At 36.2% G+C, this 144,179-nt stretch overlaps 6 protein-coding genes, 1 long non-coding RNA gene and 1 other non-coding gene across 14 annotated transcripts; 5 read left to right on the plus strand and 3 right to left on the minus strand.

The window, feature by feature from the left end:
* Positions 1-29,438: 29,438 nt before the first annotated feature.
* On the minus strand, positions 29,439-47,795 carry LOC149708852 (uncharacterized). 5 transcript variants are annotated; one of them, XM_089864334.1, is made up of 5 exons: positions 46,940-47,795; positions 31,983-32,298; positions 31,532-31,749; positions 31,163-31,446; positions 29,439-30,511 (listed from the first exon to the last, which is right to left on the minus strand). In XM_089864334.1, the coding sequence occupies exons 1-5, from the start codon at positions 47,009-47,011 to the stop codon at positions 30,286-30,288; spliced, it is 1,116 nt and encodes a 371-aa protein (XP_089720460.1). In that variant the 5' UTR covers positions 47,012-47,795; the 3' UTR covers positions 29,439-30,285. The 5 variants fall into 5 exon arrangements, with proteins under 5 accessions (XP_089720460.1, XP_089720464.1, XP_089720461.1 ...); XM_089864338.1 differs by lacking the exon at positions 46,940-47,795 and adding an exon at positions 37,057-39,031; XM_089864335.1 differs by lacking the exon at positions 46,940-47,795 and adding an exon at positions 37,057-39,031 and having other exon boundaries at positions 31,983-36,985.
* On the plus strand, positions 34,112-39,735 carry LOC149708853 (uncharacterized). Its single transcript, XM_089864333.1, has 6 exons — positions 34,112-34,234; positions 36,344-36,444; positions 36,722-36,824; positions 36,990-37,151; positions 38,043-38,163; positions 38,966-39,735. The coding sequence occupies exons 1-6, from the start codon at positions 34,193-34,195 to the stop codon at positions 39,694-39,696; spliced, it is 1,260 nt and encodes a 419-aa protein (XP_089720459.1). The 5' UTR covers positions 34,112-34,192; the 3' UTR covers positions 39,697-39,735.
* A 4,438-nt stretch (positions 47,796-52,233) lies between the features above and the next one.
* On the plus strand, positions 52,234-52,306 carry TRNAV-UAC (transfer RNA valine (anticodon UAC)). The gene has a single exon. It is a non-coding gene; the product is annotated as a tRNA-Val (tRNA).
* A 12,257-nt stretch (positions 52,307-64,563) lies between these two features.
* On the minus strand, positions 64,564-67,834 carry LOC149708855 (uncharacterized). The gene is made up of 5 exons (XM_089863068.1): positions 67,793-67,834; positions 67,624-67,729; positions 65,399-65,714; positions 64,989-65,206; positions 64,564-64,911 (listed from the first exon to the last, which is right to left on the minus strand). The coding sequence occupies exons 1-5, from the start codon at positions 67,831-67,833 to the stop codon at positions 64,624-64,626; spliced, it is 969 nt and encodes a 322-aa protein (XP_089719194.1). The 5' UTR covers position 67,834; the 3' UTR covers positions 64,564-64,623.
* Positions 67,835-75,321: 7,487 nt separating this feature from the next.
* On the plus strand, positions 75,322-76,094 carry LOC149708856 (uncharacterized). The gene is made up of 3 exons (XR_016380035.1): positions 75,322-75,585; positions 75,696-75,917; positions 75,984-76,094. It is a non-coding gene; the product is annotated as an uncharacterized LOC149708856 (long non-coding RNA).
* Positions 76,095-76,180: 86 nt separating this feature from the next.
* Positions 76,181-79,925, plus strand: LOC149708857 (uncharacterized). The gene is made up of 9 exons (XM_089863089.1): positions 76,181-76,261; positions 76,337-76,538; positions 76,732-76,823; positions 76,898-76,985; positions 77,061-77,213; positions 77,348-77,471; positions 77,535-77,752; positions 78,262-78,560; positions 78,621-79,925. The coding sequence occupies exons 2-9, from the start codon at positions 76,500-76,502 to the stop codon at positions 78,847-78,849; spliced, it is 1,242 nt and encodes a 413-aa protein (XP_089719215.1). The 5' UTR covers positions 76,181-76,261; positions 76,337-76,499; the 3' UTR covers positions 78,850-79,925.
* A 14,597-nt stretch (positions 79,926-94,522) lies between these two features.
* On the minus strand, positions 94,523-113,471 carry LOC149708858 (uncharacterized). The gene is made up of 4 exons (XM_089864339.1): positions 113,363-113,471; positions 98,784-98,927; positions 96,742-96,802; positions 94,523-95,561 (listed from the first exon to the last, which is right to left on the minus strand). The coding sequence occupies exons 1-4, from the start codon at positions 113,454-113,456 to the stop codon at positions 95,423-95,425; spliced, it is 438 nt and encodes a 145-aa protein (XP_089720465.1). The 5' UTR covers positions 113,457-113,471; the 3' UTR covers positions 94,523-95,422.
* Positions 113,472-139,991: 26,520 nt separating this feature from the next.
* LOC149708859 (uncharacterized) lies at positions 139,992-142,608 on the plus strand. 3 transcript variants are annotated; one of them, XR_016381228.1, is made up of 6 exons: positions 139,992-140,223; positions 140,337-140,486; positions 140,563-140,865; positions 141,443-141,931; positions 141,998-142,174; positions 142,269-142,608. XR_016381228.1 is itself a non-coding variant. In XM_089864340.1 (5 exons), the coding sequence occupies exons 1-5, from the start codon at positions 140,007-140,009 to the stop codon at positions 142,120-142,122; spliced, it is 1,284 nt and encodes a 427-aa protein (XP_089720466.1). In that variant the 5' UTR covers positions 139,992-140,006; the 3' UTR covers positions 142,123-142,183. The 3 variants fall into 3 exon arrangements, 2 of the variants coding, with proteins under 2 accessions (XP_089720466.1, XP_089720467.1); XM_089864340.1 differs by lacking the exon at positions 142,269-142,608 and having other exon boundaries at positions 141,998-142,183; XM_089864341.1 differs by lacking the exons at positions 141,998-142,174; positions 142,269-142,608 and having other exon boundaries at positions 141,443-141,636; positions 141,698-141,872.
* Positions 142,609-144,179: the final 1,571 nt, after the last annotated feature.

Genomic DNA, 144,179 nt, shown 5'->3' on the forward strand with positions numbered 1-144,179 from the left:
GATGGGACTATAGCTATTTAATTGGCGTGAAACAAGTTGATCACGCGAGAGCGGCGAGAAGTTTAAGAGACATGTTAGTTTCTATGTTTAATTATAAAAGTTGTTCTTATCTATCTCCATAAATATGTTATCATACAATTTTTGTTAAGCCTTTGTACCTTGCACGCTTTATTGCGCTAGCTTCATTTTTAAAAGACCGATGACCGGAGAAAAGCTATGACGACAGATCTCACCAGAAAACGTTTTCCAAAATCCGCTGTCTTTTTTGGTGAGCTCTGCTGAACGCAGCCCAGATCAGTGAAAGGTCTGATCGTAATCGGATTATAGCTTCGTGTGTTCATGCTTTTTATGGTGCGCATTTACCTTCAGTGTGTGTAGCCACAAATTAGCTTTGGTGTTATGTAACTTTAATCGTCATGTTGACAAACTAAGAAAATTGTTGAGGTGAAAGGAGAGGATAGTGTTTACATGGCAACCCTGTTGTGAATATGGCTTTGAACATAGAGGGTATACAGTTGAGGAGTAGCAAATTGGGCCTTTACAAACACGTAAAGGTAATATCCCTCCAAAGTTTTATCTCTTCATTTCCGGTTTTTCCCCCATCGGATGATTTTAATGTGTACAAGTATATCCTTATTGGATGTAAAATGTCGTCTGATTTACAGTATATTTGCTATGCTTTGTATACTGCTTTAATATTTCATAAATTTTAACTTCAGTATTTGTTCATAAAAAAAGAAACATTTCCATAACTGGGTAAATAAGTTTGTAGGTAGTCCTTCTCTTGACTCGGAGAGGTAATATTTTGGTTTTCCCAACTTGTTGGATATAAAATAGAATAAAAGGAAAACACCACTTCACTGACTAAGCTCGTGAGCCGGCTTGCGAGTCGTAGTGGCTCGATGTCTGTCGGCTCGGCTCGAGTTAAAAAGGCTCAATCGTTAATTTGTCAGCTTGTCCCGGGCTCGTGAGCAGATATTATTTAAAAAAGGCACAATATCCAAAATTAGATCCTTAAATTTGTATCAGACCAATAGCTGGACGCCAGTGCTATATAGAAATTAAATATAGACATTTAAAATTATCCTGTTTTGTATAAGGTTTAAGACTAGAACTGTTGCCTCTATTGCTGGGAAAGTAGCCGAATGTTAATGGGCACGTGTTATTTGGGGAAGGATATCCCAATCCACAACCAATAACCCTCGAGGACATGCACTTTACTTTTCCATTTGAAAAGAGAGTACTATCAAGATGAAGCCTGCCCATATATGAAGGTTTTAACAGTCTGAAAGAGGATGAGATTACTTTAGTAACTCGTGAAATGAAACCGCAAAATCGTAAGTGGTTATTTCGTATATTCATGACACCAATGCGCAATATTTCTCGGGGCCTCTTAGACTCAGTTGAAAGACACGTTTGCCGTGTTACGTTTATTGGTGTCGAGTACAAGTATTCCGTTTGTGTAGTTACATTTCCGATTAGAATACTCTCATTACCAACTGGTAATCATTCCCGGTAATCGTTCCTAGTTTTTTTAAACTTATCTAATAAAATATCAACTCTTGTTTTAAAGCCTTTTATTAAGAGTGGCAGATACAATTTTCCTTCATCTTACTTTTTATACCAAGCCTATTTTTATTTCAATAATTGTACATTAAGAAATCAAGAATTAATATACTCGGATAACACTGAATAAGTGATACAAAAAATTTATTCTTTTGAATAGTCGATTTGTAGGCTTCGATGGCACAGTAATAGTGTGAATAATTTTTAGATGGTTTCGTCACGATCGAAAACAGTTTGGTAGTTCCTGGTAGTGACCCTACATTTCGATCATGAACCATAACATTTAACTGGATGCCATAATATCTCACATTATCTACTACCCCGATAATATAACAAATACTGAGAGAAGAAATTAAACCGAAGCCATTACCAAGAGTTTTGGCCTATTTTATAGAAAAGTTATTGATAAAATTCAAAAACTGTTTTACATTTCCTTTAATCTTATTTCTTTAAGGTATTTTTATGAGTAATCCGTTGTCAACTCTAAATCTCTTAAAGCTGATGTGAAGTACAGAAGTACTATTGGCTGTAGAATGCTCGTTGGCAATTATGTTTAAGGGACTGACAAGAGATAACAATGTTTGCAAAATTCGAGCTGCAAATTGCAAACATCTTCGCCGAAAAAGAGCAGCAGTACTATAAGCTTTAAAACTATTATTAGCACTGAAAATTCTAAGACCTAACTGCGTTGAAGTGGTTAAATATAACATTAATAGTAAAATATATTTCAATCTTTTAATTGATAATAACATAATTTAGACCTGTGTTACTCAAAACATTACTATGATTACTCTTTTTTAGTTAAATATTTTCAAACTTCAATATACATTTTAACATATTCAAAAATTAATATTATAAGATTTGTAACAAATTTACTTTTTCAAAAACAAAGACAGTTCTTCACACATCACTACCTGATTCATTGTACATTCCTTTAAGCTAAGTTTCAACACAGAAAAGTTTCGTTCCTAATAGCTTCGTTCCTGGAAGATAGAACTAGAACAACACTGTTTAACCCATACAATGCCCAAAACTACATTTTTGTAAAGAGCTCTTCTTTTAATTGATTACGGTCACTAAAATGGGGACAAAATGTATCATCAAATATAGCTCATAATGCCTAAAGATGACCTCTAAAACTTTAAGAACGACACTTGATAACGTTGCATAATACATTTAGTACTACAATAATAGATAGCGTAAGCTCGATCGCGTGTTTAGTGCTTGGCAGTTCCAAATTAGCTCAAATATATATGAAAAAAGAATATTTTTCACTACCTTTCGAAGTGAATACTTGCAATTAGAAATAAAATAAAAAATTGTGAAGCTTATAAATAGATTGGTTTCACTTCGCGTGAAAGCGTGGGAGGAATGCGTTCAAAGACTGACATAAGTTATTTGAAAATCATCTTCGTAAAGTTGTAACGAAAGGAAACTTTTCTCGAAATGTTCTGATTAATTTTATCGTTAACCATCGTCTTCTAACTTAAATAGTTTTGTACGACGATTTGCCTCGAATTTAACGTGTAGTTTTAACATACGGGAAAACGTAGAAGTGATAGATAATGGAAAAAATTACCAAATATAGTTTTAATGTGGCCCGAAGATCCATTGCTAGAAGAACTTTAAATATCTACACCTTTATACTTAAGGCGCAAATAAAAAAATTAAATGGGAAATTGCAAGATGGGGTAATTTGTATCATATCAAGAAAGTTTTAATTTTAGAATTTTATCAAACAATATTGACAAGTTTGGTATTTTTAACAATGAGCTTAAAAAGAACTTTCTGCCACTAAAAATGCAAATAACACTTGTTAGGAAAGTTATCAGTAATCTAAATCGAGATTTAGGTGTCTAGAAGATTTACTAAACAAGACTGAATCAATTGCAGGGGTTCTTTCGAAAATAACTGACACTATTTTTACCAACCTAAAGTTGGTATTACGGAAAAGTAAACCAATTACTCTTCCAAAAAAGTTGGTGGATTCTTACTTCTCAACTTTCTTAATTTTATCAAATGCGTTTTAAATATAATACCAAGTAGTTTCGCTTTTAGTGAAATTTTTATTAAAACAATATTGAATGAAACTCTAGTTTACTTCACTGCAGATGAAAAATGCAAAATCTCCGTTATTTTTAAAAACAGTGATTTTCCGAGTTATTTATCGATTACGTTTTGTCTAGAATGAAATTAACGTATTTTGGTCTTTATTTTTAAAATAGTGAAATCATTGAAACAAATGATTTGTAATTATTACTCTAGTTTATCGGTAATATAAGGCCAATTTGGTATATTGTTTAGTAAATTGCAAATGATATCTATCTAACAGATCTATCTAACAGATCTATTATTTAAAAACATGGAGTACTTTGCGAATACTTTAACAAAAGTATTCGGAATAAGTTAAAAAAATTTAAGTTTCAAAAAGAATATTTTAAACCTTGCTTTATTACAAAAAAAAATGCTGAGAAATTGCTACTGAAAACTGCCCCCAACACAAACTACGTATGTAACTTTGTAGTAGCTTGATTTAGAACAAAGTTTAACTAGTATTTTCGAATTTGAAAATGACTTGATTGAGTAACCATGGCTTTGTCGCCAAAAGAAAATGAAATAATTAAATATAGCTTTGCCACCGTTAAATCGTGTTAAACAGCAAATTTTCGTAACTGCAAAACATAGGTTTTAAAAAATAAATCGGCGAAAAAAAAAGTAATGCACGCTTACGTTATTTGCGCTTCTTCAAAAAATTCATAAGCTTGTAAATTTCATACCATAATATTATGGAATTCATATCAAATGAATTAAAAAAAAAATATGTTTGGGTATAACAATGATTTTTGCCCACACGCGTACAATTGTAAATAACACAAGAACAAAATAATTAGCATAAGTATGACATATTAACGAAAACAAATACACGGTTCATGTAGAGCAATGAAGTAGTGTTTGAAATAAAGTTGTTCTGTAAAAATATTTTAGTCTATAATTTGAAAGACAATACAGGTTTGTATCGTCTGAAAGTGAATGATACCGTAGGAACATCAATTGAAAATTTCGTGAAATTATTTGTTACAAGGTTGAAATAAGAAAGTGTAAAAATATGTAAAAGCATATATATTGAAAATAAGTACAAGTTTGTATGGATTGAAAAGTTTATGATATCATACATAAGTTATTTCTTTGAAAATTGAAGTAAGGTTATGTATACATTGGTCGTAAATGTAGTTGCACTTCATATATACCCATTTTGCAATAAACTGCGTTTATTGTAAACTCTGTTCTAGTGCACTTTTATAATCCAGATTTTGAAGCCAGAAGAGATTTTCAAAACAATATCGATTATGCAGTAAGTTTTTTTATGAGCTATTACCATCAAATTAGCATCCTATAGAAACTCATGATTTTATGACTATACTTCTTTTTGTTTATTATGTTACGAGAGGCTGATCATTCGGCATATCATGGGCCCTTAAACTAAGAGGACATTCTAGCTCTGTTTTCGGGCGTCTCTCTAATTAAACGGTTTTTATTAATGTCTCTTCTAGCGGACTTTTTAAATAGCGGAAGGACGTCATTTCGGTAACACGTCGAGTGAGGTTGGAAAACAGTATTTTTGAAAAACTCTACCATTTCTAAATATCCGGTAGCTCGTGAAAGGCGGGTTATCTTATCTGGTACGGCTGCGTTTTGTTGGTGAGGCGTTTCAGAAAGTTAGTTTATTTTTTGAAATGTATAAGTTTTAAGTTTATAATTGTGATTAATAACGAAAATTTGTATACACACATTTTATTTTCAAAGTTAAATCAGGGAGTAAGGAACGTTAGAGGGAGTGTTGATCTAATGCTAAAAAAACCGTCATACAGTGGCAAATGGGAAAGAAAGTGGGGGTAGGAATTTTTATCTCCGTTCCACAATTTTAGCTAACGCGCAGGCGCGAGTGACGTCGTTTACTACCGCCAGCAGAGAGAATTTAAAAATCCTCTCTGTCACCAGCTTCCGCTTCCATCGACTGCTGCCCCACTCACTCTGTTCAACATACAATCACCGTCTGTTGGGAGGAAACCGAGGCTTAATAAAAATGCCAAATTGTTTTTGTAACGGTTGTAGGAATGATTCAAGGTATTCGCTTAAAAAAATATATGAAAGTAATATCCTTCCACGCGTTTCGAAAGCCAAAAACCCAGATAGAAAAATGTAAAAGATGGATATTAGCTTCCACTAGCTTCTATTCACTTTCAATAAATTTCAAGCTTTGTTTTTGGTTTGGGAAATGGTTTGAAAACGATATTTACCATGTCGGGTCTTGTTAAATACTTATAGGTTACTTGAACAATTAAAAAACAACACTTCTTATAGTTAACAAGTTGGGAAAACCAAAATATTACCTCTCCGAGTCAAGACGACTACTTACAAACTTATTTACCCAGATATGGAAATGTTTCTTAAGTTAAAATTTATGAAATATTAAAGCAGTATACAAAGCATAGCAAATTTACTGTAAATCAGACGACATTTTACATCCAATAATGATATACTTGTACACATTAAAATCATCCGATGGGGGAAAAACGGGAAATGAAGAGATAAAACTTTGGAGGGATATTACCTTTACGTGTTTGTAAAGGCCCGATTTTCTACTCCTCAACTGTATGCCCTCTATGTTCAAAGCCATATTCACAACAGGGTTGGCATGTAAACACTATCCTCTCGTTTCACCTCAACGATTTTCTTAGTTTAACAACATGACTTAACGTTACATAACACCAAAGCTTATTTGTGGCTACACACACTGAAAGTAAATGCGTACCATAAAAAGCATGAAAACACGAAGCTATTATCCGATTACGATCAGACCTTTCACTGGTCTGGGCTGCGTTCAGCAGAGCTCACCAAAAAGACAGCGGATTTTGGAAATGTTTACCGGTGAGCTCTGTCGTCATAGCTTTTCTCCGGTCATCGGCGTTTTATAAATGACGCTAGCGCAATAAAGCGTGCAAGGTACCAAGGCTTAACAAAAATTGTAGGATAACATATTTATAGAGATAGATAACAACTTTTATAATTAAAATTAGAAAATAACATATCTCTTAAAATTCTCGCGTGATCAACTGGTTTCACGCCAATTAAATAGCTATAGTCCCATAAAGCTATTTATATTAATTCCTCCATGGTTTTTTCGCCAAGCTGAGAACTACGCGTTTTACGTCACGTTATCCAAAAATCCGACTATTTTCTTTGAAGACCGCGCTAGCTCAGCGCTAAGCACCGTGACGTCAAAATTCAAAAACAATATCCCGTTATGTAGGACACTGCTAGCAGCGCTGGGCTCTGCTGAACGCGGCCCAGATTTCCACCATGATTATAAAATCTAAGCCTAATTATATAAAAGTGTATTTAACTTTCGGCTCACTCTGAACCGTTAATGTCTCTGCATACAGAAACGAAAACCAAACCCAAACGTTTACTTTTTGGTTCACTAGGCCTATTGACAAATAAAAGTTCATTTGACCAACATAGCAGCGTTGAGCTTATATTCACTGTGACTTTAGAAAGGATTATGCTATAAACAGATGTAGTATAGCTTAAGTAATATATAAACATCCATTTTAAATAATAATATTAAAAAAAATCTTTGGAATATCAAAATGAAACGGAGCTTTAAAGCTACAAAAGTACTAAATGAATCATAATTACGAAAAATATTTCCACATATTCATTTTATATTATGGAAATCTGGAATATTAAGGTCCTGAAGGATTTCTTTACACATCAAAACAAAACGAACTTCTAACGCAGCGCACTAGTGTTACAACGGACGGACACATATAGACAAACACATAGACTGCTGTTTTACACTTTCCGTATTAATTTTGAGTTGAGAGACATGATTATCTTAAATATTAAAATAAATATAATTAATATTAAATATTTTCTTCGATAGTTGTTCGCCTTATTGAGCGTTACATCGTTTTGAAAAAGAACAATTAAACATTCTTGAGAGACTTGACTAATATTGGCGTTTGAAATGAAGCATACGCCGGTTGCTTCGCCTTCATCAAATAGGTAGTATATAAGGGTGTCGAATCGCAGCTATGGATAAGAACAGCGCAATTGCGTGAACCTTTGGTGGAAGCCCCACCAATGGGAGGCCGGACGTTTCTCGTAACCCTGGCCGATCGCCGCGTATGTCTTAACCTTAAGGAGTAGAAGCCAGGTGTACAGATTGGTGTCCATGTGGGATGGACAAAAACAAAGACCAGAAGATGGTGGTGTTAGAAGCCAGGTGTACAGACTGGTGTCCATGTGGGATGGACAAAAACAAAGACCAGAAGATGGTGGTGTTAGATGCCAGGTGTACAAACTGGTGTCCATGTGGGATGGACAAAAACAAAGACCAGAAAATGATGGTGATAGAAGCCAGTAAGTACAGACTGGTGTCTATGTGGAATGGACAAAGACCACAAAATGGTGGTGTTTGAAGCCAATAAGTACAGATTGGTATTCATGTAGAATAGACAATTGATTGACTAGTCAGATGAAGTAATAGTGGCCAGTTGATTTGTGGATAGATTCAAGTTTTGAAATTTCCGGGAACTGTGAATACGGTCCGGAAATAGCGAACACATTTGCTTCAATTCGGAAACTGCGAACACGGTCCCCTGGGGTGTAAGTCAATAACAACAGACAGACACACACACACAGACACGTCGAAATTAGAACCTCTCCGTGACATACGTCACTCGGAGAGGTAAAAATGGCAGAAATTCCAAGGATGATACGGGGTGGATACGAATTCTGAGAGAAATACGCGCCGTAACTTCGGACGCGATTGGGTCTGGTGGGACGCTAAAAATGGGGGAGGAATTGTCGGGACGAAAGGCAGGTGGGCTACCTTAGAACGAGACCCTATTTAGCGCCATCGTCTTGGCCTAATTTTGCATACATATGCCAAAGTTATTTTAAACTTTTTTCTCATAAATAAAATTTGCAACTGATACGCTAAATTTTATATAGAGTTAATATTTAATAAATATTGCTTCGAAATTGTTCCAAAAATGATAGTGTATGTAGATGACGCTGCAATAGGGAAACGCCGGTAGGGATTTATTTGAACGCACTGGGCGTCACCTAGAGTTGTTACTTCCTATTTCAAGGACGATTGAAAAGATTAGTCATTTGATGAAAAATATGGAATTTAACTTCTAACGCATTGTAATGAAACCAAACATGATTTTACTATGTTTGAAAAAACTTACATTGATTATTAAACCTTTTCTTCTTTCGCGAATAAAAATTATCATTTTACACCATAGTTAGAAGTTAAAAACATTATTTAATGAAATATTTGATCTTATAATCCCTTCAATCCCCCTTGAAAGCGGAAGAAAGAACTCTAGCAGACGCCCAGCGCGTTCAAATAAATCCCTACCGGCGTTTCCCTATTGAAGCATCATCTACGTGCACTATTATTTTAGGAACAATTTCGAAACAATAATTATTAAATATTAACTCTATATAAAATTAAATGTTTCAATTGCAAGTTTTATTTATGAGAAAAAAGTTCAAAATAACTTTGGCAATATTCATGCAAAATTAGGCCAACACGATGGCGCTAAGTAGGGTCTAATTCTGAGGTAACCCACCTGCCTTTCGTCCCGAGTATTCCTTCCCCATTTTTAGCGTCCCACCAGACCCAATCGCGTCCGAAGTTACGGCGCGTATTTCTCTCAGAATTCGTATCCACCCCCTATCATCCTTGGAAATTCGAGCACAAACTTCCCCTTCTAGTTCAAAGCCGGTTTTTAAATTTGACGCATGCGCGCGGACGCCGCGATGAGACCCCGAGTCAGCGCCAGAGTGAGACGAGTTTAGCTAGTAGCGAACGAACGCGCCTATTCACTTTAACACTCCCTCTCAAGTCTCTTCTCCCTGGTTAAATTAAAACATTGAGCCCTAACACTAGTGAACTGTTAGGTAAAAATGTAAACATCTAAGCACGCCAGCCGTCACTATAAACTGTAGCAGAAGACAGAGTCAATGTTCACGGATTAAATCTATTTCAGGGTAGATGGCACTGCGGTACCAGTTACAAGTTCCAGCTCAACACCTTTTTAAGAAACGTTTTCAGTGTATGTTACTTTGAAGACTACACCACCAAAGCTTCCAATGTAGAGTGATATTAACAACATGTATCACCAAATTGAAAAAACTAATGAATCTTACCTTATTACAGTTAAGACGATATCCAGGGGCCTTTAACCAACTCGACGGCTACTGCAAGCAGTGAGTGTAGTATTCCATAAAGGTAGACCAAAAAAACTGAAGAAAGAAATCCAAAACTCGTTGCTTTTGGTCCATTGATAATATTGTCTTTTCCCGTATGAAGTACATTTCGATATGTCAGCCAAATTCTCCGCTGTCTAGCTTCATTTTGACGAGTTTCAATAAATCTACAGACGCTTTAATAAAACAGTGACATTTAAATTAAATTCCAGGTCATAAAAGCAATAAATGTTTAGCACTTTCTAGTAAACAATATCTCTGAATATTATTTATAATTGACATTATTAAACGAAATTTCCGAACGCTTTAAAAGCACCCTTGGCGTTGACATTGTGCAATCTATTAAGGTGTAAAGAGAGTCTGATAGTGTTTAGTCTCTATATCATTTGTTTATATGTGAGGGATGACAAAAAAGGACTTTTTATACCTCCTTCAATCCATAAATTAAATTACAGAGCACCTTATGACGTAAAGGTAAAGATCTTACAGATATTTAAGGTTTTCTAGGACATTTGAGGGCAGTTTCTTGTTGAAAATTAAATGTAGAGCTGTCGTTTCGAACTCCGTTTCTCCAATGTGCATAACCCTTTCCGATTTAATCAAATGAGTATAAAACCTCTTAATATAAAAGCGAATAAATTTAATTTCGATAAATAAACCACTCTGTCCGCTAAGAAAGATGTCAGTGAGGTTTTTTTCATAAAAATCATCGTTATAATATCCATTTAAAGCCATTCTACTTCGAAGCTGCTTGTACGAGTTGTCAGCTCTCTGTATTTAATGACCTGCACTTACATTGATTATATCGTATAGTTTTCCTGTTTTCGAGATGATCGGCACAATATTGGGATTTCTTATTAAATCTTCAATAGAGTTGATAAACTCCGATTTTGAAATCAAAACTTCGCTTTTCCCCGAACCATGGTGTGCTTGTATGAGAATAAACGCAGCTAGAATCCACGATCCAACCAAAATCCTCGTTGGTAGTCTTCGACCCAAAACGGCAAGATTGCCTGCAATTACGATGTTACAATTGTTTCACAACCATTTTATAAGCAATGAGGGAGTTATCCGCACTGATCCTGTTACTTATCATTTCCTAAACGCACTTAACAGTCGGGGTCGAATATACCAGGTTAAAGAATAAGTTTTTTGGTTTGGATAACTTTTACAATGTATATTGAAAAAAAAAATTAAATACTTAACAGTTTAATAAAAGATTGGATGAAAATAGCCACATCATCCGGAAAAAACTGCTACAACAAATCCTCTCATTCTTTAAACGGGTAGCACTTGAGATGAAAAGTGAAGTGACGGATACAAAAACAAGAGCTAGTAAAGTATAAATGTAAATAGTAGAATTCATTCCTAGTAGGTTCATAGATGATGAAGACAAGTCGTTGTTGATACGAGATATTGTACTGATTATCCTGTACCCTGCTATTGATATTGGTGGTGAGACTTCAGACTCCATGACGTTAGTCGGACTGAGGAAATAGAGCGTCGTAAGCGTGTCCAATATCTTTAAGTATGAAAAAAAGTTCCGACTCTATTAGTGTCAAAATGGTTCACTTGACCAATCTCAACGTAATCAGACCACCGTTGTGTTAGTGTAACTGCGAAGCAATTGCTTTTCTTTTCTTTGTTCGTTCGTTTTTTTAAAATCGAATTTTATAAATACCATTTTGAAACATTTCAGATTTCTCATGCACGCGCCGAAAAAAGAACTTGCTGGAATGATAGGGATCGACCTATGGTGGTGTACTTTCACGTGTTCTTAAATGTCAACTAAACACCTTTATCGTGTCGAAAACCATAAGCTGTAATATTTAAAATACGCAAAATTTTGTTAAGCTTAAAAGCCAGGTTCTGACACATTTTGCCAGAATGAAGAGCTAAATTTGCAATTCACGGACCGCGACAATTTGGTCTCGCCTTTATGGTCTCGCCGATTTGATCTTGCCGTTTCGGTCTCGCCGATTTGATCTTGCCGTTTTGGTCTCGCCGATTTGGTCTAGGGAAAATTGGGTCTCGGGGCAAATGGGTCTCGGGTCTAATTGGTCCTGGAACAATTAAGTCTCGGTCAAATTGGTCCCGGAACAATTAGGTCTCGGGTCAAATTGATCTCTGGACACGAAAGTCTCGTTATAAAAAAATTATCACCCTTTCAGCATTTACTCAACCCAGCCAAATTTAACCCAACCAAACAAAACCTAAACTAACCTAACCTAACCCAACCAAACAAAGCAAACCAAACCTAACCTAGGCCGAACCCAACCAAACCAAACCTAACCAAACCTTGTTTGGAGGTAAGAAGATTATTTGTATAATGAGTATGAAAATTCCGCCTCTTAGCACCAACAATTTTTTAACAATAAAAGAAATATTTCGGGAAAGGTGGCAGCCAATAAATAGGACAATATTTTGAAAATTGTGGCACCGAATTATTGGGACCATTGTCTTGGAAAAGGTGGCAACTAATTCGGTAACCAAATAATCACGAGACAAAACTGTCCCGAGACCAAATAATCACGATACCGAATGGTCCCGAGACCAAATCAGCGAGACGATATTTTCCAGTTCCGTGCAATTCACGAATTTTTGTTGTATGCAAGGAATGTTTCCATTATGGCTTTTTGGTTTTTGAAATATAAACCTATTTATCTTATTTCCAACACGAGATGGATAAACCAACTACTAAAAATACCTTCATTTTAAACCATGTGAATCGAAACAGTCCGTCTATAATAATAATATACGGAGTAAAGGTTGAAAATCTACAAAGTATAATTGCAATTTCGGCGCGGAACCCGTAATCATCGTCGAATGTCTGTGTGCTCCCAAGTTGAACCCTTTCGTTCAACATGGCATAAAGGGCTTCCTCTGAGTCAGTTACTCTGGTTTACTCAGAATACATCGCATCTACATGCTACAAAGTATCTTTAAGCCCAATGTGGTTACCTTCGTTTTGAAAGATCCATAGACAAATTAATTCAATTAATGTAAATATCACATCCCCTACGTATCTGGCTGTGCTATATTTGATCCTGATGCAATATTTTTATTGTAAATAACAAAGGCCCTAGTACAATTCTAATTTCTCCTTTTATTTTTATGTAACATGTATCGTTGACCTAATATTAAGCTTGCGAGCCGTTGTTAATGGCTCCTTCCTGGTCTAAAAGGGATCTTTACAAAGAAAGCGAATAAAGCATTCATTCACTGGTGTATAACACTAGCGTGAATTTTTTTTAATAAACCATGATTAGCACTATACATACGTTGAGCTTCTTTGCCATATACATATTCCATAAAAAATTTCGGCTGATAGTCTGATTCAATCTTTTAAGATCACCAATGACGTCTTCCTCGCTTAAAAGTTTACAACTGGAAAATCGGGAACGTTTAAATGTTCAGTAAATAAATACCTTACATCAGGAGTTCATAATAACCCCCCTTCGGGGGGGAAGTACGAAACTGGTTAAAAAGCCCGTAACAACAAAGTTTCGCCGTAAAGCTCAGCGGATTTATACACCGCTTAACTCCCAAAGAAATAGTTACCCCAATTTTTAGCGCCCACGCGCATTAATTTCCCATTTTCTGGTTTAGCACTATTTTTATCTTGTGGTTTTGGGAGCTAAAATGGCTCGCGAGTCATTATGAACTCCTGCTTACATGTATCTAGTACATTCTTGGTTCTGGATTATTATTGAACCGAATTCCCATTCGACCGAAACTAAATTTGGTAGGTCCCACTCGACCGAACTCCCCCGCCTTGGGCGGTTTTTAAAAAAGTGGAAAATAGCCTTAAAAGGCTGCACTTAACGAAAGAGTTCATAGCTCACTTTTCTGCGAAAATAACAGAGTAGCAAGGAGATACATTTGCGAAACGATTTGATGGCCTATTTCAATGTAAGGGATTGGTGAAATAAGTCATTTTCCGTAACAAAACATTTAATATTATTGAAAAATTACGCTAAAAAATTATAAAATTATATATAAATAACGGTAAATAAAAATGTTGCAATAAATTGTTGAGATATTAATGGATTTTTAATGAAAGTTTTGTTTGTATTTCAAATTTACATCAGCAGAATCAAGCCATTTTAGTGCAGTATAAATTTTGTTATTATTTGGGATTTCTAAACGTTTAATTCAACCGAAACCCAACACCTCTAGCCTTATACGAAAAGTGTGCGGTGACGATAATTCAGCTTGGGTTCATTAATTTAAAATTTAAACCGGGACGCAAGGAGTCAAAATAATAAAAGATTATATAACTTTATGAGCAATTTAAAACTTCGAAACTGTTTATTAGACATTAAGCTTTTTTATTTAGATTATCTAAATTTAGTTGTAATATGTTAACCAAACCTCCTTACCTCTTTTTCATTAAGAGCTTATAAATTTACTTTGAGTTTCATGACCTTAAATAATTTTACCTAACCAATCCTAACCTAGCTTATTCTAGCGAGAAACCAAATTATTGTAAGCAACAATATTTAGGAAAAGGCGTCACATTACTGGAGAATTAACTAAATATAAGGAAAAAATTTTTAATAGGCGTGAAATTATTTTGGAAATAAATATTCCAATTAAACCGTCTGAAATAGTGACGTTATAACCTAACCAAGATTTTACACGAATTTCAGCACAAGAGAAAATAATAAACGTCAATGACGCAACCTATATGATAATCCAAAACAAAACTTGCTTTGTAATAGTCAATTACTTTATTATTTACGCTAAATGCAGTTTATATTGAATCGTCGTTATACGAAAATCCCAGTGACTCGAGTCCCGCCACTCCGCTAGTTTCGTGTCTCATTTGGCGCATTGCGGTCGCGTAGGGATACGGTTCATTGGGAGGATACAAATTTCTTACTTTATGTTTTTCATATAGTACAAAAAAATTTTCGTCAACATAACCTCATCCGTATCGTACACGTTGTACCGTGGGTTTTGCAAAAGCATAGTGGCGTCAAACTATTCAGTATTATTTGTTAAAAAAACATTTACAAGTCTCGAAGAACATGTACGAGTACAGCAAGGGTATCAGTAAGACTTTTTACATTTCTGAGTAACGTATGCCACTTAGAGGTCCTGTATCAGCCGTAATTGCTAGTGTATGTGTCGTTGTTACACCCCATTTTGCAAATCGTAAGACTACTATCTCTTTGACTGACGTATGTCAGGTAGAGGTTCGGTTTCGGCCGTAACTGCCCGTGTTTGTTTCTGTTGTTACACCCTAGTTTGCAAATCGGAGCAATAGCAAACGTGTTTGCCGTTTCCGAATCGTTATCACAGTTCCCGGAAATACTACATCTAGGCTTTGTCTATGAAGGGATTTCCACACTAAGCCTGTGGCTTATTTACAGGTGGGTCCCTTTACATTGCATAGAGGGGTGGTGGCTAGCCCCTATGCCACAGCTAACCTACAGCGTCCTATACTAACTATTACCGTTAACCTCTGCAAGTTTTGATGGAAAGGAGAAACCGGGTTAGACCGCGGAGGAAAACTCCTTTTAACAAGCGGGGAGAGAACTTGCTTTTGTAAACCAATATAAGCGAACAGCGCGAAGTAACAAACAAAAAGGCGAGCACAACCTCTTGGATAAGCATTCAAATTTGAACTCCCTAGCTACCCATCAAATGCCTATTGCGGCAATCGTTTTGCCGGGTATTAGGGTCATAAAATTTTCAGCTAGGGGCTAAGAGTGTTAAGTTCGAAGAACCGCTCTTTTTGTGTGGGAACCATATTTACTTGATATCGGCACGAAAAGTAAAACTAACACATTAACGACAATTTGGAAATCGAAGGACAAGTCAAACTGTCAGAAATTACTGTAAAAATTAAGATTATACAATTTGACTCAATGAACTGAAATACCAACATTAAAAATTTGTTAACCTTCCCCCCCGCTATTCCACGTTTCATTGGTTATTCACTAATGTAGAACAACCCTCGTTCAGATGACGCAGAACAGAGAATACTTGTATACATTCGGCTTTGACGCGGAAAGGTCGCCAGCTCCCTCATGTTACGTGGGGTTACATTATCCATGACGTCAGATGGGACGGCTTCTACATCCCTCCCCTTTAATTCAAGTAGAAATTCACTGAAAATGGTTTCTTAAAGAGTCCAAGTAGAAGAATTATTAGTATTTCTGGTTTGTAAGAATTAAGATTAGTACAGTATTAGATACGCTTTTATCAACGTGTTGACTAAATGGGAAACCTGCGCCAGGACCAAATTAGAGGTTCGCTGAAATATTGTTCCATAACTGACCCTTCTTGTATGTAAACTAGTTCCTTTACAGAAGGCCCCGGATTAGAACCCACTCTATGTACTGTTAAACGTTACGCAAACCAAACGCTGTTCGAGTGTTACTAAAAGACGGACAAACTAAGTTAAGATCTTTCTGACTTATCTACTTATAGTTAAAACCCAATCCATTTGGCACACGTGAAAAACTAGATACCATGCGGTACACGTACGAGTTTATAACAATTTCGTATATTTGCAATCGTAAAATTTTTTTGGTCATGGACTTACCTTGAACATGCTTATCCTCAATGAGGTATTACTAACCGAACTAGTTTGCCACATTTTCCAAAGTTATCCAGTGATACGACCAAGAGAATAAAGGATAGTCTTGGGCTGTGAAAATTATAGTTTTGATCATTTATTCAAGGAATTATACTTAAAGGTTTTAATCAATACTGTCTGGGAAAAGTGTCACCAACTATATGAACAATTAAATCTCCAACTAAACATAGAGTTAACAAGTTCGGAAAGCCAAAATATTACCTCGCCGTGTCGACAAGATTATATAAACTTAAGTATCCAATGAAAACGTCGACCTTTTTACCCTCATCCTTTCCCGCGCTTTGCGCTTCCGCATTTCATCCTTACACTCAACATTATCTTCCTCCATTTTACATACAAAAATCAAATACTCACAAAAAGAAGCGGCAAAAACCTGCTGGCTCTTTACAACCACTTAATTTGACTTAATATCCAACTTCCAAACACAAATATTTACAGGTAGATAAATTGACAACCTACAAGCAAAGAAAAATTCTCAAGAATGGCTCCCGCAAATTTAAAAGGTCTATTTCCAACTAGGTGGGCGTATCTGATTAGATTTAAAATATATATTTTTGAAATTTTTAGTCTGACTATTATCTACACCTAGATGGTTTTCAGTCAAACAAACAAGGAGCATAAACACAATAGTGGAAGCTTCAGTCTTATTTAAAACATGTAAAACAGTTATCATCTCTGCAAGTAGCTTACACATGTCTTTTTTACCAATGCCTAACCGTTTGGATTTTTCTAAAGCAATCCCAGCACCAAAAAATATTTTTTGATACAAAATAAATGTTTTATATTCTTATTAAGAATAAAACAAGAGGATAAAAAAATTCTGTCCTCTCGCAATATTTTAAGCTTTTATCATGATTACTCTATACAACAGTAACAAGGAGTATAAACCCATTAATTTTTTTTTCCGAAACAATCTCGCTTATGTTTATCCTCTCTAGACTTCGCTAAAAACGTATTACTCCTACGTAAAATATTAATAGACAGGCAAGGATTCATACCATTAAAGAAGGAGCGCAATATTATCCATATTTTCATTTCATATACAGAGAAAAGAAATTATTATGTTTCTGAGAGGAGCTTCTCATTTTTGTTGTTGTTTTGAAAAATGTATCGCAATGCACGGGCCTTGATAGATATAGGAGGCAATGAATGAAATATATCACAATGCACGGGCTTTGATAGATATAGGAGGCAATGAAGGAAATATATCGCATGCACGGGCCTTGGTAGATATAGGAGGCAATGATAATCTCTCTCTTTGCACGAGAGGTTTATCTTTAATATTTAAATAAATATAATTATTTTTAATTATTTAATCTTCAATAATTAACATTAATAATAGTTAAACCGTTTAAAATAAAGTTATACCTATTATCTTCTCAAACTTTGCTAATATTGACGTTTAAATTGAAGCTTACCCCTCTTACCCGATTCTTTTAAAATTTTGGTATATATATGGAAATCGATTGCGAAAACCTTTGGTGGCCGATCCCACCTTAGGGAGGCTAGACGTTTCTCGTAAACCTAGCTGATCGCCGCGTACATCCTAAAACCAAACGATGATAATGGAGTAGAAGCCAATAATACAGATTGGTCTCTATGTGGAATAGACGGAAGACCAGTGGATGGTGGTGTTAGAAGCCAGTGTAAGTGCAGACTGGTGTCGATGTGGGATTGGCAAAGAGCAGAAGATGGTGGTTTGGAAGCCAGAAAAGTACCAGACTGGTGTTCATGTGGGATGGACGAAGACCAAACATGGTGGTGTGAGAACTCAAGTATAGAGTAGCCAACGGAGTGTAATACAATTTTCCAAATTTCTGTGAACTGTCAATGCGGTCCGGAAATTGGGAACACGTTTGCTCCGATACGCAAACTGCGAACGCGGTCACGTGGGTGTAACAACGGACAGACAGACAAACACACAGACACGGCCGTTACAGAACCTCTCCTGGACTACGTCACACGGAGAGGTAAAAAGTAGGGCCTAGTGTAACGGGTTAGCGTGCTACCGTTAATTACAAAAAGCTAGAGTACTGTTATTCCCCTCCTAATGACGATGACGACACAGAGAGCTATTACGCTGGATATGTCTGTTTGTCACTCTGTTGGTGTTTCTGTGTCTGTCACCGCATTAGCTGTTGCCAAATCGGAGAAAACGGGTTCTAGATTTCTGGGCCACGTTTGTAGTTCACAGAAAGACACCAATCTGCAACATTGGCTTCCACTCCTTTATCATCGTTGAGCGGCGCTCGGCTAGTTTTAGGATTAACGTCTAGCATCCCAATGGCATGGTTTTCACCCAGGTTTCACACAAATGCAAATTTTCTTATCCGTGATTGGAAATTGGTTGCCATATATACCCTAAATTTTGAAGAGTTTTGAATAAGGCATACTCTAGAAGTAAAATGTCAATAATAGCTATGTTTCAAAGGATTTTAGAAATAATCTCGTTCTTCGGAACTTCAAAGGTCAAAACGTAGAGAACTTAACTCGAGTATTATACTAACCGAGCGTGGGAGTAGTGTATGGTCACATTACAGGATTTTGATCTGGCTTACTGATAGCGAGAGAAGATATTGCCACCGAATTTATGTAAAATGCAATAAGGAATAAGGATAGTTCAGAAAAGGATTAAGAACTTCAAATATCATTAGACATGTTGATTGATATTTAGTGGCAACTAGTTGAAAATAGTGATAAGAAATAAAAGTTAACTGTCTTTAATTTTGATACGCTACTTTTTCTTACAGAAAAAAATCAAAAACAATAGAGCTATCTCAGAAGCCTTAGTGTGACGTCACCCATGCTATTTGCCCATAGAACCAAAGCGGTACCAAACATGGCCGCCCGCTGCCAAAGCTAAGCCCGTGACGTTTTACTTAGGCACTGACGTCACAACTGAGATAGCTCTATTAGAATTTTCAGCTTCTTTACTTTTGTGTCTTTACGTGCTTTTTATTCTGACCATTTTAGAAATTTAATTTATAGTAGGACCGGTAAAATAAGAATTAATGCGAGGGTCACTGGTCCCAAGGACCAGTTTAATAATTCCAACATGAGGGGTCACTGGTCCCGAGGACCACTAACAAAATTCACCTTATTTCCAAGATTCCTTTTTCCCGTAGCATAGCCTACTAGATCACGCGCATCACGTCGCAAGCTGCTTGCGCTATAGCGCTAGTCAGGGTGGGAAATAAGGATTTATTTAAACTGGACATTAGGCCAGTGACCCTCCTGACTTAGAGGGTACGTTCAGTAACGAAAATCTCAAGGAAATGGCTGTTTTCTTGATGTTTGGTTGATGGGCTCGAGACGTCACAGTGACGTAATAAGTTGTTGAACGGAAAAGTGATATTTTGAAGTTAGCGCTGTTTTAGAAAATGGAGTTGGGGAAACGTCTTACTGGCCCTCAAAACGTTACGAAGCGAAAATGGCTCTTTTCAATTATTAACGAGCTCGCAAATAATTAAATTGTTTAAGAAAATCATGTCTATTTTAATGGTAGAAGAAGTTTTGTAAAGAAAACTAATACAATTACTATAGGAATAGAATTATTGGAATTTAATTTTTAAATCCCGCGCCAACTTTTCGTCTGTCAAGTGTTAAACAGTAAAGCGCTACGTCACGCCATCAAAAAAAAAAAACATATCGATCAGAGGGTTTTTTTGATGAGCAAGCGCTGAGTATCATGACGTCAAAACCGGAAACGCGAAAAAGCGTACAGTAGGGAAATTCTCACATCGCTTAGTAAGCGCTGTCATCAAAGAGGGTTACTGAACGTACCCAGAATAAATAAACTGGTCCGTGACCATTGACCAGAGCACGTCGTCTGCTAAACTAAAGCTGTGGATAATTAAAATATTAGAATTTTAATGTGTGGACTCTGGTTATCCTTAGTCTCGTGGACCCCTGACCCCCCCCCCTCCGATTTAATTTTTGAATTGGACCAGGCAATTTTTAAACTTGTCAGTTGCCCTGTGTCACCGCCTTATTTCCCACGCTGGCGCGAGTTGCTTGCGTTGTCGAGTGCGTGATGGAGTGGGCTATGCCTGGAGTCCCCCGCTGGCGCGAGTTGCTTGCGTTGTCGAGTGCGTGATGAAGTAGGCTATGCCTGGAGTCCCAACCCCCGCGACTTCCTACCCAAATACCCACTAGCATAGCCCACTCGATCACGCTCTCTTTTCTCCGGCTACATATTTTGAAGAGGACAATCTCGGATCGTCTTTGTGAAGTTTTAAGGATATCCGAATTTCATATTCGGCTTATGAAAATTTTGAGCTAAAGGTAAAACGGACATAAATCAGCATTTTTAAAAATTGTGTAAAATTGTCAATTTGGTCCTATTTTTGAAATTTTTAGGGGGACGCCTCGCGTTTCAATAAACAATTGTAAAAAATTGTATTATGTTAATTATAATAAGAATAGAAACTTTTAATGATTTACGTTTTTTTTTGAAGTATCATTATAAATAAATGTCTGATTGATCTAAAGTTACGGTCCCTTTTGTATATATGTTTCTGCTTAGTGTAGATTTTGAAAATGTAAAACAGTTTCTTAACAATCTTAATTAAAATGAAGACTGAAGGAACAGATATTAATCAAAAATGTCTTGATTAGAATCAAGACCTAAAAAGTATCGATAAGACTGAGGTTATCACTTTAATCATGTAGCCAGTTTTCTCTCTTCGACCATTCAAAATAACAAATGGCAAAACCTGGTAAAGAGAAGCAGCGATGAATGGTGTTTTACTCTCTTACGAAATTGCCACTGAAAAACTATTTCAATTTAAAACTTTCTATCCTAAGTTTCGAAGGAATTAAAGCAGGGATAAGGCCCTACATTTCTTTGTAGGAAACGTTATTCGGGATCAATGAAAGGGAGCAAGTCGTTCCTTGCTAATCAACCGGTTTCAAGTGTCATTATTTTTGACCTGTATAAGGAAAGTATTTTAAATTCAAATGCTTAAGAATTAGTTTACTTCAAGCTATTATGTCTTTGATTGTCGTAGAATCAATACTTTTTGTAGTTCTCATTTTTTTTTATTTAGACAGTGCAGTATTGTAAGAATAAATCTACAATAGTATGAAATATTTTATTACTTAGCTATTTCGGTCTGTTCTGAAGTTGGCGCTCACTAGGATAGTGGATGTTGAACTGCGCATTTATTTTCATTGTGAGTAACAAAATAGCTTTCTTGTATCGATTCTCGCATACCGCGTGAACCCAAGGCGAATAATTTTGGTTTCCGTAATTGGACTTTTCCGAACAGAAACAGTGAATATTGTAGTGTGTTAAAAACTTGAAACCATTAAATATCGTTAATAGTTCTTCTAAGTTCTAAAAGGAACTAGAAGTGGCTCTATATTTCCTTGGGGGAATGGTCGACTATTTGCTGATTGTCCTCGGCACGTTAACTCCTTCTTTGCTAAGTGAGAAAACTTTGTTTAATGTCACTATTTTTCGAATCTTGTCACGATATACTGATGCTATGGTCAACCAAAATTCACTTACATTTGGTGATATTTCTGTAGGGGATCATGTAGTGGCCGAATTACATCTAGTAACTATTGCAGTAGTTGAAAAATATCCAGTAAACAGAAGAATGACTAGAAAGCGATTTTGTGGGTGATGGATATCATTTTGTTTACACGAGTTCCATTCTCGTCGGAGTCTGTTCAAAGTCTTAGTTGAATTAGTTATCGTAGCTTTTGAAGATTGAAACATTCTAAAAATGAGAGTTATATGTAATTATGCAAACAATTAAGTAACATAGCTGAAAGATCTACTCAAGATTAATCTTGCATAGAGATGGCCGATACCAGGCTTAACCCGATACCGATCGATACCGGTACAAACATGAACCGATACCGATCGATACCGATATGGTATCGGTTCATCCCTAGAGTAGTAGGCGCGTACTAAGATTTTCGCTTATTAGGTGTTAGATAAACTGAATTCAGGTACTTTTTATATAAATGAGAACTCGTCACGATTGAAATTCATAGAAATGAGATATTATCACCATCATTACGTTACTAAAAGACCTAAAAATGTCATGCAGCGCCATATAACGCATTTTAAACGAGTATCGGTTTAGTATCGGTATCGAACCAACCGATCCGATACTCTCGGGAAACCCCGAGAATCGGTGCCGATACCGATATGGTATAGGTACCGGTTCATCCCTAATCTTGCATGGTTTGCAAGGGCTGCCTGGTTTAGTGGTTAAAGCGCCTGCCTTGTAAAGAGAAGATCAGAAGTTTGAATCGCGTCGGCGCGCGCCTGTTCATTGAGTTAGTTCAAGTGGTTGTCGTAGCTTTTAAAGATTTAAAAACTCTTATAAATAAAAGTTGCTTCAGATATGTATATGCAAACAATTAGGTAACATGCTTAATGTCTTAAATTAGTTTATATGAAAGGTATATTCAAGATGAATCTTGCATTACTCGCAGGGGCTGCGTGGCTTACTAATTAAAGCAATTGCTTAGTAAATAAGAGATAATGAATTCGATTCTTGTCGGAGCCAGTTCATTCTGTTCGTTGAACTCGTTATCGTAGCTTTTAAATATTCAAAAACTAAATCAAAAGTTACTTCAGAAATGTGTTCAAATCTTAACACATATTTTTCTGTGTAGTTAACTTGCTTAACTACCTGTTTACCGCGTCTCTAGGAAGAGTAAACCTCTAGTTAATTTCTTTCCTACCTACAGGTAATTAAGCAAGATAACTCAAGGTTTACTCTTCCTTGAGATGCGGTAAACAGGTAGTAAAGCGTGTTAACTAGAGGTTTACTCTTCCTGGTGTGGCGGTAAACAGGTAGTAAAGCCAGTTAACTAGAGGCTTACTCTTACTAGAGAGGCGGAAAACAGGCAGTTAAGCAATTGAGCTCAAGGTGGGGTGGCGTAGCGGTTAGCGCTTTCGCCTCGCAGCAAGAGGATCCCGGGTTCGATCCCGGACTGTGGCACCGGGTGAAAATCTGGGGACAAATCCTTCTGCGTAGAGTTTGCAAGTTCTCTCCCCACTTGTTTAAAGGAGTTTTCCTCCGCGATCTAACCCGGTTTCTCATTTCCATCAAAACTTGCTGAGGTTAACGGCAATAGTTAGTATAGGGCGCTGTAGGTTAGCTGTGGCATAGGGGCTAGCCACCACCCCTCTATGCATTGTAAAGGGACCCACCTGTAAATAAGTCGCGAGTTGACTTAGTGTGGACATCCCTTCCTAGACCAAGCTTAGATTACTATTAGATTATTAAGGTCTACTCGTCTTAGAGAGTAGGTAAACAGGTTGTAAAGCAGGATAAATCGGGGTTTAATCTTCCTAGAGAGGCGGCATACAGGTAGTGAAGGAAGTTATGTAGAGGTTTACTCTTTCTAGGCAGGCGGTAAAAAATAGCGAAATGGCGTTACCACTGGCATGTCGTTGCTCCCCATAACGTTAAAATTAGCGAGCTTGGGGTGGCATCGGAACGAGCATATGCTCGTAAAACCATCAGGGGGTCTAAGAAAGTTGCTTGCCACCCTACAACTGTCTTCGTCAGAATCCCGAAGTTGGCCTAACCCCTAGACCAAAAAGTCAAGTGGGGTAGAAACCCTTAGACCCAACTCGGGACCCTGTGTCTATAAAAGGGGGGGGGGGCAGGAACCAAAAAGACACCTTTTGCTACTCACAAAAAAGAGAGCTCTGCTATTTTTACCTCTCCGAGTGACCTATGTCACGGAGAGGTTCTAATTTCAACGTGTCTGTCTGTCTGTGTGTCGTTACACCCCAGGGGACCACGTTCGCAGTTTGCAAATCGGAGCAAATGTGTTCTCAATTTCCGTACCACATTAACAGTTCCCGGAAATTTGGATTTATCTTACATTGGCTATTACTCCGTTGTCTGTCTAACACTACCATCTTCTGTCCATCCCACTTGGACACCAGTCTGTACTTACTGCCTTGTAAGCACCACCATCATCTAGTCTTTTGTCCATCCCACATGGTCACAAACCTGCACTTCCTAGCTTCTAAACACCACCTGCATTCGGCCTTTTGTCAATTCTACATGGACACCAGACTGTACTTACTGGCTTCTAAACACCACCATCATCTGGTCTCTTGTCCATCCCACATGGACACCAGTCTGTACTTACTGGGTTCTAAACGCCATCATCTTCTGGTCTTCTGTCCCACTGCCTTCTCTAATACTAGGCCTTGCGATAGGAATAAAAGGGGGTGGCAGTTGGGATTTCACAAATGGCGCTAGATGTCGCTTTTCTGACGTTAGGCAGGCGGTAAAAAATAGCGAAATGGCGTTACCACTGGCATGTCGTTGCTCCCCATAACGTTAAAATTAGCGAGCTTGGGGTGGCATCGGAACGAGCATATGCTCGTAAAACCATCAGGGGGTCTAAGAAAGTTGCTTGCCACCCTACAACTGTCTTCGTCAGAATCCCGAAGTTGGCCTAACCCCTAGACCAAAAAGTCAAGTGGGGTAGAAACCCTTAGACCCAACTCGGGACCCTGTGTCTATAAAAGGGGGGGGGGCAGGAACCAAAAAGACACCTTTTGCTACTCACAAAAAAGAGAGCTCTGCTATTTTTACCTCTCCGAGTGACCTATGTCACGGAGAGGTTCTAATTTCAACGTGTCTGTCTGTCTGTGTGTCGTTACACCCCAGGGGACCACGTTCGCAGTTTGCAAATCGGAGCAAATGTGTTCTCAATTTCCGTACCACATTAACAGTTCCCGGAAATTTGGATTTATCTTACATTGGCTATTACTCCGTTGTCTGTCTAACACTACCATCTTCTGTCCATCCCACTTGGACACCAGTCTGTACTTACTGCCTTGTAAGCACCACCATCATCTAGTCTTTTGTCCATCCCACATGGTCACAAACCTGCACTTCCTAGCTTCTAAACACCACCTGCATTCGGCCTTTTGTCAATTCTACATGGACACCAGACTGTACTTACTGGCTTCTAAACACCACCATCATCTGGTCTCTTGTCCATCCCACATGGACACCAGTCTGTACTTACTGGGTTCTAAACGCCATCATCTTCTGGTCTTCTGTCCCACTGCCTTCTCTAATACTAGGCCTTGCGATAGGAATAAAAGGGGGTGGCAGTTGGGATTTCACAAATGGCGCTAGATGTCGCTTTTCTGACGTTTTAAAGTGGCGGCAAATTCAAAACTATGAGAAATTGTTAGCAACGACGAAGTGTAATCTGCTAAGTTCGGCTCGAAAAAGAAACCAAAAAACCGGTCAATAAACCGGTTCATGATGCATAACGGTTTTTGAGTTCGAAAAATACTAGTTTAAATTTGGAGTACGTTTTGACACGTGTCAATGGCGTCTGCATGGAAATTTCAACCTATCACAGCCCATAAGTTTTTCCCAAAAACTGCCACTGCCAATGAAAAGCCTTAAGTTTGATTCGGATTGACCAATGAGCGAGCTTAGGAGAGGTAGGAGGAGATTTCTTTGACAGCTGAATTCGGACACAGACATTATAAACTCCAATATTTTAATTATCCACTTCTCTAGTTTAGTAGACGATGCGCCCAGGTCAATGGTCATGGACCAGGTTATTTAGTAGTTTAAAAAAATCCTTATTTCCCACCCTGGTCCGCCATAAGCGAAAGACGTGACGTCATGCGAGACTACGCAGTACGAATTTACTTTCGTCATCGCGAAAATTCGCCTCAGAAAAGAGCCATCTAACGGTTACTAAGCGCAAATTCAAAATGTCACATAAAAAATGCTTCTGTCGTACATTTCAAGGCCTAGTATTAGAGTTGGCAGTGTCTGTCCATCCCACATGGACACCAGTCTGTACGTACTGGCTTCTATCTCCATCATCATCGTTAGGATTAAAACATGCGCGGCAATCGGCTAGGGTTACGAGAAACGTCAAGCCTCCCAGAGGTGGGACTTCCACCAAAGCTTCACGCAATTGTGCTGTTCTTACACATAGCTCAGATTTGAAACATTTATATACTACCGATGTGAGTGAGGCGAAACAACAGGCGTATCCTTAATTTCAAACGTCAATATTATTCAAGTTTCTCAAGAATGTCTAATTATTCTTTTTCAAAAAACGCTCAATAAGGTGAATAACTAACGAAGATAATATATGTAATATTAACAAAAACGGATTTATGGGATAAGAACGTCGGAGTTAGCGAATTCACTCCCCATCCTCGCATATTTTATTGAGAAACTTCGTCTGCTTATATTTTGACTCCACCCACAAATTCTGTACTATATAGCTACTTCTAGAGATCGAATTTGTGGGTGGAGTCAAAATATAAGCAGACGAAGTTTCTCAATAAAGTATGCGAGGATGGTACTAGAGGCTAAAGCTATGATCCGACGTTCTTATCCCATAAATCCGTTTTTGATATTAATTATATTTCTTTATTATTTAAAGAAATATAATTATCGTAAGACTACTGTCTCTTTGACTGACGTATGTATCCATGACGTCAGATATGACGGCTTCTACATCCCCTCCCCTTTAATTCAAGTAGAAATGCACTGAAAATAGTTTCTTAAAGGGTCCAATTAGAAGAACTATTGGTATTTCTGGTTTATAAGAATTAAGATTAGTACAGTATTAGATACACATTCATCAACGTATTGACTAAATGGGAAACCTGCGCCAGGACCAACTTAGAGGTTCGCTGAAATTTTGTTGCAAAACTGACCCTTCTTGTATTACAGAAGGCCCCAGATTTGAACCCACTCCATGTACTGTAAAACGTTACGCAAAGCAAACGCTGTCCGAGTGTTACTAAAAGACGGACAAACGAAGCTAAGATCTTTCTGACTTATCTACTTATAGTTAAGACCCAATCCATTTGGCACACGTGAAAAACTAGATTTCAAGCGGTACAAGTACGAGTTTATAACAATTTCATATATTTGCAATCGTAACATTTTTTTGGTTATGGACTTACCTTGAACATGCTTATCCTCAATGAGGTAGTATTAACCGAACTAGTTTGCCACATTTTCCAAAGTTATCCAGTGATACGACCAAGAGAATAAAGGATAGTCTTGGGCTGTGAAAATTATAGTTTTGATTTTTTATTGAAGGAATTATACTGTAAGGTTTTAATCAATGCTGTCTGGGAAAAGTGTCACCAACTATATGAAAAATTAAATTTCCAACTAACCATAGAGTTAAAAATAATTGAGATGTTTAGCTATCGTTGAATGTGAAAACCGTTTTCATTTTTTCCCTAATTCCTTAAGAATAAAATGCACGTACCGAAACAGCAAGAAACAGATTACGAAATTGATCCAATAGATTTTCAGGCTACCGCTTATTCTATTTGGCTTCAAATTGTTTTCATTTCAACAAATGGCTTCGGAATCACGAATAATATATATTAGATAGCCAATATCCAAATTGATAATAGTATACTGCAGTCTGTAAAATAAGTTAATGGTCCAATGCCTTTCTCGCCACAACTCTTTTATCTCGAGAGTGAAAAAGTCAATTTCAACATTTATTCCATAAAGCGAAACCGTAATAACGTACATGTACCTGTCATGATCAATATTTTATATTTAGCTTATTACACAAAATTGAAATTAGCTGAGCAACAAGTTGGGAAAAGCGTAATATTATCTCTCTCCGAGTCGAGACAAGAACAATCTAAAAACTTATTCAAATGATTATGCAACTGTTGCTATTTTTTGATAAGCAACTGCGCGTGGTAAATTTAAAATTATGAATTTTTCAATCGTTATTAAAAGTTCTATGGGGCGTCACACCAGAACCTATACTTTTCATATATCCTAAATTATCTTCTCTACTCTTTGACGGGTGAAGTTCCGAAGAAGGAATTTTTCGTAGATAATTGAATAAACATAATATATAGGTATTAATTATTTTAATCGTCAGTTTTATAACATAGTTCTAGTTAAATCGTTTTAAAAATCGTTATTCCTAAAATCCATTGAAAGTTTGAAACATAGCTTTTATTGTTTAAATAGTATTGTTGTAAAAGTAAACCTCATTCAAAACTCTTTAAAATTTACGTTATATATGGCGACCGATTTCCGATAAGAAAATATTAATATTTTGCGTGAAAATTTGATGGAAATACCGCCATTGGGAGGCTAAACGTTTATCTTCAAACTAGCCGAACGCTGCTCAACTATAATAACGGAGTAAAAGCTAATAATGAAGATTGTTGTTTATGTGGTGCTGTTGGAAACCAAGAAGTACAGGTTGTTGTTGATGAACAATATATGGTGGTGGTGTTTGTTGGAAGCTAACAGATTGGAGTTGAAATGAGATAGACTATATCCAGTGGATGGGAAAATTCTCGGTTAGCTAGATTACATAATGAAATAGAATTTTCCAAAATTTTTTTTGAACTGCAAAAGTTGTCAATGAATCATGAATCCGTTTGCTCCGATTTGGCAACTACAAAAATGCTAGCAGACACAAAGACACTTTCTTCAAAGACAGATAGACTTGTCCAGCGTAATAGCTCTCGGTGTCGTCATCGTCACTATGAGGGGAATAACAGTGCTCTAGCTTTTTCCAATTAACGGTAGCACGCTAACCTGTAACAGTAGGCCCTTTTTTGATTCATTCTAATGGGAATCGAAGAGAGATAGACGTTTAGTCCCGGTTATGATATAGAAAGTCGTTATAATGGTGTAACAGGCTCAAAAAAGTCCCAAAATTAAGAAAAACACTCTTAATTTTGAAGTGATTTGCATAGATGCGAATTGAGTTATATCATTATTACTCTGAATTCTAATAAAATTTCAGTTAATCAAAGAAAGAAAATGGAAAAGGGTTGAATATTGAAGCATTCATTTTAAAATGCCTTCGAGATACGCACCAGCCTTACTATAGTCCCTGGTTTGCTTTGTTTATTTCATTTTGATACCTCTAACACATACACGACATTTTGTTTTCAAAGAGTATTAATACTAAAAATTTTAAAAAACCAAAGTTATCAATTAAATAAATAGACAACAATATGTTTTTTTAATATACTAATCAAAGGTTTCTTGTAATAGCGTTGTAAACAATTTAATCAGTCGTTCTTAAATAAACAGACTATCAACATGTTTGCATATTATCCGAGTCTATTTAATTTAATAAAAATTTACCGCACTCATTGGTATCGTTACTTCATTGCACTATGGTTTAATTTCGTTACAAATGGTTTTACTTCGTTTCTTTTACTTGAATTAAAAACCAAGGTTATTCCCTTAGCATTGCGATATTATTATGCCTAAAACAAACTCTGATAGCATTTGTATACTAAAAATAGGGGCGCTTTTGTTTTCGTTTAATGCTCTCGTCAAATAAATGGGGGAAAGCTTTGGTTTTTAATTTTCTTTGAGATATTCCCAGGGTTACATTCTTCAATTCTTTTGGTGAACTCTAAAAATAGTGGTGAACTATCTCTTAGTTGAGCTTTTAATCAAAACATTTTTTTTTTTCAGAAAGATTTAACCGAAATTTTCCGTATTAGGGATTGAATTCAAGAAAAATATTTCTCAATGCACTATGGTTTTCTATAATATTTCTGGCCAAAAATTGTCCAGTTTTTGTTTTATATCCCTCTAGATCTAAGGTTTATCAAGTAATTCCACTTAATTTTAATTACGTCATGGCGGCTTTGTCGAACTTTGTGTTTCTTAATATTATGATTCCAGCCGACAAGCGCAATTTGAAGGGTGTCGTGTAGCTGCAGAATTTACTTTCAAGGCACCATCAAAGTTTCCAATGCAGAATATTCATTAACAACATGTAAAATCAAATTAAAGAAACTAATGAATCTTCCTTTATGACAGTTAAGACGATATCCAGGGGCCTTTAACCAACTCGACGACCAGTATAAGCATTGAGAGCATTATTCCATAAAGGTGAACCAAGAAAACTGAAGAAAGAAATCCAAAACTGGTTGCTTTTGGTCCATTGATATAATTGTCTTTTTCCGTATGAAGTACTTTTCGATTTGCAAAGAAAACTCTCTGCTGTCTAGGTTCGTTTTGACGAGTTTCAATAAATCTACAGATGCTTTAATAGAACAGTGACATTTAAATTAAATTAGTGGTCATAAAAGCGGTAAATTGATAGTACTTTCAAGATAACTTTCAGTTTCCATATCAATTATTTAATTGGTAAATACAAAAACGGATTTAAGTAAGAAGAATGCACTACCCATCTCGCATACTTTATTGAGAAACTTCGTCTGCTTATATTTTGACTCCACCCACAAATTCTGTATATAGCAATTTCGAAAAAAAAAATTTAACCACGAAAATAGAGATAAGAATGACATTTTCGATCTCTAGAAGTCTCTATACACAGAATTTGTGGGTGGAGTCAAAATATAAGCAGACGAAGTTTCTCAATAATGTATGCGAGGATGGTACCAGAGGCTAAAGCTATGGCTATGATCCGACCTAATCCGACGTTCTTAGTACATAAATCCGTTTTTGGTAAATACTAAACGAAATTCACGCCCGCTTTTAAAGAACCCTTACTGTTGACATTGTGCAATTTATTACACGTAATCCGTGATTGGTGTACAGTGAGTCTGATAGTGTTTAGTCCTTATCTCGTTTGTTTACATGTAAGAGATCATCAACGTGACAACGCGTGCTTTTTGTACCTCCTTACACATAATTTTATGACGTCACATGCCAAAAATGGTAAAGATCTTACAGATATTTAAGGTTTTCAAGGACATTTGAGGGTAGTTTCTTGTTGAAAAAGAAATGTAGAGCTATCGTTTCGAATTCCGTTGTTCCAATGTAAATTGCCCTTTCCGATTTAATCAAGTCGGGGTAAAACCTCTGAATGATCAAGTCAAGATATTTAATTTCGTTTAATAAAACGCCCTCTCCTTTAAGAAAAATGTCATTGAGGTTCTTTTGGTCCAAATTCTCTAAATAATATCCATTTAAAGCCATTCTACTTCGTAGCTGCTTGTATGAGGTGTCAGATCTCTGTATTTAATTAAGATACGCAATTTTGATAAAATGTTAGTATTTGATAATGTTTACCTGATTTATGAGTATGACCTGCACTTACGTTGATCATTTTGTGTAGCTTTCCATTTTTCGGGATCATCGGCAGAATATTCGGATTTCTTATAAAATCTTCAATAGTATTGAGATACTCCGATTTTGAAATCAAAACTTCGCTTTTCATTGAGCCATGGTATGATTTTATGAGAATAAACGCGGCTAGAATCCACGATCCAACCAAAATCCTCGTTGGTAGTCTTCGACCCAAAATGGCAAGATTGCCTGTAATTATAACATTACAGTTATGTCAAAGGCCTTATGAAAAATCTTTTATCTATGTTTGAAAGAGAGACATTTAAGTACATGCGAAATATGATAGGCACGTGTAAAGGAAGTTCTCATTGTTCATGTTATTTATCATTTCCTAAACGCACTTAACAGTTAAAGAACATCAAATATGTAGATTGGTTTGGGCAACGTTTACAATCTATATTGTAAAAAATTAAATACTTAACAGTTTAACAAAAGATTCGATGCAAATAGCCACATCATCCGAAACAAACTGCTACAACATATTCTCTCATTCTTTAAACGAGTGGTACTTGAGATGGAAAGTGAAGTGATGGATACGAAAACAAGAGCTAGTAAAGTATAAATGTAAATAGTAGAATTCACTCCTAGTAGGTTCATAGATGTTGAAGCCAAGTCGTTCTTGACACGAGATATTGTACTGATGAGCCTATATCCTGATATTGATATTGGTGGTGAGACGTCATACGTCATGACGTCACTTGGTTTGAGGAAATAGAAAGCCATAAAGGTATCCAATACCTGTAAGTTTAAAAAAAATTATTTTCTCATTCTTTAAATCTCAAAATGTTTCACTTGATCAATCTGAACACAAACAGACCATATTTCAGTTGTGATAATTATTCTTCGTTCGTTTTGTCTATTTTATCCAAATTTAAAACAAAGAATGCTAAATCCTAAACTACCATTCAACAACATTTCAAAGAATAACGGCCATAGGCATTAGTATTTGAGGCAAGGTAATGTGAAAAAGATGTTGTTCTTTAGTGCAAGAAACAAGCGTTAAATCTCAATAATCTAGGAGCTGAGGATGATATAAGTTTAGCTTCATATCACTGAAGATAAGCGAAACCTCGGAAGAGACTATCTTTTCCCCTAGTTTGGACTATATTTGATTTCTGAACCAATGATAATTCTGGAAAGGTTTGTAAATTCCATCGGACACCGAGAAAAACGTTCAATAAATCTGGCCTAATTCCAGCTCTTTTGGACCAAAACCCTATAAAAATGTTTAACACGTCTGGCACCAATGTATTGCGTAAGATGCGAAATCAAGGGGCTGACCAAAGAACAAATACACAGCTATATAGGATGAGTAGTATAGTATTTGTTTTCCCCCATGAATAGTACATATAAAAAGAGTAATACTACCAACAATATAAACAGTAGTGACTTATAAATACGTAGGTAATATCGACTAATATAATCATGGATATACAGGTCAATCGAGTTGTCCTAATAACGCTCGAATAATTCGTTCTTTTTTTAAAACAGGCAGTTGCGTATAGTTTCCCACTGGGAGATGTAATATTTTGGTTTCCCAACTTGTTTTTATATAGCTTATTTTCTCGTTTAACATTTCATTTCTCCATTTTCAATAAAACTAGATTTTCCCCTCAGATTTATTTAAAAACAGATGTTATTATATTATGATAAACGGTGTCTCGCATTGACAAATCTGGCTAAAAACAACTTTATTGACACGAAAAAACCTTTTTCCATTATTTTTGGAATACGTATTATATTTCGAGATCGTGATAGACAGTCTTCAATAGTTGTGAAAAATACAAAATTTAATACGGTATCAAATAAAAGTTTGGATATAACTGAAGTACAATAAAAATAAATACTTCATGTTACATGCTAGTGATTTACGAGAAAATATTTTCTTTCAACTGGAAGCTCAATGCTTCGTCGACCCCAAAAGAAGTAAGCTGAATACAACCAGCATAAACGTTCTTCAAAATTGTAGAGTACTCTCCTATACTAAAACCAACATTTCTTGAGTTGTAATTTTGTTTCCAAATCTTAATATACACGAATTTCGGAACAAGTGCAAGTTATTGGGCGTCATTTTTAATGGAAAATAAAGATGATATTAGTGTTCATCACTATGAAAATAGCTAGAAACATCAAAAATGTAATAATATTTTTTAAACCTCACTATATTAATCTAATCTGACCTGAACCTAGCCTGTACCTATTCTAAAAACCTAAGTCGAAATGCAGACAAAGGCTAACGGTTTAGTTAAAAAGTTTTGATATTTTTTTACTAAACAAAACGTTTTCCTACAAGCAAATTGCATTGCTTCTGACTAATTTCTGGGTACTGAACACGAACGGCGCCTTAATTTTTAATGTAAAATAAGTCCAGTTAACTGCGCTAACACCTGAATTAAAATCGAATAAACTGTTCGATTATGATTGAAGCAATTTTCTTTTCTTTTTTTTAATATATTTGCATCTTGATCATGGCGGAGCACTAAGCAATTTTGAAGAATTTCAATACTGATCGAGTTTGCGCGTGATCCAAATTTTCACGTAATTTTAGATTGTAACATTCCGTCTAATAGTTTAAAACTTCGGAAGAGCAATTAACGCAAGCGTTGGTTCTTGCGATAAAGACGTTGCTACAATGAATGTGTCTGGAAACGCAACACGCCTCTGTATAACAGAAGTAAGTTTTTATTTAATTTCATGGAATATTTGCAAACAGTAAGTAACCACGCGATGCCTAGCTGCTTTACTTTTTTTAGGATTTAATTGAATTTTGATAATTGGAACCTAATGCACCCTTAGGGGCTTTTTCCGCTTCACTAAATTATACGCAATATCCAAAATATTGGTACTTACATATAGTTCACACTATAGTCTTTTTATAGCTACTGGCATATAGTTCACTCTCCAGTATTTTTATTGCTACTGGCATATAGTTCACTCTCCAGTATTTTTATTGCTACTGGCATATAGTTCACTCTCCAGTATTTTTATTGCTACTGGCATATAGTTCACTCTCCAGTATTTTTATTGCTACTGGCATTTAGTTCCAGCCGGAATATTTTTATGACTACTTGCATATTGCTCCTACCGGAATAAATAAATTTCTATTTGTATTGAGTTCCTTCCCGAATAATTTGTATGCTATTTGTATTGAGTTCCTTCCCGAATAATTTGTATGCTATTTTCATTTCGTCCTTCCCACTGCCAACTCTATTACTCTGCCTTGAAATGTACGACAGAAGCATTTTTTATGTGACATTTTGAATTTGCGCTTAGTAACCGTTAGATGGCTCTTTTCTGAGGCGAATTTTCGCGATGACGAAAGTAAATTCGTACTGCGCAGTCTTGCATGACGTCACGTCTTTCGCGTATGGCTGACCAGGGTGGGAAAAAAGTATTTTTTTAAACTACTAAATAACCTGGTCCATGACCATTGACCAGGGCGCATCGTCTGCTAAACTAGAGAAGTGGGTAATTAAAATATTGGAGTTTATAATGTCTGTCTGATTCAGCTGCCAAAGAAATCTCCTCCTACCTCTCCTAAGCTCGCTCTTTGGTCAATCCAAATCAAACTTAAGGCATTTCATTGGCAGTAGTAGTTTTTGGGAAAAACTTAAGGGCTGTGATAGGTTGAAATTTCCGTGCAGAGGCCATTGACACGTGTCAAAACGTACACCAAATTTAAACTAGTAGTTTTCGAACTCCGAAACCGTTCAGCATCATGAACCGGTTTATTGACCGGTTTTTTGCTTTCTTTTTCGAGCCGAACTTAGCAGATTACACTTCGTCGTTGCTAACAATTTCCCATAGTTTTGAATTTTCCGCCAGTTTAAAACCTCAGAAAAGCGACATCTAGCGCCATTTGTGAAATCCTAACTGCCACATCCCCCCTTTTATTCCTATCGCAAGGCCTAGTATTAGAGATGGCAGTGTCCTTCCTAAATAATTTGAATGATATTTGTAATTAGTTCTTTCCCAATAATTAGATGGCTATTGCATTGGGCTCTTTTCCAAATAATTTTTTTGATATTTTTATTAAACTCCTTCGCCCATAATTGTGTTGCTATGCGCAAATTGCTTTCCTCCAACAATTCCAATTTCAAAACCGGTTTATTTCTAAAATTCCCTGTATAAAATATTTTCTTCCTTGGCCAGTTATGCTTGGCACTGATGCCTTAATGTATTGTTACATTGTCACCACAACTTGTACGATAATTTCACCACCTGTCTTCCATATCGATTAGTAGCCCTACCGAATGAATCGAATCTGGTTCGACACGTATTATAGCTTTGATTACTTAATATGGAGGGTGAAACCAAAGAGAATATACCAAGAGGAGCAGAAACTTTGTAATTAGGGAGCGGCTCTGAATTTGGAGGAACTACTTAAAAATTACCTTTTGTACGTAAACGTTCAATCCAGAGATCAACCCTTTGCCCTCACCAAAAGTAAGCACCCGACATAATTTAACCAATAAAAGGCGTCGCTGCTTAGCCAATCAACAAAAACCGGATCTAGTTACTCCAAAACCGTGGCCGGGCTTTTCAAAAGCCTTGTGAAAGGCTAAACTTTCTGCTCCTCTTGGTATATTCTCTTTGGTGATACCTTGTAAGATAATTTTGAGCCTGAATTTTCACCACACATCAATCCAAGCGACTTCAATTTGCACACATACACATATATTTGAATGTCCAAAATCTGGGGCTGGAGTTAGAATAGAAAAGAACTAAGCTCAATTTTATCCCGAGGCTTTATATTTTAAATAAATTTGACTGTGATTGACAGGGTCCATATTGGTCGGAAATTACGGGTTGGAAGGGACTCATCAATATTGAGGGAATTTTGTCTACGTTTTTAAAGATGGTTTTTGCGAAACTCAACATCTGGTAACTTAAAACATAATTTTGGAAAGTCTCAGGGTGGCTTTTTCAGTTTTTATTTGAAACAGCATATTTAAAATTGGAACCAAGTATCAAAGAAAATTCTCTTAGAAAGTTAGAATTCTGCAATAAAAAATAGATTTGTTGTATCTTCTTTATATTATTACATGGTTCCAATTACAAATACTCATTGTGTTTTTTTACTGTTTCAAATAAACCACAGAATATTGTACCCTGGAATTTTCCATTATAACTGTCAAAGATGCAACATATTTTATTTTAGGCCTTCGGGGGATAGCGTGCTCGCCACTGATACCTTTGTTGATCTTGGTCGAGTGTATAGTTCGAACAACGCAACCGGACAAATTGGATTTTTCGTTAGAAATGTAGGAGATCTAAACGGGCTTGGTCAGCTAGAATAGTATCCAAGAGGGAGTGGGCGAACCAGTTGTGAAAATCTTTAGCTTGTTGAATTAAATTAACTTCGTGCTTCCCGATTTACGTATGGTCTTATGAATAGGAGTATAGTTTAAAGGAATTTGTTTCCCTAGGAATGCGATTTGTCATTAATGTTGGACGATTTACGGCCGGAAATAATTGATTATGTGCGCTACACACCCACTGTTTTCCAAATGAACATGAAGATTATCTCCTCTCGTCCGACCAATCGGTACCCCAACACCTTCAAATTGATCGAGATATTTGACACCAAGGTTGTGATATCATTATATGCCTCATTCCGATGTAGCTCTAACGTGCATGATAAATAGTTTTTCTCTCCTATTTTCCAGGCAGTTCCTTTTAAAATTAGTTTTCCTAAAATTACGTAGTCATATCATAATCATATTTAGCTTTAGATATTTTAGGTAAAATCGGAGCCTCCGAAATGATCTACACCCGTGCGTGTCGATTTTTATGTGGGGAAATATTCAGTTTCATAGAGGAATTATTTTCACATTATTGGTGAACTATATGGCGCTTTTATTACAGTTGCAACGGGGGTCTTCCATAAATTGTCGTTGATATTTGAGGGGCCAATTATGAAAATTTTATGAAAGAGATAGGTTTCACCCTTAAATGCACGTAATTGTTTTAGGGACTATTTACTTTTAATTGAATCTTTTGGTTAGATTGTGTGGACAACAAAATTAATTATGAGACTTTAACATTGTTGCTTTTTGAAGTAAAACAAAACTTCTTGAAGTTGCTCATTCACAGTTTTATTATACCATAAGAGGAATTTGTTTACTCCTTCGTAACCTTTCATTTTTTAACCTTAGCTTTTTTATCCCTTACTTCTTTGGCATGATGGTTTAATAAAGGTCTTCGGTAATTTTCTAAAACATTTTTCTTACTATCCGTGGCCCTGGATTCACCGCTCTACGTCTATACCTTGCCCTAGTATTGTAGCAGTCGGCGGGGTCACGAAACTGCACTTACTTTTATTTTGCGATACTGAAAGCGCCCCCAAGTGAGAAAAAACGGCGAACTAAATTAGTTAAAAAAATATTCTGGCTTCGCGATAGGCACGGGCCTAGATCATTACGGAGGCTTCGGTAAAATACACGCTATGATTGTATTAATACAATTCTCATTCATAACAGGTTTGGCTGTACTTGATTTTTTCCATGGTCACCATTTCATTGGTATTATCTGCGAGACCACGAACCAAATATACAGCTTTCAATCACTTTCTAAATATATTTGGCATTGTACTGTTTCAAGGTACGAACGACACAGATTTCGAATCGTGAGAAAGAACAAACATTTCACGATAAGGTGTAATGATGAAAAGTTCCTGAATCATTTTGATTATTTAAATATGTGTCTTAACGAATTTTTTTTCTCACGCTTTGGTCTTAGCAATTTTTCGCCAATCTCTAAATAGTCTAAACTTGAACATTTTATACGCTAGCGTAATTTCTCATCCACTGAGAGGAGTATTATTTAAACCGTGATTTTATAACTAAGTTACAAACTTGTGTTAAGACACTAGCATCACTTGCCTGTTAGCTCGACAGGACATAATTTTTTTTTTTGGAAAATTGAGTTATCTTCAACTCTGAAATCCATAAGATATGAGAGAGCAAACCCGAATACTAAATTCAAGGGATATACGACGTGTTATGTAGAAGCATATTTTCTATAAAATAGAGCTCTAAAAGGCATGCCTGAATTTGGTAGCGTTATCAGCGTATTGGGAATGGGCCTCGGCATTTCCGCTAAATCTATCCTACGACTCGTTCAACGCGTACAGTCACACGACATTGCCCAAAACTACTAAAGGAAATTTTCTTGAAACACCCCTACTTACTCTTTTTCATATGTATAGAATGTTTCTTACATTTCTGACCGCCTTTTTAAAAGATGGTCCTTGACTCGGGAAGATCTTTGTACGTACTAAAGAGTAACGTACCTGACAAATTCTAGCTTCCCAGATAGAGCGGTTTGGGCTGTGCGTTGATTACCAGACAGCCCGTTGGGACTTTTACTTAATAATAAATTGACAATTCTGAATTATTTTTAGGAAACTTCTTGAAAGTGGAGCGTGCCTTTCCAAGGGTGTACTGGAGTTTGTGGATGCTGGCTTTCTTCTGCACTTCATGTTTTATCCTGTCGAAATTTCTATCTTTACTGGCCATGCCTGACACCTTGAAGTACTTCGATACCTTGGCTGACTTGTTAAAATTTCCCGACGTCATTCCTCGAATCCCTTCTGAATCAGCCGTTCACTACTTCTTGTCGGACGAGAGCCACCCAGTTAAGCGAGCCATCATGGAACAAGCTCGAAGGATGGATGGATTTTTCACATACCAGAACATGAATATAGACCTAGAGATTGAAGACATTCTTGATGGTGGACGAATCTGGTTCGGGGACGAATTTACGCCTTATGTCCTTTTTGTCGACTGCTGTATTCGGTGTTCTGAAGAAGACGTAAACGTTCACATTTCGAAAGAGAACGTCATGTTGATTTACACCTCGTTTCTAATGAGAAGGAACTTCACTGGCGACATCGCCTCTAAGTTTGCCGACATGGTGTCGTTCTATGTCGAGGGAGGTAATTTCGAAAATGACAAGAAAAGGGCCATGATGGAAAAACCGCAATTGATGTCCATATTTTATGGTACTATCGTTGAGGATTTCCAAAATCTTTCCCTAGCCAATTTCCGTTTTCCGCTAATGCTGTGGGCAACGGGAATTATATTTTCTTTCGTTATTAGCGTCATTGAGATCAAAGTCTCCTTCGACAACTAGTAAAAAAGCAGGTTGAGGCTATTACAACTGGCGCTAAAATACATAATATCAGGAGTTCATAATAACGGGGAAGTACGAAACTGGTTAAAAAGCCCGTAACAACAAAGTTTCGCCGTAAAGCTCAGCGGATTCATACACCGCTTAACTCCCAAAGAAATAGTTACCCCATTTTTTAGCGCCCACGCGCATTAACATACACACTTCCGGTTTAGCACTATTTTTATCTTGTGATTCTGGGAGCGAAAATGGCTCACATCTGCTTTTGTCGGCGAGGTGGAAATTAAGCCTTGGCTAAAGAGTTGGCTTTTAGTCGGGGTTTCTCGTTTTCTACAAAGCATTTAAACGATCGTCAATGATGTTTTGTTGTGATATGTGAGAGTGAGAATCCCGTGGTTAAATTAAAACGGTTTGGACAAATTTATTCCCAGTATCTTTAATATAAGAATTGCAACGTGTTTCTACGTCCACCATATCGCTATATTCTTTTCGACGGAGATCCCAGCCAACGGAAGTTTTGGAACGAAAACCAAGGAGCATAGATACCACTACGATATACTGTAAGGTTGTATGTCCATAAACAGGCTAATCCTTTCTATGCGCAACGACAGAATCTTGTTGTTCGCGATTTTTACCATTAGCTCTATGGCCAGTTTCATACTTCCCCCCCCGAAGAGGGGTTATTATGAACTCCTGATAATATTGTATTATTATAGTATTGGATTTCATTTTAAAAATTATCTCTTTAATTCAATCAAATAAACACACAACTAATTTAAATATTATTAGGACTAGCTATGCCACCAGCACACCCATGTCTTTAAACTTATAATGGAATTGAAACCAGGAATTTTCCCAAGAGCGGACTGGCCAGGTGGGCAAAATCCCACGGGACCGTTAGCAAATTTAGCTTTCGGGGCCGCAAGCCACGGAGGGAGTGGCCGGTCCTGCTCGCCAAAATATTCCTCTGAGATATTGAGAGGTGGTGAATGTAGCACATAGCAATAATACTAGCCTAATATGCATAAACTTTGACGACTCCGAGCTTATCAAAACTAGAGCTGTGCTAATTATTTAGTTAGCTAATTAAAATTCTAATTATTTGGCATTTTCTACTAATTGAAAATGGTAATTGAATTTTAACTACTTTACTGCTAATTGGGAAGTAATATAATTTATTAGTATGCATCGGAAAGGTAATTATCCAATTAGAAATTAATTAGGTTTAGTTTTGGGCTAATTTGCCAATACACCACTTTGACATTACCTAGGGCGCCACAGCGGGCTACTGCGAACTAGTACTTATTAAGATGGGCAGGGGAAAAAACCGCGTGGGGTTGCGCTTTTGCAAGTAGGGGTAACAAAGAGCAGTTTCCAGTCTTTCCCCTTGAGGCGCTTCGAGCGCGGGGCCTCGGGCATGCGCACAAAAGAATTTCGAAGTGGTGTATTGGATTTTCAATTAATATCTTTCGCCGATTTCGGCGATTTGAAGTAAAAACTGAAAATCGGAGTTTCATCTAAACGAGAGAGAATGCGTCCCACTACCAGCAGTGAGGGGGAGCAGCATTGTTAACCCACCCACTGTGTCCTCTTTCCCTCTATTCGTAAATGAAATTCCCTCACAGTGAAGTCTATGACTTTTTCGTAAATCGTAGCTCCCTTATTTCGATATTTCCATGATTTTTCCTCCTTGAATTAATAGCAGTGCCCATGGATTTACAACTCCGGAGTCCGTTTTAGGAACTGTTGCAAGAAAATGAAGAAATGAGACTAAATTTAGCATGACGGAAGGTTCGAGCCTTGTCTCATTTTTCGAGAATAATACATGTCTGGCTTTCATACCCCTTTTTCGAAGAATAATACATGTCTGGCTTTCATACCCCTTTTTTGAAGAATAATACATGTCTGGCTTTCATACCCCTTTTTCGAAGAATAATACATGTCTGGCTTTCATACCCCTTTTTCGAAGACATTAAAACTCGCATTACCAAAGGGGGAGTGGAAAATCCATGGGCTTTTTCATGGTGTTATTTGTTACTTACGGTTTATTTTTTCACATTAATTAGACAAGTAATTAATTAGAAATTTTTAATTGTAATTATTTTAAAAAGATGACTAATTTCTAATTGAATTTAATTAGTTTCTATGCCTAATTGCTAATTGGCTAATTAATTAATTCATAAATATTAATCTAATTGCTAATTGGCTAGTTAATTAGTTCATAAATATTTATCTAATTGCTAATTACAATTTAATTATTTACCAGCTAATTAGCACAGCTCTGCTTAATATTACATGCACAGTAAAAAAAGAACATTCGAAATTGAATGTTTCAGCGTTCAATACCTTGCCACTGTGGTGGTACGCCTTAGCAATCAAATATTTATGCATAAATTGGTATTCAATTGTACACGTTAACGAAATGTTCATATTTGAACGCTAATATTGGTATTCAAAAATTCACGCTAACGAAGCATTCAGATTAGGTCATTTTGGCATTCAAATATGATTGCACTAGCATTTAAACGAGAGCGTTTTGGCGTTCAAACGAGATCGTGTTTGGCGTTCAAACGAGGTCGTGTTTGGCGTTCAAACGAGGTCGTGTTTGGCGTTCAAACGAGGTCGTGTTTGGCGTTCAAACGAGGTCGTGTTTGTCGTTCAAACGAGGTCGTGTTTGTCGTTCAAACGAGGTCGAGTTTGGCTTTCAAACCAGGTCGTGTTTGGCGTTTACACCAGGTCGTGTTTGGTGTTCAAACGAGATCGTGTCTGGCGTTCAAACGAGATCGCGTTTGGGGTTCAAAGGTAAGAGATTTTGGCGTCCACATGTAAGCACTTTTGGCGTTCAAACTAGAACGAATTGGCATTCATACGTAACTGTATCGCGTTATAATAGGATTGCATTAACAATTTAACGAGAATGATTTTGGTGTGATCAATTCACGCCATGGTCAAATATTATTTGTCCGCATTAATACCCTAATTTAAGCCTCTATTCACCTAATTTACCTCATTTTAGTACCCTATTTACAGCATTTCAAGTTGATTTGACTATAGTAGTTAACCACTTTCCTCCCATTCCCATTCTGCCGACAAACGCCGCAAATTGTCGGATTCATCAAATGGGACAAACATCTTGTGTTAAATGTTCCCAGTGAAATAAAATTACTAATTCCCGGGAACGGAAAGATTCTATCTTGTCCTGCAAAAATCTACTTAACCTATAACGATTGAGTGGCTAGATAAAATGAGCACTAAACCCAATTATTTTGTTAAATATTTAGCAAAATTGATACTTTACAAGAACCAAATAATTTTAAATTAAAGACATGTACCTTTATAAAAACATTTCTTGATATTTATTTTCATTTTTAAGTCAAATGCATCACATAACACTGCAAAGAAATTTGAACATAAAACGAATACCCAAATATGATTTCCTAACGTAATACACTGCCTATAAAAAAGACATCAGCAAATATTTTATTTTTAAACGCTGCCGACGATAAAAAATTTCTTATTATTGAAAAAACCAAAATACTACCTCTCCGAGTCAAGAGGACTACTTACAAATTTATTTACCTAGATAATGAATTATATCTCTCTTTTTTGATGTAGAAATTTACGAATTAATAAAGCTAGGTTCCCTCTTGACCGAAAATGACGACCGAAAACTTTAGCGCTGCGTCAAAAAATTGAGTTTTACGCAGGCCTTCGACGGCAAGATTTTAGTTCGGTTCGACCGAATTCAGACCAAAAGGGGCGGTCGGCAGGTAGTCACGTGGCACGAGTTGGAAGAACTTAAGCCTTGGCCTTTGATTTTCCCTTGATGGTATCTTAATTAGGGAGCTTACTTCTACCAAATTAAGGTCAGAGATTCAAGTCAAAGGTTTATTACATACTAACACGGCAGTAGCGACTAGCGATCAAATCCGATTAGAGAATTCAAACTCAAAAGTTCATAACATGCAAAGGTGGCAATGGCGACTGGCAAGTTGAAAAAAACTCAAAGCGGCGATAAAAAAACTCCCCTATTATGACGTCAGAAGAAGCTTCGTCCCGAAACGTATTTTGGTTGGCTATGAAAATAATTTTACGTCGGCCTCTGCTTCAAAAATAGAACACCAATTCTGTTCGACCGAAAGCTGTTTCGGTCACGTTAGGCGGAAGATGTTTTCCCGCAGAGGTATACTTACGCAGTGTTTCCGTCGTGTTTTCGGTCAAGTGGGAACTAAGCTTAAAGCAGTATTCCAAGCATAGAGAATATATAGTAAAGCAGATGACATTTTACATCCAATAAGAATGTGCCTTGGACAAATGAAATCAATCAATGGGGAAAAAACAGTACATAACTTTTGGGAGAAATATAGTCTTTATGTGTTTTAAAAGGCCCAGTTGTCTACGCCTCAACTGTTAACCCTGTTTTCTCATAACTACATTCACAACTGGTTTTGCAGTATAAACACCATTGTCTCGTTTCACCTCATATATATTCTTAGTTTGCCAACGCGGGTTTTAACGTTAATTATCACCAAGGCTGATTTGTGGTTAGACGCAATGAAAGTCAATATGCACCACAATAAGAATGAAAACTCCGAAGCTACAACCCGATTACGATAAGCCCTTTCAATGGTCTAATTGCCACCATGGTGCTTACATCTATTTTAAAAACTAGCCCTTATTTTAACGTGTACTTAACTTTCGGTTCACTCTGAACCATTAGTGTCTCTTCAATACAGACAAGAAAATCAAAACCCATAATTTACTAAATCTCGGGTCTCAATTACTTCCTCTTTTGTTCACTAAGCTAAATACTGATAATGTTTGATTTACCCGCCGGATCCTAGGCCTTAGCTTTCTTTTTGTAATCACTACAGCAAGGATTATTGTATATACAGTTGTAGTATAACTTAAGTAATATATAAACAGCCATTTCAAATAATAATATTAGAAAATATCCTTGGAATATCAAAATGAAACCGAGCTTTAAAGCTACAAAACTACAAAGACATCGTAATTACGAAAAATATTTCCACATATTCACTTAATATTATGAAAAAATTGAATATTAAGGTTCTGTAGGATTTCTTTACACATCAACACAAGACAAACTGCTAAAGCGGCGCACTAGTGTAACAACGGACGGACACACACAGACAATCACATAGACTGCCTTTTAACCCTTTTCGTATTAACTTTAATTTGAGAAACAAGAATATCTTAAATACTAAAATAAATATAATTAATATTAAACATTTTCTTCGTTAGTTGTTCGCCTTATTGAGCGTTACATCGTTTTAAAAAAGAACAATTAATCATTCTTGAGAGACTTGACTAATATTGGCGTTTAAAATGAAGCATACGACTGCTGCTTCGCCTTACTCAAATAGGTAGTATATAAAGGACTCGAATCGCAGCTGTCGATAAGAACATCGCAATTGCGTGAACCTTTTGAGGAAGACCCCGCCATTGGGAGGCTAGACGTTTCTCGTAACCATAGCCGATCGCTGCTTATGTCTTAGCCTTAACGATGATGATGGAGATAGAAGATAGTATGTACAGACTGGTGCCCATGTGGGATGGACAAAAGACCAGAGGATAGTGGTGTTAGACAGACAATGGAGTGATAGCCATTATAAGTGGAATACAATTTTCCAAATTTCAGGTTCGGAAATTGATAACACTATTTACCCCGATTTTCCAACTGCGAACACGGTCCCCTTGGGTGTGACATCAGACAGACAGACAGACAGACACGTCGAAATTTGAACCTCTCCGTGACATACGTCACCCGGAGAGGTAAAAATTCAATTTATAGCATTTATAGAATGTGTGTATATGCACACGTCTAGTATTAAGAGGATTAATGCTTAAATTTGGAACCGTAGGTATTGAAGACACCTAACCTAAACTAAGTCTTACCTAACACTTACCTAACCTAAGCCCTTTCTAATCCTAACCCAACCTGACCTGACCTACAAAACAAGCAATATTTTGAAAAAAGCAGATGTTTATTGTATTTAAACTTAGCTAGTAGTTTTCACGATTATTTAGAGAGGACGATCGCCTATCAAACTTAGTTATGTAATTAATCACCCAGTTAAGCAAGTAATTTAGTTTAGGTTTAACCTCCATTTTCTAATGATATTTCGTAATTTGAGTCTGTGTGCTTGTGTTCCTGAAAAAATCAATAGTCTGAGCCAAGAAAATCGACTTAATAATGGTAGTGAATAATTCTTGGCAAATTATTATATTCTTGAACATCAAAATATAATAAAACTGATTTGTTGAATTATAATATTAAAATAAATTTTGATTAAATAACCTGGATTTTTACCATTGTAAATATTACACCCTAATAACTCGCCAAGAATTGCTCCCGTGAACGCCCATAAAGCTCTTGTTTTAAAGCCAAAACACTCTTGATAGAACACGAAAAACAATCTCATTTGAACGCCTAAAACGCTCTAGTTGGAATACTAATACAATCCTATTAGAACGCCAAAACGACCATGTCTGAACGTTTCATTAGCGCAAGGCAGTTATTCAAAATTGAATGGGATAAATATTCTTTTTTGAGTAGTAATATATAAGCAGTTCAAAAATTAATGCTAGTGGTTACTTTTGAACGCGTAAAACAGTCCTTGTTCAAAATGGAATGTTTCTTGTTAAATCTGAATTCGTCAATAGAGGTTTGTTCAAAATTGAACGGTCGCCATCATTTTTGAATGCCGAAAGCACGATAATTTTTTTCAGTGTGGCGTTGATAAGATCGGCGGCTATATGTAGAGGTTTCGTGGCGCATAGTTTGGTGTGGACTTGAATACTTTTTTCAAATTACTCAAGACGCTTTGCAAATGTCTATGCCTCACTTCAAACGCCGATCTCAAGTATTTCACTTTCCTTGAGCGATGAACTTCAACAGGTCCTACATGTTTCTCTCCCTTGTTGAAAAAATGATGGCATTTTTAAATCCACTCAAAGTTCCGAAAGAAAGTTAAGAGTCACGAAATCCACAGAACTATGTCATTGGATGTGAAGAATAGAGCTCGGCATTATCTATCCATGATCCACGTTATTTTATCTTTATCCATACTCGAAAATTATCCAGAGAAATGACGTGTTAAATCGTATTATAATCGACAAATTTGTTTATAAATAATCGGTTACCCTATCCAGCAATTTGTGGATAATGGATAGAAAATTCCGAGCTCTAGTGAAGAAAGACTTTTGACTACATTAGGTTTACCTCAAGGAGATAATCAACATCAAGGAGGCATCTCACCAGCTTACGAATGAGGGTATTGTGTGTCAGGTTCATCCAAGGCGAGGCCGACCGTATTTACTGTAGAGTAAACAGCAGTTGTGTATCGTTTTCTACTGTTGGTAGGGTAGTGTTAATTAATCACTTAAATAATGGGCAGCAGTTGTAACAAAACTTCTTTATTGTTCTGCCTCGTACTTGCTACTGCGTTCTAGAGAGTTCTGCCTTGCTCTTGTCTTTTTACAGTACAGTGTCGCCCTCTTGGTAACAACAGTATAGGCGGGAAGTTCAAACATGCTATTGATACATCTCTTCTCGTAAAACAAAACAAATGTTACTTTAATCGTATGAAACTTTAAACTATATTAAGTTGAAACTTTAAACCATATGAACTTGAAACTTTAAATTTTAAACCATATTAACTTGAAACTTTAAATTTTAAACCATATTAACTTGACACTTTAAATTTTAAAACATATTAACTTGAAAACATATTAACTCTAAACATATTAAACACTAATCGTCAATGTTAAGAAATGGATGACGTCCAGCCTTAGAGGTCCAGCCTTCTCGGTGGTTTAATCACCCTAGTAGATCTTCTCAGTGGAATATCATCTCTGACCTCGAGCGGAGGTACTGGGGGACTGACGGCTTCCTTTTCTGCGACTCGCGGTGAGGATGGCGTCGGTGTTTCTTCAGTCTTCAAAATCTGGTGGCGATTTCGTCTCAGAAGAGCCCCATCATCCAGTTGGACTTGATACGACCGCGGTGTTAGTTCCTGTTTGATCTGTCCTTTCCGTGCCCAACTCGAATCGTTTGGATTGTGAATTCGTATCACGTCGCCCTGCTCCAATTTCGCCAGAGGTCGACCACTCGAGACCTGTGAATTTTTCTTTGGTGGTGGTTGTCGTGTTGGTTTATGATAGACCGGCAGACGTGTTCGCAAAGTCCGACCCATAAGCAACTGAGACGGGGATTTCCCATGATCTAGTGGTGTGTTGCGATAGCTTAACAACCCAAGTTCAAAATCCTCTTTAGAATCCAGAGCTTTTTTCAAGAGCCGTTTCGCTATCTGAACCCCTTTTTCAGCTAATCCGTTTGAACGTGGATAGTGTGGGCTCGATCTAGTTGACGTGAAGCCATAGGCTTTCGCAAAACTCTGAAAGTCAGTTGAGTCGAAAGGCATATTGTCTGACAACACCTCTTCCGGTATGCCATGCCGTCCGAATATTCTTTTAAGACTTTTTATGACTGTACTTGTTGCTGTGGATTTGAGCGCTTCAACTTCGATGTAGGTTGAATATGCGTCGATGACCACAATATAATCAATGCCTGAGAGATGGAAAAGGTCTGTGGCTACTCTGATCCATGGTTTACTCGGGGTGTCTCTCATCAACAGTGGTTCGTGAGGTGGAATGTAATGTACTTTATTACAGGAAGCGCAACTTTTACACGTTCGCTCTATATCATCATTTAACTTTGGCCAATAGAGTGCTTGTCTCGCTCGCCTGCGACATTTCTCAATCCCTAGATGACCATCGTGTATTAGGCGTAACATCTCGGGTCGTAAGATCTGTGGTACTACTATTCGTGTACCCTTGAGTATGAGGCCCTCAGCTGCCGTTAGTTCGGACCTCACACCGGCATAAGCGTGTAATGTCGAATCCATGTTCGCCCATCCCGTTGACATTTGTTGTCGTAAGGCCATTAGCGTATTATCCTTGGCAGTGGCGTCTCTTAAGCGTTGCAGCATCAAGTTTCCTACTGGTAAGCTTTTGACTACTTCGCTTACATGGATTTCTGTTTCATCTTGCCATGTCTGATCTTCGTGCTTACTTGGCAAAGTGGCTCTTGAGAGTGCATCAGCCACGATTAATTCTTTGCCTGGCTTGAACTCCAGCGTGTATTGATATTTGGTAAGTCTCAAAAATAACCTTTGTAGTCTAGGCGGTATGTCCGCAATTGGTCGCTTTGACATTGCCAATAACGGTTTATGATCCGTTTCCAGAACGACAGATTTTCCATATATATAATTGTGGAATTTCGTGCATCCAAAGACTAGTCCGAGGCTCTCTTTCTCAATTTGAGCGTACCTTGTTTCAGCATCTGTTAGGGCTCGAGAAGCGTAAGCTACGGGTTTCCATTGATCCTTGTGCTCTTGTAGCAATACGGCCCCTAGACCATAGTTTGAGGCGTCTGTCGATACTTTCGTGTTCTTCGACGGATCATAGAACTGAAGAACCGGTTTGCTTACCAATACCTGTTGTATATACTTCCACTCTTCGTCATGCTCTTCTGACCATTGTGGTTCGAGATCTTGCTTGAGATATGTTCTTAAGTGAATTGTGTGTGAAGACAAATGTGGAACGTATCTTCCTAGAAAGTTTACTACCCCCAAGGCTCTCTGTACATCGGCTCTTGAACGTGGAGTTGGCATCTTTGCAATCGCTTCTACTTTACTCGGGTCTGGTTTCATACCTTCCCTTGAGATCAGCTCGCCCATATACCTGACCTGGTTTGTACGGAATACGCATTTCTCAGGATTTAACGTCGCGTTTGCCTTTGAAAGGCGTCGCAAAGCTTCGTGGAGGTTAGCATCATGTTCGGCAAGTGTTTTACCCCATACCAACACATCATCGTGAAGAGGTCGTATGCCCTCAGCTGAATCGAAAACGCGACTAAAAGCGTTGAAAAAGATCTCCGGTGCTGACGCTATCCCAAACGGCATTCTCTTAAAACAATACCTGCCAAAAGGTTGTATCTCCTCTTTTGTAGGAATAGGAAAATGTTCACGACGAATATTTTCATTCAACCGCTGCGGATCCAGGCAAATTCGTATTCTCCCCTGGCCTGTCTGGTTCGGCTTCTTGCCTTTCTCAATTAGTACCAGAGGGCTCACCCAGTCCGTAGGTTCATCTACCTTCCGTATAATACCGATCTGTTCCATAGAGGCTAGCTCCTGTTGTAGTCTATCCTTCATGGCAAAGGGGATCCTGCGAGGTGGAGATATTACCGGTATGGCATCTTCCTTTAGCTTAATACTGCATTTGGTCTCCAAACAACCAATTCCATTGAATATGGTGGGATACTGTGTAATCATTGCCTGCTTGAATGTTTCATCCCCCTCGGAACTGTCGTTAGTGGAGACTGCTCCTATTTCAGCTGATTTGGGACCTGCCTGTGTGTCCACGAGACCTAGAGATTCACTCGATCTCAGGCCAAGAATTGGTTTCTTATCATCTGGGCCGATGACCAATTTCGTGAGTATTTTGGCACTCCCAACCTGCACAGTCATCCTAACATAACCGTATATGGGTATTTCCTCTCCCATATAACCAGTAACTGTTTTATCGTATGGTTTTAAGTTAGGTTTGTCTTGCAAGTTGTGGTAATAGCGTAGTGGTAAAAGATTCGTCTGTGCTCCAGTATCCACCTTGAATGGAACCTCCAACTTGGCCATGTACTATCCAGTCTCGGGATGTAGGAGTGTCTATGTTATAAACATTCAAAGAATGTACCTCAGACATGTCAAAGACGTAGTCTTCACTGTCGCTGTTTCCCGTTTCCAGTACGTTTACCTTCTGTTTTGCTAGTCGGCAAGCCTTGGCAAAATGGTTATTACCGTTACATTTTAGGCATTTTTGTCCATATGCAGGACATTTCAGACGTTCGTGAGTTCCGCAACATCGATAGCAGTTTTTAATCATATTGCTTGACGATCTGGAGGATGCAGCCTCCGTTTTGGCCGGATATTTCTTATAGGTGTTTCCCGTTGACCGCGTTCCTTTACTATGTGTTAACGAATCTACTTGTTCTTTGTGGGTCTCATGTGTTTTGACATTGTCACCCCATGTTTGTAGTTGCATAGCTAAAGTTTCCGCTGCTTGACAAATAGTTATTGCCTTTGTCAGCGTTAAATCACCATCTGTCTCCGCCATCATACGTTTACGTAATTTGGGATCCTTAATTCCCGTTACGAGTTGATCTCTAATCATGTTGTCTGTTTCCTTAAACTGACAGCTTTTGGCTTTGAGTCTTAAGTCCGTGACGTATTGCTCAACCGATTCGCCCTCGAGCTGCATGCGCCAACGAAATACTTGTCTTTCATGTACCTCATTCTTTTTGGGGCTGCAATAGGCTTCAAACTTGAGAATCGTATTAGCGTAAGTCTTGGGCTCAGCAGTGGTGAATTCAAAGGTATTAAACACATCTATGGCTGCCTGCCCCGCCACGTGTAATAGTAAGGATAATTTCTTAGCATCAGACCTTGCAGTTGAAGGCGCAGTAGCTTCTTCGTAGAGTGTAAACCGTTGGTGAAATAATCGCCAATTGTGATCAGCGTTACCAGTTAGGCTTAGCTCTTGAGGTGAAGATAATCCCGACATCCTCCCTTTTATTGACACAACGTGAAATCGGACGTAGATATAGACAATTCTGGCACCATGTATCGTTTTCTACTGTTGGTAGGGTAGTGTTAATTAATCACTTAAATAATGGGCAGCAGTTGTAACAAAACTTCTTTATTGTTCTGCCTCGTACTTGCTACTGCGTTCTAGAGAGTTCTGCCTTGCTCTTGTCTTTTTACAGTACAGTGTCGCCCTCTTGGTAACAACAGTATAGGCGGGAAGTTCAAACATGCTATTGATACAAGTTGAACACCCAAAGTTTTACTCTCCTAACATATTTCTCGGCCCAAACTAAAGTTTGCCACGGAAACCTGGGTCTCCTTAAAAAAAATTCGCCCCCTCCATGCTCAGCCTAAAATTAGCCCCGCCTATGTTACTTCACTCTCCACCGCTGTGGTGCGCTGCTTCGAAAGTTCGTTCTCGTTCGTGGCCGAGATTTTAGAATTTTTTCTCTCAATTCACGCGAGCTCGGCTGGGAATGTAAAAGAGTTCATCGTCACAACTTTCAGTACTAGAGGCTATGGCTAAAAGCCGGATATTCTACAGGGCCGGTAGGCCCTTGTAGATATGACTTGATACTCTTTTGTAACGTTAAAGCAAAATTCACATGCTTTTACCAATTTTCCTATGGAGATTAACATGGGGTTTTTCGAGATATTTAACCACCTCTAACTGAAAAACTAGAGCGAAGTTACTTTTCGGAATACTCTTAATTTAACAATTAAGTATTCAGGCTGTGCGATCGGCTAGTCTAATCAGAAACAATTAAGTCTAAGTATGTTAATTTTAGTTAATTACGGAAGTACTTGTTTCGACCATCGTGATTGGACATAATAATAATGCTAGAGCTCTTCGAAAACTCAAAATAACCAAGTATCTATGGTGTAGTGGTTATCACGTCCGCTTTACACTCGGAAGGTCCCAGGTTCGAGCCCTGGTAGATACATGACTTGATTATCGTTATTGGACACAATAATAAGCTAGATCTCTTCGAAAACTCAGAATAACCAAGTATTCATTGTGTAGTGGTTATCACGTCCGCTTTACACGCGGAAGGTCCTGGGTTCGAGCCCTGGTAGATACATGTTTTGACCATCGTGATTGGACATAATAATAAGCTAGATCTCTTAGGAATCTCAGTATTACCAGGTATGTGTAGTGTAGTGGTTATCTCGTCCGCCTAACACGCGGAAGGTGCAACGTTCGGGCCCTGCTAGATGCATGTTTTGACCATCGTAATTGGACATAATAATAAGCGGTAAAGAAAACATAATTACTCAAAATTTAATTACATTAAGACTGAAGCGACAGATATTATATAAAAACGTCTTGGTTTGGACCAAGGCCGAAAAAACAAACGATATGTGTGAGGTTTATCAATTGAATGAAGTTTCAGATATTGAAATTTTTTCTAGTTATTTTTATACACTCAATCCTTAATCAATATTTAATTCAATCAACTGATTTTACTGTTAATCGACCTAGTCCCTCTAAATTAATTGAAAAAGTTACATATCTACGCTTTTTCAAGAACAATTACATTTTCCGAAAACATTTTATCATGAAATTAATTATTTTGAAGGGATTTCGTGTCGATGCTCACTAACTTGTGAGCATCTTGACCGACATAGTTTTAATTGTTGCTGGCTTGACAAATTTTCAAGTTTGCACCAAAAGAAGTTTAAATCTGTTTTAAGTTGTTGATAAGACTGTCGTTTAGAGTGAATGTCGTCTACTTAAGACAAAGCAACAAAGTTTATCCTGTGTGGTAAAGGGTAAAGATCACATAAACAGAAATACTTCTCAGACTTGTTATATTCATTTCCCGCGGAAATAATATGGTTAAACACATCATTCATTACTAGTTATGCCAAGAAGGTCACATTTAACTCCGACACCCCCTCCCTTCCTCTATTTTCCCAATATATGGCATTTTATAATCACCAGTGGTTTCAGTGTATGGGTCATCTGAGCCGTCGCAACACACTCTGCCAATATTACCATAGACTGAGTTATGACCAAGAAATTCCTAAGTACGGAAAAGGAAGTTCCAGTGCAACTTTACCATCAAAGAGGCGACAATAGAAATGTAGCATTTCGATATATGAAATTAAATGTATAAATTCGCGCAACACCCTTGTTTGGCATCCACGATCAAATATTTACATTTTCCATTCGAGTTATGCCAAAGTTCGCTTGCTTTTTTTAGACATCCAGTAGAACATTTCAAATATTCAATACTGTATCCTCAACATGATAAATTAATTTCACGATAAAATGTTTTCGGAAAATGTAATTGTTCTTGAAAAAGCGTAGATATGTAATTTTTTCAATTAATTTAGAGGGACTAGGTCGATTAACAGTAAAATCAGTTGATTGAATTAAATATTGATTAAGGATTGAGTGTATAAAAATAACTAGAAAAAATTTCAATATCTGAAACTTCATTCAATTGATAAACCTCACACATATCGTTTGTTTTTTCGGCCTTGGTCCAAACCAAGACGTTTTTATATAATAGGATCTTGATGTTGATTATCTTCTTGTGATAAAGTTTTAGTGCGATACGTTCCTAATGGTCTAGAAGCTAATTCGATAACAGAATGGTACTGCAATTGTAAGGGTGAAAACTTGACTAAAACACTTGCGCTCACATTAGTAGCGTTGGGTAATAAAATTAATTTCCTCATACCTAACTTGTATAAAATATTAATAAACCGCTTATAGAGTACACATTATTTCGAATGTGCATAATAATAATTGTCGTCATTACTTACGTATTTATAAATCAATTATGTGAACATTGTTGGTATTATTTGTCTTAGTTTTATATCTTCTTTATATAAGGGGAAAAAGACTATAGCATAGCAGTTCTTTGGTCAGCCCCTTGATTTCGCATCATCCGCAACACATTGGTTCCAGACGTATTAAACATACACATTGGTCTAAAAGAGGTGGAATTAGGATACATTTATGGGACGTTTTTCTTGGTGTTCCGTGGCAATAACAATCGAAACTTTTTCAGAATTGAGAGTCCAGATAAATTCCAAATTTCAGGAGGAGAAGACAGTCTCTTCCGAGGTTTGATCCACCTCCTTTGCCTATCTTTAGAATTAAAGGAACGAAATTTAAACCATCCTCAACTTCTAGATGATGGGAAATTTATTTTCTACGTGTAACTTAAAATGTAGGGATATCTCAGGTGGTCTTCAAAAGTTTTTTCGTGTATCGAAAACACGAAAAACAAGAAAGGAAATATGGTTAAGAAAAGATGCGTACTCGGTAGGTCGTATTGGGATCAAAAGTTTGGGTCAGTACTGAATAGCGCAACTCATTCTCGCGCTAAGCGTTTCTAATTTCGCATTGATAGGAAAAATATCGTAAGTTATTTCCTCAGAAGCTGTGAAATAAGACCGCGTTTTATTCCTTACTAAGAGTAAAAATATGGTAAAATATACCACCTGGAATTGAGAATTTTCTCGGAAAGAAAAGGCGAGATTTTTAGATACGTATGTTATATATGAGACAAGTAGTTCAATATAATGCAAGAAAATAAACATAACAATGCTGTCCATGTATGTGCGTGTGTTTGTTGTGGATCACAAACATAAAACACTTCGAGATGTCATGAATACTTCAAACCTGTCTGGGGATTGGTACAGTGCCTAATTGGGACTCTTGATTGTACAAAAGCCGAAAACATGCTATGCACCGTTACACGTATAGATTTTACGAAATAATTTTCGTGACTTGTTGCCCGGAATACGCAAGTAGAAACACGGTACCAGCGAAATTTTTTCTTTTTTAACAATGTTTTCCTAAATCCTATGCACTGTTGCTCATATTCTTTCAAACGCGTGAGCCGAAAATCTGAAGAAAAAGTATGACTGATCTGATCTTTTTAACAATGAATTTTTACAGTTTGAGCAAACGACAAGTTCTTACAGTGATATAAAAGCACAAAAATATCTAAATAACATAACAGCTCATAGTACTTTCCCTGCCTTGATGTTCTTTTACTTCAAAATAGTATTAGTGTAAAATATTAAAGCAGAATAAATCATAATACAGACTTTCTCTTCTAATGTACGTACGTCAAGCTTCATTGCTTTAGCCATATTTCCTGCAACGTTTTTGTTGATCGTCTGATTCAATCTATTAAGATTATCAGCCACGTCTTCAATACTTAAAAATTCCCACCTGAAAAATAAGGAAAGTTTAAACTTCCATCAATTACGTTACACGTATCTGGTAAATTCTTACGTTATGTTTTCCAAATAATGAAAAAGCATTTTCGTCAACATAATCATATCCATATCGTACACATTATACCGTGGATTTTCGAAAAGCATATTGGCTTCATCCTATTCAGTTTGAATTATTAAAACCGTTTATAAATCTCTTAGAGCATGTACGAGTACAGCAAGAGAATCATTAAGACATTTTCATCTCTGAGTTACGTATGTCACGCAGAGGTTCTGTTTTGACAGTGTCTGTCTGTCTGTTCTTTGTTACACCTCATGGGACCGCGTTCGCAGTATTAAGCAATATTGAGAAATATAAACGAAAGAGATATTGAAGAAAATTAAATAGTGATAAAACTGTGCTGAAACAATGAAAAGATCCCTGCACCAACGTAGATCCGCTAAGTAATAATCCACCAAACTAATATGTGACTGGACCGGATACATCCATCCCCAACTAAGAAACCATAAGTCTAATACTCTTACCCTACCTCAACCGTAATGCTGCGTGAAACGTAACGGAATTACAAATAAGACTGCATTGGTATTACTGTAACATAAGACGATTAGACTTAATGATTGTGAATTCGCCACGCTTATTTCTTTACGATAGATTAATTAGAAATAGAAAATCAGCGACTAAAAGCCCACAAATAAAAGTAATAGGTTGCTCACCTATACCATGAAGGAATATACTAACCTATCAAAAACATTAACATGTACAAAGATGGGCCAAGCCTCGCTTCGTGCCCTCTCCGCCGTAAAACGTTCTGAGATCCCATGTAGAGCGAAGTCTGTCATTTTCTTATCATTCAATCGCCAATTGAGCAATTATGTTATAAATTAAGTCCTTTTCTTAATTAATAACCAATATTCTTTGACTCTATCATTATTATACATCTTTGTTCGCATCAAAAATATCGTGACTTGGCGAGGGAAGGGATCGCGTTAAACCGCCCGCTCCTCCGCGTTTCATTGTTCATTCATATATGTAGGACAAAGGTCGGCCACTAGATCTACTAGTTCAGACGACGTAGAGAGAACTTGTTTACCTTCTGGCTTTGCGCACATAAGTTACTAGCAGCCTCAATGTCGCGTGGCTTCTAAGTTCAAATACATGATGCAATACGTTAGCGGTGACGGTTTTAATACCAACAGTAAGATCAAGAAAAACGACCTCTTATAGATCGCAAATAGAAGAAATGTATGTATTTCTGGTCATAAGAATTCATATTATTTGAATATTAGATACGCTTTTGACTAAGTTGGAAACCTGCGATGACCAAAATAGAGGTTCAGCGAAATTTTATTGCAAAACTGAGCCTTCTACTCCTTGAATATAAATTCTCTGACAGAAGGCCACATGTTTGCACCTGGACCTTGTTTTGCATTACTAAAAGACAAACAATCGAAGCAAGCTAGGGTCTTTATTACTTAAGACCCTATCCATTTTATGTCACACGCCCACTAGAGTCCATGCTGTACACGTACGGGTTTATAAGAGTCTCCAAATATTCGCAATAATAACCTTCTTTCACGGTGAAACTCACCTGATACATAGTTATCCTCATTGAGGTAGTATTAATCAAACTTGTTTGCCTCATTTTCCGAAGTAATACAGCGATACGGCCCAGAGAGTAATATTAAAATTATATTGCCGATTGACTCCTTTGTGGAGGAAATATACTGTATAGATCAATCAATTTTCGCTGGGAAAAGTGTGACCTAGCCATATGGACGTCAGGATTTCCATTCTCATTACATGTAGATGTGAAAGAAAAATGGAATATTTATGGTGTAGTAGAATATTAAATTAGAATTTCTTTTTTACCTCCTTTAACAATACAAATCATGTACCGAAAGCAAGAAACATTACGAAGTTGGACGAATAGAATTAATATTGGATTGTTGATCTTCAAATTGATAATCGAATCAAGCAGTCTCGCAAGAAAACACTCGTCTCACATTTCGAGACAAACATTAAACAAGAAAAAACCAGCAACACAAAAACAGTACTCTAGAGATATTCGCGGTTACCATGATTAACGTAACCGCTAACCCGTCGAGGAAAACCCAATTTTTTGTTCGTGCTTCTGTACATCGAAGAGAGATGGAAGTTTTAGTCCTGGTTATGATTTAGTATCTTGTTATAATGATAAAACCATGGAAGAAGAAGGGTATGGAATGGTGAGGTGAATAGGCAGACGGCTACGCGAAATGTAGGGTCACGTGGGAAAACTCTCCTCTCCTCTCGGCACGAGCTGTAACGCGATTACTGCTCTGTGCAATATTGGCGCGCAAGCAGAGAGAGGGATACACTGTTTAGATCCGCTCTCTACCGCCTCTGCTACTGCGCGCCTGCGCGGAAGCTTTCAACGTTGGTGATAAACTCGGGAAGGAGGGAATGAAAAGGGGGAAGTTACGATTTTTCAACGCGCTCTCTTTAACACTATAGGACCCTTCCATACCCTTCTTCTTCCATGATAAAACAGGTTTAAAAAACTTACTAAATTGACCTAAATGCTGCTTTAAATTTTAAGTGATTTACAAATGATTTACAAAATGCGAATTGAATTATATCGGCATTACTCAAAATTTTAACAATATTTCAGCTAATCAAAGAAAGAAAATCGGAACGAGCTAGAAATTTATTAAAGATTCATTAACGGCGTTATAAAACGAGCTTATTTTCGAAATTATAATAAATATTTTATCTATTTATGATTTCGGTGGATTTCTCAACAGTGGTTTAGTCGAAAGGTCCGACATTTTAATTTTAACCCCCTAGACCCAGCGAGCCTATTAAATACCTTTTATTATATAACCAAGATATAAATTCTTCCGCAAGATCCTACTTTTAAGTTTATGCGTGAAGTCAGATGGGATGGTTGCAATACCCCATCCCCTTTAATTTACGCAGAAAGGCATAGAAAATGGCTTCTTAAGATTCCAAGTAGAAGAACTATACGAATTAAGAATATTACTATATCAGATACGCTTTTGTCAACGTTTAGACTAAATCGTAAACCTGCTAGGACCAAATTAGAGGTTCGCCGAGATATCGTTGCAAAACTGGCCCTTCTTTTATTAAAATTGTCTCCGAACCTGGGTTAGGTAACTTACTACGTTTTGCAAATAAAACGCTAAAAAACCGACAAACGAAGCAAGGATCTTTTTTACTGATCTACTTCAACTTATTCCCCGAGAAACCCTATTCACTTGGCACACTTGGAAATCCGCTGAAAACTAGATCCCATGCTGTACACGTACGAGTTTTATAACAATTTCATGTACTTACAATCATAACTTTTTTCCTTTAGACTTGCATTGAACATGCTAATCTCAATGTGGTAGTATTAACCGAACTTGTTACCCACATTTTCCAAAGTTATTCAGTGAAACGGTCCAGAGAGTTAGAGCAAGTCTAGGGTTGTGAAAATTATATTATTGGTTGGCTCTATTTTGGAGGATTATACTGTAAGGCTTTAATCAATTTTGTGTGAGCTAACCATATGTATAAATAGTTTTCCACTTTCACTTAAAGAGTTACTGCCATAATTTTCGTCATCCACAAACTTAAAATACGAAAAAAATCCTTGAAAAATCTAGTTTATTATGATATGTTTACTTATGCATTTGGTTTCTTAGAAATTTATAAAATTGCAATCAAAGTTTTGTGTTTGGAAAAAGCCTAGTAAGGAGAAATTTTCACTCTAGATGTCGCTCACGTGACGCCTGTTAGTGTCTCCGCGCCGCGTTAAGCCTATTTTATTCAGATTCGCGCGGCATTAGTAGGCTCCGAGAGTCTAGGGCGCACGCGCTTGGCTTTTCCGCGAGATGCCGTGAGTGACGTAGCGAGGAGAAAAACCCGCCAAATATCTTCTCCGCAAATTTGCTTTTGCCCCCAAATTTCAAGTTTTCGAAGTGTTTTTTCTGTGTTTTGCCTCATATTTAAATATTTATTAAGCATATTTTTGGAATCAAAAGAGTTTAAACTCTCATAAAAGTAAGGTTTTCTTTAGATTTGAGATAATTTTTAAAACAGTTCACTATTCCTTTAACATGGAATTGAAAATTATTGAGTTTTTTTTTGCTATCATTGAATGCGAAAATCATTTTTTTTCTCTCCTTAGTTTACAACAAAATTCCCTTGCCGCATCAGCAAGAAACAGATTATGAAGTTGATCGAATAGAGTTTTAAGCTAGAGTTTAAAAAGGGATACTCTCAATCTTTACCGACTAGTATGGCGGCAGTTTTAGGTAGAAAAATGCGCATAAAAATATGTTTGATACCAAAAATCTCGACTAAAAGCGCTTAAAATTAAGAAAAGTACGTTCGATTATTTGAAATTCAAACCAACCGCGAAATACCGGCTATCTTGTTTCCCCCGTTGTGACATCGTAAATGGGACATTGTTTCCTTTTTTCATTGGCTATTTGAAAATAGGAGAATGTAGGTAACTCTAGACGACTGTATAGTAGTTATTCACATTCACTGGGAAGCGGCGCATAATAGAGAAGAATTTTTTAAACATAATTTTGATTTTTCATGTTTATCATCCTTTGTTCTCTTAACTCTTGGTTACGTTGTAGAGTAAGGATGATAGCGATTTGTCAAAATTGTTACAAATCCAACACACCACATTTTTATGCTATTTTGGCAAAGGCTTGGGTTCCATGTATAATAATGGTATGGCTTCATTTTAGCCTAATGGCCCTAATCTAAGCTTTAACATACTTTTTTATAATTAAACATTGTAAAGCAATTGCTTTGAACACCAAAATTACAGTGAAATAATTTATATTCCTTAATTATATATACATATATATAATTGGCGAAAATGCAAAATAGTATGAAAACTACTTTTAGGTGTAAATCTACTGTATCTCCAAAAAAGTATGAAGAGGGTAGCGGGAGTTTCCCTCGTGTTTTTGCTGAACGACTGTAGATAGGGCAGTGATCGGAGCGGCACCGAAAACTAATACTTTTAAAAATTATTTATATTATATATATGTATATATATATATATATATATATATATTAATTGATAGTTTCAATAACTTTAACTTAACTATTTTTAAATAATTTTTAAAAGTATATATTTAAAAAATGAAAGCTTTTCATTAGTAGCCAAAAGATCTATCCCTTTAAATTTCGTACATAATGCAGGATTTACCTTAACTGACTTCGAATGGTTTTCATTTCAAATGACTTCTGAATCACGATAAATACATATTGGATAATGTGTATACAGATTATTGTCTGAATCATCCAGTCTCGCGAGAAAACGCTAGTCTGAAAAATAAGTTAATCGTGTAAAGCCTTTCTCACTAACTCTTTTCTCTCAAGAATGAAGCCTTCCGTTTCAAGATTTAATGTATAACCCTTAAAACTTTAAAACGTAAATGTACTTTTCACGATCAATGTCTTGCTTTTAGAAACAATCAATACACAAGAACAAAACAGTACTCTAGCTTTCTCCGTGAATACCATGATTAACGGTAGAACTCACACCCGTCGCTGTGGACCCACTTTCTTTATGGTTCTGTGCATCGGATAGAGAAAGAGTTTTAGTTCCGGTTATGATTTAGAAAGCCGTTATAATGGTGCAACAGGTTCAAAAAAAAACTTTATTTATTGAATCAAAACACTGCTTTAATTTTTAGGTGATTTGCGAAGATAAGAATTGAATTATTACACTGAATTTGACCTAAATTTCATCCAGTCAAAAAAGGGTGAGGGCTAAATTTTTTTTAAGATTCATTAACGGCGTTATAAAACGTGCTTAGTTTCGAAAGTATAATATAGAGTTAAACTATATATGATTTCGTTGGATTTTTCAACAATGGTTTAGTACAGATCTTTAACATATTTTATACCTATTCGCTTCTGAGAAACCCTCACATTAATTGAGACAGATGATCTGGGTCTGATGGCTTACTATATTACCACTTGTCTCTCAGATTTTTTGTCAAAAATGAATTTCAATATGCTCTCATGTTTTTTTCGAAAAATTATCTGTGTCTAATGGCTTATCTTAATTGTAAAATGTGGATAGGAGCATACATTTTAAAATGCCCTTCGAAGCATGTAATAGTGCCTGATTTGCATTGTTTATTTCATTTTTGTGACCGCTAACACACAAGTGAAAAGCAAACTTCGAAAATATTGTGCACTAAAAACAGTGCTGATTTGGTTCTGATAACCTATTCGATAAAAGAATTATCAAGTCCTTTCTCGTTAGTTTTAATATAACCGTGACGGGAATATCGTATTTTACTAAAAATTATGATTCCATTCGGAAAAACTGCACCATGAAGGGTGCTGCAGAATCCTGGTACTCATGTGGCTTATACGACCAGCACTTTCTATTGCAAAATAATTTATTATAACAAACTGCACTTCGTAAAGTTCGTACCATCAAATATGAGCAACTTATGAATCTTACTTTTTGACAATTAAAGCAATATCCAGGGTTTTTAGCCAACTCAATGACCAGTGAAAACATTGAGAGTATTATTCCAATAAGGTAAACCAAGAAAACTGAGGAGAGAAATCCAAAACTCGTTGCTTTTGGTCCATTAATATGATTGTCTTTTTCCGTATGAAGTACTTCTCGAAATCGAAACAAAACCACTTTCCGTCTGGGTTCGTTTTGTCGAGTTTCAATAAATCTACAGATGCTATGATATAACAGTGTCAATTAAATTTATTCAAAGGTCCTAAAGTGATAGATTTAAAGTACTTTCAAGAAAAACACAAAGTTTGGATATCAATTATTTAACCGGTATACACGCTGTATTGACATTACTATACGATCTTCTCATACATGCTTTAAAAGCACTCTTACCCAGAACCCGGCCCTATCCAAATTTGGAAATTTTATCGGACCGGGTCGGGTTGGGCTTTTCAATTTTTGGTAATTAAGGTGCCGGGCCGCGCTTTAGTTTTTTCTATAAAATTCGGGCCGGGCCAGACTTGGTTTTCTCCTTTAATTCAAAATTAAAATGAATTATAATTTAATTGAAAATAAGCTTTAAAAAAAATTGAGACGTTGTGACAAACTATTGCTAAAAGAAATCTACAGTATAATACACGACCATGAGTGAATCATATACTAGCTCCCTATAAGTTACTCAGCCACACTGGCCTAATGTATCCAGCATTTTCTTCCCGCCAAAAAAAGTGTTACCTATATGCGACCCCCAGTGAGAGAAAATAACACTACTCTCGGCGCTTACGTATTTCCGGTAAAAAACGGAAAATGGTATAAACCAATGAAACTTCGAACTGAAAGGTAGTTAGTATAAGCAGACGACGTTTTAGAAATGTTGTGATTGTTTGCGGACGGTTCAGTCGTATTTTATCTTTGAAATTAAGCTACTCATTTAAATTCAGAGCGTTGCCAAGGGAATATGAATTTTTATTCCGTAGGCAACGTTCAGAGGCTATTTATGGTGAGAGAACCAAACTTTATCAAAGAATAGGAGCTAAACAACAACTTAGTAGTCATCTCGAAAACCTTATCGAACTTTTTAATAATGCGTCTAAAGAACTAATAGAACTTAAAGAAAGACCCAACCCATTTTTGATCGAAGACTGCCAACCCATTTTTAATCGAAGACTGTTGTGAAACCTAAATTATTTTTAAATAAGGAAAAGAAACCAAAACCTCCAAAGCCGTTAATACCATTTGGAACTATCGTCACTTCAAGTTCACGATATATTAATTTCAAAGCCATAAGAGAGGGCGCCGTCTATTATCACTCTCACCCGCCTCCCCTCCTCTCGACTATTCGGAAGAAAATGCTGGATACATTAGGCCAGTGCGACTGAGTAACTTATAGGGAGCTAGTACATGATTCACTCATGACACGACGCTAAAGTAAATATTAATTCAATTCATTGATGATACGTTAAAAAATAACAACTGCACAGTCACAACATGCAAAGGGCAGTCGGGCCAGGCTTAGTCAATTCATGCAATGGGCCAGGCCAGGCTTAGTCAATTCATGCAATGGGTCAGGCCAGGCTTAGTCAATTCATGCAATGGGTCAGGCCAGGCTTAGTCAATTCATGCAATGGGCCAGGCCAGGCTTAGTCAATTAATGCAATGGGCCAGGCCAGGCTTAGTCAATTCATGCAATGGGCCAGGCCAGGCTTAGTCAATTCATGCAATGGGCCAGGCCAGGCTTAGTCAATTCATGCAATGGGCCAGGCCAGGCTTAGTCAATTCATGCAATGGGCCAGGCCAGGCAAGGCTTAGTCAATTCATGCAATGGGCCAGGCCAGGCAAGGCTTAGTCAATTCATGCAATGGGCCAGGCCTAGTCAATTCATGCAATGGGCCAGGCCAGGCTTAGTCAATTCATGCAATGGGCCAGGCCAGGCTTAGTCAATTCATGCAATGGGCCAGGCCAGGCTTAGTCAATTCATGCAATGGGCCAGGCCAGGCTTAGTCAATTCATGCAATGGGCCAGGCCAGGCTTAGTCAATTCATGCAATGGGCCAGGCCAGGCTTAGTCAATTCATGCAATGGGCCAGGCCAGGCTTAGTCAATTCATGCAATGGGCCAGGCCAGGCTTAGTCAATTCATGCAATGGGCCAGGCCAGGCTTAGTCAATTCATGCAATGGGCCAGGCCAGGCTTAGTCAATTCATGCAATGGGCCAGGCCAGGCTTAGTCAATTCATGCAATGGGCCAGGCCAGGCTTAGTCAATTCATGCAATGGGCCAGGCCAGGCTTAGTCAATTCATGCAATGGGCCAGGCCAGGCTTAGTCAATTCATGCAATGGGCCAGGCCTACAATTTTATACTTGGACCCGGGCTGGCTCGATCGGGCCTGAAAGATTCCGCCTGAACAGGTATTTGCTCTAAATCTCGACAATGTGAAAATTGTTACATTTAAACACTAATCTTTGCACAGAAATACTGATAGTGATTAGTCCTGGGCCTTTTATACCTCCAAACCAAATTTCAGGGAATTTTATGACGTCACATGCCAAAAAAGCTAAAGATCTTACAGATATTTAAGGTTTTCAAGGACATTTAATGGTAGTTTCATGTTGAATATTAAATGTGCTGCTGTCATTTCGAATTCTGTTTGTCCAATGTGTATTACCCTTTCCGATTTAATCAATTGATGGTAAAACGAATTGATAACACTGTCAATAAATTGAACTTGCTGAAATAAAACACTTTGTCCTTTCATAAAGAAAGGATTGATGTTTTTGTCATTAAAATCATCGTAATAATATCCATTTAAAGCCATTCTACTTCGCAGCTGCTTGTACGCCTTGTCTGACATCTGTATTTAATTGAGATTTGAAATTTTGATAAAATTTTATTGTTTGATAATGTTTAGATGATTTATGACCCGCTTACATTGATCATTTTGTGTAGCTTTCCGTTTTTCGAGATCATCGGCACAATATTGGGATTTCTTATTAAATCTTCAATAGAGTTGATCAACTCTGATTTGGAAATTAGAACTTCGCTTTTCACCGTACCATGGTATGATTTTATGAGAATAAACGTGGCCAGAATCCACGATCCAAGCAAAATCCTCGTTGGTAGTCTTCGCCCCAAAACGGCAAGATTACCTGCAATTAGGATGTTACAGTTGTTTCAAGGCCATTTTGATATAAATGAGAAAGGCTTGTGTGAAGGGAGTTGTTACTCATCATTTCCTAAACGCACTTAACAGTCGGGGTCGAGTATACCAGGTTAAAGAATAAGTTTTTTGGTTTGAATAACTTTTACAATGTATATTGAAAAAAAATTAAATACTTAACAGTTTAATAAAAGATTCGATGAAAAGAGCCACATCATCCGAAACAAACTGGTAAAACATATTCTATTATCCTTTAAGCGAGTGGTACTTGAGATGAAAAGAGAAGTGACGGATACAACAACAAGGGCTAGTAAAGTATAAATGTAAATAGTAGAATTCATTCCTAGTAGGTTCATAGATGTTGATGCCAAGTCGTTGTTGACACGAGATATTGTACTGATTATCCTGTGCCCAGATATTAATATTGGTGGTGAGATGTCATACATCGTGACTACACTCGGAATGACGTAATAGAACATCATAAATATATCCAATATCTGGAAGTTTAAAAAAATTATTTGACCATTCCTTAAATCTCAAAATGATTCATATGACCAGGCTCAACGGAATCAGACCATTATTGACTTAGTACACTTTTGAAGGCAAATGCCTTACTCTTCTGTGTTCGCTCGTCTTATTTAAATTGAATTTTATAACTATGAATGCTAAATCCAAAAAATGAAACCTTATAACCAAACCTACCTATACCATAATTAAGGACCATCGTTTTTCACATCCCGATTGTACCGCTCTTTAGGGACCTGCTGTAACGGTACAGCGCGTTTAAGAGAACCGCTGTATAGGGAACTACCCCAAACGAGAATGGTTCTTATTTTTGAAAGCGAATTTTAAGTCATTGGAACATATGTTAATTAATAATAAAAAGAATTACTGGGCTTAAGTATTTCACTATCGAATACGTGGAATAGAGTGCGAGATCTGAGAAGCACTTTCTGCCTGAAAATCGCAATACTACAGGAAATATCCCTATGCTTAATTTCGTACTATCCGTAATTATATACTGTTAGACGATATTTAATAAGTGCAGATAGAATAATCATTTGGCACATTTCATAGGTCTTAGTTAAGAATTCGGTTTTCCCCGTCAAATGTATTCTATCATTCTAAGACGTATCTGATCTCTTCCACACTGTATTTTAACAGTTTTCAACAGTCGTCGAGTTCTTATGGTGATAGAGAAAATACCACAAAATCGCAATAGTATAACACCATGAGTGAATCATGTACTAGCTCCCTATAAGTTACTCAGTCGCACTGGCCTAATGTATCCAGCATTTTCTTCCGAATAGTCGAGAGGAGGGGAGGCGGGTGAGAGTGATAATAGACGGCGCCCTCTCTTATGGCTTTGAAATTAATATATCGTGAACTTGAAGTGACGATAGTTCCAAATGGTATTAACGGCTTTGGAGGTTTTGGTTTCTTTTCCTTATTTAAAAATAATTTAGGTTTCACAACAGTCTTCGATTAAAAATGGGTTGGGTCTTTCTTTAAGTTCTATTAGTTCTTTAGACGCATTATTAAAAAGTTCGATAAGGTTTTCGAGATGACTACTAAGTTGTTGTTTAGCTCCTATTCTTTGATAAAGTTTGGTTCTCTCACCATAAATAGCCTCTGAACGTTGCCTACGGAATAAAAATTCATATTCCCTTGGCAACGCTCTGAATTTAAATGAGTAGCTTAATTTCAAAGATAAAATACGACTGAACCGTCCGCAAACAATCACAACATTTCTAAAACGTCGTCTGCTTATACTAACTACCTTTCAGTTCGAAGTTTCATTGGTTTATACCATTTTCCGTTTTTTACCGGAAATACGTAAGCGCCGAGAGTAGTGTTATTTTCTCTCACTGGGGGTCGCATATAGGTAACACTTTTTTTGGCGGGAAGAAAATGCTGGATACATTAGGCCAGTGTGGCTGAGTAACTTATAGGGAGCTAGTATATGATTCACTCATGATAACACTTTATAGTTCCCTCCTTTCCACGGTGTTCTATTTTGAACCTTTATCAATTTATTCATTTTGAAAGTTTTCGAAATTGATTGTGATCCTTAAATTCAAATCTGCCGTAACGAATAATCTGGCTTTTCGGGAAACCGCTATTTAGGGAACCGCGGTTATGAGGATCGCTATTATGGGGTCCACACATATAAGTGCCGCTCATATGAAAATAAATATTAAGCCCGATTGCATTGAAAAGAGAAACAGAATCACAATAGCATAACAATTCATAGTTCCATTCCTGCCCCGATACTCTTTTATATAAATGATAATGATAATTTTGAAAGATATCGAAATTAAGTGTGATCCTATTGCGAGAATACAAATCTGAGGTTTCAAAGTAGAATAAATCATGATTCCTGACTTGCACTACTAAAATACATACGTCGAGCTTTATTGCTAGCGCCATATTTTTGGGAATGCTTTGGTTGATCGTCTGATTCAATCTTTTAAGATTAGCATTTACGTTTTCAATAGTTAACAATTCCCATCTGAAAAATATGGAACGTTTAAACTTTCAGGAATTGTCTTACAACTATCTTGTAAATTCTTACGTTATGTTTTTCATATAATACAACAACAGTTTCGTCAACATAATCAAATCCATATCGTACACGTCGTACCGTGGGTTTCGCAAAAGCTTAATGACCGCTTCCTATTCAGTATGATTTATTAGAACCGTTTACAAGTCTCGAAGAATATATACGAGTACAGCAAGGGTATCAGTAAGATCTTTTACCTCTCTGCGTGACAAAACTGAGAGGTTCAGTTTCGATCGAAGCAGCCTGTGTCTGTCTGTTGTGGTAACAAGAGTCCGACGCCGCAGATAGTACGCCGGCGTGCAGCCACATTTCTAGTTTTTAACCCCGCCGCCGCCGAACGTACTTTTAAACAGCGCGCCGCCCCGCCGCGACGCCGAAATATCACCGGCGTACGCCGACTTGCCAAAATATCACCGGCGTACGCCGACTTGCCAAAATATCACCGGCGTACGCCGACTTGCCAACCAGTCTTGGAAATAGCACAGGTCCACAGGTCCCAAACCCGTTTATAAATTGCTCGGACCAGTTTTGTTATTCTAAATCCGGGGGTTACTGGTCCTTGGGACCAGTTTATTAATTGAGAACTTTCAAGAAAATTGAAGAGGGACCAGTTTAAAAATTCTAGTCATAATAAATATGTACTCCACGGATCTAGACTCCAAGCCTTGTCTGGTTCTCATTTTTGCCTTCCTTGCTACAACTATGTAAAAGCGCGTGTTGGTAATTTTGGGCTTTTTCGCTCGAAAAATCGAAGGAGCCATTTTTAGCATGGCCGCTATAGGAGGAACACAGTTATTTAGCCAGAAGTTTGAAATTACTGGTTCAAATCTCTTAAATTTTTAAAAAAAAATGTGCAAAACAACGTTTGCTATTTTTTGGAAATTTTCAAAACATTTCTTTTTATAGTTTTTTTTATAAATATTAGAACGAAAATTAGCCCTAATTAAAGGGCTTGGTCTTCGAACGGTTTAAAAGTCTCTTCCGTTTCACTTGATCGAATCTCTTGAAATTTTAGTGAGAGGCATATTGAAGGGTTTTAAATTATGATGACAAGTTTCAAAGTTTTCAAACGAACAATTCACTTCCAAGAAATTCATTAAAATTTTGTTTGTGCATAATCCTACAACCTATTTAGTCGCTTAGGAAAATTTTAGGAAAAGAACTATTCGTTTCAAAACTTTGAAATTATGCACGATAATTTAAAACCTTTCAATATGCCTCTCACTAAAATTTCAAGAGATTCAAACCAGTGAAACTGAAGGAAACAAATTTAAACTGTTTCAGACTAAGCCATTAAATTATGGTTAATGTTCTTACAAAAAGCTAGGGAAGAGAAACATTTTAAATTTCGCACAAAAATACCAAACATTGTTTTGCAAATCACATTAAAATTTCCAGAGATTTCAACCAGTATTTTCGGACATGGACTGATCTTGTGAACACCATTACTTCACAACTGAGAACTACATACGACATTAATCACTCGTTGTGAACTTACACGCCTCTAACGCCACCGCCGCCAATAAAATTGTATGCAACGCCGCCGCCGGTTTATAGAACGGCGCGCCGTCGCCAATATGCCTAAACTGTGCAAACGCCGCCGCCGGTTTATAGAACGGCGCGCCGTCGCCAATATGCCTAAACTGTGCAAACGCCGCCGCCAACAACTTTTTGGCGGTGTCGGACTCTAGTGGTAACACCCCAGATTTCATTACGGAGCAAACGTGTTCTGACCCTTTTTGTATATAACCCGGGCCACGTAACTTATTACGCTTTGCAAACGAAACTTTGTCGGAGTGTTAAGAAAAGACAGACAAACGCAGCATCTTTCTTACTTATCTCCCAATATTTAAACTAGACCTCAGCATTATCTATCCATTATCCATAGTCGATAATTAGGTATCGTTCCTTTCAACCGAATTCCCAATGGACCGAAATCCCATTCGACCGAAAATCCCGCAATGGTTTTAGATTTCCAGCCCAATGGCTATATTCCCGATGGACCGAAATCCCTATCGTCCGAATATGCCCCTAAAAATACATCAATATAACTTGAAACACTGTAGCCGTCAGCAATTCGGTGGTGTAGTGGATACGATGTTGGACTGCGAAGCGATAGGTTGTTGGTTCGAATCTCCGAAAGGTATGTTAATAATATTAAAAGTAAATATTTCGTGATACTAATTAAAACGCTCACTTTCATTCCTTTCAAGGCAAGAGATATATAGAATTAGTAAACAAATTGCGCTTAAAATGAAGTACAGTCTTAATGGTAGTTCCATCAATGTCTTTAAGTTTTAAATTAAAATTATAATATTTTGGTTTCGGGTGGGTAAGGTTAGGGTTAGGTAAGGTTAGGTAAGGTAAGGTTAGGTTAGGTTAGGTTAGGTTAGGTTTGGTTCCGATAATTCGTTGACACCTTTTCCAAAATATGCTCCTTTTAATTAGCTTTCACCTTTTCCAAAATATTCTCCCTTCAAATAGCTACCACCTTTTCCAAAACATTCTCCCTTTAATTAGCTGCCACCTTTTCGAAAAGATTTTCCTATTAATTAGCTGACACCTTTTCCAAAATATTCTCCTATTAATTAGCTGCAACCTTTTCCAAAACATTCTCCTACTAATTAGCTGCCACATTTTCCAAAACATTCTCCTATTAATTAGCTGCCACCTTTTCCAAAATATTCTCCCATTATTTAGCTGCAACCTTTTCCAAAACATTCTCCTACTAATTAGCTGCCACATTTTCCAAAACATTCTCCTACTAATTACTGCCACATTTTCCAAAATATTCTCCTTTTAATTAGCTGCCACATTTTCCAAAATATTCTCCTTTTAATTAGCTGCCACCTTTTCCAAAATATTCTCCTATTAATTAGCTGCCACCTTTTCCAAAATATTCTCCAATTAATTATCTGACATCTTTTCCAAAATATTTCTATTATTGCTAATAAATTGTTCGTGGTAAGAGGCGGGCTTTTAATACTCATATAAATAATCTTTTTACCTCCAAAAAAGTTTGGGTTAGGTTAGGTTAGGTTAGGTTAGGTTTGGTTAGGTTAGGTTACGTTTGGTTAGGTTAGGTTACGTTTGGTTAGGTTAGGTTACGTTTGGTTAGGTTAGGTTACGTTTGGTTAGGTTAGGTTACGTTTGGTTAGGTTAGGTTACGTTTGGTTAGGTTAGGTTAGGCTAGGGTAGGGTAGGTGAGGTTCGCCGTAATTAAAACGCTGTTAAAATAAGTGCAGTAATACATTTTCAACTCACATTTATTTTAACAATAATAAGTTGTGAAATTAAAAATATATTTAATGCAAAACCACACAGTATGTCTTCTTCCAGTTCAATAGAATTTCGGTCCAATGGGACTATAATAAAATCGCACCTTTGGCTACGTTCGGTCGAATGGGACACCGCAAAAAAAAGCCGTTCTGTCGAATGGGAATTCGGTTCAATGGGACCAAAGCGATAATTATCCACAGAACTTACACGTTAAATCGTATTATATCCACAACTTTGTTTATAAATAAGCGGTTGTAACTGCGCTTGCGAGATTTCTAAACTCGCTCCACGTGGCCATAAAAGCCTTGGCTAAGACTAAAATTAAACTACTCCCGCTCCTTAGGTGCATTCATACTTTTACTAAACTAACTAAATAATAATTAAATACCGACTTGTATTTATTACAACTAAAGAAATTAAATAATAATTACTGATGAAGATGAAGTCTAATATCAGGGTCAAAGCAGGCCTACGCTCGAGCGACCCACTACATCTTCGTAGTAGAGAGAGACTGACCTATAATGATAAGCAGTCGACCCTTTTATGGTTGGAGAAAGGTCAAAGGTAACACAGGATGTTAGTCCTCTATATAAACCCTACACCCCTAGAGTAGAAACTCGGGAGGTCCCTTAACTATTACGGAAGGTTACACGGTTATACACCAATTTGTGGATAATGGATAGAAAATACCGAACTCTAAGTTAAACCCCGGGGGACCCTTTCCAGTTTCAACACGCTAAATTCAGCTTCAAAATTGATCCCATGCTGTACACGTGCTAGTTTATAAAAATTTCATGTATTTGCAATCAGAACTTTTTTGGTTTTGAACTTACATTGAGCATGCTCATCCTCAATGAGGTAGTATTCACCGAACTAGTTTGCGACATTTTCCAAAGTTATCCAGTGATACGACTGACGAAGAGAGTAAAAGAGCTAGGGTTGGAAAAATTATATTTTTGATTAGATCCTTTTTGCAGAAATTATACTGTATGGCTTTAATCAATTTTGTCTGGGAAAAGTATGACCTAACCATATGGACAAATTGCTTTCCGCTTTCACTAACCATAGAGTTTAAAATAATTGAGCTTTATTGCTTTCGTCTGAAATCCTTCCTTACCAATAAAATTGTTAAACCGGAACAGCAATAAACAGATTACGAAGTTGATCGAATGGACTTTTTAAGTTTAAATTACATATATATAATGTACAATTTACCTTAATTGACTTCAAATGGTTTTAGTTTCAGCAAATGGCTTCTAAATCACGAAAAATATAGATTAGATAATCGTAAATACTCGTCTGAGAGTACCCTATCTCGCCGCAACTCTTTTCTCTAGAGATTGAAGTCGACAACCGAAAACTCAACGAAGTACACGTACTTTTCATGATAGATATTACACATTTAAGACATTTGTTATGCAGGAACAAAACAAACCGAGTAACATGTTGGTAAACCATAATATTACCTCTCCCGGTCGCGACGAGAACTAACTACCTATTTATTTAACTGAATATGCAACTGTTGCTATTTTTAGATAAGCATGTGTATAATTTAAAATAATGAATTTTTCAAGCGTTATTAAGACTTCTATTGGAAACTCGATTGGACTGTAAACACTTTCCTCTCCTTACACCTGACGAATATTGTAAATTGTTGTTCATACTTACACGGCAACTAGTTTTGAAGCTCTTTTCATTACCAATTGGAAACGGTTTCAACAGCCTGAATTCCAGGGTTAAGACACTTCTATTAAGGCTGTCTGCTAAAACAATTGAAAATAAACTTTAGACTAATCTCATCGCAGTTTAAATAACCCCGAAAACCTAGAACTAAAACTAGATGCGTTTTTAATGGCTGAAGTCATCCAGATTAATGCTAATTATCGCTAAACTCTCGAAAAGAGATCATGCACCAATAAATGGAGGCTATTGCAGTGCTGCATGAAACGTATATCCAAAGAGTTCTCATATCGGTCATGATTCTACGTTCTTTTGAAGGACGTAAAACAGTTCATTTTAATGTGTAATCAACTTTCGGCTCGCTCTGAAACAATAATAGCTCTTCACACAAGACACGTAACGAAGGAAAATTTAGTCCAAGTTGTCTCTGCTCGGGCCTTGGGTGTCTTTAATATTCGATCAAGTAAAGGAATGATATTAGACATAACATATAATTGAATGTAGCTATAGTTTATATAAAAATGTAATAAAGCTAAATTAAATCGTGAAAACTAAAACCCGCATTTGAATTATTAAAATCAAAAGATGTTATTGGAATATCGAAATAAAACAGAGCTTAATTGCTACAAAACTAATAAAAGAACCGAAATGCCGAATCATATTTAATTATTTTCATTTAGCATTTTGGAAAAAGAAAATATTACGGTTTTGTAAGTTCTTCAAATACCAGCACAAGGTAAAAAACGGGGAGTATGAACCAATTAGTTGAGGCTAGACGTTTTTCGTAAAACTAGCCGAGCGACGCGTGTATATTAAACTTGACGATGATAATGGAGTAGAAGCCAATATTGCAGATTGGTGTCTATGTGGTGTTGTTGGAAGCCAAAAAGAACTGTTTGGTGTTGATGAACAGTACAAGGTGGTGGTGTTTGTTGGAAGCTAATATTAGCAGGTTTAAGTGTTAATGAGATTGACTATAGTGAATGTAAGAATTGGCGGTTAGCTATGTAACGTAATGATATAGAATTTTCACAATATATGTGAACTATAAACGTGGTCCGGAAATCCGAACACGTTTGCTCCGATTTGGGAACTGCAAACGTGGTAACAGACACAAACACCTAAAAAGAGACAGACAAGTGCAGTTTAATAAACAGTAGTCTAACGTTTTCCAATTAACAGTAGCACGCTAACCCGTAGACAATAGTATTATTTCAGTCTATTTTAATTAAACCCCCTGGACGAAACGAACCATTTAAATACCTTTTCTTATTTACCCAAGATATAAATTCTGTCGCAAGACCCTACTTTTTACTCCATGTGGCTATTTAATAACCAACGGAGTAATGCGCTGATAGTCATTTAGTTATTTAGTGCATTGCACCGTTTGCACGCGATGCCATGTATATTGGAATCTCAAACGGGACTGTTAAAAGTGACAACTTTGGTAGTTCAAAAATCGTTTCTCGAGGACGGTTTTGAAGTTTAGTATAAAACTCGAGTTGTGAAATGTATCTTGTACAAGTGTGGAATAATTTTTGAAGTCGTCCTAGAAATGAATAGTTTCGCACTTTTTTTCCCTGACTTGCCTTAGTTTTACACCAGAACCAGTTTTCCTACACATATAGGCCTAGGGTTGGTACTGGTAATTGTGAACACTATTTACAAATCTTTGAATAACTTCCGTGGCGCTAACGTTAGACACCTGAAACTTTCAGGACATGAAATATGATTCTTTAGACACAAATCGCTATGTTTTCAACTTTTTTAACTCTTTTAAATTTATATATCCTATTTCCAAAACCCCTTACAGGACCCCAAATGTGAACAATCGCTGGTAAATGTAAACACCCTGACCCTAAATAGTGAACGCGGGACCCAAATGTGAACACCAATGCTATTCAAAAGGGAGGAATAAAAAAAGGCCCTTGGAAAAAAGCTACCAATACGTAGGGCCTAAATTTATGCACCTGGATTAAAGTTTAAGCAGATTTGATAAGTGATAATAGGATAATATAATTAAAAACAATACCTGAGTCAAAATGCTCAATAATTTGTTGAGAAGTCACATTTTATTCAGCTCCTAGCATAATAGCTGACTCGCGATCCCGCCCAATAATTAGTGGTAGCTACGGCCCTCTTACGGCTAAATTGAAAACTTTACTAAAGGCGCGAAATTTGAGTCTCTTTGGGGTCAATGATGTATTTTAAAGTTAATATTATCCGAAAGTAGCTTGTTTACACCACTGTTACGTTTAATCTTTTAGTAAAATAGCTTAAAAAGGATTCGAATTAACCTTGAAACGTCGTGTTCACATTTGCAATTTTTACTTGGTTTTTTCCAACTCTAGTTTTGAATCGAATTCCGAAACGAAACCAGAGGTTTTAATATCAATTTTAGGGTATATCAAAAAACGTGATCTATCTAATGGTTAAAGGTTTGTTATCGTGGGATTATTGTAACTCTAGCTAAAGCTTATTCCCGGATGGTATTGTACAAAGAACAAAGAAACACCTAAAATTGGCATCAATTCTTAAGTTGATCAGTCCGACTTGGTGCGTATATTGCTCCATATCTTTCATCCACGTATTCCTACAATATTCTAACCATTTTTATCGTAATCCTCGATATTCAATCTACAAATTGAGCCCTTTTAAAAGGAATTTGAGCCGCCCAAAAGTTTGTTACAAAATTTTAAAGAAAAAGTGTTCAAATTTAGAATCGTTCACAATTACCGGTACCAACCCTACATGTATAGAAAACCTTCCCACACTTAGAGGTGATTCGGCGTGGTAGTGTTTCTTTCGAAATTAAATAGACATCTAAAACACCTTCAATAGACCATGTAAGTTGATGTATTTAATTTTTCAGCCAATCAAAGAAAGAAATGGGAAAGTGTTAAAAACTGATAAATTGAACTTAGTTTCGAAAGTACAGTACACGGTTAAATTATAGATGATTTCGTCGGATTTCTCAACAATGGTTTAATATAGAACTCATCGTGTTTTATACCCTTTGCCTTCTGAGAAACCCTCATGTTCTTTGCAACAAATGATTTGTGCCTGAAGGCTTATCCCAGCTGTTTCTCATAGTTCGTTGAGATATTCCCAAGCCTGATCACAGTACCTGCTTTGAATTGTTTATATCATTTTTGTGACCTCTATCACACCCATCACAGTAAATTATTACTCGAAAGGTTTTGGTTTAAAAAAGTTGTTAGTAAACAATTTAAAGTTCTTTTAGGATATAAATTCATTTTTCAAAACACATTCAAATCACAACTAAAATTTGAATTCTCAAATTCTTGAATGAACTCACGGGGGACGTATAAATTGGTACATTTTACAACGCGCTTTGTTTTGTTTGTTGTACTTAGTAAGGAAAAAATGGTTTGTTCCGAAAAGAAAGTTTTATAAACTAATTATTTGTAACTTCTTTAGAACTTTGGGAAAATGGTTTTCGACACGCCACAATATTCACACATGCCACAAATGTATGAAATGTAACGCTCTAATGCAAAGGTTGGGCAATTAAGTCCAAAAACACTGATGGTTTTTCTTAGTAAATAGTTCTATTTGTGTTTTACGCGAGTATAGATCCCTTCAAGAAAAATGCAACCCAAATGAAATAAACATTGGGCCGTTACCAAATTCTTAGTACGAACCCAATAAGCTGAGTGTATAAAGCACCTTAATACTCTGTTGAGTTTGCACTGGCTACTTTGATAAATTAAAAGCAGATCTACACGAGTATTATTTAATGGACGTCAAAAAATACTACACATCAGTCATTCTTGAAGTGAGTTTCAAGCATTAAATTTCAAATTCTTGCCACTCAACCTCCCCCTCCAAGCAATTTTCGCTTTGGCCAATTAAGATATTTTATGATCTTTCAATTAATTTGGTCGATTTTGGTTAGACTTTTATAATCTACTTTTACCCCAAATGCACTGTGATTGAGGATGAATTTGATATATAGTCTTTGTTACCAGGATTCACCGCATGTCATTCTGAATAACCAAGGAGAGATAGTTGGCTATATGACAAAATTCCTCCGTGTTCTAGAACGTCTTGACCGTATCAAGTAATATTATTTGGAGTCTATTTTCACGTTTTGTTTTCAATTTAATAACCACATTCCTCAAAATATTTTGGCAGCGTTACTATCATTCCGAGTAACGAACACGTTTGGGGTGTGAAAGTTGCTAATTCTTGGAATGGGGTTTTTGGTATGCTACAGAGAAATGTCAGTCGTTGTGTAATGCAAAATACGCCACTAACTTATTCCTATAGTAATACAATGAACGCTTTCCTAACACAGGAAGGAGATTTTTCTCTAAACCCATTGATGGTGTCCATGGATCGTTTCAATGCCTTCCCTAGTTCTCACCCGTTTTTGACTGTGACAATGAAAATAATATTCGGAACAAATCACTCGAACGAAAATGATATTTATTCTGTTATTGAAAAATGGGTAAATTAATTTTAAAAATTTCTAAATAAAATCCTAAAATAAGTTGTAAAAGCTGATAGGCAGTTTAATATTGTACCTTTTTATTACCATATTAAAAAGTATCGAAAATCATAATTATTTTTTGATTTATCTAGGTAGTTGTGGTTCTCTTTGGTCTGGCTCTACTGATTTACATGGTGGGAAAACTGAGCTCCAGATACGGAAAAGTGAAATCGGAGCTTCCTCCCATGTTTTTGTTGCAATGCCTTCTGGGAACGAGTAAAACCTTTAAATGAAAGTATTCGACCGTTTTAATATTTTAACCTCGTGTCTTGTCTTAAGGTCCACAAGGATTGAAGTGCGAGGGAGTCACTCGGTTTCTTTCTGTCGTATGGAGTCTGGCTTCTTTCCTAGCATTGGTCTTCGTATCTTCGGAAATGACTTCGCAGTTTTCGAACAAATCGCATGCCCTTCCCTTCGACAACATGGACGATATATTTCACTTTCCGGATGCAGATCCTTTTTTGACGAAAAGCGACGGAATCTACAATTTTATTCGGGTAATTTTAGAAAGCAACGGAGTTTAGGAACATTACACGGTCAGTGTCTTAGAGTATGAAACCTATAACTGAAGTGGCTCGAATAAATAATCGAAAACGAAAAATTTCACCTTTCCACAATCCTCTTCAATCAGGCAATTTATGGGAGTTAGTATTCACGGCTACAACTATTTTGTAAATTATTGATTGTGAAAGAAACATTAGCGTCGCGTTTAGTAATAAGGGCGAACAATATTTAAGATTAAGCTAAGAAATTAACTTCAATGCTCTACACGTCAAACCGAACTCTATATTTTTATATGGTTTGGTACGTAAAGCATCATAGTCACCTGTAAACTGAACCCTTGTAGTAGGGTACACTGCTAGCCTGCTAGATATTGCCAGGAACTAGGAATTTGCTTGTGCTACAATTGGAAAGTAGTTTTTGCGAAGACATGTCTCCTTCAATGCGCTTCGAGGATTTTAAGAAAGGGGAAATAACATTGAGTTATTTTTAATTTTCGTTTTAGAAAAATGCATTGACTAGCCCCGCATTTGCGGAAGTAACAAAGCGAGCTAACGCGAATCCACACGCGTGTTACCAGAAAAAAAGCGACTTGTTTAAAAATGCCAATTTTCATGAGCGAATCGAAAATCGAGAGAAGTTCATCATCTTTTCTGGGAACTTTCTGTGGAATGTAATCAAAGCAAGATACGTCAAGACAGGACACTGTAAAATGAGATTAAGCAAACCATTAATGACAGCCTACAGGGCGCTGTATTTCAGCAGAAATATTTCGCAAACCCTGATTGAGACAGTCAACAAAAGGTAAGTTTCTACATAAAATTCCGCGCTAATTATGGTACAGTTAAATTTCTCCTTTTTCAGATTGCGCCAGGTGACTGAGGGTGGTTGCTACGAGGACCTGAACCCATCTCTCAAAGTGAAATCGCATCCTTGTCAGACAGTCGAAACACCGGATTCTTTCGTCGTAATCAACTTGAAAGCTTTTAAGGCCATTTTTCGCGTCTGTATCCTGGGTTTCTCGGCCGCCTTCATCGCTCTCTTTCTCGAAATATACGTGAACACATTGAAACGTAACATTTGTAGATCTTAAGACATCTACTGTATCTTTGAAAGAAAAGCTGACGATGTCCGCATTTCATAAGTTAACTTCAAAATTGTCCAGAGAAGTACTCTCTACTTTAATAATAACAATTTCATCCGGTAGAAATTGCGCAAAAGTATCGATTTTCCGGGCTTATGGTTTGGCGATATTGACCAACTAATCATTAAACCTGCGATTCTTTGCGGATAATCCGAATGATATATTAACTTTAATCGTGTTTTGTTCGTTTAATTCTTTACGAATAATTAGATAACGCAAATTCGTTGACGAATAAGCAACCATTTAATCTTCAAACCGCAGGTTAACTAGGTCAATAGCTGTTTTAACGTTTTCTAGTTAATTATCTGGAAGAAACGTCATTTTGCATTGAATATCATTGCAAGCGAAGTATGAAATAATATTTTTGAAAATATTAGACCTCTAGAAGGATTTGGCACTATTTTAGCATTCGGTTTGAAAAATTTATTCAAACTTAAATTATATATTTGTACAAATGTTCAATTTGAACATGTTTTGGATTGCATTGTTTTTTGTATCCTGATCTCTCCACCAACCTTTTTCGACACATCATAGCGGAAATTTTTTTAGCTTGTAGAAATGAAGCAATTATTAAGCACGTTTGTAAGCCTTAAATAACCCTCTAGAAATACGGCCGACCATAAACAATTTTTTTACAGTAGTAGGACTTTGTGTGACGTCTCAAGAAATAGTTGCACTTTGCAAAATCACCTATTTTAATGGTAAGGAGCTCGCGGACCCAACGTTTAGAAACTGAACTAAACCACTTCTGAAACATAAAACCATTAAGATTCATTAGCTGGGTTATAAAATGAGCTTATTTTCGAAAGTACAATATACAGTTATACTACATATGATCTCGTTTGATTTATCAACAAATACTATTGGGTTCTGAGAAACCCTCATGTTCTTTTCGAAAATGATCTGTGTCTAATGGCTTATGTTACTTGTCAAAAATGTGGATAGAAGCATGCATTTTAAAATACCCTTCGAGGTATGTCATAGTACCTGGTTTGCATTTCTTATTTTGTTTTTGAGACCTCTTAAAGATCCAGCACAATCTATTTCAACTCAAAATTGTTTTGTTTACAATAGTTGCTAATAAAACAGTAAATATCTTTTTTATTTATTTTTCGAAGTTTTTTTCTTCATGCAAGTGAAAAGCAACTTTAGATAACATTATGCAATAAAAAGTGTGCTGATTTAGTTTTCGGTATCCCATTCGATCTAAGGTTGATCAAGTCCTTCCCATTAGTTTTAATTTCATCGACAAGGCAATCCTGGTTTACTAATATTATTGGTTACAGTCGAAAATACTGCATCCTGAAGAGTGCTGCAGAATCCTGGCATTATGTGACGACCACCACTTAGTAAAAAAAAACTCGTTATAACAAACAGTACTTCGTATCATCAATTAAGAGCAACTAGTTAATAATACTTCTGACGATCGTAGGACCAGCACTGTCTGCAAGTTCTCTATGTAAATTATTCATTAATAAGCATATGGGCTTTGTAGGCCAAATGACGAATATTAATGAATCTTACGTTGTGATAATTAAGATGGTATCAAAGCGTTTTTAAAAAACTCAACGAACAATGCAATAAGTGAGAATATTACTCCATAAAGGTACACCAAGAAAACTGAAGAAAGAAATCCAAAACTCGTTGCTTTTGGTCCATTGATATAATTGTCTTTTTCCATATGAAGTACTTTTCGATATGCATACAAAATGCCCTTCCGTCTAGGTTCGTTTTGTCGAGTTTCAATAAATCTACAGATGCTATGACATAACAGTGTTAAATGATTTAAAATTAAAGGTAGTAAAAGCAAGAGATTTATAAAAGTTTTAAGAACAACAATAGAAGCCTAGCTTAAAAATTAATTATTTAAAATTTTGATTGACGTGAGGAGGCAATTTTAATTCCTTCTACACATGGCTCATAATTATTGTAGTCACTCAAAGTAATCACAATTCAAGCTGTATTATCATTACTAAAGGGAATTAAGGCTAGAATAATCATATCTTTATTGTAGCGTGTCTTTCCATTTGTACTGATTTACAAAGAAAAAGGGAGGAGATTTCATGACGACACATGGGTACAATTATTGCCAAAAACGCAAATGGTCTTACATATATTTTAGATTTTCCAGGATATGTGTTGGTAGTTTCTTGTTGAATAACATATGCACACTTGATGTTTCGAATTCTGTTTCCCCTATATGTAATAACCTCTCTTTCTCAAGCAGTTGCGAGGCGAATCCCATAATGACAGGGTCAATATATTTAATATTGAAAAACATAATGCCCTCTCCGTTCAGTAACTTGTCAGCGAGGTTTTTATCGTTCAGATCCTTGAAATAGTATCCATTTAAAGCCATTCTACTTCGAAGTTCACCGTACCCGGAGTCAGCCCTCTGGATTTAATGAAAAAATCAAGTATTATTAAGGTTGGGCTAATTGACCGGTGCTGAGCTGCACTTACATTAACCAATCGCTTCAGCCTTCCATTATTGAAGATGAACGGCACAATATTAGGATTTCTGATTAAATCTTCAATATTGTTGATATAATCTGTTTTTGAAATCAAAGCTTCGCTTTTCACTGAACTTTGATATGATTTTATGAGAATAAACGTTGCCAGAATCCATGATCCAACCAAAATCCTCGATGGTAGTCTTCGACCCAAAACGGACAGATTACCTGATATGTACAGTAATGATGACTATATTAGTGTCCATCCACTTTTCTACCTTCAAAATTCATTGTCGGCCCCTGCCTCAAGTTCAACTTTTACCAGAAGTATAAATTTTCACAATCAGTCCAGTTAAGCATGCGAAGTTAGCAACAATTACTTTTAAAGTTATAGTAAAATTAACCAGAAATGTTTAGTTACCAAGAACTTATCGTTTTTCGCGAAAAAAATATTACAAACTACATTCAACTTAGAGCCCTCTAATCCGCCGAATTAGCTCTCCCGAATCGAAAAAAAAACTAGAACAAACAACTCCACTCCAATTAACACCGGGACTAAACACTCAATAGTAGCCAAAATTGAAAGACGCTACACCCTCTGTAGGCATGTGTGTTATAACTAGCGGTTGAGGAAACGTTTTAGAAAACATAACACACATGCAAGTATGTGACGAGACAAAAATTAAGATACTTAACAGTTTAATAAAAGATTCGAGGAGAATAGCCACATCATCTGAAAGAAATTGCGAAAAGAAATTCTGTCCTTCTTCACGCGGGTGCAAGCGGAGATGAAAAGAGATGTGACGGATACAACTGCAAGAGCGATTAATGTAAAAGCAGTAGATTTCAATCCTAGAATGCTCATTGAGGTTGAAGCCAAGTCTTGATTGATACGGGATATTGTGCTGATAATCCTGTAGCCTGATATTGATATTGGTGGCGAGACGTCGTGCGTCATGAAATTGCTCGGTAAAAGGTAATAGAACCTCATAAAGATATCCAATACCTACAATGTACAGAAAATGACTTGACCGTTGCAAAAATCTGAATCATTTCACCAATATCAACGCAAGTAGACCGTCGTTGAATTCAATAGAAACAAGATGTGCCCGGCTGGGCACAGAATACTTTTGCACGGCAACTGTCGAATTACTATTATTACTATCAAAAAATTTTCCAGGGATGGACATAATATTAGCCACAGCGTACCGAACTTAAAAGGCGTAAAGAAAATTTACGTGAATAGCCGTAACTATGCTGAAACGATTACCCGTAATTCTAACGTTAATTTATTTACTTCTATTATTATTCTAATAGTGCAACACAATAATAGAAGTGAGTGAGTATCCCCTCGTTGCGAATTCTTTAACAGCGCGATCATTCAATAAATTTACTTAAGTTATAATTTTCAAACTTTTTCCTTATTATCTTAAGATGAATTTCGTCCCGAAACATCTTTAATTAAAATAAAACGTGAATCGAACTTGCGACCCATGGTTCTGCCGAGCAAAACTCAATATCTCTAACCGATATACCACGCGCCCATCGGTCAAGCCTCGCCAACATTATTAATACACGCCTGAGCGCGCTCCCCCGAGAATTTTTTCGGTACCTTTTAATTCGCCGAATGCCTAAGTTTCTTTATCTCATTTTAAAAACAGGAATGTTAAAACAGAACATTAATTTTTATTACGTAAGTTAAACAAAACTGATTCAGATTATTTTAAAACTAGTAATAATATAGCGCCACATTAAAACAATAATATTCCTATTTTTAAAATGTGAACAATTTTATTCCTATTTTTAAAATATGACTCTATTTTATTCCTATTTTTAAAATATGACTCTATTTTATTCCTATTTTTAAAATATGACTCTATTTTAATCCTATTTTTAAAATATGACTCTATTTTAATCCTATTTTTAAAATATGACTCTATTTTATTCCTTTTTTTAAAATACGACTCTATTTTATTCCTATTTTTAAAATATGACTCTATTTTATTCCTATTTTTAAAATATGACTCTATTTTATTCCTATTTTTAAAATATGACTCCATTTTATTCCTATTTTTAAAATGTGGCAATATTTTATTCCTATTTTTAAAATGTGGCAATATTTTATTTATATTTTTCAAATTCCTCAATCTCAAAGTTTTGCTGGTTTTAAAAATTCGCGGGGATTTTTGAGATTTGAGGTTTTGAAAAGCGACATCTATGCGTGGTGCCCAAATACACCTTGACTGCCTTCCCTGAGATAGCGCGCTTAGGCCTGTATTAATAATAAATTTACTTTTGTTAAAACTTTAAAACTTTTTCCTCGTTATTTTAAGACGAATTTCGTCTCAAAACATCCTTAATTAAAATGAAACTTAAAAAAAAAAAAATATTTCGTCGTGTGGAATCGAACTGCGACCCATGGTTCTGCCGCGCAAAAGGCAACTGCTCTAACCACCATACCACGAGCCTAGTTATCCAAGCCACCATGCGTGGTGGCCAAATACACCTTGACTGCCTTTCCTGAGAGAGCGCGCCTGTATTAATAATAAATTTACTTTTGTTAAAACTTTAAAACTTTTTCCTCGTTATTTTAAGATGAATTTCGTCTCAAAATATCCTTAATTAAAATAAAACTTAAAAAAAAAAAATATTTCCTCGTGTGGAATCGAACTGCCACCCATGGTTCTGCCGCGCAAAAGGCAACGGCTCTAACCACCATACCACGAGCGTAGTTACTCAAGTACATATTCTAGGGGTATTTTTTTATAAAGCTCGCGCATGCGTATCAGATTCTTGGTCACAGCATGACGTCAGCAAACCACCGCCGGTATTCCACTGGCGAATTTTTCATCGTTTCCCTCTCGTGGGCCCGTATATTTCAATTGACACCCGAGCGTGCTCGACGGGCTTTAAGTCTTCCGTTTATAAAAATATAACTTTTGAACGCCATCTGGCGTGCAAAAGTAAAAATATAAGCTGGCTTAAGATATACCAGAAGTGAGATGAGACCAGAAGTACTGAGCTAACCGAATTCTTCACTCGGCGAAGGTGAATATTCTTGATAACACACCAACGGTTGGCCCTCTGGTAGCGGTTTCAGAATTTCCCCTCCAAAACGTGAGACGCTCGCGGTGGTAGACGGCCGAACTAGATTTAAACACCCGCGTCCGTGTTTCGCCGCTTTAGGTTGAGGGGAAGGGTAAGAATTTTTTTGGAACTCAACCAATTTTTTTCTCTCTAGCGTAGGCACGATTGAAGCGGCGTAAAATCCTCAAATTTGTTCACTAATGCCAGGATCTATTACCAATGCTAGAGCCCTTCACTTCTAGTCTCATATCATTTCTGGTTATACATTAGGTAAGATTAGTCATTCCTTGGTCTCGCAACAACAACACTACCTATGGTTAATTTGGTATTTTCTGTTAATAATAATTATTGCCATGAATTCATTTATTGATTAATAGATTCATGTTATTGCAGATTAGATGGTAATAGATTAATACTGAAGAAGTAAAAGGTGTGTTGCTTAAATCTGTTCTTATACGCGATTTCGTGGGTCTGCACTTTAGTGTTCCTTTTTCTACCGTCGGCAGTATTATGATTTTAAGACCAAAAACAAAATCACTGATCTGATCTAGTTGTTTCAACCTGTAACCCTGTATATATACAGTTTTGACCCATTGGCAAGTCTTTTGGTGATAATAAAAGCGTATTCTATATGTTGAAATCATTACCTCAACGAGGAATTAATTTTTAGTATCAATATTAGCGTGAATTTTTGAATATCAATATTCGCGTCAATTTTTGAATATCAATATTCGCGTCAATTTTTGAATATCAATATTAGCGTGAATTTTTGAATATTAATATTAGCGTTAATTTTTGAATATCAATATTAGCGTGAATTTTTGAATATCAATATCAGCGTGCATTTTTGAATATCAATATTAGCGTGAATTTTTGAAAATCGATACTCGCGTGAATTTTTGAATATCGATATTCGCGTGAATTTTTGAATATTGATATTCGCGTGAATTTTTGAATATCAATATTAGCGTGAATTTTTGAATATTAATATTAGCGTGAATTTTTGAATATCAATATTAGCGTGAATTTTTGAGTATCAATATCAGCGTGGATTTTTGAATATCAATATTAGCGTGAATTTTTGATTATCAATATTGGCGTGGATTTTTGAATATCAATATCAGCGTGGATTTTTGAATATCAATATCAGCGTGGATTTTTGAATATCAAAATTAGCGTGAATTTTTGAATATCAATATTAGCGTGAATTTTTGAATATTAATATTAGCGTGAATTTTTAAATATCAATATTAGCGTGAATTTTTGAATATCAATAATATCGTGAATTTTTGAATATCAATATTAGCGTTCAAATATTCGTTAACGTGTACAATTGAATACCACTTTATATGTTCATATTTGTGTACCACCACAGTGGCAAGGTATTGAACGCTGAAACATTCAATTTCGAATGTTCTTTTTTTACTGTGTAGTATGGAACAGTAGAAGATGAATAAATCATAAATTAATTAAATATACATACATCGAACTGCATCGCTGAAGCCATATTTACTTCTAGTTCTTGGTTGATAGTCTGATTCAATCTTTTCAGATTAAGGATTACATTTTCATTACTTAAATAATTCCACCTGAAAATTTGGGAGCAATTCAATGTTCAGGAAATGCCTTACAGGTGTTTGGTAAAATCTTACGTGATGTTTTTCAAATAATAGACAAATATTTTCGTCAATTTAATGGAATCGCCATCGAACGCATTGTACCGTGGGTTTCGCGAAATCATATAGACATCACTCTGTGAATTGTTACACATTAAATAAAGTTTACAAATCTTTATGAACGTGTACGAAGACAGCCAATACACGTTTTCTAGCCACATGGTATGACAGATATCTAACATGAGGCTATTAGTTTCACGGGTGTACCTCGTATCGGCAGTTCTCAGAAGAGTAGTTCCCGAAATAGCAACCGCGATTCCAAAAAAAAAAAAAAAAAAACCAGCGGCTTTGTTCAAAACTGCTGTTTTAACCAAACCTAATACTATTGGGGTTTAAATATTAACCTAACCCGAACTAATACTATTGGGGCTCAAATAATTAACCAAAACGAACCTAACCCTATCCTGACCTAATAATATTGGGGCTCAAATAATTAACCAAAACGAACCTAACCCTATCCTGACCTAATAATATTGGGGTTCAAATAATTAACTTCACGCATACGTGATTTGACCTAATCAAACCTAACTCTAACCTGACCTTACGTAACAAAACCTATCCTAACCTGGCCTAACTTAACAAATCCTAACCTGATATGATGAAACACAATCAAACCTAACCTAATACGACGTAACACAACCAAACCCTATCCTAACCTGACCTAACGTAACGAAATCTAACCTAATTGATCTGACCTACAAATATAGGGGTTCAAATATTTAGATTTACGCTGACCTGACCTGATACTATTGAGTTCAAATAATCAACTTTAACCTAACCTATAATTATCCATATCTGACCTAGTTCTATTTGAGTTCAAATAACCAAGCCTACCCCGTAATAAAAAAACTATAGTTTTTCGCATCCCTGTTTTTCTTCTCTTTAGAGAACTGCTGTAACTGGCAAATTTCCATTTCGGGAAACCGCTGTAACTGGCAAATTGCCATTTCAGGGCTTAATTGGGTTTTCCGTTTGCTCGTTATTTTTATGGTAATATACAGGGTGTTTCTGATAAGTCTGCCATAAATCAAGGGGCGTGTTCTTTGGGTCAAACTGAGTGGAAAGTGTCAAAGAACATGGGGTGTACAAGAATTTGCAACGAAGATATGGCCCCCCAAACATTGGCCCCTAAAACAAGAAAATATTCGAAAATGTAGACTAAAACAAATTCAGCCTTATCAACTTGTTTAGAAATAATGAGACAATTTCAATAGTTTCCCTCTAACATCGTTATTGAACTTTCACCTGGCAGAAGTGTATTAAATGAGTAGAAGTATGCCTACTCTAGTAAAGTAAATTCAAAGTATCATGGTACCTTTCGGTTGGTATTACTTTTATTCTTAACAAGTTAACATGGACGTTACAGGTATTGTTCAAAATGTCCACCAACGGCGTTAAGACAAACATGAACCCGTCTTTCGAAAGATTATTGGACATGTTGGAAGATTCCTGGCATGTTCCTGATTGTTTGACAACCTTCAATAATTCGTCTTCGCAAGTCTTCCTCATCACGGACTTCATTCTTGTACACGATGTCAAAAAAATCTTTGAGATGACCCCAAAGACTTTTTAGCAAACCACCGTTTATTGTTTACGTTTGTGAATAAAAAACAATGCTGACAGTCATGACGCAAACGTAAAAACTAAACGGTGGTTTGCTATAAAGTAACGCGATGTTCTTGATAACGTCACAGTATCACTTCGAACGAACGTGTGGTAGCACAGTATGGCGTATACCAATGCAGAATATGCAGACATGCATCTCATGTATGGACTGGCGCAGGGCAATTCAGTGGAAGCACAGCGGCGATACCAGGAACAATTTCCGCAACGACGCATACCAAATCGTCGTACGTTCGAGGCTGTTGACAGGCGCTTGAGGGACATCGGACAAGTACAACCCAACAACGTTCGAGAGCGAGACATTCCAGAAGACATGGAGGAAATCGAGGAAGACGTCCTTGCCATGTTCGATGAGGACCCCTCGACAAGTACCAGACAAGTTGGACGACAATTACATGTTAATCACGTTTTGGTCTGGCGAATTCTCCGCGGACATCAGTTTCACCCGTATCATATTCAAAAGGTGCAAGCTCTTAACCCGGCAGATTATCCAAGACGCATCGACTTTTGCGAGTGGTTTTTGGCCAGAGTAGAGGACAATCAATTTCCACGGGTCCTTTTAGTAACCGACGAGGCACATTTTTCCCGGGATGGAATTCTGAACTATCACAACCACCACGAATGGCGCCAATTAAACCCACACGCAACTAGTGTTAGAAGTCACCAACAGCAATTTTCTTTAAACGTATGGTGCGGCATTGTCGGTAATCATTTACTAGGTCCGCATTTTCTTCCACCCAGACTAAATGGTGAAGCATATCTCACGTTCTTAAGAGACACTTTACCTGAACTACTCGAGGACATACCGTTAGCATTACTTCGTGACATGTGGTTTATGCACGACGGGGCACCCCCACATTTCAGCCGTGCAGTTAGAGAACATCTTAATGCTACGTTTAATTTGAGGTGGATTGGGCGTGGAAGACCAGTTGCGTGGCCAGCCAGATCTCCGGATTTAAATCCGTGCGATTTCTATCTTTGGGGTCATCTCAAAGACATCGTGTACAAGAATGAAGTCCGTGATGAGGAAGACTTGCGAAGACGAATTATTGAAGGTTGTCAAACAATCAGGAACATGCCAGGAATCTTCCAACATGTCCAAGAATCTTTCGAAAGACGGGTTCATGTTTGTCTTAACGCCATTGGTGGACATTTTGAACAATACCTGTAACGTCCATGTTAACTTGTTAAGAACAAAAGTAATACCAACCGAAAGGTACCATGATACTTTGAATTTACTTTACTAGAGTAGGCATACTTCTACTCATTTAATACACTTCTGCCAGGTGAAAGTTCAATAACGATGTTAGAGGGAAACTATTGAAATTGTCTCATATTTCTAAACAAGTTGATAAGGCTGAATTTGTTTTAGTCTACATTTTCGAATATTTTCTTGTTTTAGGGGCCAATGTTTGGGGGGCCATATCTTCGTTGCAAATTCTTGTACACCCCATGTTCTTTGACACTTTCCACTCAGTTTGACCCAAAGAACACGCCCCTTGATTTATGGCAGACTTATCAGAAACACCCTGTATTAATATAGTAATTAAATGTTAGACTCTAGTTTAGTGCAATGTTCTGAACAGAAAGCCCCAGGTTTGAATCTTAACGACGCATGTTTTGTAATAAAAACAATGACAGACAAACGTGGTAAAGGTATTTCTTATTTAACTAAATATAATTCTAAACCTGTAGATTATATGCATTTAGCAATTGCTTTACGAATTCCGCCGACAACTAAAGTGCAGCGCTTGCTGTAGACGTACATGTTAATTTATTTGAACTTATGACTATTTTTGGTTTTCGACTAACCTGGGGTAAACTTATCCTCACTGAGGTAGTATTCACAGGACTGGTTTTCCACATTTTCAAACGTTATCTCGTGATATGGCCAAGAGAATAAGAGCAACTGAAACCCTTTGAAAATCAATCTGTCTTGCTCCTTTTGGAAGGAATTTTGCATTATGGCTAAATAAATTTTGTCTGGGAAAAGTTTGACCTAACCATATGGACGCCTTGTTTTCATATTTTTGCTAATCGTAGAATTGGACAAATGTGAAAAGACTTTGCATTTGTTTATAGTAGAGCCTTTTTAACAACTAAATAATATGCGTGGTGCATAGAGAATAATTGGCTTTTCCTAAAATGTTTTTTATGCCTATCATAATATTTTCTGTAGTAGAAAAATTATGGCCATGCAACGACACTGTTCCAAGGCTAGTTATTAAATTAATCAATTGTGTTAATTATTTAAATGTTCGAAATGTTTCCCATCTTGTTGCGAGCATTATACAAGCCTATCAATCCACCATGCGGTATAGTCGAATCATTCTCCAAATATTATACTGTTAACGTTACTTATATCAATCCAAAAATATAGCCATTTTAATTTGCACACCTATACGACATCAGCGATTAAAGTTGCATACATTTTGTGCAATCATAAAATTCTAGCCAAATGTTCGCTTTTTTTCCAAATTTGGTATGGTAATCAAAAATTACATGGAAATATATATAGCACCTTTTTACATAATTTTTCGTCTCTACACATGTAAGATCCTTGCAAAATGTATTATTAAACTTACAAAATATAAAAGGACCACAGAAGTTTAAAATGAAACCCTTTGGACATACTATCTTTACTAAAATTAGTTTACAATATATTATCGGTGAGTGGAATTATTGTTGAAAAAGCGAAGATAAGTCATAAATTTTCATTTATTTTGTAGGGTATAAATTTTATAACAGTAATTGACTGAATGCATTTTGAAACAGTGGTAAAATAACGACAACGCTTGAAGCTTTAAATCCTGAAGTAAAATCAATTGAAGCTTTTGTTTTACTGCTTTTAAAGTGCATTTTATAGTTGTAGCTAGGTTAAATAGCAACTTCCTGGTACAATACTCTCAACGGGACAAACAAAAAATTGGCATATCAGCGGTTTCTCTAGCAACTCCAGCACAAGGTCGATAAAAAATGAAACGCCCACTTTTGCCTCCATATTTTCCTATTTCCTCAGACTGCTGAAAGAGCGATCAATATCTACAACAGAATAGCGCCATCTTTTATATTAATTTAAAATAAAATTTTGTAATATTTGGCATTAATAAATGCATAGTGTATGGTTTTTGTTATTCTGTGCCTTACATATTCAGTAAATACATACTTTACAGGTAGGTCATTAGAAAATCTCAATAATGCAAATTGATTTATACATCATTACAAAATCCGTGTTGTTTGCCATCTACTGTTTTGAGAGCATGATATGAATATGAACATGATGTTAATTATAATAATACGGAAATCACACCACAGAGTAATAGGAAAAAGAAAGGAGCAGATGAGGATAGTAGTCATTAAATATTTTCCATTTTTTCATTATACAGTACAAAGACCCGGCATTGCCAATGGTGTTAACCCTGAATCGTTATATTATATAGCGCAAAAGCAAAATAAATTTTAATGAAATCAGTTGTAAGGTAACGAAATTATTCCGTATCAATTATATAAGCTCACTGGACTCCCAAACTCTACAGCAGCTTCACCAAAGTTCCTCCAACATAACTAATGTCTTACCTCCTGACAAGGCAAACCTTTTGATAGTGAGTTTACCAGCGATAATATTTTTAAATTCGTGTCTTGTTGTAATTTAAAAGCTTAAACTGACCGAATTTCCACTCTTGAATCACCATTTTTAAGTCAAATTAAAATTATACTATCTTATTATATACACTTTTTCACTTTCGTGGTCCTTTAACAATATTTGTTACCGAATAGACCCTTTTGAAAAGAAAACTTTTGTCTAGAGTGTGACTATTTTGTTGTCTTAAGACGAAACAGCCAGTATGTGGATCCAAAGATATTAGGTAGTTAAAGTCGATTTAGGTATCTTCAAGACACAATTTTTTTTTTTTACTTTAAAGTTTCAAACTAGGCATAGAAATAATTTTACGCCTAAGAGTAGGCCTAAGCTTAAGCCTTAAATCTTGTATACTATCACCTTCTACGTCAAAGGGAGCTGTCATCAGTTTCCGGTAGCGCAAAGTTTTGATGTAACGAATTTTTTTTCTAACGTTCTAGTACTCGAAGGGAAAATTTAAAATTTTCTTAACTTTATTTATACATACTGCGTAATAGACATATTTAATGGTGTGTCTAAAATTTAACGATTTAAGTAAGACGAGCAATTTAACTTTCCAATTTTGCGATTAGTCAGCAATAATGAAGGTTATAAACGAAAGCAACAATGGAAAACTGTTGCTCGACTGTTAAAATATTTTTTAATGCAGAGAGCTGGCGGTTAACAGTTGTAGCTGGACGGAACTTTGAACGGAATAACGTGACACGACACCCCCTGTCGTTACAAAATGGCGAACCTTTTTAGATAGTGAATTTTTAGTTAAAATATTGGCCACGCTTAACTGCTTATAATTATTATAAAGAACGCATTTAAATGCAGAGGGAAAATCTATGTTCTAGGTTTATTAAATAAATCAAAATAAAATAGTGAAATTTATTGAAAATAGTGAAATTTATTGAAAATAGTGCCCCCTCTTTTTCCTTAGAGACATACATGATGATATAAAAAATATTGTTCATTGGTGGATTCCCTTGGTTTACGCCGAGTCGAACCCAAAAAAATAACGCATTGTGTCTAACAAAACGGCAATTCCGTCGAGCTCGGCGTCAAGTTTTTCAGTTGAGTGTGAATTAAGTTTACGATTTATTTTCACACATAAATTTTATTCCCCTGAAAATAACACGATACCACAAAAGTAAACAAATATTTCATTATATATTCATTTCACTGTGTAAACTGAAATGTCCCTAGTGCAACGAATATGTCAATTATACTACAAACCATATTTATCTTACTCAACACACCGTCCCACGCTAACCCATATCTCGAGTCCTGTATCCAATACCCAACGTTAATATTCCGAAATTGATTTTGTTGTCGAGTGTATTCAATATACGCATTTGATATGGAAGCAATACAACTGCCGTAAGATAAAGTTTTATACTTGATATTTTAACCTAAATAAATAAGCTTTATCGTTGACGTTTGTCTAAATCCGTATCAGTTTAAACATACTTTCGATACGTTAAATTTAGAAAGGTTTAACTCGAATGCATAAAAAATAGTGTAGATTACAATATTTTCCTGAAAAGGTTAGTCCGGCTTAAACCACTAAGGAAAAAATACTGGTTAAAGCTGTTTTTATTTTGGTTTGCTATTAGAAATAAAAACCAAATACAATGCATTTTGCAATCAATTCAAGTGGTTTTATTTGATATGAAGAGTATTTGGTTGTCCGATGAATATTCAGGAAACCATTTTGTACAGTATACGAAAGATAGTATGAAATTATGCATATTTCCAAAAAAATTATGGGATATGTACCTATAATACTAAAGAGGATACACACAATTAAATGAAGCATATCATGATGTAATGCTGAGTTCGAAACGTAATTTTCCAGCCTCGTCTTTAAACGTCATCTGCTGAACGAGTAAATGTAAATGCATAACAAGAACCTGCATAATTAATAATAGGAATTGGTTCATTTTTCTTTGTTTGCTTTATATTTAGTATGCTCCTTGCCTGATGTAATAACGGAAGCAAACGACATAGGCTTGCCAGTAGTTGTCCAAGCAACTGAGGGTGAGTGCCTCTTGCCTCCCACGGTTGCCACGCCACCCAATACGCACTCGTTTCTCGTCTAATGTTGCAGATGTTTCCAATTTGAATTATTAATAATTTTATATGTTTTGCAAAGAAAAAAAGAGTGTGTTAGAAAATAGCACTGCTCTTAAATTGAAACTCTTATAACTGGGTTTATTTTTTAGGAAAAGCCGGATTTTGGCCCACCCTTGAACAAGTCAAGTTTCGAACCGAAGAAATGTGATCGTTATAGAACTTTTGCAATCGGATTTGTCAATACGTTGAATCTACGGGATTAGTCGCGAACGTTCAGACTTAAAAGATTTTGTACAACATTCAAGCTGCCTGAAGAAAAAACAGTAACTATAAAGTTTCATGTCAGAAAAACATATTTCTTGAAGCACTTAATCAATCTAAAAAGTGCTGGAACAATTTCCACACTCCCAAAGATATATACGGTGCACAGTGTGATTCGAAACCTTCACTGTCAAACAGCCTGATTATGAGTTCCTATCACCCCAACCTATACAGCACCTTTCACGTTAAGAACTTTAGCAATTGCGGTCAAATCTGTTGTAATACGTTACTTAAACTATTTCAATTAGAGCTCGGTATAATCTATCCATTATCCACAAATTGGTGGATAACTGATTATTTATAAACAAAGTTGTGGATATAATACGATTTAACATCCAAGTTCTGTGGATATTTTTAGAGGATGGGTAAATATAAAATGACGTGGACAATGGACAGATAATAACTAGCTCTATTTTCAATTCTGATTCCAGTAATGTTTGAGGGCAGTGTGTAGGACAAACTTACATTTTCCTTACCCAATGGAACTGATACACTTTCAGATATACATTTGTACAGGGATAGATGTAATTTTAGAAGCAGGAATGGAGAACGGTTAGTATTTACTTCAGTCCGACTCATAGCCTCTCCCTCCTACTCGTTAGGAGGGAGGTAGGGTCCGGTACTTTGACACGCGCCCAGATTACTCTGTTCTCCATTCCTACTTCTAAAATTAAATCTATCCCTGAATATACAAACTAACCCTGAAAAATATAAAACTATAAGCTTGATTTCAATATGTAGGTAACATTATGCAAATTAAAGCCGGAAACAACTGCTTTATTTCTACAAACAACATCAAAGAAAAATGACCTTTCAACGATTCATTTTTGCATACAGCAAGTCGCTTTCGTATTTTTTCATCAATAACGTAAGAATTATTATTTTTGAGACTGACCAACATTTTATACAACTTTTTTTTCTCTGAAATCTAAATATGTTTGGCGAAGTTATTTTTACAAAATTTGTCTTACTAGTACTGATAAAATTAAAATATACAAAAAATATATTCCAATAACAACCGATTTACCTATCTACAAAAACAATCGTAATTTGTAAATAAATTTCTGTTTAATTAATAGCTTACGCATTTTCACTAAACTCCATGGGCTCTTAATCTAACGAGAGCTTCTTTTAACGTGTTTACATTTAACTGATTTTATTTAACTTAAAATATACCCCGAAAAAATGCATCCGTTGTTTTTTGTTTTCCCGTTACATGTTACCATATTTATCAGTCGTTAATTTGCTCCAAAAATGTTATATACTCTACAAAGTGTCTTATATTGTTTTTTGTTGTTGTTGATGCTGGTGAGATATTACGCGAGTGCATTTTGTTCACTTTATTGGGCCGAAAAATTAAATAAACGTTACTCGGAGCAACATTTACTCTAAACTATAATTAGACCTCGTAATGAAAATATATCCCCGGTTTATGTTTTAAGTTAAGAAAATTTTTGTGGAAGAAGAGCTATAGTGTGTTTGTTTAGGAATACGTTTTTGTAATTTTAGGTTAAGGGATTCAAAGGACATTATCGTGTCTGATACAACGTACAGTTTTGTTTTTCTATGACAAGTAATGTAGAACTTTCATGGATATATAGTTAATTTTACATAAGGTCAAGTCGGTTGTTCGTTTACTCTTTTAGTTCAATGTAGTTTTTTCATTTCCCCCAAGATTGGAAAAGACCGGCCCGTTGACACCTGCAGTTTGTTCCCCATAGGTTGCAGCGACATGCCGAGTTGTAACAGCAGTCGTTAGGTCGGTTGTCGCAGCTACCACCTCTTCGAACACAGCTTCTCCTTTAAACAAAATATTATTACATTTAATTTACATACGAAAAATGTAATTTGCATATATTGTATCGTTCTGTTCTTCTATAACAAAATAAAATTGCACTGTTAATTGCACATTGTAGGCACTGCCCTCGACTTCATGAAATCTATATTGGTTCCCATTCGCTTAATTTTACCAGAAGTGAGATGAGACTAGAAGTGAAGGGCTCTAGCATTGATAGTAGATCCTGGCACTAGTGAACAAATTTGAGGATTTTATGCCGCTTCCCATGCGCCTACACTACTGAGAAAAAAATTGGTCGAGTTCCAAAAACATTTCCTATCCCCTTCCCCTCAACCTAAAGCGGCCGAACACGGACGAGGCTCCTTGAATCTAGTTCGGCCGTCTACCACCGCGAGCGTCTCACGTTTTGGAGGGAAAATTCAGAAACCGCTACTAGAGGGTCAATCGTTCTTGTGTTATCAAGAATATTCACTTTCGCCGAGTGAAGAATTTGGTTAGCTCAGTACTTCTGGTCTCATCTCACTTCTGATTTTACCAAAGACGAAAATAAATAGCAGGAAGTGATGCGCTGGGGTATGCCAGAAAGTCTAGTGTTTTCTCTATGTTATTTAGTCGACCAATCAGCTCTGACGAAATAGTTCAGCTATTTAGACATTCCGATATTCAAAATGTTTTTGGTTTTGGTAAATCGTTGATTTCGTAGTTCAAACATGCAAAATGTGTTTCGCCTAATATTGATGTTTGAGCTTTCCCTTAGTAAATATTTATTTCGTTGGCACAGAGGCCACGTCAATCAAACATCGCCCGCGATCTCCATACTGCCCCACTTTCTATTATATTTATCTGCCTTTGTTTTTTTACAGACATAAGTCTTTCAACTACATATGAAGAGAATTGTTTATTGTGATATCCTGCTGTTTAAATTTTCCTAGGGCACTCAGACTGAATATGCCAAAATTCAAATTGCAAAATTTCTAGATAAATCGGCATAAACAGCCAAAGGAAATCGATTGCACCACGAAAAGAACTTCTAAGAAAAGTATTTTCCCGAAACGTAACGCAGACAAATATTTCAATTGGAAAAATTTATGAAGATTAATTTCACATGTTGAAATTACTCAAATGAATTCAGAAAAAAATGAAAGCTCTTGAATACCAAGATATTAAAAGTTTGCAACTTACTTATCCGCTTCCATTAAAAGATTTTCCAGTTTATGGTTATAGTCATCTCCGGGTTCTTCCGCTGTAATACGGTGAAACAATAATATCTTCAGTTATGTTTATTTTTTAATATTTTTTAAACACGCAAGACTGTATAAAATTGTAAATTTTTGAAGAAACCCAAATTCACACTAAGTTATTCTTTTTATATTAATGTAAGTTTAGATGTTCCAAACGTATGACCCTTTGTAATGTTAAAGCTTGTTCGAGAATTAATTCAAAATATCAGTTCGACATTTTGCAACTCATATACTAACTTAATTTTCAGTAAAATTTTGCTGTACTGCCGACCGAAAAATAATCGGTATGATAAATGCCAGATCATTGACACCGAGTATCATACTGCGGATAAAGCTAGTATTAAGAAAGGTGGGTCTGATTCAGGGCTAAAAAAACCGGGTTTTATTGGCTTTCATTATATTTATCAGTTGCGTAAATCCTCATTCAAGACTCACTGCTTAATAATAAAATTTCTAAAAATATTTTATAAAAATAAGAAATACTACTGTTCTAGTTGAAAAAATATATAACTTGAACTATCTTTAAAATAAAATTATTTTAGCATTTAATTTCATCAAAATTGAAGATTTTAGTGGTGGGTTTTATTAAGTGGTTTTTTTGTAGAGTTTTTCTGGTGCGTAAAACCCAAAAAAACCCGTGAGTTTTTTGGGTCTAGGTTTTCTGAATTCGAACGCTGGTCTGTTTTCACGAGTATACATCGACATAGTACTCAAATTAAGTGCTCGTCTGATCTGACCCACCTTGTATTAAGTCTATGACAGCGTTTCAAGAAATTACGTCACTCAATAGCCAGTTTCAAACTAATAAAATTGCTAATGGATTTTAAAAGCATATTTCCATTTTTAAAATGAAATGGAAGATTGATCGAATTGTAGGTGGTGATAGAGATGTCGAAAATTTTGAATGACAGTCTAAAAAAGTAACAAGCGGCTCGGAGAGTTAGATGAACTAAGACAACCGTACTGATGTCATTTTTTTATGGAATTTCTTTGTTAATTTTTTTACCCTATTCGTCACAGTGGAAGGATTATAGATTTTTTTAGTTTGGAACCCTTTCTTCTTATTAAACGACTACAGAGATGGAAATTTAAAACTTGGTTTTTTTTCCTTTTTTAAAAAATACCTTGTAGTCCCTTAAAATCGATACCAAAGTATTTTTAATAGAATGATACATTAATTAAGCAAACTCTCAAGCTAAAACTGAACATTCAACGTCTATGGATTTTAAATTTTGTGGGAGGGCATGGTTTTTGCGTGACGTAGTGGGGTATCAGTTTAGTTCGATGGATGACTGCAGCGGTTCAGCAGAGCTCAGCACTGAGTCTGCTGTTAGCTGTGACCTACTGAACGAGGTTTTGTTTTTAGATTTTGACGTCGCGCTGCTCAGCGCTGAGCCAGCGCAGTCACCAAGAAAATAGTCGGTTTTTTGGATTGGGTGACGTAAAACGCGTAGTTGTCAGGTTGGCAAAAAATGGAGAAATTATTACAAATAGCTCTTGCTGTTAGACTTTCTAATTTTGATTATTGAAGTTGTTCTTATTTATCTCTTTAAATACGTATTCATACAAGTTTTATTGCGCTACCATAATTTCTAAATCATCGATGGCTGGGGAAAAGCGTTCAGCAAAGCTATGACGTACTTATGACGACATAGCTCACCGGTAAAAGTTTTCCAAAATCCGCTGTTTTGCTTGGTGAGCGTTGCCGAACGCAGCCAAGCCTTTCATTGGTTGTTCATGGGGAAATGCCAAGGGCAAACTATTCGCTATTTTAAACTATTATTTTAAGGTTAAACATTTTAGGGAGTAACAAAAAGTGAATATTAAAATACTACGTACTAAATACGCATAAACTGCCATCAAACGGAAAAAAAAGTAATTAGGTGTGAGAATAGCCATATGAAGCTCTCAAAGGGAAAGCGACCCCTACACTAATTAAGTAGAGAACCATGTTTCCTGGTTCAAAAGAGGTTTTCTTATTACCTTGCGTCATTCCCGTTTCTTGCGGAGCTCCGTAGGGCAAGCCAATCACAATGTCTGCAAGAAGAATGAGTCCTAGGAACACAGCAGCTGCCAATGTGTTCATGATTCTTGATGTTGTTATTTTCCGGTTTAAACTTGAAAAACCTGTTAAAAATTTACGTATTAGTATCACGAATGAGGGAAACAATAATGGTTGATTTATAATTCATTATTTTTGTATTATTTCCAGATGTTACCAAAATGAATTCTTCCGTTAAGTGTTGTAGGAATAAGCCCACATAAATGTTTGAAAATGTAATCGAATTTTATATTCACGTAAATTGACTCAAGGTGTAACGGAATAATTAATTTTTTTTATTGAATATTGCAAGAAATATGTCTCAGTGTAAATATTTTGAAATTATACTAAAAACTACTATTAAAAACTAGTTTTAAATGTACAGAACTGTACACAATATAAATTTCTTTATTCGTAGATTAATATAATTTTCAAGACATACCCAATTATTTCACATTTAAATATTATTACACTTTTGTATTATCTAGTCTATTAGATAAAAAAATGGCCTATTTTCTTTATACTTTTTTATCTTGTCTAAAATTCTATAAATAGCAAGGCGACAAAAGGAATCACACCCTTTCTGGCATGTACCTTACTAAGAATGGATATCTTTATTAACGAGAAAGAAACGTTTTAATGATTAATGATTAATGATTAACGTTGTAGTCGAAATTTTAACTCTAAACTACCACTGCAGCATAAAACAACTTGACATTTACTTTTTAAAAGTAAGTCTTTGATGAGTGGTGTCTATTAAATCCGACGATAAATATGTTCCAGATAACCTTATTAGTGAAAAGGAACTTCATATTCAACCTTATTTTTGTCATGCAAAGCAGGCAATATTTCAGGAGCGGTTTTTACAGAGTCCAAGCCCTGCAAGGCAGGGGTGCATTTCAGTGAAGCAGAGAGACAGGTTAGACAGTACACAAGAGGGCTACGTGGATGAAAACGTTCTAGGGAACCGTTTTCCCCATATATCGCGAACAAATTAGGGTTATTAAGAACACTCTGGGTAATACGATGTATTAGTAAGGTTTAGAACGGTCCCAAGTGCTGGTGAACTAATTATATTAATTAAAACGGGAACTTTCATTCTTTTCTAAACACTTTTTTCAAGCCTCGTGTATTCACTGACAGCGAAACACTATCAAAAACGGATGAATGTACGAAGAACGTCGAACGTAGCTAATTCCGTATCCGTCCTCGACTACATTTTAGGTTTTGAAGGAAGTGGCTCATCATTTCAAAAACACGCGCTTGCCATCTATCGGCCTTATCTACATATAATTTTAGCTTTAAGATGGATACGGTAAAAGGCAAGGCAATTATTTTAGTACTTGGCAAGAGAAAATCACATACCTTAAGCAACTACTATCGAAAGATATATCAATTACAAGTTACTTCCAGTGAGTTCCTGTGTTTGTTAAAGATATTATTAAGTGAGGTTTTAGTCCTAGAACCGACTGTTTAAATTTAAATGAACTGGACTGTATCGCATTGTTGTTCGCTTTCATTTCCTTCCGTGGACATAATTTTTTAAATCAATTATTTTAATTCTTGAAAATAGAGATAATAATTAATGTTTCTACCAATAGAAGTCGCGTTATACATATTTTCTGGGTGGAGCCAGAATAAGCAGACGATATCTCACAATGAAGTAGGCCTATGCTAGGAAGGTACCAGAGGCTATAGCTAAGCTGCAACGTTCTTACATTAATCCTATTTCGACGTTTCGTATAAACCCTTTAAACATAAAACAAGGCTTAACGATTGTTTTTTTTTCTAGTTCCAGTTATATTTGCCGCAACGAGATTTTTACTAGCACTAGATAACACACAAATATCTGTTTAATCTTTATATTACGAAAAGTTTAGACGGGAAAGACAAGGAAACCGTAGAAAAAACGTTCATATATTGTAGAAATAAGTGCAGTAATTGGATTGATGGAGCGCCAGTCTGAAAAAAAACCGAGGCGTTCTTAAGACCGTACAATCAGTCAAAAACTAAGTTTTTAAGTGATGGTCGGCTAGACTAATACGTAGTTGAAAAGACAAAACTAAAAATATCCTCGAAAATAGTTATATAACCTGGAACTTTACTATATTTTTATTATAGTAGAGCGACATAAAGCTAAAAGTTTAGGAATGCTCTTAATTGAATTTCGTAGACTCGCATTCTCTATTGATCAATAAAACATGTGGTCGCTCGACCTTTTCCCACTGTAATGTTTAGACGCAAAAAAAAAACCAAATTTCAAATTTGAAACCATTGCTAAAAGAAGGGAAAACTTTGAACCTGTATATTGCTAATATATCACTAAATAGTATGACCAGAACTTCATAACAACCACCGAAGTTAACATTAAAAACCTCTCCCAGCTCGGAATTTGCGATTAATTTTTTTACGGCTGCAACAGCAGCGTGTTATGCGGAATTTTCGATTCCTGTCTGCCGAAATAAAAAATTAAAAAGTTCCACCAGCTAAAATGAGCGTCGTTAGTTTTAGAAAGAGTATAAGGAGAATGGGGGACACATGTTCTGGTAAAAACGGTGTGAATGTTTTTTTTTTAAATTCGAATTATGATGGGTTATATTTTTGATGACGTAAGCACCCTTTAAGAGTTTTTCACCAAACTAATCTCTTAATCTGGTAACTTAAGAAAGGAAAAACGGTTTCAAGCAATTTAAACTAAAAAAAATGGAGCTTTCGTAAAATTATCATCTCCAACGCCGATCACAGTAAAAAGCATTGCAACTCCCTAGATAATAAACTACTGGTATGGCATAGTTTTTGGTCCAGCAATGAATAAACCAAAACAGATTAATTGTTGCGATAAAAAATATAAGGAAGAGAACATGAAAATAATATTATTTTGAAATTGTGAAACAAAAATAGAGTGACCGTGATTTTAAAATGGCAGAGTTCACATTACATTTACGTTAAAATGGGTAAATATATTAATGCAGTTTCAGAATCGTTAAAAACGACAATATAAAGGCAATGGTGAAATGGAGACGACGAGGCGCAGTTACAAAAGAGGAAACCGTTTATCGAGTATATACGATCGTCAAAAATCAATACGCAAAGAATTACGCTACATCGAAAATAAAAAGAAATAATTGCGTCGAGTGGCCCCTACTTCAAATAAAGGCTGACCTATATGGTCAATCTATAGGATAGGATGTCTATCTAAAGGTCACGTTTAAATAAGCCCCGGATTCTACTTAACGGGAAATTTGCGTGCAAGATACGTGGATCTAACATTAAAAATTGGTTTAATGCGGTTTACACCATTATGCTTAGTCTTAGATCAACAAAAGGCCCGCCATTACCCGATTAACCTTAAAAATGTATGGACACTATCTCGTCTTGGTTGGATGTCTTGGTTATTCTTCTGGCCGGTATTTCAATGGATGACGGTGTATTTATTTTATAAACCATAAACTCCATCTATAGTTTATAATGAATCATTAATCTATATATAACCAAATGTAAAATCGGTTGAAATGCATGAACGTCATTCTATTACTAAGGTTTTCTTATTTCTGACCGTTTTCTGATGGTGGCGGATTGGGAAAAATCTATCTGCCCACTATTATTGTTGAATATTTTAAGACTTTTAACCAAAATTTATAATCTGTAAAAAACTTCTTTTTATTTTTATTGTAACTATTTAAAAATGTTTACTCCAGCATATGAAAGAAATAGCTATTTTAACGTCATAGGTTTTTGTCAAACTTTAACCCGTAGCTACCTGTGGGGCCCTTATCGTCCCTTTCCCTATTTTGTATTTGTAAATACTAAAAAACTCATCTTCGAATTTACTAAGTAAACCTTAATTAAACCACTTTACGACTAGAGCCCAGACCCAAAAGGTCGATTTCCCAAAATTGTTAATGGCTTGCAGTCAAAAATTCGAAATCCACATTGATTTCCTCTGTGCTATCACATTATATATAAGGCTTTTCCAAAAACTAAAAGTTTCATCTAATAACTAATTTGGTTCAAGTAGAATTTTTAATACCTTAGAATGCTATTTGTTTCCCTTTTTATCAATCCGTATTCGTTAAATTAGTTATTTCAGACTTTTTAAAAATATGAATTAAAATTTTCAAAAATGCTATGCTGTGCCATTTGGCCATAAACCTAAAAATCGAAAGGAAAGTTCCCTTTTAAACATTCTAACCATTTCCTTCGAAACTATTTACTGAAATGGTTCTTATTTTTTATATAGTGCTTTGAAAAGGAACTTTTATTTTTCCAACCAAAGATAATTAGCATTCCTTATTTCTTTCTTTTTTGGAATTAGCTCATGGTTGAATGCAATCAGGCAATGTAACAAAAGAGGAATGCCATCAACAATCAAGCTTCCTCGGTAGTTTTTAATCTGACCCAAGTTGCACCTACAACAGCTTTGGTCGATAAGCACGTTCAGTACAATAAAAAGTAAATAAATGCGTGATAGCGCATCATGCCTACAAGTATGAAAAAAATTTCTGAAATCTTTCTTTTGAAATATTCATCCCTTTTTATACTTTTTCGAACAAAAAAGAAACAAGTTGGGAAACCATAACAAACCTCTCCGAGTCGAGACGCAATTAAGGGCTTTTTCTTAAATAATTGAATAAATATAATTTATATTAATTATTTCAATCGTCTTTAATTTACCTTAATTCTAGTTAAGTCGTTTTAAGAAACTTTACTCCTAAAATCATTTTAAACGTAGCTTCTATTGATGTTTGAATTCAAGCGTATGCCTCTTTAACATTTTTTCGGAAATTTAGGGGATATAAGGCGATTGATTCAGGTTATGTTAAGAAAACCCGCAATTTGCCTGAACCTTTGGTGGAAACCTTGCCACTGGGAGCCTAGACGTTTCTCGTGACCCTAGCCGATCTTCACGCACTTCTTAATCCCAACGATGGGAGCTAGTAGAAGCCAAAAATGCCTTTCTGCGAACACATTTGCGAACAGATTTAGGTTTGCCCCGATTTGCGAACGCGTTGACAGACACGTCCATTGTAATACCTCTCCAACTTCATCGTCACTCGGAGAGGTAAAAATCTAGCATATACCTTAACTTAATGTTCATTTAGAGAAAACGATAACGTTCCACGTAAATTTAAAATCCTTAATATCTTCATCATTAAAAATAGGCAATTATTTTCAGCATTTTTAGAGTATGTTTCATAATTTCATCACCATAAGTTAATCCTTGAGTTTAGGCAAAAACTGAGTACATCAAAAACGAAATAGCATATTTATTTTGTTGAGATGTAAGTAGGAAAATAAATCATGGTGGTACTCAATCTCTGTCAGCATTTTTTTAGCATTAAATGTTTACTCCACAAGACTTTTTTTATATTCTTCCTAAGCTTTCTCTCATTGTTTCACCAGAGTACAATTTTTTACCGACAAAAGCGCAGGTAAAAAAGCACCGGGTTTGTTTCTTTGAAAGGTTCTTTAGCCGCAACAGCAACGTTTTTGCTCGAGAAGCTCGGTGGAAATCGCCAACCTGTTGTGCGTCAGACGGTTACGGATGCGTGCCAGTAAGGCGTTACGCACGAAACCCGATCGAAACCGCAGATGTTTTCTCGCTTACGTACTGTATGATTACGTACGCGCCACTTTCAAAGAAAAGAAATAACCACCTTGCTCCATTTTTATCCAGATATTTCTTGGAAATAGAAGTAGGCATGTACTGCCCACCTAGCAACATTTATCCCTTTTCAAACCATTACGCCTTTGTTTTCTACCGTCCATTTTTTATCTATTGGAACATTCGTCTGAAGAACAAAGTTTTTTTGTAGATTACTCGAGGTTCATTTCTAAAAAAGCGTGAACTTTTATTTCAACTTTTTATTGGGAAGGTATGTTTACGCATAATAACAAAATTCCAGTATCAACGTTTTCAACGTAACTGACAAGACTGGTATCTGACACACGCACCGGCCACTCTACTGCTTCAAACACATTGGTGTTAACCATGGATAATGTGTATTACATTTAAAAGAAATACTAGAGATATAAGTAATTCTAAGTTAGTCCTCAAAACTATACGCTTGGGTTTTAGAAAAGTTTATACTACATGAGAATATATTATGTTCGTTACTAATAATACTCAAAGATAGTTAACTCAACATAAAGGTATATTTATTATCCTACTCGTGTAGTACGTCCGTTAAAATACACATGTGTAGTCCGTTACATAGCCCGATGAGAAGTGTCATATTATGCTAAAGAGCTCGCTTATATACAGTTAATGTGGTGCTACGTCAAATGGTCTACAACTCCGATTGATTAGATAATAGAAATAGACTAAATAGATAAGAACTTAATCATAGAGTAATGACTACATCTATAACATTACATCTCCCTTAAATTTCTTTTGGTTTTGTTACATGTAATTTAAAATCGTCATTATAAGACATTACTAATTTAAAATTAAAATTAATAAGTTAATAAGTTATTCTATTCCATAATAATTTAGTCTATCAGGTTCTTTTCTTATTCGGGTAGATTTCCTGGTTCTGGTATCTTTCATCTCGTTGTTGTTTTCATGGGTAGGCGTCGTGGGCTGTTGTCGACCTGTTCTCGATAGAGATGGTTCTTCGTTAGTCGTGGGCCGTGTCGTCATTTGCTCATCCGTGATAGTGCTTTGTCGGGCTTGATGGTGATTCGATCGCGTGTCGTCCAACGCTTGGAGATCAAAGGCTATGACAGGCACGGCGCTGGAACTCCGCCGTTCTGAATCGGCCAGGTTGTTTGGTTCCTGTTGTGGATTGTTGCTCTGGACTTGACTGGCTGTGCGTATTTGATTTTGATGTCTCCTCAGGTTCCCCTTTTCCGTTAATACGAGATACATCATTCTGCCCAAGTGCTGACTGATCGTGCCTGGTATCCACTTTGGACCATTACCAAAGTTTCTGATGGAAACGTTGTCTCCCATTGGGAACTTGTGCTGGGATTCCGCTTTAGGTTCGTCATGTCTGGCATTTCTTGGGTGGAATAAATCCAGTCTTGTTAGCAGTTCGCGTCCAAGCATCAAGAGAGCGGGCGACTTCCCTTGAACTTTGGGAGTTCTACGGTAATTTAGTAGAAATCTCGCAATTCTTGACTGAAGGGTTCCTTGTTGGAATTTGTTTAAGCCTTCCTCTTTAGTATTGACTTCCTCGCAGAGGCCATTCGTGATCTTCTTCAACGCCGTTTTGACTGTGCGTACTGATCTTTCGGCTTGTCCATTGGATTCTGGATGATGCGGCGCTATGGTCAGATGATTGATCCCGTTGAGACTGGTAAATTCTTTGAATTCTGCGCTGGTAAAGCACGTTGCGTTATCCGATATCAAGGTGGGCATGATGCCGTATCTTGCTATGTTTTGGCGCAGGATGTTGATTGTCGTTGCAGAAGTGATGTTCGAGGTTATTTCTATCTCCATCCACTTGGAATATGCATCCACGATTATGAAGAGATATTTGTTCTCAACTGGGCCGGCATAGTCGACATGAACTCTGGTCCAGGGTGCATCGGGACTTGGCCATGGTGAAAATGTCTTTGGCGGCATTGATGCATTCTCTACGCAGCTTGAGCAATTTTGAGCGGTTTCTTTGATGTGACGATCAATTTTCGGCCACCATATCGTAGTTCTGGCTATGTTCTTCATGTGGACTATCCCTTGGTGAGATTCGTGTAACTCCTTCAGCATCCATGGGCGGTATTTCTTCGGAACAATGACTCTATTGCCCATGAGCAGAATTCCTTTTTCCATGGATATTTCCTCGCGTCTTTTTGACAGCACAGCGAGTTCCTCGTCTTCTATGGGCTTCGTTGTCCATCCATCTTTGAGATATTGCGCTACTTTGGATAAGGTAGAATCATTTATTGTTCCTTCACGCATTTTCTGGACATTAATTGGTCCGTTGTCGATGGTTTTGATGAGTAGAACGTGTTCGGCCATCATTGGAGGTTCAAAATCTCTGGTTCGTAATGGCAATCTGCTGAGTGCGTCTGCGTTCCCGTGGAGTATTCCCTTCTTGTATTTGATGGTGTAATCGTATCCTGACAGCATGAGTGCCCATCGTTGTATTCTGGATGCAGCCAAGGCGGGTACTGGTTTATTTTCGGAGAACAGTGACAGTAGAGGCTGATGGTCGGTGACTATGTGAAACTTTCTTCCCATCAGATAGTCGCGAAAATGTGTGACTCCATAAACGATCGCCAGGGCCTCCCGTTCTATCTGCGAATAGTTCCTTTCCGCAGTTGCCAAGGACCTCGATGCGAAGGAAATGGGATATTCCTTTCCTTCTATCAGGTGGGACAGGACCGCGCCAAGACCAACTGGTGACGCATCACAGGATAGAGAGACTTCTTTCTTCGGATCGTAATGTACCAGAAACTTTGAAGCTTTTAACGTTTCTTTGGCTTTAAGTAGAGCAGTAGATTGTTCATCGGTCCATTCCCATCTTTTGTGTATAGTCAACAATTCGTGCAGTGGTGCGAGAAGAGTTGAGGCGTCCGGAATGAATCTTGCGTAATAATTGAAGAGTCCAAGAAAGGAACGTAACTCTTCTACGGACTTGGGCTCTGGAGCTTCCATGATAGCTTTAAGTTTGTCCTGTTTAGGATGTAGTCCCTGTCCATCGAGGCGATAGCCCAAAAAGTCGATTGATGTTTGCATGAAGAGACATTTATCGCGTCTTAATTTCAATCCAGCGTCTTCGAAGATGGTTAAGACTCTGTCCAGCTTCTGCAGGTGATCTTTCACTGATTTTCCTCCCAAAAGGATGTCGTCTTGATATGGATATACTCCGGGCTCTTGACCAAGTAGTGTTTCCATATATCGTTGAAAGGTAGCGGACGCTGATGCTATCCCAAAAGGCAAGCGATTGTAAGTGTAGAGGCCTTTGGGCGTGTTGATTGCGACTAGTTTCTTTGATTCGTCATCAAGCATCAGCTGGTTGTAGGCGTCCTTCATGTCCAGTCTGGTGAAGATCTTGCAACCTGCCATGGACGCGAAGATGTCATCTGCCCTTGGTAGTGGGTACTTCTCGATATTGATGACTTTGTTGGCTGTGACCTTGAAATCGCCACATATTCTCACGTTGTTGTTGTTCTTCATGACTGGTACAATGGGTGCTGCGTACTCTGAGAATAGGATTGGTGATATGATGTTAGCTTTTTCCAGTCTTGTCAATTCGGCATCGACCTTGTCCTTCAGAGCGTAGGGAACTGAACGAGGTTTGAAAAATCGAGGTACTGTGTTGGGTTTGACATAAAGATGAATCTTGACATCTTTGAGGCAACCAACAGCGTCATCGAACAGTCTCTCGTGTTTATCCAGTATTTGAAGAAGCGTGGAATTGTGTTCCTCTGAACGGCAGTCTTGTATAGAGTTGACTGATCCCGTCTTTCTCGTGATAATGTTAAACTCGGAGAATATCCAAGTGCGGCCGCATAAGTCCGGTCTTGATTCGTCAGATACCACCATCAGAGGTAACTCGAGTGTTTTTCCTCCTAACTGGACCTTCAATTTGACTTCGCCTTCGATGCGAACTGAATGACCTGACCACGAGTACAGGCCAACGTTCGTCGGTTGAAGTGGAATTTCCGGAGCAATCCGCTGGTAAGTTTTCTTGGAGATGATCGTGTGCGCTGATCCCGTATCTATCTCCAATCTCACTGGATGATTATTGACTTTGAAGTCCATTAAGTAAGGTTCCGGTGGCGTTTCTGCAAACTTTGCTGGCCTCGCTTTGACGTGATGGAGCTCATATTCTTGGGGAGTTTCATCTTCTGCTTCCATTATGAGGTTGGCTCTGATGAACTGCTTTGGTTTACGTTTCTCCATAGGTTTTGCCGTTTTCGCATTCTCGCTGCGACAAGCTTTGCCAATATGTCCGATTCGTTGACATGCGTAACACTTGGCGGTTTTGAATGGGCAGCTTGTAGGATCGTGACCACTTGCTTGACATCGGTAACATGGGTTCGTGTCTTGTCTCGAATGAACTTGTGGTTTACTCTTGATCCTGCTTCGGGAATTTTTCTTTAGGATTGACATCTTGTTTACTGACTCCATGCCTCCTGATTGACCATTCGCAGCTTTCAATGCACTTGTGTTACTTCTTGTGCACTCCATGGTTTGGATTAAGGTGATGGCGTCTTGTAGAGTGAGAGCTGAGCCTTTGTCGATTAAACGATCTTGCATAGCTTTGTCTTCTATCCCTCCAACAATTCTATCCCTTATCATGTTATCCAATTCCCGGAAGTTGCAAAATTCTGCCATTTTTCGCAGCTCTGATACGAAAGTGGAGACCGATTCATTCGGGAGCCTGCATCTTGCGTAGAATTTAAGTCGCTCGACCACTTCGTTTGGTACTGGATTGAAGTGGTTGTTCAGGGCGCTTACTAACTCGTCATACGTCTTATCTTTAGGCAGTGCTGGTGAAATCAGACTTCTGATCAGTGAATAAGTATCGTCTCCGCAAAAGAATAGCTCGTTTTCTTTTGTTGATGGCTGACTTCTCTTCTTGGGTCATCGTGGCAGTTGTCTCGATCAAATTCGCAGAAAAATATTGTTCCAATCGCTCTGAATACAATGTCCATGTGTGGATTTTACTGTCGAATTGCACAAACGCTCCAGTGGTGGATGTCGCCATGTTGAATTCCGTTACGCGCACGAGTAGGGAGTCCGTAAGTTTAGTCTACCGTTTGTTACTTAAATACGTATAGCTAAATGACTATCTCGCCTAAATGACTATCTCGCCTCCGTCGCCAATTATTATGTTCGTTACTAATAATACTCAAAGATAGTTAACTCAACATAAAGGTATATTTATTATCCTACTCGTGTAGTACGTCCGTTAAAATACACATGTGTAGTCCGTTACATAGCCCGATGAGAAGTGTCATATTATGCTAAAGAGCTCGCTTATATACAGTTAATGTGGTGCTACGTCAAATGGTCTACAACTCCGATTGATTAGATAATAGAAATAGACTAAATAGATAAGAACTTAATCATAGAGTAATGACTACATCTATAACATTACAGAATACTTAAGCTTAAAAAACCACCAGATGCTATTTTCGAGCCAAACGCTGATTAGAATTTATTGCTTATCAATTAGAGGTATTGCAACTACTAATTTAAGTTCATTGCTAGCGCCTGTAAATTCTGTACAGATAATCCCTGAACAACACCAACGTCTTATATATGACATAACGAAAGTAAAATTTATTCTATGGGAAATTCTGAGTCGAAAATGTTCTAGGACATTTTTCCCTAAGGAACACCCTAAATAAGTTATGAGTAGACTTATTTACGGATGACCTCTTAAATTTAATTATGACATTGAAAGACAATGCTAATTATATTAAGGGGACACCGGTCAAACACGAGTGGTATACTCAAACATACCCACAGATCCCATCGTATTTCGGCCCTATCATCATTTTTATGTTTATTTTGCAAAGAGCATAGAAACCCTTGACCTATGATGTTGAAACTCTTTTTGTGAGGAACTTCACCTTAAATACTAGATGCTCCCCACGAAAGATTTCTTAGCCCGCGGCTACCTTGGAAAGTGGTGGTCCGATAAGTTTCTAATGCAATTCCATTAATTCTTTCAGGGAGCGAACAAACATGAGGGGAGGCCACCATCTTAGTTTTAATATTTCCCTTGCGACAAGAAGTACCGCTTGAGTTGGCCCGTGTTTGGGCTCCATCTGGTGTTGCCTATAGGCGTTACGAAAATAACCTTCAAAGCCTCCCACTGTGTGTTGGTTTCTCTTCACTTAATTAATGAAATGGTCTATTGCATATATCAAACCATCATACTAATTATTAATAAAATAGTTTAAATACCGACTTTCTTACTTAATAAAGATTGTTTGTATTTGTTGTCGCCATTTTTCAAGGTGACCGACCGCCGATTTGGAGTGTTTTGTAGTATCTAGAGGTAAAACGGTTTGGGCTCAGGACTATAAAGGTATGTTCACATTTGCAAAGGAGTCGGTTGACAACTCGTTTGCCCAACTACTTTTGAAACACTCTTTATTGGTAGTTCAAAACGATTTCAACAACCTCAGTTCGCACCTTAAGACGCTTCTGTTAGTGCTGTCCGCTTATGTTTTCGTTGGTGCTGTCTGCTAAGGCCGGTGAAAATACACTTAATACTAGTCACATCCCATGTGAAATACCCCCTGAAAACTAGAAACTAGCTTCCTATTTCCATACCCGCTTTCAGTTTGGTTCACGAAGCAATCAACTTCAAGAAATTGCGTTTGTGATTACCTTCTCGAGTATCAGTTTTGTTCACACTTAACTTTGGAAGCGTTTTGAATCGCTTCGAACCGGTTTCCCATGTAAGTGTGAACGTGGCTTTACTTACATAGATATAAATAAATTAGCCTTTGTTTACACACACTAAGTGTTAAATTGTAAATTGTAATTTATATTAATTCTTTATGTATGCTTTCGTGATCGCGGCGTTGTCTTTAAATATGTTAGAGCTTTATCAATAATTATGACACATTGCACTCATTTCCAAGGACTTAGAACTAAAAGTCCTCAAATAGTATTTAAAACCAAGTCACGTAGCATAATTTGTTGGTATTCACTTTTCTATAAAACTGTGTTTCGTCAACTATCAGTAACACAGCACGGAGAATTTGTTAGTAGCATATATAATGTAGCAAATAAAATATCCCTAGATGAGCAATTTTAGTCCACACGCAGAAGTATGTGTTATTTTTAATAAATTGCTCGAATTTGTTAGTTCCCAGGCAGGCGGTAATGATCTCCTAACAGTCGTTTAAGATCATTAGGCACCCTCTTATCCGGAAAGCTTAGCAACATACTCAAGCAATTGAGAGTGTATTTCATCCATTACGGGGATTTAGCAGTTGAAAGGAAACGTTTTATAGTGTCTTAAAAATAATTTCGCGTTGCTTTGAGAATACCATGAGGCTTTTGGCTTTCTACTACGATGCAATGAAATGAAAGAGTCATTTCATTTACTAAACTACTATATTAATTTCTAATGGTATTTTCCAATACAATATCACTGACTTTTTTCAAACATCTAGTTTTAGTCTGTACCCCTGTATTTCTTGTCACAGTTGATGAAGAGGCACAGGAAACCAAACTGAATTAATTCAAATTTAAAAAAAATATTGTTAACGCTTTTATCAAAACTTTTTTTAAACTTCACAGATCCTATTATTTATTTCGGTTCTCATTATTCCTTGTACTGTACGTATTTTAAATCTTTGACATCATGGTGCCAAATCTAAGGGTTGACCAAACTCTCAGTTATAAAGTGTCGTCGAACAAATTTTACAACTAGCTAAAGACTAAAAATCTAATGAAACTTGAAAATATTATCAAACTTTCGTCCTTCTAAACGAACCCATCATTAAACATAATGACTTAGTCAATTAACTAATAACATTTTTCTAACCTGAATAGGTTAACTATGTTGTTGACCTAATAAGCCTAACCTGGACAATTTTTTGCATAAATAGATGACACTTTGAACATTTAAATATAAAAGCCCCATCTGTGTATTATAAAATAAACTAAGAAAATATAATGTGGTGCAATTACACAGAGTTTTAACCAATAATGGTTAAGTATCGGTTTTGACCAATTACCTATCGGGAAAACCTCAGTATCTGTACGTGTTCATCTCTACTATTTTAACATATTAGCTTTTGCTGTTTTTAATAAATCAATCACCCCCGACAAGGCCAATAATAAAACATTTAACAGTAGTAATATTAAGGTCAACCGCGTTATGTTTTAAAATAGTAATTTATCGTGAAAATGCTCTTTCAGACAAAAATTCAATGCTCCATATTACCCAGGGATATAGTATCATTATATTCTTTCTATTCTCTACATTATTTTTAAAAATAAAAATAATTACAATCGATGTTTAAAAGCGCGAAAAATACATATATTGTATCGATATCTTTTAGGGCCAGAAAAACTCGATAGTTTAACAAAGATGCTTGACACTTTTCCATGCCCCTAGTGGCTTTAATTTATTATAAGAAAACCTCGGCTTTATTAACTACTATTAAATTTACTATTTCACTAAAATACAAGTTTTTCAAAATAATAATAACATCAGCGATAATTAATTGTTTTATTATAATAAATTGTTAAAAAAGAGTCGGAAAGAAAGTCAAAATGGGGTCAAAAAGGGGTAGTAAATCTGCCTTTTAAAAAATAAAACTTTTTCGCTTAATCAGTAGATGGCACGGAAAAGAACGGTATGTATATACATCTTTCAGTCTTCAGATATATGGTTATTACAACCAGGGATAGACGTAATTTTAGAAGAACGAATGGAGAACGGTTAGTATTTACTTCAGTTCGACTCATAGCCCAGTATAGAGCCCCTCCCTCCAACAAGTAACGAAAATTTTAAGTATTCTTATTGGCTCACTTAAACTACGTTTGGATGACGTTACTGACGGGGACAGCGAAAAATACGTAATTTCTTTTTACCTCTGATGCTATTACCCGCCTCTTCTTTCATACCCCCGTACCGTGGAAGGGGGTCCGGGACTTTGACGCGTGCCCAGATTATTCTGTTCTCCATTCCTACTTCTAAAATTGCATCTATCCCTGTTACAACACAATAGACGTTTTAAAACCAAAATTACTCACTCTGAAAATTACAAGTCTCTAACCCTATAATTTAAACGATGGAATATTAGTAGAACTTTTACATTGAATAAAAATCGATCCAATTTCTAAAGAAAAAAAAAATTCGCGTTTCGGCTTCTTTAAATAAAGATGTCGACGCGCTCTTGAATAAAAAGCTGCAGTCTCTGCGTTGTGAATTCGATGAAAAAAATGTGTCTAGGGCCCTTCCAAATGCATCGCTGAATAGGAATCTGGAGAGGGTTTTAAGAATCGTTGAAAAATTCCAAAAATTTAAGAGCAAATCGAAAGTTGTACATGCTTCAAAGGAAACTCTTTCCCATCTTGACATTTAAATTTAAAATTGTGTGATTTCATTTACTGCTGCCATCTTGACATTTATGTTAAGTATGCTGGGCTTTTAAAGATATGTCTAAAGTACTTTTCCTGTGACTAGTTGTTTCATATGGACAAAAATGGAAAAATTGGTGAAATTAAATTTGTCTATGATGAACTAGTTTGCTGAGAATTTTTTTTTTGGGAAATGGATCAACTTATATATCCAACTACAAGTTTCAACCAATGAGAATCTTATACCCCACGAGGGAGGGATTAGAATTTGATCTTTTTGCAGAGGGCTTAAAAATTTTCGATTGAGGATTAAGCTTATTTTTCTGAGGGAGATTAGTAATTACTTCTAAATTTAAATTATATATAATTAACTTTTTTTACACTGTTGTTCTACATGACTGGTTTAAGCTTTTTTCTAAATACCGGAGATTTTAGACCAAGGCTTACCAAGCTGTTTGGACATTGAATTTTCTCTAAAGCCATAGATATTTTTTTCAACTGAAGATTAATTAAGCTTATTAAATTACTTTTTCCTCAAACTCATCGAAAATTACTTCTAAATTTAAAAGAAGAATAAATTTCTTCACACTCTCTTTTCATACATGATTGGTTTAAAGTTATTTTAAATACCGATGATTTAGGCCGAGGTTTAATAAGATGATAGGGATTACATTGAATTTAATGTTATTTTATTAACGTTGGGGGAATTGTGTTATTTTGCCAGTAATTGGCTCAAATAATTAAAAGGAGAAACTGGCAGCTTTTAAAAATCCTTAAGAATATTTAATTTATTAAAAGTAATTTCGTTTATCTTTATCAGATACGTGGCCTCTGAATTGTTTACACTAACAATCAAATTTATTTTGATTTATTTTATTAACTTGGTGCGATAAGGTTATCTTTCAAATAACTTCAACTGGCAGCTTTTAAAAATCCTTAAGAGTATTTAATTTATTAAAAGTAATTTTGTTTATCTTTATCAGATACGTGGCCTTTGAATTGTTTACAGTAAAAATCAAATTTATTTTGATTTATGAGATTTTCTAATTAATTTCTTTGGAGATTTAAGTTTCCAATCTATCACTAAAATTGCATCACATTGGACGTATGCAAACTAGTCTAGCCCTCCCTCTAATCAATACGGTGTAAGCCTAATTTGCAAGCCTCCCCAAATTACGCAACAAGCCCAGCTGTTAAAGGGCAAAGTGTGTTCGGTTACGAAAGTTTATGGAAGACAGATCAATTTTCCCAAAGCCAGAACACGACAAACGTTTATGAAAACGTGACCTAAAATATTGTCGTTTCGAAAAGGTCATAAAAGTTACTGGATTTGAATCGTTAACTCAAATGTACCTTATATTATTGTTATACGGCAAAACTCCTTCCGAAGATACTCCGTTCAAATAAAATTTTCATTTCCAATGTTTGAGAAGTATAAATTTTTAAATTTACTGTACAAATAATTTAGAAAACAGCGCAGTTTTGAAGTCACCATGTTCCAATTGTTATGGCACGCTCTATTGAGCAAAGACCAGTCGTGAGCTACAGATCCTACCAATTGAACATTGACGTCATCAAACTCGGAGCACGGCATTGTCCACGTCATTTCAACTTTATCCATACTCGAAAATTGTTCGCAGATCTCGCATGTTAAGTCGTATTATATCTATTTAAAGCCGAAAGAGCAGTATGATGGCCGAAATTAAACTGTATTATCCCCTTAATGCTTGTTCTCAAATATAGAACGCTAATGAATTCCAATTAGAAGTTCTGAAATTGATATTCATGTAACCTATATGCCAGTATTCAAATAACCTAGCCTTATTATTATTTAAATCAATATTATAGCTGCTACGTGAAATTACAGTTGCAATTTCTCATCAATATATATTAATAACAGGCGAGCTTTGATCACTTTGGTTTCATACAGAAACTCCCATTGAAAAGTTGCTTCTTCCAAGTTAAAATAGAAACCACATTTTATTCAGGTTTATGAGTAAGAAGGCAGCTTTTACAGCGTTTACCGTTTCAGCGCGTGTCAAACAACTGCTTATCATACCATCGATTTTCTATCCTACCCAAGCTAACCTAATTTTAAATTCCACTATCACGAAAACTCCATTTTCCAAAATTGCCCGAACGCTGTGTTTTGACAACAGGTGATTCTTAGAAATTCTATAAGGTCACTTTTTTTCTACTCTTTTGCCCTTTCGAAAACTGGCAACCATGTTTCCGGAAGTTCGTGATATGTCAAATATGATTTTTGGGGTAATGAGCTTGGACTTTAGGTTACATTGGTTCCGTTATAACGTTTTGTTTATTTATTTTAATAAAAATTTTTGGTATCTGATAAGCCTTGGAAACTGGGACTAAGGTAAGTTTTCAAATAAGAACCTGAGACTTTCCGATATTAAGTTTAAGACTGATTTTAATGATGTTCCTTGGTGCGTTCAGCCGTGAAGACCGATGATATAAAATTATAAATAGCATGCCTTTTCGGTATGTGATGCTGAGTGCAAATTTGTCATGGCCACTAAAACCCAAAAAAATCATAGTAAAAAAAGCTAGTTTGAGGGATAAGCTATCTTTAATCTAGAAAAACCTCAATCAATATGTGTAATAAAACAATTTGTTTGTATGTTCTATATGCACAGTAACAATCGTTACCTTACTTGACCAAACTACATGATTGCTCCGTTATATTCCTCAACGTTTGGTGCGCGAACCCCCGAATGCTAGTGATAAGCACATTCCAACTGTATCATTTTAGGTTTATGATTAACCAACCCCAAATTAAGCATTGTTTCATTGAAATTGAAAGTTGTAAAAAATTTTATTTTCGAAATAAACAAGCTCAACCCAAAGACTATTTAGTGTTTCAGCCCCTTTAAACACCGAAACGACGCGGCCTGGTAATTTAGATATTCCATTAATATTTTTCTTTAAAGGTATTTTGACTGGTACTTTCCTGCTGTACATGTTTTCGACCATGAACTTGGTTGAAGCATTTATGGCACATACTTTGAAATAGAATTATTAATCACTACCAAAAGTCGTAAATACTTCCTAGAAGTGGACCTGGAAATCACGTAGGCAAGACTAGCGAAATGTGCCTAACAATTTTCTTGAATTAATGTCCTTAGAACAGGGACATAAATCTACATGTAGAATACGAAGCTAAAATTAACTCTTTCTCTCCCTGTATAATAATATTTCAAACTTATACTTCATAAGTTGCATTCATAAATGATATATATTTTGACTATTTTAAACATAAGGAATGAAGCAGACGTCTACGATGTACATTAAAGTTTTACAAAAGAAAACATTTTATTTTATGCGGTTTAAAGAAACATTAGCAGTGATGAAGGATTGTAGGTTTTTCCATAAACGTTGGAATGGTTGTATGCTAGGGATCCAGGCTTCAAATGATTTACGGTATTATGGGTGGATATTAAACTTGGTGTTGTTTACGTTATATCCTAAAAGCTTTTGATTGGCTGCCACGTTAATAGGAAAGGGAGGGGCAAATACTAACGGTACTAGGCTCCATCTATTGTACGTTTCTTCATATTCATATAAAGCATTTGAGCTATGATTGTCGTTCCTTAGTGTTGCTCAAAACTAAAGATGTGAGTTGGTTAATTACCCTCCACTTTTTGAACTAGTTTTTAAAATAACACTGAAACTTTATATATCTGCAGCAGGGTTGGCAAAAACCCGGAAAAAACTAGTTTTTGCCGGGACACGTGGAAAAAACCGGTAAAAACCGGCAAAAACGGAAAAAACCGGCAAAAACTAAACTCATGGTAACAAAGTGGTAAACTAGCGAGTTTTAAGTGCATTTTCGTGATGTTTATTATTGTTATGTTAGAAAAATAACAATAGTATTTTTAATTTTTAAATTTCAGGTGGTTATTACTCTATTAAATTTTTAGTATTCAAATTTGCCAGGTTTTTTCGCGAATATTTAACGAATAATTAGTCAAATACTTCACATAGCAACTGGAAAAAACCTTAAAAAGTGGGAAAAACCGCGGAAAAAATGGTTTTTGCCACCGGTTTTAACCTGGTTTAAACCGCGCGGTAAAAACCGCGGAAAAATTAGTTTTTGCCACCCGGTTTTTACCAGGTAAAAACCGCGGTTTTTTCCACCCCTGGCAAAAACTTGCCAACCCTGATCTGCAGACACTACATTACTTTCAACTGGATTTCATACAGCTATAGAAATATTTATGCCCCCATATATCCCTTGTTAATTTCTATACGGGTTTTATGGGCCGGGCTTCAGTACTACCTGTCACGCCTCATAATTCTGACGTCATTCTAACTGTGATTTCATTGGTTGGTAGCAGCGCAAGGTCATGCGCGCGCAAGATGCAACAGGCAGCGAGGTAGAATTCGTTACTCTAGCTCTCTCACGAAATGCGCCTAGACATGTTGAAAAATTTGCCACACGGTGATTCTTAATAGCTCTATGTATTCCTGTTTTCAAATATTGTAACATTTTAATATTTGAACAATTTAACTATTAAAACTCTTAATCAAGGCATAATAGTAAACATTTTGAATAACTACCGCTTATTGTGTTTGGTTTTAATAACAGATAGAGCAAATCATTACGAAGAAGATTTGAGTCAATAAAACTAAAGGATTAAAATTCCATTTCATCTTTCTGCGCTACAGTCTGGGACTGGTTTATTAAAATAGTTTCAACAGTATTTCAAAATAATTAAATTTTCAAAATATTATTCTCATTAGGCCATCTTATGCAGAGCGGAAAGTTACGTTTGGTAAACTTCATAAACGCGGTTTCGAGAAAATGACACGGAAATTCTTCACATTCAAGACGTCATTAAATAGCAAAATTCATACTTCATATTAATAGCGTCGCCGGCGAAGTAATTTTCTCAGTACATTTTCAGAATTCTTAGTGGATATTAAATGTTGATGAAGATTATGAAGAATCAGCAAACATTAAGCGAATAAACATAAAAATGCAATTTACCATAAGTAAATAAAAATAGGCTTATAATAATAAAATCAATGTTAAATATATTAAGAATAGTTTCTCTTCATCGTACCAGAAATGCAATCGGAGTAGCATCAAAAATAAATATACACGTATTGGTTTTTATTTCAAAGGTTTAGGAGTGCTGTGCATTTGAAGCTCAGCAGGACGTCTTTTTGAGGCTCATTTTTGGTATAAATGAAGTTTCATTGTACTATCATAACGGGTATGCTAAGATGACCGAATCGATTAGTCAAACCAAGTAATGGTTTTTTAAATTGTAGAATCCTGCGGTAATTTGGTTTTTATTTCTTTAAATGATTTGAATTCGAATATTGATTTCAGAAATAAGAATATGAAACGTTCTTAAATCATTACATATTTAAGAAGAAATATTTCAGAAATATATGTAGCTTGATAAGCGATCTCAGTCCAGACAAGCACAAATATTCGTAGGAGTTAGCTCTACCGCGTCATAAAATAATCCAGTGTTTCCACCGCATTGCCGGCGGTGACAACATCTATCGGGAAAATGCCAAAGTTAATTAATAGAAATTTTGCCTCTGATGTTGCAGAGAATTAAGGATAACTAATCAGCTGTAAGCCCATCCTATAGTCGCTTAGATCCCAGACCATCTAACTAATGAATAGGCGCAAGGAAGTAAAAGCCGCCTATTCAAATGCTAACCCATTGCACGCGCCCTCGCGTGTTGAAGTATATTTCCCAAAGCGGCGCATTACCCTTAACATTCGTTTACACAGAAGTAACGATAAGTGACTAAATTATCACGAGACACTTTGACACCGTTTAGGGAGGGTCAAATGGTAATGCTTTGCTTTTAATCATAGAGATATTTTATGAAAAATTTCAACTATTATTATAAAACTTCGGTTAGACCTTTCCAAAAAGGTGTCAGTGTCTCGTGTAAATGCCGCTTTAGTCTTGGATTTTACAATATGGCGACTTTTCTTGGTCTTTAATTTTTAGATCTGTAAATTTTAAACAAAACTAAACTGAATTTGAACTACACTGGGTGAATTTTCAATCCGTGAGAATTATAAAAAAAAATTTAGTAAAGTTTCAATATAGTTGATTTTACATTTTACTACTTTTTTGCCGTCCACAAATCAAGAATTTACCAAATCAAATAGTGCCAATGTTTAGTAGATAAAACAGTTGCCATAGCGTCCTCTACCCTAACTCTACTCTCAATTCTAATTCCGTATATCTGTTCAATAGCACCTCGAAATCATGAAAGGAAGGAAGATTAAGCAAGGGAAGTTTGGTCAGTTTAGAAGTCTGCTGTTAAGAAACGTAGCAGGTCACGTGTCTAATTTTTGGGGTTAGTTTTAATAGACCCAACCAACAAATCTTTTTAATTTTTATAACGGCTCAGATTTCGTTCGCGGGTTTTGAAGCGAGAAAGGGATAACCCGATTGGCTTGATTTTGCCATGCGCAGAACCTGTTTTACCCCAAGAGTCAGACTCTAATCCAATCAGAAAAATAAGAGATTTCTTTGCGTCACTGAACAACAGATGGTACTACAGTCAACTTCTTTAGTCACGTGATCCTATCCCTTTAGATGGAGACGAGACTAATCCAACTTGTTCATTTGTTGGTTGGGTTTATGGCGCATGATCGGATCGCAACACGCCCCTTCCCTACGTAAACACCGTCAGACGCGAGTCAGAATTGTCGTCTGCTTCAGTACGGTGCGTCAGAAAATTGTGCACTAGAACCGACGACGGGACACCGTAGTTATATCGTTACACCAAATTTCTCTTGCTAGATCTTCCCTGATGAATGTTGTCTGCCTTAGCACAAGGCTATTTTGTTGAAAGCCATGTAATCATTACACTGTGTTATAAACTTATATGAGGATATAAAAGGCTAGGAAACTCTTTGTTGTTTAACGTAATTATTACACCCTTCATTTTTACGAAAAGGTAACTAATTAACAGTTTAGAGATTGTTTATTGATCGTGCGAGGCATTAGTTTCCCATAAGTTTATAAGACATGTTCCATAAGTATGAGACTACCTATACTTCGTAATGCTCGAGACTTACTGAGAGCTGGTTCAAGAACCACGCCGATTGACTACACTCGGTTTTGCAGTCCATCTTCTTATGTAGTCTGTACTAAGCCTTAGACAGCGCTTCATCAGGAGTGGGTTTACGAGAATCTATGACCTACGTCACTTCATGCCAAGCTCTCAGTAACCATTGACAAACTTACGGAACATATCTTTTGAACTTATGGTTTCCTCTATTAGTCCGTTGGGACCTTAAGCTGATTGGATCTGATAGAAAATACAATTTCTAAAGCCACTTCCCAGTCAGGTATTAACGATCACAGTGTCATCTCAGAGCGAAAAGTAAAATCTCTAATAGTGTTGTCTCCCTCTTTCCCCTTCTCTTCTGTTACAGTGGCAGCCATTGTTGGGGTAGAGTACTGAGCAAAGATAGCGATTGTCTTGTCTGGGTTTACCGTTGAGGAATAAATTATATATTATAACATTTCGAAAAATAAGAAGCAAATCAACAATTTGATTTGTTTAATTAAATAGTAGCATTTTCACAGTAAGTAATATAGATATATATAGAGGCCCATGGTGATTGGCTTCATCAAAATACGGGCGAACTTTAATGTGTAGAATCAATAAAAAATTTGATTTATTAAGCAACATTTTCCAATTTATTATTAAGTATAGAGAAGCCAGATGGGCGTAGCTTAATATAGCACCTCCCTTTTATACCAAAATGGCGTCGAACCTTTCAGAGTAGAAGGCTAGTGTGAGAATGCCTCTAATTGACGTTAATGGGGACATTTTTACGCCTTGGTACTCATTCTCTTAACAAACAGATATTTTAATACATCTACCTTTGTTAAGGAATAAAACTTTTACGGTTCAAAGAAACTAAAATAACAAAATCCTATATTACGAAAAATATACTGAGTAGATCATGAGGAGAAAGGGTTAAACCGGCATATGCAGGGCCGGATTAAGCAATTTTGCACCCGGGGGCCGAGATAATGTGCGCACTTTAAGTCAGAAAAAAGGAACAGCGAATTTTGCTAAGGGGGAACAGTTTAACTCAATGTGCCCCAACAAGCCTTGCGCCTAAGGCGCAAGTGCCCCCTCGGCCCCCCTTTAATCCGGCCCCGAGGCATATGGTAACGGATGTTAATTTTAGCGGAACAGGAATCAAACCCAAAGTCTTCAATGTTCTGTTTAGTATAAACTGACCATACCAAGCGATCTTTCAAACCATGATACCTAAGGCACTATGAAGGATGTGACGTTTTAAATTAGATCAAATCACCTTATCTTGGTTCGGGGTTAAGGTTCGTTTACATGTGCGCGAGAAATGGAAAAAGTCGAAGCGTAAAGCTGAGAGATGAGGCGTATTGGGGTTTGCGTTCCCTAGGCATATCGTTTACAAACAAGCGAAAGCTTTTTAAGTCGCGCTTGTTGCTCATAGATGAAGCGGGTGTTCGGAATAAGCTCCGATCTGCCGCAGTAGAATCTTCAGCTCGTGTTTGCTTCTCGCAAAGAGTCACGTGATTTTCCAAGCCAATAATATCCAAGGACCGAATATCGTTTGATATTTTGGCGTTTGTTTATCTCGCGAAATAGGCCTAGGCACCACCATTGAGAATGTCTTTAAAACAACAAGATAAAATTTTTTAAATACGTGTAATCACATTAATTTGCCTCATCCTTTCAAGCTCGACAATTAAATCAAAATTATTCTCAAGCTCAAGTAGAGAAAATATACGCATCTTGACAAATTATATCAAGTAACCTTCCAAAAGGCGAAAATAGCCTTCTTTGTTTCTATTTCTCCATATAGGATGTGCCCACCAACGACGTTCAGTTCTAATTTTCTGTTGTTTTTTTGTTATAAATGTCGAATGTTTTTCAAAAGCAATAGTTTCTTTTTAAGCAGAAGTAAACTAACGACAGTCGACGCCATTTTAGTTGTTTACTTCCGACTGAAAGACAACTCTGCAATCTAGGCTCATGCTACTGTCCAGCTCGTATGTAAACGAAGGAGCAGGTGGAGCAGCGGGAAAAAACGCTTTTTTCAGACGCGATTTTTTTAGGCGCGAGAAAAAGATTCGACTTTCAACTTCTACTCTCCGCTTTAAGCTTAATTCTCGCTCACATGTAAACGAGCCTTTAAAGGGATGTACAATGCATAATGCAGGGGCGTGTCAAGAACTATATTTTGAAGTAGTAGTGTTACTATTTCTTGGAGTGTTTATGGGCCATGTCAAGTGACTGTAATTGTTGAACGATTCGGAGGATAGATTCAACGGATATGCCGATGCCCATTACCAATGCACTGGTATTGTTACGAATTCAGGCATACAAAGTAGAGCTATATTTGATGGAAGATAAGCTTGATAAAGCGCCGCTCCTACATAACATATTCTACATCCCTTTAAACTTGAAAAGCCCTTTCGTGGATTGTCTGAGTGACGTAAGATTCCGATTTTGCGCAGTAGAGCTCACAGTAGAACTCATCTTTAATTTTAAAAAATTCGTTCCCTAACCCCATAGACAACCTCGATATTCTTCTAATATATTCTAGCTTCATCCCCCACTCTCTTTTCTAAATAAGTAAATAAAGATTTTGAGTGCTTCGTTATTATTTAAGATTTCACAGGAAGGTGTTAAGTAAGACAAAAAAGAGCGGAGTTTTTTACTATAGAGAAGAGGTTGGGATTTCTAGTAAGGATAGTAGTTATTTTACTCGTCCCAAGCAAAGAATTTCCAAGTTAAATTTCTCAAAAAAATGCTCCATTAAAGAAGTATCTGGTCGTCTACATTACTGGTTGAAAAGTAGGACGCATCTTTGCAAGCTAGAAAACATTTCCATTTTTGGGATTTGAGAAAATTTTATTGAAAGTTAATCATATATTAATACTCCTCCTTCATGTAAAAGTACGACCATATATTAATACTCCTCCTTCGTGTAAAAGTACGACCATATATTAATACTCCTCCTTCATGTAAAAGTACGACCATATACTAATACTCCTCCTTCATGTAAAAGTACGACCATATATTAATACTCCTCCTTCATGTAAAAGTACGACCATATCTAATTGCGAAGTTGCATTTTTCCTCTCTTAACTTCTTTATCAGTTTGTAATTGTAATTTAGACTTTTTGTTGAGCTATTTATGTAAAATGTGAAAACTAAATCGGATAGTATTTATTAAATCTCTAAGTGCTTTAAAATTATTGCGTAATTTTAAACGTCTTTTAAAAACTAAAAGCGTGTAATCTGTCACTAAATACAATGGTAATCGGGTTTTCACGAGTGTTTTAAATTTATTCTCACAATTTTGTATTCTTAATTGTACCAACATATCAGGCTCCAAAAAAGGTTCTCACAAGTCATTAAAATTAAAGAACGGTACAATATTAAAATTATATAAAAAAGACTTGGTTTGCCCAAGCCTTAAAAACAAAACGATAAGAGTTTTTCCAGTTGTCTGAAGCGCAGATATTATTTTTTTCTATTGAATTTTAAAGACAATCCGTATTTTACTACTCTGTAGAATTTAATTCAATCACCTGATTTTACTGCTTATGGATTAGTTTCCTATAAATTAATTGAAATAAAAAATTACTTATCTCAGATTTTTCAAGAACGATTCCATTTTCGTGAAACATTTTATCGTGAATTTTTTTCTTTTCAAGGGAGAACGTACTTTAATTTTCAAATAATACTCTCATTAATAATGTATTATATGCGGTCTTTTCGAATACAAAGGGGGCTGTTATCACCTTTCTTATATTTGATGAAGGGGTTCGTTTCTTCTTTAGGCACAGTCACAATTATTGAACTGTGTATATCAGTACTTGTGGGGAAGATTTTAGAAGTGTTGGTTGAGTTGCTGTTTAGTTGACAACATCATGAAAACTTGATGTGTTTAAAACTTTTTGAAATGAAAATTCTCCGAAATTAAAAAAGAAAGTGTTAATTTGATTAAATTTACACAATATCCCTCAACATAATAAATGCATGATAAAATGTTTCAGGAAAATGGAGTTGTTGTTGAAAAATCTGAGATAAGTAATTTTTTATTTCAATTAATTTATAGGAAACTAATCCATAAGCAGTAAAATCAGGTGATTGAATTAAATTCTACAGAGTAGTAAAATACGGATTGTCTTTAAAATTCAATAGAAAAAAATAATATCTGCGCTTCAGACAACTGGAAAAACTCTTATCGTTTTGTTTTTAAGGCTTGGGCAAACCAAGTCTTTTTTATATAATATCTGTTCCTTCAGCCTTAATTTGTATTAATATATTATAAAAATAATTATATGATTGTCAAACGTCACTAATTCGATGTTCCAGTAAGATGTTCATGAGCATATTGGCTCACTCCGAGTGCCTCTCATTATTTTATGGGAAAGATTAAAATTTTAAATCATTTGGCAGGGGAGTGGTAAATTAATTCACAATTGGTAGGCGGGTGGTAAATTAATTCACCATAGATAGGCGGGTGGTAACTTATTTCATATGAAAAGGCGGTTAGTGACTCAATTAAGTTTAGTTGACCTTTCTGTATAGATTTAAAAAAAAGTTATGTCTAAACCACGCGCCAGCACGCGCACATTTCATTGGAAATTTGTTACTTAAGAATTTTCCCTTGTATATACTAAGATTCTTCATCAAAAATGGACAACGAGCTTTCCAAGACTCGAACCTGCAATGTTTTGCCTCGAATGCAAACGCGTTATCCATTACGCCACAAGCCCGTACTTCGTAAGAAAAAATTATCTAAACATTGTATTTATAGGATTATTTCATTTAAGTTGAATAAAAGATCTGTAAAAATAAACAACGAGCTTGCCAGGACTCGAACCTGCAATCTTCTGCTTCATAGGCAGACGCGTTATCCTATGCGCCACAAACCCGATGGAGGCTGAATAAAATGCTATGCAAACAGTGTAATATATTTAACGGTTTTACCATGATTTATAAATTATTTAAAATAAAATACTTAGACTTAATTGTTCTTAATCAAACTTCAGAAGTTCAACATTTAATACTTGCTTGATAATTCAAAAGTGTTCCGAACCTTAACTTCGCAGTAGTTTCTGAGTTATTCGATGGAGTGGACCACCAAAAATCCCATGCTTTTTCTATGGGACGCTAAGCCTAAAATCTGTGAATTATTTCTTTAACATTACGGGAGGGTGTGGGTTCTTATCTAGAAGGGCCTACCGGCCCTCTAGAATGAAAATAAGTAGCACCTCGCGCTACGTTATTGGACCTGATGATGGTCCAATAACGTTACCGAATTTGGTCGAGCTTTTAATTAAAAGTTTCGTGTGCACTTGAAAAAATCGTTGCTTTTAAAATTAATTAACGAAAAGGTACATTAATGAAGAAATCCCGATAAATAATTAAAAAAGAAAAAACATTTAGACGGTTTACGCCATTTAGAAAAGTCTAGCGATGGGTTTTTCAACTTTAGCCAGGAAATCATCACCCTTACTAGAAACTTATTTCTAAAGATTTGTCCTAGAAGCCTTTAGATGAAATTTTTTTACTCCTTTAAAAAGTCACAACCTACAACCATCTGTCTCAGATAAAGACGAACGAAACCTTTAAAGCAATTTGCGCTGGCGTATAGGCCTATGACGTTTCATTTCCTTCACAAGAACTAGCGTAAGGGCAAAGGTCAAATACTTACTCTTCAAGTTATAGACTACGTGTTAAAAGCTAGATATTTTAAGTTTTACGGCTAAAAATATTTTACGTTGCTGAAATATAAGAAAAATAAACATTCTTTAAACGTGTAAGATCTTGCAAAAACTATTCAAAATTTTATTATAATAATAAAAAAATGTATTTCGTTGACCTTTTAAACTTAAATAGAATACTCGTATTACACCGCGTAACGCGATCTGAAGAAGCCGCTTTTTTATACTTCTTTTCATATAACGTATGGAAGTGGAAGCTAACGCTTGAGGCCATCTTTTATCGGGAACTCACTTCTCTTTTTACATATCTCCTCTACCCTACTGCCCTGACGTCATTTCAGACAGCTATTTTCGAGCTCCTCCCCGTAGCATCAGTTATATAGGATATGCTAGAACAGCCTATACTTATCTTCATGGGTTCGTGTTTCTTCTATAAAGGGTTCCATAAGTTGCTCGCGAAGTTTCTATCCCCCTTACAGTTCCCGCTGGCCAATCTCATTCTTAGTTCTTCGAAATTCCGCAAGCGATGCGGCAATAGGGCTTCAATTACCACGGATGGGTAAACAACTTTACCCCCTGTCAAGTGACTTGTAGAACCCCTTTGACACTATAATTATATGCTTGAAGAAATCTCTACTTGTCAAAGATTTAGGTTACACCAGAGCCTTAAATTAGCGTTACTTTAATCATTACTAATGGTTTAAAATTTCAAACTTGAGTTGTAGGCCTAGAATATAAAGAATTTTTGCAATTTAAACCAAGGAAAATGCTTCCTATATTCTCAGTAAACCACCTGATGTTTTTGGCCTCGGGTATGAAGACCTAACTTTACATAAAAACCGATATTTTCTTTTTTATTAAACATTTTTGATAAACATTTTTCGAAATATGTGTACTGAATTTAGTATACGCTATTTTTAGTTGCAGTTTATGCAAATTAAAACCATCCGATGTTAATTATGTTGGATATGAAGAGCATGAATTTTACATGAACGATACCACTTGTATTTCATACTTATTATATTTTTTCTTGAAAACAGTTCTCGAAATACGTTTACCAAATCTACTACGCACTATTATTTTAAAAAAATGTTTATCAACACTTTTTCCAAATTAGGTTTGGGATTATATTAGTTTATCGGTTTTAGCTATGCAATAGCTTAAAAGACATGTATAATATGTCTTTCTTTTTTTAGCGAAGTCAATAAATATACATATACACATGCATTTACAACGGAGTAACACGCTCAGTAGCATAATTAGTATAACGATCCAAGAAACGAATTTTCAACACGTTCCACAAAAAGCCAACCAAATATGGTAAGGAAACAGACCCATACATATCGTATAACGTTATGGAAATTTGTAACAGCTGGTAGTGAAGAACCGATTATTGAACAAAATTAAAGGGGTTCATAATTTTCGCTTAGGATTGAGTACATTTTGTACAGCAACTGAACGAGTATATTACGTAAAAACATCGATCACAAAATTATATTTAATCTACATCAAGGGCTAACATTTATATTTATTTTTTAGTCATTCTTGACGTATGTCAAAAAGCTTCCTGGCCGCAATTTTACGTCTGTATTTATTGTTTTACTATCGTTTCTAGCAAATGAATATTAAAGCTCAAAATGTGGGCCAGCCTTTAAGAAGTTATTTCGTTTGCCCTTGAAATAGGGGTGAACACTGCGTAATACGGAATATGATCAAAAGGGACTTAAAAGCGATAGTGTGAACAGGTTGTTTTAAAAAGACACGGGTATAGAAGCGGAAATATCCAGAAAAAACGTTATACTTACGAGTTTTTCCCCGTTAAGTAAAGAGATAGCGGAGAACAAGAAGTCGATTCACGCGTCACTGGTCCCGCTAGTCTCTGGCAGAGAAAATTCGCTGGTGTGTTTTTGGGTTTTTATACTATCGAAGAGTCTCTCTTGTGTTAGAGCGCAAGTGCGTTAGTTTCAGATCGATTTAGGGAGAGAAGGTCTCGGCTCTCTGTCCTCTTCTATATCTTGTCTACTTGCTTAAAGCTAATACTGGACAAAGTTAGCGGAACTTGACATTAGCCATAGGCGTGGTAAAGGTATGGATGATATAAACCAAAGAGCATCGGAGAGGTTATGGAACATGTTTCGACTTACTCAAAATTTGTTTCTTCATTAACCTCTTCTCGCAACTGATTTTTAGAAGAAAATCACAATAGGTTTTAAGGTGAAAGTTTTCAAACCATCACTTCAACTTGAAATACATATTTAAAATAATAAAAAATGTACGTTGAATTTAGCAAATAAATTGGTTGTATAAAAGCAAAATAATTATGGTTTATTCTATATCTAGGAAAATCCTTACCTTTTGGTCAAGAGAACATAGAATCAAAACAAAACTAACCGTCACCTCACCTGAAATAAATTAGTTAAATCATCTGTTTAATCATAATTTAACTTTAATGTACCAAATATTTTATCAAAATAATAAAATTGTTCGTCAAATATATCAATACCGCTTATTCTAGACCTACACATAATTTGAGTTTCCGCATGTCAATAAACTTGTTCATTTTTAAGCCAATTAATCAGTAGAACCAAAACTAATTTAGAAAAGTGAACAAATACAAATTTAAATTTTAAAAGTAGCCTTTGTAATACTGAAATAAATAAATGGCGTTAAAGTATGATTAAACATTAGATAATCAGAAAATATTGTCTTATTTATTTTAGTATTAAAAATAACCACTTGTAGTACCGTTCTTTATCTTTAACCAAAGACACGGTTTTCGCAGCAATGCCTATCCAGGGTAAGATAATACTCCACAACTTTGGAATGGTATAAGGCGAAACAGTGCCACGATAAATTGGTATTGACGCGAGGCTTTCGGTTAGCCTTAGCTCTAATTTCTTGACCAGGATGTACATTAGATATGCATGTACGCGAGACTGTTTAGAGAGTTTATATCTACTACAAACACGGGGAAAGGAAAAGGCTTAGTGTGTCGTTGATAACTCCTGGGTGTATATGTCACATTCTCTACGACGCGGTACACTCTCGGGCCTGTGTTCGCTGGTCATTGCTAAATATTTTTATGATTTCAAGGAAGTAATACCCCGTTCAAACTTTCGAGTCACGTTTTCATTCAGAAATCAGCTATTGGTTACCGAAGAAGGTGGTTATAGCGTGTTCCCTTTTAAGAGAAATGGGGCGTCAGATTGCGAGCTTAGACTCTTTCGGGTAACATATGGAACGATTAGGCTTAACAAACAAAATGCTCTTTTTGCGTGAAAACCGTTCATATTTAATTCAAATTTTCAATCGAAATGGATCAATACCCTTCTCTTTCAGTGAACTAGTAGAATATTTAGCTGCTGCCCTGGTTTTTAAAAACTCATCAAAATTTCAGGAAACTTTAAAACTCTCCATTGAATATATATTCAATCTTTTTTCGACAGAAAAATTTGGGTATAATAGCAGAAGTTCATAACGGTTTTTAAAAAGTTATTTGTGTTCAGCTAAACTAATTAATCGATGTGATTTTTTTATATTAAGCTTTTGAGATTTTGAAAGTAGTTTTTAAATATTGATTTTTTTCATAGATTCATACTTAGATGCTAAAATTTTGATATAGGTATTTTAATTTGATTGATACCCATTTTTACCTATCCGAGTGACGTTTCTCAGGGAGAGGTTCTGTCCTCGACTGTGTGTGTCTGTTGTTACACCTCAGGGGACCGCCTTTGCAGTTGCAAATCGGAGCAATGGTGTTCGCAATTTCTGGACCGCATTCACAGTACACATATACTTGGAAAATTGTATTCCATTACGTTATCTATTTCATTGAAGTACAATTCATTAACTAACCAATATTCCTTCACCAGTTAATTATCCCCCAATTCTTCCATCCACTAGTCTTTCGTGTGTCCCACATAGACACCAATCTGTACTTATTAGCTTCAAACAACCCCACCATGCGCTATAGTCTTTTATCTATACCACATTGACACCAAGCTGCCACTGGCTTCCACTCTATCATCAGCCTAAGGATTTAAATAAATAGTTCTAGGTCCTTTAATAGAACCAAGGGTCATTACCGCAACTTGATCGCGGTAGTTATAGCATTGATACTTTTGTGCGGCTAGAGTTTATTTACTTTTAGTATGGACTAAAGCTAGCAATCATATTTGTTGAGGTTTAACGAGAGGAGAGTTTACACGCGCCAACCGATCTGTGAATGGAACTTTCTAGAACGCTTGCATAATTTATTACTTTATTTTTAACACCTGCAATTGCTTATCAATAAAGAGAAATAGTTCCACTTTCAGGTAAATAAGTTGGTAGGTATATCCTGCTCTCGACTCGGAGTGCCGGGAGAGGTGATATTTTGGTTTCCCAACTTGTTAAAAACATAAATGGTTGTTATATATATTTTGAACCGAGCAGCAAGATTGATAATGATATGCGAGTGCCAAATTAAATAAGCACAGCACCAGTAAAATCTAATTTATTAAAAACAAAATACTCTTATATCTATTCTGATTTAAATTGGCTGAAGGGACATATGAAAATAATTGGGTTAGAGTATTCAATCACGATACATAGGATATGGGGGCACTGCTTTTGCCTCTGTATACTATCCTTCCTCTCTTTCTTTGTAGCAAAAGCTCTACTAATAAATTTGTTCACACTTTCATAAAATATCAATTTTGCTGTCTGGAATTTTAATTCATGAAAATATTAAAGTAAATATTATTCATTGGCAAAGTTGTCGTAAGATTTAGCTGAAAAACCTGTATACCATGTATAGTTTTGATAGATTATTGATCAACGAATAATCTCACTCTTTTCTAGGAGTCTTGTCACGTGACCCTGTTTAATACATGCAAGCTTTAAAATCGTATTTGCATCAAATATTTAGTAAAGATACATAGAAATTCTTCAAAATGATTTTCTTTATAATCCATAAAATATTATATGGAAAGTAATGTCATATATTTGTATTTGTATTTTGCAACGTCGAAAACTTTGGAAAACACTGTGGTATATACGTCACTAGCTGTTAAAGGCAATCTTGTTCGCGTGGAATTTCTATGTTTGTTATGATGAGTAATTTAAGTAAGCTAGCAATTTGTTAAGTGTTATTAAGAATATGGTGTCGTTGCATACCTGTCTAGCATATTTCCTCAAAATCCGTTCAGCCGAGAAGATCCAAACACTCACACTTCTAGACTTTAAATTGAATAGAATTTTAAGTCGGAGTTGAAGTATTCGACGTATTACCGCAAAACTTTGAAACTATCAGACAGAAACGTACTACCGTAATAAAAAAACCTTTATGTTAATTCTAATCGCAGTCTACCTGCCTGCCAACCAAATTTCATCAAAATCCGTTCAGTTGTTAAAGAGGGATCAAGCAACAAACATCGAAACTTACAAACTTTGACATTAATAACATTATTAATATTATTAGGGTTAAAGTGGCCGACATTCAAGAGAGTTACGAAGTATGCAAGGCTTGGTTTAGGACCTCAATCTCTACATATTCTTAGTAACATGAATTAATTCTTGTTAGCTATGAATATAATATAAATCTCCATTTGTGAATAGAAAATGAAACGAACAATTGCAGCCCATATAAAGAAGAATGTCTAAATGATAAAGCATCGTGTATTACGTCACGATGTGAAATCACGTGTACCAATTTCCGGAATATGAACTTAGGAAGCCATTCGAAGTTTCTTACATTGTATGCATGAACGTGCAATCACTTGTTCGGTTTCAAATAGGGATGCACCGATATATCGGTTACCGATAAATCGGCCGATATATCGGCCTATCTTTTTCATATCGGTATCGGCCAATATCGGCTTCATGTAAACCGATATTTTCGGGAAAAACTTGACAAGTTATAAGGCACTCAATGAATACTATTTTAAACACATCACTTATATTTATACCCACAATTTAACAATTCCCTTTAAAAATGCAAGGTTTTCCACTATCTCCGTTTTATTCCGTTGTTCACGACTATGAGAAAGTAATTTCTTTAGTTTCTCATACGTCCAACAAACAATCGAAGTCGATACTGACGCTTTCTAATGCGTTTGGTATCACTAATGTAAACTTTGAACTTTTCATTTGTTCTCCATAAGTTTGCTTATAACGCTACTTCTTAATTGTTGAACAAAAAAAGGAGCTGCATTTTTACTGAAAACCAAGCAAAGGATTTAACTTAGAGCACACCATTTTTTTAAGGAAGGGGGTTAAGGCTAAAATATGTAGCGGTACATACCACATTAAACGAAATGTGACACATGTCTCTAATAAAACAAAGTAAAAACGTAAATGGTCCTAAAAAATGTTGATTCTACTCTTGGAAACGATATTCATGGAGAAATACAATTTTTTTATGGGCCGATAATATCGGCCGATATATCGGCTACGAATTTCTGATATATCGGCCGGCCGATATATCGGCTGTACCCATATCGGTGCATCCCTAGTTTCAAATAATTATTTCAACTTGTGACTCATGTTAGATTTTGGGAAAAATAATTTAGTTAATAATTATCATAAAAACACTCAGACAAAATAATCAAAGACACTGCTTGTAAACGTCAACATATGACCTTTACAATAATAAGCAACATTTGATATTTTAAACATTGCATTTTTAATTCAATTTACTTTTCTGTAAGTAAATTAGACATCTCACTCTCCAGAGGTATGTGAAAGCGCAATTTTCTTTCTGAAACTTCCTTTGACCTTTTTAATTATTAAATTGAAATGAGGGACCACGAGAAAGGTTTTTATATTTTTTATGAATATTTTTATTTCTTTTCTCCGTATTTCATTTCATCACCTTTGAATCTCAGAAGTGCGATGTTTTGAAATTGGTTGTGGCATACGTGCATCTTTTTCGGCTATCCCATTAACTTTTCCAAAAGGAAAGTGTTTCTATTTACCTTCGATTTATTTCATTTAATATGTATGTATGTAATACATAGGGTGTTCCAATAATGGTGGTAGGGCCGAAGTATGGTGAGCTCTAAGGGCAATTTTGAGTCGAAAATGTTCCATGATATTTTGCCCTAAGGGATACCATTTGCAAGATATGATTTCACTTTTGATAAAACCTTAATTTTAAGTAAGGAATTGAAGGGCAATACTAATTTAATAAAGGTGTCATTTTTAAAACTCTTCAATCATAACTCGTAAACATTGGCTCTTAGGGGAAAAATTTCATAGAAATTACATTTTTGGCTCCAAATCTGCCATAAATCCCATTGTTCTTCGGTCCTACCACAATTTTTGTAAAACCCTGTATATTTTATAGAGGTGTTAGAATACTGCTTTTTGAGTTGCATTCGATTTCGATTCCAATAGCAAAACGCTATTTTTGATTATTAGAAAAATCTAGTATTTCTCTAATAGACAAAATCAGAACTAGAATTCCTTGATACATAAAACACACTTACAAAATTGATAGGCTTTATTTTTAAAGAATAATCAATATAATTTTCCCATTCCAAATAACTTCTTCACCAATATCTATGGTTCGAGAATTTCTGCAAAAAAAACAGATTTGATTTTCTTTCGATTAATGGTTGAACAAAACATGCTAAGCCAGAGAGAAAAGGGGTAAAGTGGTGTAATAATAATGTTGGGCGACCTGCGGCAATGAAAGTCCCCCATGGTGTACCTTGCGCACGGTCCTACCCTTCAGTATACGATTATTAAGTGCTGCCGTGTAGAGCCATGTTATTTGTATGAGTACCAGCTCCTTTTTTGTAAGACACAAGAGGCATCCTCGAGGTTTCCCAGGGCTGTTCGATTTAAATCACCGATTTAAACCAAGCGATTTTTTTTAAAAAATCATTTGATTAAAATCAAGTATTTATTTTTATTTAAAAAAAATGTTTTCAAAGATTCCAAGAAAAATAGTTAAAGAAACTTAACTAGAAAAGACCTATAATTAAAAATAATCATGGTTTTTGGCATGATTCAGTTTAAGTTTTTCCCAGAACTCCAGTTTGTCTTGTCACTCATGTGGTCAATTTTAACTGGAGTAAGAATCAAAATAGGCTAGGAAATGAAATAACGGTCAAGCTAGTCTTTTTGTACAAGCATTTGAATAGTAACAATAAGAATAACTCTGTTGAAAATATCCGATAGCTGCTTAAATGTCATGATTATTTTGCTTTTTGTTAATTTTGACTCAAATGTTTTCATGTTGGTAATTTACTAACTAGTAGTTCAATAAAAATAAAAAAATCCGATTTAAACAAAAAAATCAACAACCCTGATGTTTCCGTACGACCCTAGAGGCCCAAGGCCAAGGGTGAACTTTCCCTTCATTTTGGATAAAATAAATAATGCAAAATATGACGTTGTCCAATTATGCTTGTAACTTCTCTAGATTTTATTGTACAGTCTTGTGGCAGTGTTTTCCGGATAGAGGGATTTCCAATCTTCAAAATGAGCCCTTAAAATATTCATTTGAAGCTCACGAACGTAAGTTATGACGATTTTAAGAAAAGTGTTCCAAATCAGAACTGCTGACCCTATATATATCTAGTAATTGATCACGCGATTTGAGGTTAAAGTTTCTCTTTAGCAGAATAAAGTAATTTTAAATATCTGACTGCTCACCAGATCTGAATTACCCCCACTCAGTCAAGATGAAAAGCATATATATGTATTTTGGAACCGTACGGAGTCAGCTATTTGAACTTATAAGCGTTTTTAATAAAATACTCCTACAATTACCGGGAAACACTGTAAACGAAAATCTTCTCTGTAGAATTAATAACAGCTACTGGGAAAAATGACATGAGGTAGGTAGACGCTTTTAAAGGAAACGTAATCCTTTCTACACATTATACAGTAAAATAACGGCCTTTTTCTATATATTAAAGGAACAATATAAAAAAGATCTCTTATTGCAACATAATTAGCATTTAATTAGTCTTAAAAACGTGGACTACTGTGCAGCTATTTGTTTAGTGGCATCTGCTGGCAATAACCTCTTACCCTTTCCTCTCTCACCCTGTAAGAATTCAACCATTTCGGTTGGGGTAGGAGGTTCTAGGTAGCAGACGCCACTAAACCAATGGCATCACAGTATCCTCGTTTTAAAGACAAATTAATTGCTAATTATTTGTAATTTATTATTTATTTATTTATTTTTAATAGTTTTCCTTTTATATTCGTATAACTCCGTATAATTCTGTGTAATTTTGTATAATTTGTATATTGTACAATTTTTGCATAATTTACATTTTGTATAACTTGCATAATTCTCATGTGTATAATCTCGTGAGTTGTGAACCAACTTTTATTCTGCACAATAAACCTCTATTTCATTTCATTTCATATTTGGAAATAGGCCATTCTTTTAAGGTATAATAGAGAATTAATTTACTATAAGAATGCCTAAGTCACTAGATTTTGCACTTCTACTCTTACGCCGGTGTTAGTGGACAAGTAAGCCCCACCCCTTTCATGTCCGTCATTGATCTGCGCTTTCCTATTGGATCCCGTGGGGATAGGTCATACAGACACGATTGACGTATTCCGAATAGAGAAAAAAAAAACTCGAGCAAAGTAAACAGAAAATGGAGGCTGCCAGCGGTGCTGAAACGGTTAGGGAATGGTTTTTAATTGCCATTAACAAGTTAGTTAAAGGTCTTGAACCTAACTTAATGGATTTTGAATACGCGTCTCTACGTGAAAATGATTTCGTGAGTTCCAAAAACCAAACCAAGGCTTAACGAGAAGGTAAAAGAGATAGATGGTGGAAAACATAGAGTAAGATAAAATATTAAGTCCCACCTTGGTTTCCATGAGGGGGGATTGTCGACTATCACGCGGGCACCGGACGCCTTTTCAGGCCTTCTTATAGTAAATTCCTTCTTGGTATAATGATATGTTAGCAGAAACTTCCCTTTAAATAAGGTATAAAGATGTAGATTTTCCTTCTAAAAAATAGTTTAGATGAGAGACTGATTTAGATTAAACTTCTAAATCCTCAGTTGAGTGGAAAGCACCAAACTATAAAAGCCATTAAACTGAAATAGCTAAGTCATCGTGTGTAAGGATATTTAGGTATCGTTTAATCTGGAGGATTTATACTAGGGACGATATTGGTCGTTTTCGCTATCGATTTTCACGATGAAATTTCAAAGTACGGTTTTCTTTATAGCGTAAGTAATAACCGATGTATAATTTAGCCATCGTATGAGCCGCTAATTTCAAAGACCTTGTAATGTCCTCATATGCATGTTCGATTATTGGGGCCTGTAATTCGGAGCGGAGCCGCATAGTGCTGCACTTAAACACGCTCGCCAGGATCGTAACTCGAATTTTCGATGGATTGGCATACAGCCTTAATCACGGGAGTTTAAAACTTGAAATTTTTGAAGGTGGCGGAAATCAGAATTGTATTTGTCGACTATTTTACGCTTTAGCTTGATTCCAATTCAAAACGAAAGCACGACGGAAACCCGGCAGAAAGGAGTCAACCGAAAAATGTGTAGCCCAAACACGACGGAATTTCCAATCAGCTGGCTGTAACTTATGTCCTATTTTTTCGATCGCGTTCGGCGTTACACGGATATCTGAGGAAATTAAATTAAACGAATAATGACGTAACATCTTTCGAGAGCTCATGCAAACGCGTGTTCGAACGATAGCAGTCGTTTATTTATTGTTAGCTTTTACAAATAGTTGATCAGAGGACTTTTTGGAAACAATGCCACTAAAAAAGATAGTATTATCAAGAAATCGCTCCCATATGTTTTGTAACTCAAGAAATATCTATTAACAAACTCGAAAATCTGACCTACTGTGAAAAATTACAACCGGAGGCGGGCTTAAGTTCTAATATCTGCATCGTCTGGTGCGTGATACCCACCCGACCGAAAAAATCCCGACGGAAACCACGCAGCCGAAGGTACAAATTTGAACTTACGCCGGACTACGGCGGTAGACCTTTGACACTACGACCGAATTTTGAGGTAGGCGGTAGATTTTTTCGGTCACGTGACAAATGGGAGTGGTTTTTCGAGAGCCCAAGCTTACATCTATTTTCTGTCTTGGTCCCATTTTTTCAAAAAAGCCCAGTCAACTACTTTTAACTTCTAACATATAACATCAAACACAACAAACAAATGACGGTTATCAATCGATACCGCGTATGAATGCGCTCTTGGAACATATGAGGGTGTAAGTCCGATTAATTTAATTTGCTAAGAATCCGGCGTAACGCCGAACAAGACTGAAAAAAATTAAATAAAACACGAGTTACACCTGGCCGAACTTCCATCGGGCTCGGCGTCAAAAAATTTCGGTCGAGTTCCCGTCCTCTTTTCGGTCGAGTGGGAATCTATCTTAACATAACAGAGAATCAAGTGTCTAATCCAGACTCGACCACTAAGTTGTGATACAGTTGCATATCGTATAGAACAGCTGACTCAAATCAGAATTTACAGAGTTTAAGGCCACGAAATGCACATTTTTTCTTTTAAGAAAAAAAATTAAATAAAAAAATGATTTAAGATTCTGCATAAATTAAGATTATCGTTTTGATATGTTTTTATTTAAAGACTACAAAATTTGAAAGAATTATGTTTACAGCTTGTTTGTAAACGCTTAAGTGATGATAAAGAAAGAAACTTGCCTATCTTGGACATTTTGTCTAGAAATGACGAGCTGCTTATCATACAGGGCTAAGATATCCTCTTTCATAGCAAGGAAATTAACTCGAAATTATTGTCTACCGTTTTCTACCTCTATCTTTAATGCGAACTCTAAAATGTAAGGATTTAATAATGTCAGTATGTTTGGTTTCTTTCACTCCGACGTCTTCCAAGTTGGCCGCAGATTTTAAAACGTTATACAGTATAGAATATTAATCCGTTTATTTATTAAGTATCAGTCAAATAAACTTTTCATAATTTTGTTTAGTTATGTGGCTTCTAATACTCAAAAGTACGCAGCCATTGAAGGCCCAAGGGATTTATTTTTGAGTTAAGCTAGAGTCCAGCTCAACCGCAAAATACTGACGGAAATCACGGGTCACGTGACAGAATGGAGGGTTTCCCGAGCGCCCAAACTGAAGCGATATCTTTCTTTCTTGGTGACATTGTTTCCAAAAAGGGCTGATCAACTACTTGTAACAGCTAATATCATCCACAATAAATATATGGCGGCTTTCGATTGATCCCGCGTACGCGTGCTCTCGTGAAAGGTATGACGTCGTTAGTCCGATTAATTTCATTAGCTTAGAACCTAGCGTAACGCCGATCACGACCGAAAAAATATAACAGAAGTTGCGCTCGGGCGAACGAAAATTCCGCAGGGCTCCGCATAAGATATTTTCGGTCGAACCTCTTTCTGCCGGATTTCCTTCCTGTTTTTGTAGTGCTTTTGGTCGAAGCGTATTTAACTAAGCTTAGTTCTCAACCTTTCTTCTTTGATAGCGCTGCCCCACAGCTTTGCAAAATTAGACAATTGTCTCATTGCCTTACAACTAGAGCCGGCCCTGTATAGAGCTCATCTGTAGGTGATATTGCTTTAGTATTTTGGATGCACAAATCATTATTAATCGCCCAATCGATGATGATACTTCGAGATGTATGAGGAGTTTTCATCACATGTCTTTTATTGTGAAACTATGACCAGTCTCGTTAGCTTACCGGATTATTTCTCGAAGTATTCAACTTTCACTACAGAGACAAGAACAGAAATATCACTGTGTCGCTTCTATTTTTACCTCTCCGAGTCACGATGACGTCACGGAGAGGTATTACACTGTCACCGCGTTTGCAGTTGACAAATCGGAGCAAAGGTATATGCCATATCCGGACCGCATTCGCAGCTCACAGTCGTTAGGAAAAAGTGTATGCGGCGATCGGCTAGGGTTACGAGAAACGTCAAGGCTTCCAATGGCAGGGCTTCCACCAAAGGTTCACGCAATCGCGGGTTTCTTATCATTTACTGTGAATTAATCGCCTTATATACCATAATTTCCAAAAAATGTTAAAGAGGCGTACGCTTGAATTCAAACGTCAACAATTGCTATGTTTAAAATGGTTTTAGGAATGACGATTTAAATGGTTAATATGAATTATATTTATCCATTATGTCTCGACCCGGAGAGGTTTATTTTGGTTACCCAACTTGTTTTTTTGCTGATATCACTGATTTAAATTGTTAAAGCGCATTTTAACATTAAATAACCGAGAATAGACTTATCGAGCATCTTTGATAACTTCTTTTTTATTACTTGCATTTTGTGGACACGATGTTATCTTTGTTTTTTAAGAATTTCTTGAATTTTCATAGATTTTTTTAGATATAAGAGCGGGATCATTGGAGACTTGGAAAAATTGTTTAAATGTGCGCTAGCAGCCATGGGAATCGTGTCATTTATTTTCCACAATAATTCAGGTGTAGATTCCTTGCACTCTTGGTTCGTAGCTTTTTGCGGATGTCTCTACTTAGCACTCGTTGCTGGATTCATAATGACATCCGGAGTGCTTTTCGTCCTCATTCAAGATCGTTATGACGTCGAAAAACAAAGTGCTTCTTATCCGGTCAACGCTTTAAGCGCCACTCATTTTATATGCAGTATGACTATTATTCTAATAACGTAATATCAAAAACATAGGAAATTCCTGTAGCACGAATCTTAGTGACATTTTAAAATGTGTTAAAAAATGAAATTAATGGTATTCTTTCAGGTGTTTTCAGTGGACCGATTACGTACCATTTCAAAGCAAGGAAAACTTTATTAATTGCCAGTATTTTGGCCGTTTTTGGATCTTGCCTTTCTGTCTTCAGTCCAATAAACGACGCTGTTTTGTGGCTGACAATTTGCATGATTATTAGAGGTGAGTGTTTTTCAAATTTAGAAAAACAATAGTTACAAAATAGCTAAGATTTATTTATAATTATTTTTCGGTCAAGGGTTTGGCGCCAGTTTAGTAACACCTGTTATTTACCAACTGACATCACATCACTTCAAAAAGGGTCTCGGAAAGGCGTTGGTCTTAATTTCTTTGTCATATCCTTTGGGAGGTCTTATACTTCCGATAACAGTGAGAGTTGCCGCGGAAGAATATGGCCTACAACCGTCCTGGTTATGTCACGCTGCCGTTTACTGTCAGGCGATCTTATTGGCCCTAGTCGTTATCCCGAGCCATTGCCAAAAACTCATGGAACATAAAGGAAACGAAGCCTTCATCGATGGAGAACAAAATAATATTACAGGTAAGGTTAAAACAATGGATTACCAAGATTAGTGTTTAACACAGAAATACTCTCCATAAACATGGTTTAAAAGGGAATATGCTAGAAACCCATTTACTTCTGGTGTATTTCTTGTAGTGCGGTTTTTCTCTTAGAGGGGCGTTTTCTGCCCACGTATTTCTCGTAGAGGGGCGTTTCTATGCCATGTATTTCTCCTAAACGGGCGTTACCTGCACACGTATTCCACGTAGAGGGGCGTTTTCTGGCCACGTATTCTCGTAGAGGGCCTTTTCTGCCCAGACTTTTCCAATTAAGGAGCTTTTGCAAGCATGTATTTCTAGTATAGGTGCATTTCTGGCGATGTATTTCTCATAAAAGGGTGTTTTCAGGATATCTATAAGGGGCGTCCCATTGGACAGGATTTTTGAGCTTTTTTTTTCCATTTCCAAAGCCTCTAACAGCTTTCAGATGTAGTAAAATTCGATCATGCATAAAAATATGACCGCGCGTCATATGGTATTACTTTTGAGTTAATGCTATTCTAATCGCACTAGAAATTAAAAATTTATTACAAAAGATGAAATTTTATACTTTACAGAGAAAGAAAAACCGGTGCTCAGTTTTCTAAGTCAAGTAGTGACTTTGCTTGGTAACAAGACCTTCTATCTCTTGTGTTTTTGTCAAATGGTGATATATTTTTGCGTCATGGGTCTGCGAACAACAATTGTCGACTATGGACGAGACAAAAACCTTCATACCAATCTTAAGAATTACATTTTGGAGATACTATCGGTTTGCGAAATCACCAGAATTATTGCGGGAAGCTTTATTGATGCGCGTTTATGTTTTGAAGAAACAATCATCACGTTTTTCTGCGTCATCGGGACCGTAAGCTTTGGTTGCATAACGTTAACTGGAGATTACGCTTTTGTCGTCATGGCATGCTTGTGCAACGTAAGTTTCGCCTTCATACACACTTGCGTTCAAACTTTAGTACCAACTCTGGGTTTATCCAACATCGCTACTGTAATTGGGGTCAGCGCCAGTTTATCGGGTTTTTCTCAGTTAGCTTTATCACCATTAGTAGGTAAGGGATATTTTTAATTATTTGAAATTTTTAAATGTGAATTGAGCTTGAATGTTTTTCATACAGGTCTATTCCGGGATGTTCACGGCAGTTATGATTACTTATATTTCACTTTTTCCATCTTGCATCTTCTAATGGCATTTTACTTTGGTTTTAGTCGCGCCCAACGCTGGTTTCGCCAACAAAATTGAAATTGCAATTTTATATATACAATTTTATTATTATACTTATTAAAAAATGTCAGTAAGTTGACAGATTATGTTCCTTTATTATCCTAAACATATTATCTAATAAACAACAAATAAACAAGTTGGCTTGGTCTCGTCTCCATTTAAAGGATAGATGATCCTATGATCACGTGACTAAAGAAGTCCACTGTAATACCATCTGTCGTTGAGCGACGAAAACAAATCTCTTATTTTTCTGATTGGACTAGAGTCAGACTCTTGGGGTAAAACAGGTTCTGCGCATGCAAAATCATGTCAATCATGTTATTTATTCTCGCCTCAAAACACGAGAACGAGATCTGAGCCGTTATAACAATTCAAAAGATTTGTTGGTTGGATCTATTCACTACACGCTACCCACACCCATAAATGGGTGGCTAAAAACATAACCGTTACCCTAACTGACAAATTTAAAAGTATTATCTTGTTGCAATTTTAATAAAAAAATATCTATGTATGACGTCGGGATTTTATACCACTATGCTGCTGTAGAACATGAGCCTTCCAAGTTTAAATCTAGTTTAGCAATTCAATTAAAATTTGAATCGCTGATCTCTGTCTGTCAGTCAGGTAATTAATAACGCTTGATCCGTTAGTTGCAGAGATTTCATGTAGATGGCGTATAGATCGTGGTCTAAGCCAGTTTCAAAAATTTAAAAGAGTATTGAAGAATGATGTGAATATAACAAGAAAGTGTAGAATCAATAAGAATTAAACTCGTAAAATTTGCACGAACTGAATAATTTAAAGTTGTGTCTTATATTTTTGAGGAAGTGGTTTATTTGTATGTTTTGTGCACAGCCACAATTACTCATCGAATTTGATCAAACTGCACTCTTCATGTCAGAAAAACTAGAGAAGGGTTTTAGACGTGGCTTGGTAGAGTTGCTCAAGATTGGGTCCTAATTTCGACCGGAAACATTTTAGCTTTAAGAATATGTTTAAGATTAAATTAATTTTTAAGTTCTACAAAATGAAGTTTCTAAAAACTAGGCCTACATCATGCGGATAATGCTTCCAGTTGGAGATAAAGAGTGTTTATTAAGACAGGGAACTCTTCATGGTTTCCAGTTCCTAAAAACAACAGGGCTTAGCTAGTAATACGTATTTAGATTGAAGCTTTTTTCGTCAAAATAATATAAATATAGTCGCCTGATAAAATTCTTAATGAACGAGTACAGAATAGATATGTGATACAACGTACACTTCACACGTATTCCTTTGAAAATAATGCACACATTTCATGATATTATGTTTTCCGCAGTTCTCGTTTTGGAGAGAAAAAAGACCGTTATCAAATAATTGGTTTATTAAAATATAAGTGACTTATCTCTTTCATTCTTAAAAGTCTAGGTTTAAAAAGACGTTCTTAATAATTCTAATTTCCTGTATAACTTTATATTGAAACCAAAAAAGCCTTTTTTATATGATAAAATATTTTGTTCGTAGAAATCAAAGAGTTGTTTTTGCAGCCCTGAAATAAGGATGAAGTTTATGAAAGAATGAAACCGAATATAAGTTATTGGTCCACAGGGTAAAGAAAAACATAAAACCTGTGCGTGTCAGATTCTCTCTCTCTCTTGGCGAGTTTTTTACGCTTGAGGTAATTTCGAAACGGTTTTCGTATACTTTAAGAGTTTTATAACAACATAAGGACAGAAAACCTCAGCAAAGACAGTAGGCCTATAGGAATGAAAAGAATTTCATAGTTCCTCCCTATCGTCGTATAAAGGCGGTATTGCTTTGGAATTCTGGTGGATCCTCATGTCTCGAACTCGTTCTTCCAGAAAATTCTCGGTTTTGTAAGAAAATGTAATGCAACTGAATATGAACGGTGAGAGCTTTCGCAATTGAGTTTCACAATATAACAGTACAAGAATTACACGACCTAGTGTGATATATTGCCATTTCCAACTGGACAAGCAAACTACGTCATTCGCCAATCCTGTAGTGATTGAATTTTCATAATTTCATTTTTAGTTTCGAAGATTTATACGGTTTTTGGTCACTCACGACGCGAT

The sequence above is a fragment of the Phalangium opilio genome, unplaced genomic scaffold (assembly GCF_054372755.1).
Source record: "Phalangium opilio isolate 3A_F unplaced genomic scaffold, DU_Popi_V2 ptg000013l_1, whole genome shotgun sequence".
NCBI classification, from domain to species: domain Eukaryota; kingdom Metazoa; phylum Arthropoda; class Arachnida; order Opiliones; family Phalangiidae; genus Phalangium; species Phalangium opilio.

Coding starts and splice junctions, on each gene's coding strand:
- LOC149708855 (XM_089863068.1), bottom strand. CDS start 67,833: ATGTTGACGAAACTGTTGTTGTATTATATGAAAAACATAAC. Junction 65,715..67,623: donor CGCTAGCAATAAAGCTCGAC/GTATGTATTTTA, acceptor TTAAACTTCCAG/ATATTGGATATATTTATGAT. Junction 64,912..64,988: donor AGCTACACAAAATGATCAAT/GTAAGCGGGTCA, acceptor AATTAAATACAG/ATGTCAGACAAGGCGTACAA.
- LOC149708857 (XM_089863089.1), top strand. CDS start 76,500: ATGGACGTCAAAAAATACTACACATCAGTCATTCTTGAA. Junction 76,824..76,897: donor GAACGTCTTGACCGTATCAA/GTAATATTATTT, acceptor ATATTTTGGCAG/CGTTACTATCATTCCGAGTA. Junction 77,753..78,261: donor GAATCTACAATTTTATTCGG/GTAATTTTAGAA, acceptor TTTTCGTTTTAG/AAAAATGCATTGACTAGCCC.
- LOC149708853 (XM_089864333.1), top strand. CDS start 34,193: ATGAATGTGTCTGGAAACGCAACACGCCTCTGTATAACAGAA. Junction 37,152..38,042: donor TCGAGATATTTGACACCAAG/GTTGTGATATCA, acceptor CATTCATAACAG/GTTTGGCTGTACTTGATTTT. Junction 38,164..38,965: donor TGGCATTGTACTGTTTCAAG/GTACGAACGACA, acceptor AATTATTTTTAG/GAAACTTCTTGAAAGTGGAG.
- LOC149708859 (XM_089864340.1), top strand. CDS start 140,007: ATGGGAATCGTGTCATTTATTTTCCACAATAATTCAGGTGTAGATTCC. Junction 140,866..141,442: donor AGAACAAAATAATATTACAG/GTAAGGTTAAAA, acceptor TATACTTTACAG/AGAAAGAAAAACCGGTGCTC. Junction 141,932..141,997: donor AGCTTTATCACCATTAGTAG/GTAAGGGATATT, acceptor TTTTTCATACAG/GTCTATTCCGGGATGTTCAC.
- LOC149708852 (XM_089864334.1), bottom strand. CDS start 47,011: ATGAACCTGACACACAATACCCTCATTCGTAAGCTGGTGAGATGCCTC. Junction 32,299..46,939: donor ATGTTGATTATCTCCTTGAG/GTAAACCTAATG, acceptor TTAAACTTACAG/GTATTGGATACCTTTATGGC. Junction 31,750..31,982: donor ATCGAATCTTTTGTTAAACT/GTTAAGTATTTA, acceptor TTATAATTACAG/GCAATCTTGCCATTTTGGGT.
- LOC149708858 (XM_089864339.1), bottom strand. CDS start 113,456: ATGGAGAACAGAATAATCTGGGCACGCGTCAAAGTCCCGGACCCCCTT. Junction 96,803..98,783: donor AGAAACGGGAATGACGCAAG/GTAATAAGAAAA, acceptor ACCGTATTACAG/CGGAAGAACCCGGAGATGAC. Junction 95,562..96,741: donor CTTTTAATGGAAGCGGATAA/GTAAGTTGCAAA, acceptor TTTTGTTTAAAG/GAGAAGCTGTGTTCGAAGAG.